This window comes from Brachyhypopomus gauderio, chromosome 13 (assembly GCF_052324685.1).
Source record: "Brachyhypopomus gauderio isolate BG-103 chromosome 13, BGAUD_0.2, whole genome shotgun sequence".
NCBI lineage: Eukaryota > Metazoa > Chordata > Actinopteri > Gymnotiformes > Hypopomidae > Brachyhypopomus > Brachyhypopomus gauderio.
In genome coordinates this window covers 18,680,805-18,791,010 of record NC_135223.1, presented here as the reverse complement: position 1 = coordinate 18,791,010, position 110,206 = coordinate 18,680,805, and the positions used below count along the sequence as shown (strand labels likewise).

Genomic DNA, 110,206 nt, shown 5'->3' with positions numbered 1-110,206 from the left:
GGAACATCAGATTAAATGTCCCAGACAGGCACACATAAACACATCTCTGAGGCCTACTGAAGCCACCAGAATGACTTTAGTGCTTTGATTAACACACATATGCAAAAACCTTATTTCTAATGTGTTTAACGTATACTAAGAAAGCCTGATGTAAATGGAAATCATCAAATTTCCATCACATTTCCCTCCTTTTTGTCCTTTATGGACAAATTACATTGACTACAGATCATTCCAGTATAGGCTTTCGATAGTAGTGACACTCACAGGAAGTACATGCATGGTCAAAGCAAATTACATGTGATTACACACCGAATACAACATTGTTCAATGAAGTAATTAAACTAAACATAATCATCATCATCATCAGTAAATGAATCAACATCAGGTGGTAGATTTGTAGCCTTGACATCTGTCCTCATCGTGAGGTCCTCAGGTTTTAGCGCCGTGTCTGCAGCCTGCAAGACACAACTCCTCAGAAGTGACAGCAAACAAGGCACACAGAAAACCATCAACAACAATCGCCATTGAGCTCCATCACCGGATGAGCAAGAGCACAGGGTTCATGGTGGGTGATCGTTGACCCTTCTTGACAGCCGTTGTGCTTGGAGTGCGGGTCACGCCCTTACTGCACTTCCACCCACTCGACTGAGGCGCCCGAACACCCTCCTTTCACCCTACAGAAGCTGGGATGCTTCAGGGCTGCTCTTTGTCTGCTCAGGTACTGGAACCTTCTTGCAATGGCTAGCGTGAATCCACGTTCCCCTCTCAGCCACCTTCACTGCTGTTGGGGTCGTCAGGAGGATCTGGAATGGGCCTCTCCACCTCTGTGCCCTCCAGTTCTTCCTCCTGAAGTCTTTCACAACCACCCAGTCTCCGGGTTTCAGGTTGTGTTGTAGACCTTCCCGTGGCTTAGGCAACGCCTCTTTCACTGCCCTGTGAACTTGTGACAAGACAGAGGACAAGTTTGCACAATAAATCAACATGGCATCATTGCACTCGCTCGTGGTGGGTGCAGAGGGTCGTTCTCACCCGATGCCTGTATTTGGCGGCCTGCCAAATAAGATCTCATTGTTATCATACATCATACATTGTTATCATACATCCCCCCCCGGTTTGTCATTGGGCCCAACCCAAAGGCCCCCCCGCTTCACCGCACCCGCCCGCTGCCACGCAGACAGCTCCGAGGCGGTTGCTGTCTTCTGGAGCTCGCTTATCTCAGCTGTTGTGGAAACAACGGTGTTATCAGCACACAGAGTGTACATGGTGTCCAAACCCTGCTTAAATGACTGCCCAGCTGCTTGCTTTGCAGCCAAATCTGCCCGTTCATTACCCAAAGAAACAGAATCTTTATTGTCAGAATATATACATCACATTTACATACCGCTATTTGCTTCGGGACGAGAATGGCATCACGAAGTTCAGCAATTGATTTACGATGTGTGATCAACTTCCCCAATGAAGTGAGAACCCCCCTGTGTGTCCAGATAGCCCCGAAGTCGTGCACTACTTCAAAGGCATACCTGTTGCCTGTGCGAATCGCCACTGTTTTACCTAGAACCACTCAGCATGCCTGAGTCAGAGCCACCAATTCAGCTGCCTGCGCCGAATGGTGCCCTGACAGTGGTCCAGGTTCAACAGTGCTGTGTTGCGAAACCCCTGCATAACCCACACAGTTTTTCTCTGTTGCTGGATTACGTGATGCCGATCCGTCCACAAATAGCTCCAGACCTCCCTCAGGTCTGGCATTGGGGAATAGATCTCAGTCACCGCTTATCATCTGCTGTTTGGACAAACAGAAATACAGAGTTTGCCAGGCCCAATGTTATGGATGTGTGCAACGCTTGTTTTTAAATGCATTAAAGGCCTGTCGACAGCCTTAGCTTAGGTGAGTGAAAGTGTATGGTTGACCATCAACCTTAAAAGCAAACCAAAGCTGTGAGTTTGCATGTGCCGGTACAGAAAAGAAGGCATTAGCCAAATCAACAAAAAACCCACTTACTGTCAGGTGAGACTTGTGACAGAACTGTTAAGGGATTCGGTACCAACGGGGCTCCTGCTACCACATCTAAATTTTACCGCCTGGAGAGCTTTTAACAACCTCCACTCCTCGGTACACCAGGCTCCCTAAATTTTCACTCAGGAAAAAAATTGGAACTCCCACTGGTGAATTAGCATATGGAACAATTACCCCCCCCCCTTTCCCAATGTCTCAAAGACTGGTCGTATCCCCTTGACCGCTTCAAGGGGTACTGTGGTTTGCAAGGCCTACGGTCTGACCTAGATGTGTTTCTCTAAGTCACACTCCCCTGGGACCACAGAGTCTGTGGGACTCCCTTCAGTCACACACACACACACACCCTCTTATCTTTGGACATTGGAATGTTGGCAACTCGCCCAGATACAGCTGCACTCCCCTGCTCACTCTGACCTCCCAAATCAGTGGTTTAGAAAAACCCGTCCATTGACGGACTGTACCGCACACCATCACACCCACTCCCACAGCCATGCGCACACAAACCCTGCCTCAGCCACACCGTTTACTGTTTGAAACCTAACCTGCTCTGCCCAAGTTAACCCCAAAAAACATAACCGCTCAGCAGCAGCACTTGTCTCATAAAACAGCATATATTCCCCCAGATGACAGTTCCCCATTATTTTGCATTTAAAGGCAAAAGCATTTCTTCATTGCAGGGCATACTTCTTTTTTTTTTTTTTTTTTTTTTTCTTCTTCCCAGATAATAAAATAAAAACAGCCTCAGTATGAGTTAGCGGAAGCATTTCTTCGTTGCAAAGCATAGGAAAAGTTTGTGTCTTACCTGACCCTTCCGGAACATCACCAGTCGACCCCTCCGACCGTTAGTCCCCACCATGACTTTGCCGACCTTGCTTCTCCCGCTTATCCTGTCTTCGTGGACACTCCCTTGCCCGGTGTCCGTCTTCTCCACAGATGTAACAAGCGTTGTCGTCATCTTCTCTCCTGCGGTTCTTCACCTTTTTAGTCCTCTTCTGCTCCTTCCAGCTTTTGCCTCCTGCACAGTTACCTTTTTCATCGCCCCTCATCACTCGAACCATGGAAATTTGTGTTTGCCGCGGTTCTTTGTCTTGCTTCCAGGCACTCACCGTCTTCCATCGCCTTTCCGCGTGGATAGCATGTTGCACAATCACTTCCATCTTGGCTGTCTCCCACGTGATGCAAGTGTCCTTGAGCTTCTCGGAAATCTCCGGCTTCAGTCCATTGATGAAAGCATTCCGCAAATGAGCTTCATAGGGTGTGATTGGCCCGTTGTCCATCCTGTCGGGCTTGTCCATGCCGCAGTGAACATCATGCACCTGGGTGAGTCGATACAGGTACTCCTGCACAGTCTCTGAGTCATTTTGTTTACAAATAGCTATTTTGGTTAAATCCATAACAAGGGGAAAGGCATCCCGTATTGCTGCACATAGTTCATGTAACATTGTCCGATACGGTTTGTTACCTTCATGTGACCACTCACTGTTGACCAACTGAATGTTCTTGACTGACCAGTCCATCTGGATCTTTGTAACCTCTACTCCCAGTTTCAGGCCCAGGAGTCGTCGCAGCTCATGTGACGTCGGCCTGAACTCACGGCAAAACATGTCCAGTTCATGTGCAAACTTACGCCCCCCAATGTCACCAGGGAGCTTGAACTGCTTCATCACTTCCTGTAAATCTGCAACAGTCCATGTTCTCATAACAAGCATAGGCCCATCCTGACCAGCCACCTCTACCATTGGGCACATCACCTGATCATTGGTTGTTTCCGGAAGAGGGGACAGGGGCGGCTCGCTGACGTGGACCATCCGTCCTTGGCTTGGTCCGGCAGTTGTGTCTTGCCCGTCTCGCGATCTTGTGTGCATAGCCACTGGGCTGATTGGACGTGCTGGAGGAGGCTTGTTCCGTCTGACTGGTTCCTGGGGCTTGACGTCGGTGGGGTTGGGTGGGGCCGTCAGGGCGGTTGGGGGTCGCCTGGGACATCCGTCCAGGTCTGGATCTGCAACACACTTAACAGACTGGAGATTCTGAAGTTCCCGTTGAACTTCATATTTAGTTTGTGTTTGCAATCTATAATCCCGCCGTTTCGCCTCCCTCTCCCACAAGTCAAAAGCTTCCCAGTTTACCTTGAACCCATCATATTGTTCTTTTATCAGACTTCGTTTTAATGCTGCAATTCGGTTCATGTTAAAACTCCCTCCCTCTGGGAAATCACATTTCTTAACCCACATGTGAAATTGTTTTAAACTTTCGGGCCCATACCGTTCTTTCATGTACCTTATTCTAGGATGTGCGTGCAGTATCTCACTGACCTCCCTGTCAGTATGACTACTACCACATCCGCCCATTTTGCTGCTTCTGGGGAGAAAAAAATAACAACACTCCCTCACACAACGCACACACTCACGCAGAGCCTGACTCTCACTCTCCCTGATACTCTGCTCCTCGACTCCTAGCCGAGGGTGAAACACTTAATCATTCAGTTACCCCGCCCGATAACCATAACCGTGTATACACGCACCAAGAGAGAAGTCACAACCTCTGCAATAAGCTTATATCAACACTTTGTACTCACCAGGGTTTAGTTAACTTAAATGTTCGTCTGTTCCTGGGAAAACTCCGACGCTGAGGAGGCACACACACCTGCGAGTCCCGCTCAACGGAATTTGTCGTTGGCTGACTGAAGTAAGGCCTTCAGGAGCTAAGCGCTTAGTCTCTCCCTCAGGTGTGCCGTCCTCAGTCGTGGAGTCCCATCTGGGGTGCCAAAATGTCTTAGAAATTCTGAAACCCTTCAATGGTGAGTACAAAATAAGTCAGAAGCAGTTGGGTTAGATTATAAGTACAATGATTTATTAAAACATAGACATAGATTAAACCCTTGAGATCTCCGTTACAAACACCCAAGTGTCTGTCACAGAGAGAGCTAATTCCCCATTCCGAACTCTCATCCTTTATACCCTTAATCATCAATACACACGGTGTCCACGAGGTGAACACGCGGTTATTAACTAAATATGATTGGACAAAGTAAGGAGTGATTAACTCTGATTTGACAGATGCATATGATGCGTGCCCCCTCCCTGCTCAGCATCCTCGTGATGGCATGGCAGACTGAGTGTCGCCGTAGTCCTTTCCAAGCTGAGATTATGCGTCTCCAGCGAGGTCAGTTTAGGAACACCAGAGGAACATCAGATTAAATGTCCCAGACAGGCACACATAAACACATCTCTGAGGCCTACTGAAGCCACCAGAATGACTTTAGTGCTTTGATTAACACACATATGCAAAAACCTTATTTCTAATGTGTTTAACGTATACTAAGAAAGCCTGATGTAAATGGAAATCATCAAATTTCCATCACAATAGATAGATAGATAGATAGATAGATAGATAGATAGATAGATAGATAGATAGATAGATAGATAGATAGATAGATAGATAGATAGATAGATAGATAATATGAAAGGACAAATGGACTATGTGATCTTAAAGAGCCTTATACTACTGTTTCTAACTTTCAAAATCTCTGCAGGTCCTCTGTGACTGGGGTTGGGGCCTTACCCGTGCGGAACTTTTAGATCTTGTTCAAGATTACATTCTGGATAATGATCTTCAGAGCCCATTCATTAATGGGAGGCCAGCAGGCAAATGGTTTAAACGTTTCATGCGAGATCATTCTGAGCTTACCATTCGCAAATCGGACCAGTTTTCAACGATTCATGGTTCCATGTTGTGAATTTACACTGTCATTTTCAATGTTATTTGTTCAGATGATGATCTTGTTCAAAGGGGATTAAAAATATATATTGTGACGGCGCCGGATATGCGCACTGACAAGCCCTGCCACTCGCCAGCAGAGGATGCTGGGAGACGAGCGAGAGAGACTAAAAATTACGAATAGTTATGTTAATACGTGAGTTCATATACAGTTATTTGGTTGGTTTCAGTTATGGAGATGTGGGGAACATTTTGGGGATGTATATGTGTTTGCTCTGGGGGAAGGCTGGGAGCACCCTCACTGTGAAATGGGTGCAGCTGAGTGGGGTAACTGCTACTAAGGGCAGTGCAAGTAGCAACAAATGGATGAAACGTTAATTAAACAGCATTCTCCTGTTAACATGACCTTCTCGTGTGAGACTCCTTTCTTGGCCAACATGACAATATTTTCACTGTTATTGGTTAAATATATTGCTGTTTACTTTAAAAACAAACCATTAAACAAGTTTATTTGATCAATAAATTATGTTATTGTGACGGGCAGGGTGAGCGAAACAAAATGGAAGCGATCGCGCCAAGTCTCAGGGAAAATAGATGGTTTAATGAAAAAAGTGCGCAAACCAAAAACCCGTGACTTTGATCCGATATCAAATATATATAGGATATAATAACCAGCGGTCAACTGGTACCAAGACAAGACATATATAGGCAAGCGAGACGGATCATGGGCTCCGCCCACCTGAGGGACGCACACAACGCAACAATACAGGACATCTGCCGCTGTAAACGGGGGCGACCAGTAGGGTGCCCTCCATACCGTGACAGTTATGGGCTTATTTGGAACACACATGGGCTTAAATGGTACTATGGTACCAATTAAGTCAATGCCAGACTTTTGACATTTTCCCTAAAATTTATTAATAATGTATTTTGAAATGTACATCAACTAATGAATAAATATTCACATGAGAGTTCAATCTTGCCTTTTAACAAATTATGTCACTCACAAATGATATCAATATCTAGACAGGTGGGGTGAGGCTGATCGATGTGGGCATGATGATTGGTTTGTGGACGTGACATCTAATTATCTAAAAAATTGTGATAATTATTAAACAGATCACAATTTAATTGTTTATATTCAACTTTTATTTCATCATTTATTGACCAAAAATCCCTTCGAACTACAGAGCTCTGTAGAACTTTATCAAACGGTGCGAATACTGAGAAAAAATCAAACAAAAACTTTGCAGCTGGGGGTCTAGAGGACTAGTTTGAGAATATTTGGTCTACAAATGCTACTGTTGTATGTACAAATGCTACATTTGCTATTGTTGGCTACTTCATGCCCAAGCACATGTCAGGTTTTCAAACACTTTACAAGAGAACTTTAAAGTTGTAATATCAAAACAGTTTACAATTATGAAAATAGCTAAATGAAATACATATTATCTCTTAAATAGGGTAATCCTACAAGTTTGTCATCTTTGCTAGAACCAATTGATGTCTTTCCACAGGTGATTTGTTTTAAAATGTGTCCGATACATCTAATTTGAGATTCCAAATGTTTCAGTCCACTCCTTCAGGTAATTTCTACTATTTTTTAAATACCTATTACATGTGCTGTCGTTTATGTTTTTTAAGATTGCTGGGGTCAGTAAACGACTTTGAGCACATTGTGCATGCATAGGGTTTTGCACCAGTGTGGATGTTCTGGTGAATTTTTAAGCAATGTTTTTGAACAAAATCTTTCCCACACCAAGTACATGTAGGCACTGTGAGGTGTGATGTTAATCCTTGTTTTGTTGAAAGGCCTTTCCCACAGATATTACAAATAAATTTACATTTTGGACTGTGACCACTTTGCTGTAATTCTCTGCTGTGCATCCTTTTCCTAGGGTTTTGCACCAGTGTGGATGTTCTGGTGAATTTTTAAGTTATGTTTTTGAACAAAACCTTTTACACACCAAGTATATGTAAAGGGCCTTCCACCATTATGCATTGTGAGGTAGTATGTTAATCCTTGTTTTGTTGAAAGGCTTTTCCCACAGATATTACAAATATATTTACGTTTTGGACTGTGGCTACTTTGCTGTAATTATCTGCTGTGCATCCTTTTATGCTTTCCCAAATTGCTTGGATCACTAAATGATTTTGGACACAGAGTGCAGACATATGGTTTTGCACCTGTGTGGATATTCTGATGGATCTGCAGGTTACCTTTGTAAGAAAATCTCTTTCCACACTGAGTGCATGCATATGGCCTCTCTCCAGTATGCAGTTTGTAATGAACAGTAAGCGAATATTTTGACGAAAGACTTTTTCCACAGATGTTGCAAATAAATCTAGGTCCTTTCTTTTTCTTCCCACTGGAATGACCCAAGGTTGTCTCAGACGCATTAGAAGATTTAACTTTTGTGGCCGTTGTGGACATGTCAGCATTTCCTTCCAGTGTTACAAGTACACTGCAATCTGAGCTGGAAGATTCTGGGTTATTAAACAAAGCTGTGTGGTCAAGTAGACCAGGTGTCACTACATTTAAAAAATCACACCATTCATGCTCTTCAGTTCTTCCATCATTGTCCCCCTCTGCTTCTTCCTCCTTCTCCTTCTCCTCCTCCTCCTCCTCCTCCTCTATGTCCCCCTCTGTTTTTGTTGGAGAGAGTTGGATATGTTGAAGGCTCTGATGCTCTATCTCGAGATCCCCATCAAGAGCCAGACAGTCCTGAGTCTCATATTCACAGTCTAGGGTGAAGCCTTTGTTGCACTCAGCTTCTGTGTTTTGGGACCCATGTTCTGCAATGCTCTCAGGTTCAGTCTTGAGGTCTGAAATTTGGCGGTTTGAATCTGTATGATGAATAGTATGAAATACATCTTTGGATGCTGCTGGCAAGAAAGAAGCACATACAAAAGTCACTTGTTACGTACATTTTCAATAACCAACCACCGCAAACAATGTAATGTGACTTCTGTGCTAGTTTGATGGAATTGCTGGGTTTTCTTTTGCTATCAGATTTCTTATAAGATTAACGGTAAGCTTAAATAAAAAATAAAGCAAATACTAAATGAATGTAAATTCATTAAAAATAAATATGAAGCATAATGGTTCCAGAGACTTATCAAAATCTATGCAATATCATTTCAAAATCTAGGGTTCGATAGATTTTGACACTTTTTTGAATTACATAAACATGTATATGAAATCATAAATTTATATGTTATGTAAGCCAATCATTCAACAAATAAAGGACCAAAATAATGATGAATAAAGAGATAAGTAATTACTCTAAATGAGCTCTTGGCCTTTGCTTACACGCTAGTGAAAAGTAGCCAACATTCCTAAGTTTACCCTTACCATCCCATTTACCCTTTGCTCTGCCCATAATGGATATCTCCATCTCTTCCCCTTTTATTCCTGCCAACACAGGACTCCAGTGCTGCAAGACCAAATAGCAAGAAAGAAAAAAATTGTAGGAAAAAACAAGCACATGCACAAAATGCATGAAGATATGCATTGTAAAAGCTCTTTGTTGACACTCCAGACAATGCAAAAGGAATTCACATATTTGTAGCATGTAAGTATATATTCATACCCATGAAGAACAAACCTTCATAATTAATTCATGGTCAAACATTTCATTTTATCATATTGTAATCTTTGAAAAACTACTAATTCTACAACACCGTGTGTTTATGGTGACATAACAGATACAAATGTTTCACAATGTTTAAGAAGAAACCAAATTGGTTGATCTAATAAGGAGATCACATTATCATATGCACAAAATACCTGTTTTATGTAACTAGCAAAACAAAAAAGCTTTAATAAAAAATATCTAAAAAATAATCCCGCCCTGCTTGTCTGTTGCCGTGGTTTCTATCTGTCTGCCACTCCCGTGTCGTTATTGTCTTCACCTGTGTCTAGTTTAGTTCCATGTGTTTATATTCCTGTGTTTCCCTTGTCGGTTAATGTAGATTGTAGTTCTATTGTGGTTTGGTGTTTCATGGATTCTATGTTCTGCCTTCGCTGCCATATTGGTATTGCTTTTCTCAGTTGTTTGCTCTTTGTTCTGTGTAACCCTGCTGTTTCGTGATTGTTTATCATGCCCCTGTATCTGTCTAATCTGGATGGCTCACCCGTTATGACTCCTGCCTGCCCTGTTGACCACGATTATGGAATTCCCCTTATTAAATCTCGCTCTCCTCAGCGTGTCCGCCTACTTGCTCCGCAGCGCGCTACGTGTTACAAGTTTTCAGATGATGACATTCAGCAAATAACATTCATGATAAATACCTACCCACTGACCTCCTTTAGGTTTCCTTTCACTTTTCACTGTCTTTTGCCCACACTCTGGAAAAAAAAGTATTCGTATGATTATAAACTTATAAAAGTATATAGACACCTAGTAGCTGTCTTCATAAATATGTAGTGTTTATGAAGACAACTAGGTGTCTAGATATATATATATATATTACTTATGTACATATTCTGGGTCAGATGTTTCTGGTACTAGCTACACAATCGAAGATCCCCAGTCACTGACTGCCTCCCAGCAGGGGAGGGGGGCATTCATGGCTCATAAGATACTCATAGTTACTCATTATGCCCTGATGGTGTAATAAAGGTAGTTTTCCATTCTTCGCTTTCCCGAACTCATACCAGGTCATAGGCGCTATGCAAGATACTCATAATGCCCTGATGGTGTAATAAAGGCGGTTTTCCATTTGATGCCTTGTCACCTCGAAGGCAGTAGCCATTAAAGACAAAGGATGGCTATCCTTAATAGTAAGTTTATTAAGGCCCCTGTAATCTATAGGGGAGGTGGATGGACGAATGAACCCTTCGGCCAGGGACTCCTGACTGTAGGCCTCCATAGCTTTTCGCTCAGGTACCGCAAGACACAATAACCGACCACGGGGAGGACTGGTTCCAGGCAGCAGGTCTCTGAGGTCATGGTATTCAGCAGGGACTTGAATGAGGTCAAGGGGCTCGGGCGGTCTTTTGTTGCTGCAGACGCTTTTAGTGTTAAGGCAGGAGTCATGACAAACCAGTCCCCACTGCGTGACTGACAGGTTAAGCCAGTCAACCTCTGGGTTGTGACGCTGTAGCCAGGGGAGACCAAATATCAATCGCATCTTGGGGGCACTGATGATGTAAAAGGTAATACGTTCAGCATGCCCCCCTATTTTCATGTCCAGCGGGATAGTCTGGTTAGCGACCTCCCCTGAGACGAGACCGTCCATCAACTGCTGCCACAGTGAGGGGCTTCCCCAATAGCACCAAGGGAATCTGGAGTTGATTCACTAAGGCAGCATCAATGAAATTTCCTGTCACACCAGTCAACGAATGCGAGCAACCTGTGTTCGTCCACTCCACGCCATGACAGAGTGACATGGAGTGTTAGACCGCACAAATGGGGAGAACCGGAATGGCCTGCCGAAGGTCTCCCTCCTACCTCCCTCCTATTTCTGGTAATCTTAGAAGTTGATGCTGTCATCCAGCTGTGTCATGGCATCACTCTACTTGTGACAATGACCTGACTGGAAAGCAATGTCTCAGTGAGCCCTCATGACTGTGGTCACCTCTGAACCTCTCCCTTTAGTTATGCTGCTACAGATTAGCCTGCCAGAGCCACATGCTAATCACTGGCACGTGAGCTATGTACATTTAAATCAATGGTGGTTTAAATTGATGTCCACATACTCGGTCTGTATTGTCTATCTTTTTGCATGCTTCTGCCCAAGACAATTGTAAGCAAGCACCCACAAGCACCTGGGAGATGGTCTGGCTTGCCAGTGGATGTACTGATGCCAGGGTTGGATGTGCCATTGCTGCAAGAGGATGTGCTGATGCTAGCTCCTACCTGAGGCTCACCATCTGCACTGAAGGGACTGTGACTACTTGGCCAGGGAACAAGAACCTTAACTATAACTGTAGAACCACCTTTTGACCACAAATACGGACTTGTGCAAATGGGTCGCCCAATGGAAGATGGGTTCCCTTTTGAGTCTTGGTCCTCCCGAGGTTTCTTCCTAATCCCCACCATCATAGGGAGTTTTTCCTTGCCACTGTCGCCTTTGGCTTACGCATTAGGGATCTGGACCCATACGATTGTAAAGCTGCTTTGTGACAACATGTGTTTTAAAAAGCGCTATATAAATAAATTTGACTTGACTACCGGCAGACCTGCTCTTTTCCCTTCAGGTCAGGGCATTTGGCGCGTTTGTGACCCCCTGAGCCCTTACATCAGGCGCAAGCACATATCAGGTTTTCAAACACTTTACAAGAGAAATTTAAAGCTGTGATATCAAAACAGTTTACAACTATGAAAATAGCTAAATGAAATGCATCTTGTCTCTTAAATAGGGTAATCCTACAAGTTTGTCATATTTGCTAGAACCAAATGAAGTCTTTCCACAGGTGATTTGTATTTAAATGTTGTGTCTGATACATCTAATCTGAGATTCCAAATGTTTCAGTCCTCTCCTACAAAAGTTCAGTTGACTTTAGTACATTCAAAATAACATGGCAACTATTTAAGAGATAAGATGCATTTCATTTAGCTATTTTCATAGTTGTGAACTGTTTTGATATCACAGCTTTAAAGTTCGCTTGTAAAGTGAAAACCTGACATGTGCTTGGGCCTGAAGTAGCCAAAAAAAGGCTACAGTGTAGATTTGACATATTGTAGCATTTGTAGACCAAAGATTCTCAAACCACTTCTCTAGTACCCCAGCTGCACCAGGTTTTTATTTGTTTGATTTTTGCTCAGTATCCGTGCCTTTTGATAAAAAGGGCCGTCATGGCCTGGTGGTAGGGAACTGGTCTTGTGACCGGAGAGTCGTGGGTTCAATTCCCAGACCTGAGGCCATGACTGAGGTGCCCTTGAGCAAGGCACCTAACCCCAACTGCTCCCCGGGCACCGGGCTAGGGCTGCCCACCACTCTGGGCACGTGTGATCCACAGCCCCCTAGTAATCACTAGTGTGTGTGTGTGTGTTCTAACTGCACAGATGGGTTAAAAGCGGAGGACAAATTTCGATTTTTTAAGTTCTACGGAGCTCCTGTAGTTCGATGGGATTTTTGGTCAATAAATGATAAAATGTATGGAAGCGTTTTGCTGCCAAGAATGTTAAAAAAATTTCTTCAGCATGTCGTTATTACGAGATCCTTATGTCTTTAAAACGACATACTATGTCATTAAAATGAGAAAACTCTCATTATTCTGATATTCTTTTTTCAATAGCTTTAAGACCGTTTCAGCAAAAGTACCAAAATATGCAAATTCTTATTTCTGGATACCAAAAGAAACACCCGCAACTTTGTTTACTTCAGTAATGTATGTATTTTAAATAGGCTAATCCTACAAGTTTGTCATTTTGCTAGAACCAAATGATGTCTTTCCACGGGTGATTTGTTTTAAAATGTGTCTGATACATCTAATCTGAGATTGCAAATGTTTCAGTCCACTCCTTCATGTAATTTCAACTAACTTTTTATACCCATTCTGTGCAGTCGTTTATGTTTTTTTAAGACTGCTGGGGTCAGCAAATGACTTTGAGCACATTGTGCATGCGTAGGGTTTTGCACCAGTGTGGACACTGTAGTGAATGTTTAGGTTAAATATCTTGGCAAGTCTTTTGCCACACTGTGCACATGTGAAGGGCTTCTCCTTGGTATGTAATCTGTAGTGAGCAGCAAATGAGTATTTTGTTGAAAGTTTTTTTCCCACATACATTGCAAGTATATATTTTTTGCCTTTCTGTTTCTCACATGTTAGTGAAATACTGGTTCTTTCTAGAAAAATTGAATGCTTAACATTTGGAGTCACCATGAAATTAAAGTCTTTGGCTAAATTTAAGGACATCCTATAGTCCGAGTTTGTTTCTGTGTTGTTCTCCCTAAGTAGCTGTGTGGAAGTATGCTGCAAGTCAGACGTCAGTAAGCAGGAGATGCTCTTCCTCTTCTCTTTTAGGCTGAGGAAAGTGTTGCTCACTGTCTGCGTCACACACACCCGTCAATAGAGGTTCCTCCCCCTCATCTTCACAGTAACCATGGACATCTGTACTACACTCCACTACAGAGGTTTGAAGATCATGTTGAGCCTTCTCTGGTTCAGGCTTGAGGTCATACAGTGGGCATCGTGCTTCTGGTTCCATGGGTTCCATGCAAGCAGGACCGTAAATTATATCACTGGATGCTGCTGAGAAAGAAGAATCAGGAAGAAAGGCATTTAGGTTGTGATTCTATTTAGACATGCATAGATAACATACTGTAATAGTGAAAAACTTGCCAATGTACTACAATTTCCTATATCCGATTTACTAAGCAGTAACCTAATCTTTTATTTTGAAACTGAATAAATGTTGCTATGAGCTTCTAAAGATCCATTTCTGCATTGCTTTGCCATTACCATCCAGCCTTTGTTCCACTCTTTCACTAGCAGATCTGTCCATTATCTCTCCTTTCACTCCTAGTATAGAGCCCAACTTCTGCACATTGATGAGAGTAGAGGAAAGTCAATAACATGGTCATAGTCAGATCAAACGTGTTATGTCTTATAAATGAGTGTTAGTACTTAGCATAAACAAGTGTATAATACACTTAAAATTTATACCCAAATAATCTAAAATCACCCACCCAGTGTCTTCTTCTGGCTGCTGTAGACTCAGCTGGTAGGTTTCTGGCCATTTTCCTAGACTCTGCAAAAGAGATGAGCACTGAAAGCTGTAATGACATTGTAGTGAGCGTCTAACTGCTGATCAAAAAAATGTTTAGCAGGCCATCACTAAAAATTGGAACAAAGATTCATTTAAATGTGTTGTAGGGATGTGTACAAAGTATAGTTGGTGGAGCCATTTGATTTGTAATTTTTCTAGAATTTGGTTCCAGTCTGATCATCACAATTGTCACCAGCCCTGTGACTTTCCTCTTCTTAAGGTAAATTCTTGGGGAAAAAAGCAACATTATTTAAAATGATATTTGATTTGTTTGTTGTAAAATCTGTAGTTTAAAAACTCAGCCATCTAATAATTTAGAAGTTTCCGGTCCTCTTGGAGTAAAACAACGACCAGAGTAACCTAACGATAAACTCTCCATTAAGCTACAAGCCACCTACGTTACCTGTGGAAGTACTACAGGCACTGGCACTGTGCAAACCTTTCACAAAGTGGCGGGGAAGCACAGCAGAAGAGAGAGAAGATCAGGACACCCGACTACCGAGCTAAAAGCTCAACACACACCAGGTAGGCTCACTAACTAGCTAGCAAGTTTCATATTGGTGTGCAGGGGACCAACCCGCAGAATTTCTTGTTTGACCGCCAGGTTCCCCAGATTTTGTGCACTCATTCTTCGAAACCGCTTCTGGCATAGATTGTTGTCCGTTGTACAACTTTTGTCTCAGCTCCTCGTTTTCCTTCTTGCTTCTCATTATTTCCATGTGTAAAGACCTGAACCAGTTGTCCGTCAGAGCGCAAATGTCTGCGACTGCCGTTTTCATCAGTACTTCTAGAACAGCTGTAAGCTGAACCTGAAAATGAGAGTCAACCATGCTTTTAACAGATCACACTTCAATAAAGAAAAAAAAAAACTCTGAATTAACAAGCTATTTTCCAACAACAGGTATTTAAGCTAACAGGTGACTATTAGCTTCCGTCAACAAGACGTCAGATTCCGCTGTTGGGATTTTCTTCGACGCTCGAGTCTCTTTCACTCTCTCGTATATTTACCTCCATCTGCTGGATGGGAGATGAAATAAACCTGTAGTGTGATTTATAGATTGTAGGAAGAAATGTGAGTAAAAAACGTCAATACTCAAGTAAGGACGATTATTTCGTGTTATTTCGTCCTTACGGAAGACTGTTGGGCAGCGAGTAAAGATGGGGACATGTGTGTTGGTTTAGGTAGGTGTAGCCTACCTATTAAGCTCATGCACTCTTAAGCCCACCTCATGTATTTCAATAGGGACATTCCTCTAGTACAAGTTAAATACATTTTTCTGTTACAGTTTTTCTCGATTGGTTTGGCTCATTTCTTGAAACCAAAATTACATTCTCAAAACTCTAACATCATTTGGCACAACTGGCTTACAGATCAGCACAACAAAAGAGCTGACTTACAAAAGCGTATTTCTGTCCCAAAACAATTCACCCATGTGTCAAAACTCAATTCCCTTCTCGTATGAATAGTCAGTGCTACCAAAATGCATTGTCCATTTGGCATTGTGTGAGCACTTCAAGTCAAAATGGTTAGATGTGTTGTCACTATGGCAAAAGACTAACAGAATACAATGGTGTATAAAACTGAAAAAAAGATTTCACAAAGGTTAATCACACATCAAACTTGTAACTCAAAGGAAGTTGAATCCATTTTTATTCACACAAAAATGAACTTGCTAACAGTACTGTAGTGTAAAAAGGAAATGTAAACAGTGCTCATTCTGTAATACAATCAAATAACAATAGTCCTGTAAATAAAGTGGGGGGTATGGTTTCACTTCATTAGTCACTGTCCTCACCCTCACTCACCTGGCCACTATCCTCACCCTCCTGGCCATCCACATGCTGCTCTCTGTCTGGCCATAGATTCTCATCCATCTCACAACGTATAATCTCCTTTGCAATACAACGAGTGTAGAAATGTTGCAACCACACTGATTCCCTGTAAGGCCTTCACATGCAGCATACATTGCATGGAGCAGTGATCTCTGGTCTTGAGGATGATGGTCATACACTCTCCATCTCCAAGTGGAAAAAAACTCTTCAATGGGATTGAGGAAAGAAGAGTGAGGGGGCAGGAACTCCATGAGCATTCTTGGATGGGTAGCTAACCAAGCCCTGATGAGTTGACTATGGTGGAAATTCACATTGTCCCATACAATGACGTGGTGTGGTAGGTGAGGCCCTACGAGACCTCTCTCATTTTCAGGGATCAAATCGATGAAGAGGAGCTTCTCTGTATTGTATAGGCCAAGACTGGGGATATGGGTGGCCACACCATTCTCAGAAATGGCAGCACACATAGTCAGATTGCCCCCTCGCTGTCCTGGGACATCCAGTGTGGCCCGTTGGCCAATGATGATGGAGGAAAAATATAGTTGAATAGCCCTGGTTTACAGTATAACATGGTCAATGAGCGTCGCCCACATTTCATCTGGGACAACACAGTGTGATTGTGCTCCTCGGTCTCTTCCGCCTGTCCCACCACCACGTACCCTCACTCCTCCTCTTCCTCATCTTCTTCTTCCACCTGTCTCACCACCACGTACCCTCACTCCCCCTCTTCCTCATCTTCTTCTTCCCCCTGTCCCACCACCACGTACCCTCACTCCTCCTCTTCCTCATCTTCTTCTTCCACCTGTCCCACCACCACGTACCCTCACTCCTCCTCTTCCTCATCTTCTTCTTCCCCCTGTCCCACCACCATGTACCCTCACTCCCCCTCTTCCTCATCTTCTTCTTCCCCCTGTCCCACCACCACGTACCCTCACTCCTCCTCTTCCTCATCTTCTTCTTCCACCTGTCCCACCACCACGTACCCTCACTCCTCCTCTTCCTCATCTTCTTCTTCCCCCTGTCCCACCACCACGTACCCTCACTCCCCCTCTTCCTCATCTTCTTCTTCCACCTGTCCCACCACCACGTACCCTCACTCCTCCTCTTCCTCATCTTCTTCTTCCCCCTGTCCCACCACCACGTACCCTCACTCCTCCTCTTCCTCATCTTCTTCTTCCTCCTCTTCCTCATCTTCTTCTTCCCCCTGTCCCACCACCATGTACCCTCACTCCCCCCTCTTCCTCATCTTCTTCTTCCACCTGTCCCACCACCACGTACCCTCACTCCTCCTCTTCCTCATCTTCTTCTTCCCCCTGTCCCACCACCACGTACCCTCACTCCCCCCTCTTCCTCATCTTCTTCTTCCACCTGTCCCACCACCACGTACCCTCACTCCCCCTCTTCCTCATCTTCTTCTTCCCCCTGTCCCACCACCACGTACCCTCACTCCTCCTCTTCCTCATCTTCTTCTTCCCCCTGTCCCACCACCACGTACCCTCACTCCCCCCTCTTCCTCATCTTCTTCTTCCACCTGTCCCACCACCACGTACCCTCACTCCCCCCTCTTCCTCATCTTCTTCTTCCCCCTGTCCCACCACCATGTACCCTCACTCCCCCTCTTCCTCATCTTCTTCTTCCACCTGTCCCACCACCACGTACCCTCACTCCTCCTCTTCCTCATCTTCTTCCCCCTGTCCCACCACCACGTACCCTCACTCCTCCTCTTCCTCATCTTCTTCTTCCCCCTCTGCCTCAGCTTCTTCTTCCACCTCTTCCTCATCTTCTTCTTCCACCTCTTCCTCGAGCAGGAAGTTGCCTTCTTGCTTGTGTTGGACTAGTTGCCTCCATGTTCAGAAATTTGTTCTAGTCAAGCTCTCTATGTACAGGCCTACATGACTGATAGCATTTACAAGCATGGACAGCACCTGTCAAGTATCTATCTGATTGGTTATCTGAGATGTGTGAACCTCCTCCTTCATTAGAAAGGTTCTAGTTTCAACAAATTTTCAATTATAGTCATGAATTTACCAAATGTTTCAAAAGGTTGATATGTGGTATTCATGGTATAATGCTCTTGACTAATTTTGACAATTAAACAGATTGTTGTGCATGCAATGGCTTATACAATGAAATATGCATGACATATTTTGGAGAAAACAGCCATTTGATTGAAAATCAGCTAATCAATTTAAATCACCATGATCAAATTACTAGGAAATTGTGCTAAATGTAGGCTAACGGTGCTAACTGTAGGCTACTTGTACTAAAGCATTTGCAAAGATGCATTGATATATTTGAGACATGTACTAAGACATTTGCAATTTGACTAAACCAATGAGAAATGCTATTCTGTTGTGAACAATTTCCAAGGGGTTTCCAGACTTGTCCATGTTGTTTTGAGAATGTCATCTCGGTTTCAAGAAATGAGCCAAACCAATCGAGAAAAACTGTAAAAAGTAACAGTTCACTGTGTGACTTTAAACCTTTCATGCGAGGTAATTCTGAGCTTACCATTCACAAATCAGAAGTTTTAAACGATTCATTGTTCCATGTTGTGAATTACACTGTCATTTTTTCAATGTTATTTGTTCAGATTATGATCTTGTTCAAAAGGGATTTTTAAAAAATATTTTCACTGTTATTGGTTAAATATATTGCTGTTTATTTAAAAAACAAACCATTAAACAAGTTTATTTAATCAGTAAATGATGTTATGGGCTTATTTGGAACACACATGGGCTTAAATGGTACTATGGTACCAATTAAGCCCATGCCAGACTTTTGACATTTTTCTTAAAATTTCTTTATTATGTATTTTGAAATGTACATCAACTAATGAATAAATATTCAAATGAGAGTTAAATCTTGCCCTTTAACAAATTATGTCACGTACAAATTATGTCAATATCTAGACTAATTTGCAAAACTTAGATATTGGTGGGCTTAATGGGTACACTTACCCTATATTGAGGTGAGGCTGATCGATGTGGACGTGATGATTGGTGGTGACTGTTTGTGGACGTGACATCTAATTATCTAAATAATTGTGATAATTATCAAACAGACCACAATGTAATTGTTTATATTCAACTTTCATTTTATAATTTATTGACAAAAAAAACCCTTCGAACTACAGAGCTCCGCAGAACTTTATCAAAAGGCGCAAATACTGAGCAAAAATAAAACAAATAAAAACCTGGTCCAGCTGAGGGAGGACCGGTTTGAGAATCTTTGGTCTTCAAATGCTATATGTCAAATCTAAACTGTAGCCTGTTGTTGGCTACTTCATGCCCAAGCACATGTCAGGTTTTCAAACACTTTACTAGAGAACTATAAAGTTGTAATATCAAAACAGTTTAAAACTATGAACATAGGTAAATGAAATACATATTATCTCTTAAATAGGGTAATCCTACAAGTCTGTCATCTTGGCTAGAACCAATTGATGTCTTTCCACAGGTGATTTGTTTTAAACTGTTGAGTCAGATACATTCTGAGATCTGAGATTCCAAATGTTTCTGTCCACTCCTTCAAGTAATTTCAACTATTTTTTTATACCTATTACATGTGCAGTTGTTTATGTTTTTTAAGATTGCTAGGGTCAGCAAACGACTTTGAGCACATTGTGCATGCATAGGGTTTTGCACCAGTGTGGATGTTCTGGTGAATTTTTAAGGAATGTTTTTGAACAAAACTTTTTCCACACCAAGTACATGTAAAGGGCCTTCCACCATTATGCATTTTGAGGTGGTATGTTAATCCTTGTTTTGTTGAAAGGCTTTTCCCACAGATATTACAAATAAATGTACATTTTGGACTGTGGCTACTTTGTTGTAATTCTCTGCTGTGCATCCTTTTATGCTTTCTGAAAGTGCTTGGATCACTAAATGACTTTGGACACAGAGTGCAGACATATGGTTTTGCACCTGTGTGGATATTCTGATGGATCTGCAGGTTAGTTTTGTGAACAAATCTCTTTCCACACTGAGTGCATGCATATGGCCTCTCTCCAGTATGCAGTGTGTAATGAACAGTAAGCGAATATTTTGACTTAAGACTTTTTCCGCAGATTTTGCAAATAAATCTAGGTCCTTCCTTTTTCTTTATGCTGGAATGACCCAAAGTTGTCTCAGACGTATTTGAAGGTTTAACTTTTGTGGCCGTTGTGGACATGTCAGCATTTTCTTCCAGTGTTACAAGTACACTGCAATCTAAGCTGGTAGATTCTGGGTTATTAAACAAAGCTGTGTGGTCAAGTAAGCCAGATGTCACTACATGTGAAAAATCACACCGTTCATGCTTTTTAGTTCTTCCATCATTGCCCCGCTGGGCCTCCTTCTCCTCCTCCTCCTCTATGTCCCCCTCTGTTTTTGTTGGAGAGAGTTGGATATGTTGAAGGCTCTGATGCTCTTTCTCGAGATCCCCATCAAGAGCCAGACAGTCCTGAGTCTCATATTCACAGTCTAGGGTGAAGCCTTTGTTGCACTTAGCTTCTGTGTTTTGGGACCCATGTTCTGCAATGCTCTCAAGTTCAGTCTTGAGGTCTGAAATTTGGCGGTTTAAATCTGTATGATGAATAGTATGAAATACATCTTTGGATGCTGCTGGCAAGAAAGAAGCACATACAAAAGTCACTTGTTACGTACATTTTCAATAACCAACCACCGCTAACAATGTAATGTGACTTCTGTGCTAGTTTGATGGAATTGCTGGGTTTTCTTTTACTATCAGATTTCTTTTAAGAATAACGGTAAGGTTAAATAAAAAATAAAACAAATACTAAATAAAAGTAAATTTATTTAAAATAAATATGACTCATCAAAATCTATGCAATATAATTTCAAAATCTAGGGTTCAATAGCTTTTGAAGACACCCTTTTGAATTACATAAACATATATGAAAGCATAAATTTATATACGTTATGTAAGCCAATCATTCAACAAATAAAGGACCAAATCAATGATGAATAAAGAGATAAGTAATTACTCTAAATGAGCTCTTGGCCTTTGCTCACATGCTAGTGAAAAGTAGCCAACATTCCTAAGTCTGATCTTACCATCCAATTTACCCTTTGCTCTGCCCATAATGGATATCTCCATCTCTTCCTCTTTTATTCCTGCTAACATAGGACTCCAGTGCTGCAAGACCAAATAGCAAGAAAGAAAAAATTGTAGGAAAAAACAAGGACATGCACAAAATGCATGAAGATATGCATTGTAAAAGCTCTTTGTTAACACTCACTTAACACTAAAAAACAATGCAAAAGGAATTCACATCTTTGTAGCATGTAAGCATATATTCATACCCATGAAGAACAATTAATTCATAATAATTCATAATTAATTCATGGTCAAACATTTCAGTTTACCATATTGTAATCTTTGGAAAACTACTAATTCTACAACACCGTGTGTTTACGGTGACATAACAGATACAAATGTTTCACAATGTTTAAGAAGAAACCAAATTGGTTGATCTAATAAGGAGATCACATCATCAGATGCACAGAATACCTGTTTTATGTAACTAGTAGGGGTGACCTGCAATAGTCGCTGATTCTACTATAGTCGACTATACCCCTAGTCGACTATGAACGTCATTGTTGAATGTACCATTCTAACTGCATGGGGGTGCCCAAGGATGCTGTTAAGCATTAGTTGTTACATGAAGTCTTTGTTTTCATTATATATAGCCTTTTGTCAAATAAAATCATCCTAATTTCTGTTAATAAATATTTTAAAATGATGTGTGCACATTAACATTAGGCATCTTCCTTACTACACATTAATAAATCACACCCTGCAGTTGCACAATCCGAATGAGCGGAGCTGAACACGCTAAAGGATAGTCAGCATCTGCCGAGATTATAATGGCTTCAAAAACTTAAAAAGTGTAGGAGTAAAGTGCAAGTTATGTCATCAACGTCTTTCATTTCACACGACAACAACCAACATGGCATACCATTTAAAACGTGTAAGGCAAAAAAAAAAAAAACAGTTCAGCCGTTTGTCATTTCAGTCGTGTTGTCTCGTCGCGGTGCCTATAAACATTTTTTGTTTTTTTAAACCCCGTTACTTGAACCTTTACTTATCATTTTTTTGCTGTTGTGTGCAATTCTTTAAATATTTTCAGGCAGGCATATTTTATTAAAAATATTTTTGACATTTTGCACAGTGCCTGTCTGACAATTCGATATGCGCACTGCGCACTGATGGTGACTTTTTTGTTAATGTTCTCTAACGTTTCATTAAAAAATAAATAAGTAAATAAATAAATAAATAAAAGCTGAATAAAGCCAACCTACCATGTTTATTAATTTATCTGAGTGTTTTAGGTTTTTACTTTGAAGTGGAAAAAAGTCCTGAATGAGAACAGGATCCCGTTGAAGGTGCTCAAGATAAAAAAAAACCCCGATTAGACTATTAGTCAACTAAAGGGAAAATCTGACAAATCAGATTCGACTATGAAAATCCTTAGTTGAAAACACCTCTAGTAACTAGCAAAACAAAAAAGGTTTAATAAAAAACATCTTGGTTATTTTAGGTTTTCAGATGATGACATTCAGCAAATAACATTCATGACAAATACCTACCCACTGACCTCCTTTAGGTTTCCTTTCACTCTCCACTGTCTTTTGCCCACACTCTGGAAAAAAAGTATTTGTATGATTATAAACTTAAAAAAGTATATAGACACCTAGCTGTTTTCATAAATATGTAGTGTTTATGAAGACAGCTAGGTGTCTAGATACATATATATTACTTATGTACATATTCTGGGTCAGATGGTTCTGGTACTAGCTACACAATCGAAGATCCCCAGTCACTGACCATATAGTTCTTTTAAACAATGGGCAGTACCAGAGAGCCTGGGATTTGTGTTCGGATACCCCATTTTCTCCAAATGAGAATGGCCAGAAGTGGCGAAGAGGTGAGCAAACTCAGAAAATGGCCACACAACAACTCAGCACTGAGACTCTGCAGCAGTCATCCTAAAATGGGAAGGAGGACAACTGCAGCTCATCATTGCTGATTGCGTGTTTTAGAGCGCGTACCCGAGCAAATGCTGGTTTACGAACAAGCGCTATTCCGCAAGTGAGAGCTGGCTCGTAAGCCAGTGCTGGTTCGCGAGTCTCCTCCTGTGGCGTCAGGAGAAGCGACTTCGGGGTCAGCCGTGACAGAGCCCCCCCCTCTAGGCCCGAGACCCCGTGGGATCAGGGCAATAGCCCTGTCGCGACAGAAGTCCCGGATAAAGTCAGGGCACAGGATGTGCAAGACCGGGACCCAGGATCGCTCCTCGGGACCGTACCCCTCCTTGTCCACAATATACTGATCCCGAACCCGGACTGACGACCGTCAAGGAGACGGCGGACAGTATAAGCCGGACCCTCGTTGATCATGAGGGGAGGAGGCACCATGGGAGCCTGGGGTAATCCACATAGGACAGGCCGGAGCTGCGACACGTGGAAAACCGGGTGGACTCGAAGAGAGGGAGGAAGTGCCAGGTAGTAAAACACCGGGTTCTGCCGCTGCATAACGTTAAATGGGCTCAAATAGCATAGCGCCAGCTTCCTAGTGCCACCGCGAACAGGCAGGTCCTTGGTAGACAACCAAACCCACTGACCCAGGCAAAACAAGGGAGCAGAGAGACTGTGCCTGTCATCGTAGCGATGTTGGGTCAGTCAAGGCAGACAACAGGGCCCTACGAGCATTCTTCCAGGCCAAACGACATCGCCTGACAAGGGCCCAGGCCCCAGGCACTGCAGCCTGTTCCTCCTGTTCAGCAACCCGTTAAGGCATTCAAACGGGGACATTTCCAGGGATGAGTGGCACAGGGAGTTATGGGCATATTCTGCCCATACAAGACGGTCCGCCCAGGAGGCAGGGTTAGCAGTGGCCAGGCAACGAAGGGTCTGCTCTAGGTCTTGATTGACCCTTTCCATCTGGCCGTTAGATTGAAGGTGTACCCCGAAGAGAGAATGAGGACGGCCACCCAGAAACGGCTAGCAAACTGAGGCCCCCTATCGGAGACCACATTGACTGCGAAGCCATGAGCGTGCACCACGTGCTCCAAAAACAGTTGGGCTGTCTCACGGACCGAAGGTAGTTTGGCCAATGCCACAAACTTAGCCACCTTGGAGAACCGGTCAATGATCACAAGGATGGTGGTGTTCCAGTCATAAAATCCATGGAGACGTGGGTCCAAGGACGCGAGGGCATGGCGAGCGAGAGCAAAAGGTCCAAGGGTTTGGACCGAAAGGTCGTATTATTGGAGCATATTGCGCAAGCGGCCACATAGTCCCCTATAGCCTGATCCATACCGGGCCACCAGAAGCGTCTACAAATGAACTTGATAGTTCGCTGTGCCCCTGGGTGAGCAGTGAACGGAGATGTGTGGCCCCACTGCATGACATCTTTGCGCTTGTTGGAGAGGACATACAGCCATCCAGGTGGTACACCTCCTGGGTCAGGTTCGGTAGCCAGGGCCCGCTTAACCGCCGCCTCCACATCCCACAGGATAGGAGCTATGATGTTGGCGGGCGGTAACACGGTGCTAGGAGCCACCTGATCTACTTGCGGCTCCCAAACTTCCGCCTGGAAGTTTCACCCTCAAGACTCTCCTGCCTATATACCTCTCCTCCTTCCTCTGTACATGTCCAAACCATCTCAATCTCGCTTCTCTAACTTTATCTCCAAGACATGCTAAATGTGCTCATCCTCTAATAAACTCATTTCTGATCCTATCCTTCCTCGTCACTCCAAATGAGAATCTCAACATCTTCATCTCAGACACCTCCATCAGTTACTCATTATGTCGTGATGGTGTAATAAAGGTGGTTTTCCAGAACTCATACCAGGTTATAGGCGCCTCGCAAGATACTCATAATGCCCTGATGATGTAATAAAGGCCGTTCTTCATTCGTCGCCTTCCTCAACTTGTACCAGGTTATAGGCGCTACGCAAGTCTAGCTTGGCGAAGATGGTAGCCTGCTGCAAAGCCTTGAAGGCAGTAGACATTAAAGGCAAAGGATGACTATCCTTAATAGTAATTTTATTAAGGCCCCTATAATCTATACAAGACCTCAGGCCTCAGGGGAGGTGGAAGGCCAAATGAGCCCTGCGGCCAGGGACTCCTGAATGTAGGCCTCTATAGCTTTTTGCTCAGGTACTGTGAGAGACAATAACCGACCACGGGGAGGACTGGTTCCAGGCAGCAGGTCTCTGAGGTCATGGTATTCAGCAGGGACTTGACTGAGGTCAAGGGGCTTGGGTGGTCTTTTGTTGCTGCAGGCACTTTTAGTGTAAAGGCAGGAGTCATGACAAACCGGTCCCCACTACCTGACTGACAGGTTATGCCAGTCGACCTCTGGGTTGTGACGCTGTAGCCAGGGGAGACCAAATATCAATCGCGCAGGGTAATACGTTCAGCATGCCCCCCTATTTTCATGTCCAGCGGGATAGTCTGGTTAGCGACCTCCCCTGAAACGAGACTGTCCATCAACTGCTGCCACAGTGAGGGGTGTCCTCGATTGCACCAGGGGAATCTGAAGTTCTTTCACTAAGGCAGCATCAGTGAAATTTCCTGTCGCACCCATCAACGAACGTGAGCAACTTGTGTTCGTCTGCTCCACGCCATGACAGAGTGACATGGAGTGTTAGACCGCACAAATGGGGAGAACCGGAATGACCTGCCGGAGGTCTCCCTCCTACCTCCCTCCTATTTCTAGTAATCTGAGATGTTGAAGCTGTGATCCAGCAGTGTCATGGCATTACTCTACTTGTGACAATGACTTGACTTGAAAGCAATGTCTCAGTGAGACCTCATGACTGTGGTCACCTCTGAAACCCTCCTTTTAGTTATGCTGCTATAGATTAGCCTGCCGGAGCCACATGAGCTGGCATGTGAGCTATGTACGTTTAAATCAATGGTGGTTTGAATTGATGTCCACATACTCTGTCTGTATTGTCTATCTTTGTGCATGCTTCTACCCAAGACGATTGTATGCAAGCACCTTCAAGCTCCTGGGAGATGGTCTGGCTTGCCGGTCGATGTACTGATGCCGGGGATGGATGTGCCATTGCCGCAAGAGGACATGCTGATGCACCAAAGGGACCGTGACTACTTGACCAGGGAACAAGAACCTTAACTATAACTGTAGAACCACCTTTTGACCACAAATACGGACTTGTGCTAACGGGTCGCCCAATGGAGAATGGGTTCTCTTTTGAGTCTTGGTCTCCCGAGATTTCTTCCCTTCCTAATCTCCACCATCATAGGGAGTTTTTCCTTGCCACTGTCGCCTTTGGCTTGCTCATTAGGGATCTGGACCCATACGATTGTAAAGCTGCTTTGTGACAACATGTGTTTTAAAAAGCGCTATATAAATAAATTTCACTTGACTTGACTACCGGCGGACCTGCCCTTTTCCCTTCAGGTCAGGGCATTTGGCGCGTTTGTGACCCTCTTACCCACAATACAGGCAGTGACCCCCTGAACCCTGACATCACGCCCAAGCATGTCAAGTTTTCAAACACTTTACAAGAGAACTTTTAAAGCTGTGATATCAAAACAGTTTACAACTATGAAAATAGCTAAATGAAATGCATCTTATCTCTTAAATAGGGTAATCCTACAAGTTTGTTATTTTGCTAGAACCAAATGATGTCTTTCCACAGGTGATTTGTTTTAAAATGTTGTGTCCGATACATCTGAGATTCTAAATGTTTCAGTCCAGTCTTTCTAAAGTTGCGGTGACTTTAGTACATTCAAAATAACATGACTATTTAAAATACGTACATTACTGCAAGTTTGTTTTGGTTGCCAGAAATAAGAATTTGCATATTTTGGTACTTTTGCTGATACGGTCTTTGCTATTGAAAAAAGAATTCCGAATATGCGAACGTGAAACCACCTTTACCGCGGTGTAGTTACGTAGTTTTAACGACATAAGATCTCCTAAAAATGAGATAGTTTTCTCGTTTTAATGACATAAGGATCTTGTAATAACGACATGCTGACTAAATTGTTTTAACATTCTTGGCAGCAATACGCTGTCACGTATTGAACAGGCAGAGAGGGATCCAAATGCGGAAGAACACCGCTTTTATTGAAATGAAACGTTGGTACAAGCACAGGCAGGTGTATCACGAGCACTAGTAACAACTGCGTTGTCTTGGCGTGGTCAGGACGGTCCAGGGTCATACCGGGGGAGCAGAAGTCAGGAGGTACAGAGGGACTAGGCAGGAGACAAGGTCGGGGACGTAAGCGAGGGTCGGAACACAGGAAAGCAGACAGGTAATAGAAAGGCTTGGTATGCGGCATGAGTCGGCAATACTTCGCGACTAGGAAGTGGAATGTGGGCGTTTAAATAGAGATACAGGGGGGCGTGGTGATGAGTGTCAGGTGAGGCTGGTTAGGTGGAGATCAGGTGGCATTCCTTACAGTACCCCCCCTCAAAGGAGCGGCACTCGACGCTCTACGACGAGCCGGGGGTCTACCGCGGCGTCTGGGAGCGGGAAAGTTGGGGTGTGTTGCGTGGAAATCCGCGATCATGGTAGGGCAGAGGACATCCCTCGCCGGAATCCAGGCCCGCTCCTCGGGACCATATCCTTCCCAGTCCACGAGGTACTGGAGTCCGTTCCTTCGGCGCCGAGACTCCAGAAGCTCCCGGACAATGTATGCCGGTCGACCGTCGATTTCCAGGGGATCCGGAGGGCTAGTGGACACAGGGGGAGTGGTGAACGGACTGTAGTGAACTGGCTTAAGGAGAGAGACATGGAAGACAGGATTGACACGATAATGAGCAGGCATAAGGAGCTTATACGAGACAGCGTTGACTCTGCTGAGTATTTTGAATGGCCCAATGTACCGTGGGCTAAGCTTTTTACTACGCTGTTTCAAATGCAGGTTTTGTGTCGATAGCCATACCCTCTGTCCCGGATGATAGATTAGGGCTGGAAGACGACGGCGATCCGCGTTGAGCCGGCGTGTGTGCAGGGCGCGGCGTAAATGGACATGTGCCATCTCCCAGGTGCGGGCACTGCGCTTGAGCCACTCATCCAGGGCCGGGACGTCAGCGGGTGTCTTGTCCCACGGGAAGAATGCAGGTTGATAACCATAGACACATTGGAAGGGTGTGAGTTTGGTTGCGGAGTGTATGATGGAGTTACGGGCATATTCTGCCCACGGGAGGTATTTGTGCCAGTCATGTTGGGAGGCACAATACTGACGGAGAAACCTCCCTAATTCTTGGTTGTATCGTTCGACCTCTTCGTTAGATTGGGGGTGGTAACCCGAAGTCAGACTAACAGTTATGCCTAGAAGCTTGCAGAACTGCCTCCAGACCCGAGACGTGAATTGTGCTCCTCGGTCTGAGACGATATCTTCAGGTAAGCCGTATATGCGAAATACATAATTAAACAGATCCAGCGCGGATTCCATAGCTGTAGGTAGTTTGGGGCGAGGAATCAAGCGGCACATTTTCGAGAATCGGTCTACGATAACCATAACAACTGCGTTGTCTTGGCGTGGTCAGGACGGTCCAGGGTCATACCGGGGGAGCAGAAGTCAGGAGGTACAGAGGGACTAGGCAGGAGACAAGGTCGGGGACGTAAGCGAGGGTCGGAACACAGGAAAGCAGACAGGTAATAGAAAGGCTTGGTATGCGGCATGAGTCGGCAATACTTCGCGACTAGGAAGTGGAATGTGGGCGTTTAAGTAGAGATACAGGGGGGCGTGGTGATGAGTGTCAGGTGAGGCTGGTTAGGTGGAGATCAGGTGGCATTCCTTACATACGCTTCCGTACATTTTATCATTTATTGACCAAAGATCCCTTCAAACTACAAGAGCTCTATAGAACTTTATCAAAATGCACGGATACTGAGCAAAAATCAAACAAATAAAAACCTGGTGCAGCTGGGGTTCTAGAGGAGTAGTTTGAGAATTTTTGGTCTACAAATGCTACTATATGTCAAATCTAAACTGTAGCCTGTTGTTGGCTACTTCAGGCCCAAGCACATGTCAGGTTTTCAAACACTTTACACGAGAACTTTAAAGCTGTGATATCAAAACAGTTTACAACTATGAAAATAGCTAAATGAAATGCATCTTATCTCTTAAATAGGGTAATCCTACAAGTTTGTTATTTTGCTAGAACCAAATGATGTCTTTCCACAGGTGATTTGTTTTAAAATGTTGTGTCCGATACATCTGAGATTCTAAATGTTTCAGTCCAGTCCTTCTAAAGTTGCGGTGACTTTAGTACATTCAAAATAACATGACTATTTAAAATACGTACATTACTGCAGGTTTGTTTTGGTTGCCAGAAATAAGAATTTGCATATTTTGGTACTTTTGCTGATACGGTCTTTGCTATTGAAAAAAGAATTCCGAATATGCGAACGTGAAACCACCTTTACCGCGGTGTAGTTACGTAGTTTTAACGACATAAGATCTCCTAAAAATGAGATAGTTTTCTCGTTTTAATGACATAAGGATCTTGTAATAACGACATGCTGACTAAATTGTTTTAACATTCTTGGCAGCAATACGCTTCCGTACATTTTATCATTTATTGACCAAAGATCCCTTCAAACTACAAGAGCTCTATAGAACTTTATCAAAATGCACGGATACTGAGCAAAAATCAAACAAATAAAAACCTGGTGCAGCTGGGGTTCTAGAGGAGTAGTTTGAGAATTTTTGGTCTACAAATGCTACTATATGTCAAATCTAAACTGTAGCCTGTTGTTGGCTACTTCAGGCCCAAGCACATGTCAGGTTTTCAAACACTTTACACGAGAACTTTAAAGCTGTGATATCAAAACAGTTTACAACTATGAAAATAGCTAAATGAAATGCATCTAATCTCTTAAATAGGGTAATCCTACAAGTTTGTCATTTTGCTAGAACCAAATGATGTTTTTCCACAGGTGATTTGCTTTAAAAGGTGTCTTGATACTTCTAATCTGAGATTGCAAATGTTTCAGTCCACTCCTTCATGTAATTTCAACTAATTTTTTAATACCTATTACATGTGCAGTCGTTTATGTTTTTTAAGACTGCTGGGGTCAGCAAATGACTTTGAGCACATTGTGCATGCGTAGGGTTTTGCACCAGTGTGGACATTGTAGTGAATGTCTAGGTTAAATTTCTTGGCAAATCTTTTGCCACACTGTGCACATGTAAAGGGCTTCTCCTTGGTATGTAATCTGTAGTGAGCAGCAAATGAGTACTTTGTTGAAAGTTTTTTCCCACATACATTGCAAGTATATTTTTTGCCTTTCTGTTTCTCACATGTTAGTGAAATACTGGTTCTTTCTAGAAAATTTGAATGCTTAACATCTGGAGTCACCATGAAATTAAAGTCTCTGGCTAAATTTAAGGACATCCTATAGTCCGAGTTTGTTTCTGTGTTGTTCTCCCTAAGCAGCTGTGTGGAAGTATGCTGCAATTCAGACGTCAGTAAGCAGGAGATGTCAAACTCTTCCTCTTCTCTTTTAGGCTGAGAGAAGTGTTGCTCACTGTCTGCATCACACACACCCGTCAATAGAGGTTCCTCCCCCTCATCTTCACAGTATCCATGGACATCTGTACTACACTCCACTACAGAGGTTTGAAGATCATGTTGAGCCTTCTCTGGTTCAGGCTTGAGGTCATACAGTGGGCATCGTGCTTCTGGTTCCATGCAAGCAGGACCGTAAATTATATCACTGGATGCTGCTGAGAAAGAAGAATCAGGAAGAAAGGAATTTAGGTTGTGATTCTATTTAGAAAAACATAGAAAACATACTGTAATAGTGACAAGCAAATGTCATACAATTTCCTATATCCAATTTCCTAAGCAGTAAGCGAAGCAGTAAGCTAATCTTTTATTTTGAAACTGAATAAATGTTGCCATGAGCTTTAAAGAGCCATTTCTGCATTGCTTTGTCATTACCATCAAGCCTTTGTTCCACTCTTTCACTAGCAGATCTGTCCATTATCTCTCCTTTCACTCCTAGTATAGAGCCCAACTTCTGCACATTGATGAGAGTAGAGGAAAGTCAATAACATGGTCATAGTCAGATCAAACGTGTTATGTCTTATAAATGAGTGTTAGTACTTAGCATAAACAAGTGTATAATACACTTAAAATGTACACCCAAATAATCTAAAATCACCCACCCAGTGTCTTCTTCTGGCTGCTGTAGACTCAGCTGTTAGGTTTCTGGCCATTTTCCTAGACTCTGCAAAAGAGATGAGCATTGAAAGCTGTAATGACATTGTAGTGAACGACTAACTGCTGATTAAAAAATGTTTAGCAGGCCATCACTAAAAATTTGAACAAAGATTCATTCAAATGTGTTGTAGGGATGTGTACAAAGAATAGTTGGTGGAGCCATTTGATTTGTAATTTTTCTAGAATTTGGTTCCAGTCTGATAATCACACTTGTCACCAGCCCTGTGACTTTCCTCTTCTTAATTTCTTGGAAGAAAAGCAACATTACAAAAAAAAGACATTTGATTTACATTTACGGCAGACGACCTTATCCAGAGCGACTTACATTTTATCTCATTTTTTATGCAAGTGAGCAATTGAGGGTTAAGGGCCTTGCTCAGGGGCACCTCAGTCATGGCCTCAGGTCTGGGAATCAAACTCACGACCCTCCGGTCACAAGACCAGTTCCCTTACCACCAGGCCATGACTGCCCTTATGATTTGTTCGCTGTAAAATCTGTACTTAAAAAAATTCAGCCATCTAATAATTTAGAAGTTTTCAGTCCTTTTAGAGTAAAACAATGACCAGAGTAACCTAATGATAAATGCACCATTAAGCTACAAGCGAGCCACCTACATTCATGGGCGTGGTAGTGGGGGGAAAAGTGGACCTGACTACCCAGGACCCAAATAGGGAGAGGGGCCCACTTTGCTCATGTGCCTCGTTTACTGTTTATAGGGGCTCACTGACAGCCGGGTTTCCATCCAAACCTTTCGAAAAAATAATGCGCAATTTCCAAGTTTCGGCAGAAAAAAATGCGAATTAAGCCTTGTTTACATTCATTACAGTTATGCGAATAAACTTTAGATCACGTGAGAGGACGCCAAACAATAGTGGTTTTACGTCCATCTGGCAGTTACGCATTTTTGCACGTTGAGGTTTTGAAACATTTTTATTTTATTTTTTTCTATACATGGAGAAGTTCAATTAAATTTTTGCTCTCTCCAGAACTGTTTTTGTATGCATTTGCCATCTTTACATCGCGATCATGTACAGAACCACATGACTTGAGGCATGATACGTCATCGTTTATGCGAAAAACCAGTTTTTCCGTATTTTGGCGATGCGATAGTCTAACTTTTCCACCTCATTCTAGCGTAAAAATCTTTTTGCGATATTTGGGGCTTTTTTCGAGTTTTAGACTTTTTCCATCCAGCTTTTTTCATGCGCATTTTCAAAATGCGCAAAAACTCGGTGGATGGAAAACCGTGTACAGGGCCCAGAATTTGCTGCTACACCCCTGCCTACGTTACCTGTGGAAGTACTACAGGCACTGGCAAACCTAAAGTGGCGGTGAAGCACAGCAGAAGAGAGAGAATATCAGGACACCCGACTACCGAGATAAAATCTCAATACACACCAGGTCAAACTAGGCTCACTAACTAGCTAGCTAGCAAAAGTTTCATATTGGTGTGCGTGACCAACCCGCAGAATTTCTCGTTTCACCGCCAGGTTCCCCAGATTTTGTGCACTCATTCTTCGAAACCGCTTCTGGCATAAATTGTTGCCCGTTGTACAACTTTTGTCTCAGCTCCTCGTTTTCCTTCTTGCTTCTCATTATTTCCATGTGTAAAGACCTGAACCAGTTGTCCGTCAGAGCGCAAATGTCTGCGACTGCCGTTTTCATCAGTACTTCTAGAACAGCTGTAAGCTGAACCTGAAAATGAGAGTCAACCATGCTTTTAACAGATCACTCTTCAATAAAGAAATAAAAAAACTCTGAATTAACAAGCTATTTTCCAACAACAGGTATTTAAGCTAACAGGTGACTATTAGCTTCCGTCAACAAGACGTCAGATTCCGCTGTTGGGATTTTCTTCGACGCTCGAGTCTCTTTCACTCTCTCGTATATTTACCTCCATCTGCTGGATGGGAGATGAGGAACGCTGCGAGAAACCCGTAGTGTGAATTTATTTATAGATTGTAGGAAGAAATATGAGTAAAAAACGTCAATACTCAAGTAAGGACGATTATTTCGTGTTATTTCGTCCTTATGGAAGCCTGTAGGGCAGCGATTAAGGATGGGGACATGTCACATGTGTGTTGGTTTAATATTGAGGTGAGGCTGATCGATGTGGACGTGATGATTGGCTGTGACTGTGGACGTGACATTAATTATCTAAATAATTCAGGGTTGCCAACTTTTCAAGATCACTTGGAGTGAGATTTGAACCTGGAGGGGGTGGCGAGTGTAAATTGTTACCGGGCGGGGTGTAAAATGGACACAAATTAAGTATTATATCGCGATCGATCGATGGCCAGTGGTTGGCGCCAGAGCGAACTAGTAACTCATTGAATCATAGATATGGATCAGAGGTAAATAAACTAGATTTTTTTTTCGGCGTGAGAAATCGGATGTGTGACGTGAGAGCGTGTGAAGACAGTCAAATGCGTGTGTTAGCAACCCTGTGATTAGATTCAACTTTGTTGTCATTGCCATAGTTCAGGTACTGGACAACCAAATGCAGTTTAGTATCTAACCAGTAGTGCAAATGAGCAGAAAGTGCAATAAGTACATGAGCAGGTAGTGAATAAATAGAAGTTTAGGGTATAAATTAGGGTTGCAACGGTATGAGATTTTCACGGTATGATAACCGTCTCAGAAAATACCGCGGTATCACGGTTATCACGGTATCACAGTTAGTTTGTATATTATTAAAAGATACACTGACCCTTAAAGAAATTACAAGTTTTTTTTGTTCAATTAACTATTTATTGTAGAAACCTGGAACTATTGTATACAAAATGTCTCCTTTAAAAAAATAAGCTGTACACATGTTTAAATAAATACTGCAAAATTAGATAAACCTAAATCATGGATTTCAGTACAATTATTTAAGTTTAAATTATTTAATATCTGATAAACTCAACCTGGGTCAGTGTCTGATCAACAACTGTTGTAAACGTCCGTTGTACTGCCAAGTTAGAATATAACCAGATACTGCAGAAAGAGAGGATTTATTTCTGACATGACCCTCACAATAGAGATTTCTATTTTAAGGCTTTCACACCGAGTCTGGTTTTAACATATGAAAAACAGGCACGTAAAATTTTGAAAATGAACGCATGTAAATTAATGGCATCTTTCACATCCAGTGAAAGCAAGGACCTTAAAAATCTATGGATTTACACTTTCACTAGTGACCGTAGCGCGCGACTCGGCACAGTTCTTTTGTATTACGTTAACAAATACGAGCCTCTTGTAATTCCAGGACGAAACACGAGAGAACGTGAAGACGTTAAGACTGGGCGTTTTGAAAATAAACAACCATTAAATAATTTAATAAAAAGCGAATTATTTTGAGTATATGTATAAATATTTAACTTAATTAAGTTTAAGGTGCTGGGAAATATTGAAACGGACCTTTAAAGTTACGTACAAGTGCTTTAATTCCACCTTATAAAGGTGTATGAACCCTGCAAACATGACTTTGTTCATTGCGCTGAGGCGCGACGCGCGCAAAGTTACAAAATTCGAGACGTGCACGACCTCGCGAATCGACAGCGCGCGAGACCCGCGCTCACCGGCGGAGCCACCGCGATTACGTCATTTTCGCCGCTGATTTTAGTTAAGCTTTTTTTTTTGTTAAAAAATTTGTTAAGTCTAATGCACTTTCTGCCATTCTCACTGCTGTGTGCTTAGTAGCTGAACCGGAGCGGAGTTGCGCATGCGCGGGTCAGTTTCTCCGCTGGCTTGCTTTTTACCGGTAATAAGCAAACGCACACGGTATGATAACCGTGCATTTTAATACCGTGGTATACCGTGAAACCGGTTACCGCTGCAACCCTAGTATAAATACAATATAGATACAGGGCTCTCAAGTCTCACGCATTGAGCGTGTGACACACGCATTTGACTGTCTTCACACGCTCACACGCCACACTTCCGATTTCACACGGCGAGAAAAAAAATCTAGTTTATTTACCTCCGATCCATATCTATGTCGCCCTCCACTGGCGATCGATCGCGATATACAACCCCCCCCCCCCCCCCCCCCCCCCCCCCGCTCAACAACTTACGTTAGCCACCCCCCCTCCCGCTCAACAATTACCGTTCGCCACCCCCGTCAACAACTCTCACACTCTGACATGAATCCAAAACTTGAGAGCCCTGTAGATATCTATACAATAGATATGTACACGGAGTGTGCAGTACAGTTGGACTGTAGCTGTAGCAGCAGTAGCCTATTGCTTTTTAGCAGTATAAAGTGCAAATATGGTATGATAGAGGATATATATATATATAAGTTGGGAAGTGTATGGAAAATTAAGGTTGGTGTGCCTTTTTAATAAGGGTTGAGGTGTTGAGTGTCCAAGAGACTGTTCTAAATCAGTTGTATTAGGCCGGGAACATGCAGCTGCCGTTGGTATGCCCAAGAAGAGTGAGGCGTCAGTCTCTGCAGGTTGGAGTAGTGGGTGTTTTGAAAGGTTTCTGGGTGTATCGAAAGTACAGTGGATGTATGGTGTGATTTTTGTTTCAATAGTTCCACAAAAGCAAAAGTATATCCAAGAGCAGAAAGTATATGTTATGAATGCAAAACAGAAAAAAATATATCAAAAGTATATATTTTTTATATAATTGGTTATTTGAAACTTATTTTCGTTTGCATTTTGACAAGATTTTGGTTCCATTGTTTTTGGTTTTTTGGATTTTCCCAGTAAGGTCTTTTGCTTCCGGAATATCTGCTTCTGCTTCGTTTTTTGCTTCTGACTTTTGGAACACATTTCACGTGAGGGAGGGACTTAGATGAAGGCGTTCCTCTGCAATCTCCATTGGTCACTGATTCCGGACTGACACAGAGCTCTGGGACCAAGCCACGCCCACCCCACCAGCTTCCCAGCGTTTTCAAACATGGCGGAACGCGGCGGTTCTGTTTCACAGTAGCATGTAAACTAAGTTTTACCATAAAAGTTTATACAAAGGTTATAATTAATTGCTAAATGGTCTGTAGATATTGCAAATGTACACTGTATAATAACTACATTAAGCATGGCGGTTAATATTTAGCACACTTCACCAGCGCGAGCTTTTTAAAATTTTAGTGAACTGGATGCAGGCATGAAAATCTGTCACCTTGCGGCGAAATTCGCCGTTTTGAAGTTTTCATATTTTGCGGTAAAACAAACTCTTATGAAAAATAGGTAGATAGTAAAATAAGAAACAAGATTTTTTTGTAGTTCTAAATGATGAACCCTGGTATTTTTTACACTCATTTTTGCCGCTGATGTTATTTATTGGTTCAAGATGTAATGGTTTTGACTGAGCCATCTGGAATGGCGAAAGCGGCTCGCGTTTACGGATCTGGCTCCATATATTGACAAGACAGGTCAATATTTTTCAGCGCGACATTACCGTGAGAGAAGTCAACAGGGAAGAGCGTGTTTAAAGCTAGCCTTTAAATTATTATGATTTTTAATTTAATCGCTGCTGTAGCTTCTGTCACCGTTTTGCTACATTCACAATAGTAGCGACTAGTTACTCGCTCCTCCTGGATCATTCGCTAGCGTCCCCGCGGGTCTAAAGTGAGAAGGAAACTAATCCGCACTCTGCGTTTCAATGGACTACTCTTCTTACTCCCACCCCTCCAAGTTAAAATCTTTTTGTTTTTATCTCTGAGTCGGACAGTGTCCGAATGTCATGTCTGACATGTATTATGTTTAGTATCTCTATATTCAATGGTTCAATGAATATTGTTCACTTCTTAATAAAATATGGACAGCACAAGATGCATGTGATGTGTGGTACCTGCAGAACACTGAAAAACTGTGAGTGAACAAAGCTGGTTGTATATAGGGTGGCCACTTTTCAGTATTGCTTTAATTTTGGTATTTGGCTTTAATTTTGGTATTTTTTACTATTATGGATTTTACTATATTTGGCATCACCTCTCGTACACCAGCTGCCCCCCGCTGTCCGTCGCCATACCAGATATTGCAAATACTCATATTTCTTCCACACATCAATGTTCTCTCCATCCAGTTCACTAAAATTTTAAAAAGCTCGTGCTGGTGAGCATGCTTAATGTAGTTATTATACAGTGTACATTTGCAATATCTACAGACCATTTAGCAATTAATTATAAACTTCGTATAAACTTTAATGGTAAAACTCAGTTTACATGCTGCTGTGAAACAGAACCACCGCGTTCCGCCATGTTTGAAAACGCTGGGAAGCTGGTGGGGTGGGCGTGGCTTGGTCCCAGAGGCGGTCTCAGAGCTCTGTGTCAGTCCGGAATCAATGACCAATGGAGATTGCAGAGGAACGCCTTCATCTAAGACCCTCCCACACGTGAAATGTGTTCCAAAAGTCAGAAGCAAAAAACGAAGCAGAAGCAAAGAGAGATTCCAGAAGCAAAAGACCTTACTGGGAAAATCCAAAAAAACAAAAACAATGGAACCAAAAACTTGTCAAAATGCAAACGAAAATAAGTTTCAAATAACCAATTAAATAAAAAATATATACTTTTGATATATTTTTTTCTGTTTTGCATTCATAACATATACTTTCTGCTCTTGGATTTACTTTTGCTTTTGTGGAACTATTGAAACAAAAATCACTCCATATGGATACGACCAAAATGTGGGCGTGTTAATAGTATCCTGACAGTAATGGAACTACACGCATAACTTCTGTTGTGATTCCCAAGTTAAACACAACACAAATCATGAGATCACACAGCACATTAACAGACAGATACATAGACACACACGCCTTACAGCTGGGCTTTCTGAACAGGCAGACACTGTGTCCTCATCCTCCTGTACCATCCTGGATGGTCCAGCAATCTCCCCCTGCAAACAACAAATTAAGATACGTAAATGTTAACGGTCCTCAGGGTTCAGCTATAAGAAATAGGCTGGTTTATGGTACTCACATCATTGTCAAATACAGGAGGGTCCAAAAGAGTCAGCACACCCCCCCCCCCCCACCACCACTGTAAAATTTTCGTCATCAAGTATACAATAATTCTACGATGTAGCCTGTAAGAACAAAAGTGTAAAATCTGAGAAAAAACTGAACCTACCTTTAACATAAGGCTGTGTATCATGAGGACAGACAGGATCAGATGATGTTCTTCCTTCAATTCCCACAATGATGGGGCGTCCGCTGTTTTGCTCTAAAGCAAGGTCTTCTGCAGGAGTGAGGGATGCTACAGGAGGCCCACCATAGCAGCAGTAGCAGTTTTCCTTCTGGTTGCTAAAATATTTTATACAGTTATTTAATATGGTGTTTTGCCTTTTCCTGCACATTGGACTAATCAACTGTACTTACCATTCTGGAGTATATTTTTATATTTCACCTTGACCTGCTGTCACGTTCTCTTAACCCCGCTCATGTTACTTCTAAATCAGGAAATTATTAACATTATTAATTTACTATAACACTTTTAAAATGCCAATGAATGGATTAAATTATATGCCCACGCATTTAATCTGTCTGCAATATTCTGCCAGGCAGCTTCTCTGGCTTTATGAATACAGGACGTGTTGCCCTTCTTCATAATAACGTCTTTATATTCCTGATAAAGACGTATGAGTAGCTCATGTTCAGCAGAAGAAAAAAAAAAGCTGCTCGTTCTTTCAGCTCTTTCGACATTTTCTTGCCTTTTCGAATATCGATTAGTGAGGCTGTTTAAATACTGTGTGCACGAAAGTGAACTGTTTGGCTAACTCAAGCGAGGCTCACTCTAATAAGCGCCGCTTTCATAAGCTCGCTTCGTGGAATACCCCCCCGACCCCACACACGCACAAAAAGACTGCACTGAACCCCCCACCAGAAATATTTGCTGCTCTCCCACTACCTCAGAACCACTGTGTTCATGTATGTTCCATATGACACAGTATATCACTCTCAGACACCACTTAGACCACATTGCACTGTACCAGCACTTTACACCATCATGTCTCAATTGTCTCTGGCCTGTTGTATTTATTGTAATGTTTTGCTGTGAGATTTCCCTATGCTGCACATTCTGCACATTCTTGAACTGCTACCCTGCCACACTTTATGTTGTCTGTTGTACTGTCGATTTGTGTTGCACCACACAGAGTGTGTTGCAACGAAATTTCGTCACTCTGTGTACCTGTACTCAGATGTAATGACAATAAAAAGCCACTTGACTTGACTTGAATTGAAGTTTGTCTTTGTCTGTTTTGTTCCTGTTGTTTCATTATCGGAACTGTTATGTTGTGACTAGTTTCATGTCAATATTTCCAAGTCTGAATGCCTTGTTCTTTTATTGCACTATTTTCAGTCAAAGGGTTGTGTTCTTTTTTTGTTAGTTTGTTTTATTTATACAAAGACGGCACTATTTGAATGTAGAGAATTTAAATTATGTTAAAATAAAAGGCAAAGTGCATTAAGAAGCTGTGTTTTTTTCACATTGCAATTACATGCTGCTGTTCTAAATTCACAAATCACATTCTGTTGTAGTTTGTAGATTTTGTGAAGACTGATAATGTATTTTTTAATAAATTAGTTGAGTGTAAAGTATTGCAATGTCACATTGTGGGGGGGGGGGGGGGGGGGGGGGGGGGGGGGGGGGGGGGCTGCCGGTCGCCCCCCCACAACGTGACATTGCAATAATTTACGGTTACAGCGTCAGCTGTCCTGTTTTGGTCACGTGATGTTCGTCCCTCAGGTGGGCGGGACCCGTGATCCGTCTCACCTGAGGGTCGCTTGTTCGTCTATATATGTCTTGTCTTTGTAGCAGTTGACTGCTGGTTATTATTTCCTTAATCTGGATCTATGTCACGGGTATTTGGCGCACTTTCTATTAAACCATCCTCTTTCCCTGAGACTTGGCGTGATCGCTTTTTAGTTGCTCACCCTGCCCGTCACATGCAAAAGTCTTAAAAAACTGAATGCTGTATTTTTTCAATAACAGTACAAAACTGTAAATTTTAGTAACAGTAAAAATGTGTTAAATCTACAGCAAAATGGGAAATCAACTGCAGTTGTTTACCATTTTTTTTTTTTACAGGAAAGTTGTAAAAAAAAGTCCTTTACTGTATTTCTCATTAACAGTACAAAATTGTACATTTTAATGACAGTAAAAAATGTTAATTTTACAGTAACATAATGGCAACCCAGCTGCCAGGTCTTTACAGTTATTTTACAGGAAAATTTGTTAGTGTGGGTCAGTAGCACCTCCAGGAACTCTTCTGACACACGTGCAACCTCTTCAAAGTGGTGAAGGATGAACAGGTGGGCTTTCTGCCGCAGGTCCGGGCACCAGTAAGTGTCAGCCAGTTTATAGATGCCTATGCAATTCTCCACACCCAGCTGAGCTTCTAGGAACTGGCAGCAGGCACGTACAAGGCCCGAGACTAAGAACTGGAACTGCTGCTAGCAGCTCCTCCACGTTGTCTTCATTTATGGGCACTGAGTGTGTGTAGGCATAATCAACGATCAGCCACATCATATGTGGGGAGATGCCAGGAATGTTGTAGATACGCTTCTCTGGAGGGCACCAAGTCACTGGTGGACAGTGTCTTGTGGAGGAAGGATACAGGTCACCCTTAAGTGTTTGAGTTTGTAATTTGATGCCTTTGGAATGAAAAAATGTAATCTATTTAATTATTATTCTTATGTTCTGGATCATGAAGTGGGCTCTGGGGGAAATGTAGCTTCACAGGTTCACTGTGATCATAAAACTTCACACTGAAAAATAAGCTGTACAAAAAACAAATATATTTACAAAAATGTGACTATCATTGCCAGTCATAGAAAGGTCTTATGAACAAATTCTAACAGAGGAGTGTTCCTTTGTAGATTTAGATTTTTTATTTTAGTTTGTAGGAATGCTTAAGTGGTTATCCATGCCTGCATGTTTCACTGGGGAATGAATATGAGATGAGACAAGTCTAAGTGAAGTCTCCCAGTCATCCAGCAACCAATCAGAGAATGCATAAATACGTACACGAGTTCAAGATTTTAAATGAAGGTCTGGCAGAGTCTGCCAGGAAGCTACAATTGGGCTGAGGTCTGGTCTTTAAGCAGAACAAACTGCCAAGAATATGTTAGCATCCATCAGTGGGTTCATGATAAAATCAAGTTTTATCATGTCCATCTGAATCTCCTGATCTGAACCCTACCGGAAACCTGTAGAGTGAATCCACAAGCAAGGACTCAGGACTTTATGTTTCCCATAAAATATAGCCTAACTCAGTATTATAATGCATTTTAATTACAAAATCAAGTATGTTTACTATATGGACAAGGGAACCATGGATTTATATCCATTATAACTTCCTTATTAACATTTTCCAGGGGTAGCATATCTCGATAGACTAATATCCCATATCAAATAATGTTTCCCTTATCAAATATTGTTTCCCAAATCAAATACTTCTCGTATCAAATAATACTTCCCTCATCAAATAATACTTCCCTTATCAAATAACGCTCCCCTTATCAAATAATACTTCCCTTATCAAATAATACCTCCGTGCAGACCCATGTTTTTTTATGTCACTACTTACTTACTCCGTAGTGATATTCACATAATCTAATAGTTTGGGTTAAAATCGTTTTAGAATAGTGAGTGAGTATAATGTGTTATATAATGTGTTTCTTTCCTTGTTTTTACATTGGACTACAGCAGGTAAAGAAAACGCATCTTATCTAAAATTTGTGTGCTGAGTACCCTTAAAGGATTGTTGCAGAGGTGGGACCAAGTCAGTGTTTTGCAAGTCTCAAGTAAGTCCAAGTCTTTATACCTCAAGTCCCGAGTCAAGTCTCAAGCAAAGACACTCAAGTCAAGTCAAGTCTCGAGTCAAGACAGGCAACAGTCAAGTCAAGTCCCAAGTATGAAACTTGGAATTTCAAGTCCTTTCGAGTCTTTTTTTTTTTTTTTACCAATGTTGCAGGTATATTTTAAATGTAAATAATAGACATGCGTTCTTTTTTAAATCTGTATTCTCCTCAAATCTTGATAAAACATGTGCAACTGAAAACACGAAGTATTAAAAAAAATTAAAATTACACCTCTTTATTGCACAGTTCAATTTGTTAAACTTAGCTGCAAAAATATTCATACTTTAAACTACAATTTTCCAGAAATAAATATTCTGTGAAAAAGTCATAAGTAGAACTCCATGTTCAAATAAAAAGTGCTGATATTTTCACAGTAGGCTACAATACAAAGAACCATAACAGCATTTTCCCTCTCTTCTCTTATCTGGTTTCTTGGAGAACATGTGACACAAGACAAACAAATATAAGAACTGAACAATTAACAGGAATCTGCAACTTTAGACATTTCAGTAAACTATTCTGCATTGCATTTGCTGGCCAAAAGTCTGTATGTCATTTGTGCACGATGAGGCCGTAGAATGATGTCCCCATAGCTGAAAACTCGCTCCACTTTTGTCAATATATTTTTTTCTCGACGTAGATGTCTTCAAATACACAATCCATGCTGAGATAGAACTGGATATTATGATGGTGACAGAGAGAGGCTCTCTTCCCCGAGTTCAGATACAGAACCCAGGGTTGCCAACTCTCACACATTGAGCGTGAGACACACGCATTTGACCGTCTTCACACGCTTTCACGCCACACATCCGATTTCTCACGCCGGAAAAAGATCTAGTTTATTTACCTCTGATCCACATCTATGATTCAATGAGTTACTAGTTCGCTCTGGCACCAACCACTGGCGATCGATCGATCGTGATATAATACTTAATTTGTGTCCATTTTACACCCCGCCCGGTAAAAATTTACGTTCGCCAACCCCCCATTTGATTGGTTGTGCTGCAGCTCATGCACACACACGTACAGAGTGTGGAAAAGCAGAGGACCGGTGTTCTGAAAATCTGTGCTACCCCTCGAGCTGTCCTACCTTGGGCTACTGCGCATGCGCATGCTAAGATTACGTCACTCTCAGCGCACATGGCGCACACCCGTAGCGCAAAATTATAGACATATCTATCGATTCTTGCTACCATGTCAAAATGTAATACCACAGCAGTAGCTGTACGTACGATCATGTTATAGGCTATATTACCTTATCCGAACGTGCTTCTACCATTGATACTGTATGTACGATCATTTAATAGGCTATATTACCTTATATGAACGTGCTTCTGCCATTAATATTGTAGGTATGATCATATTATAGGCTATATTACCTTATCCGAACGTGCTTCTAGCATTGATACTGTATGTACGATCATTTAATAGGCTATATTACCTTATATGAACGTGCTTCTGCCATTAATATTGTAGGTATGATCATATTATAGGCTATATTACTTTATCCGAACATGCTAGCATTAATATTGTAGGTACGATCATTTTATAGGCTACATTACCTTATCCAAACATGCTTCTACCATTAATACTGTAGATGCGATCATTTTATAGGCTACATTACCTTATCCAAACATGCTTCTACCATTAATACTGTAGGTACGATCATTTTATAGGCTACATTACCTTATCCAAACATGCTTCTACCATTAATACTGTAGGTACGATCATATTATAGGCTATATTTACCTTATCCGAACGTGCTTCTAGCATTAATACTGTAGGTACGATCATTTTATAGGCCACATTACCTTATCAGAACGTGCATCCAGCATTAAAACAGTAGGTACGATCATTTTATAGGCTACATTACCTTATCAGAACGTGTGTACAGCATTAATACTGTAGGTAGGTATGATCATTTTATAGGCTATATTACCTTATCCGAACGTGGTTCTACCATTAATAAAATCACAAGTCATTATTGAAACAATGCACTGGAGCAAAACAAATTTTTATTATACATTATGATACAGTTATTGCAAATTATTCTAGAATAAAACTGTGAACATTAAAAATACTACAAAAATAACACTGCAGTTTTGGTCTCTCAGCGTTGGTCTGTTAAAATTTCTGTACTGCATCGGTAGTTGTACCATTTCTGTTATGTTCTTGTCGTCAGCATCACCTTCTAACATGGAGAAATGACAGCGCAAACGTCATGAACGTTACATGGTTATTTACTTGTATTTAAGAAAATTGCTTCAGAAATATAAAATAGCCAAACTGAACGAATGTTAAGCGTTAAGAAGTGCTCGTTTTGAGGTGAATCAACTAAAACCAGTTAGTGTAGGACACTAGAATGAACAGATGGATAAAATCGAGTACGGCGAGGCTAAAACAGACATTTGAAACCTCCACTTGTTGGAAACACTCGAGCAAATAGTAATATTTACGAGGTCTTTCCTAGGATAATCACAAAAATATTTACCAATTGTCGAAAACAACACAATAAAATGCAAAAAGATTTACATTGCAATATGATTAAAAACGATAAATGGGCAAAACTCACCGTTATTCCAAGACAAAAAACAGCTGGTAGCGCAAAATTCTGGGCTACGCTGACAGTGACGTAATCTTAGCATGCGCATGCGCAGTAGCCCAAGGTAGGACAGCTCGAGGGGTAGCACAGATTTTCAGAACACCTGTTTGCGTCAGAAGGACGGAAATGAAATTAATGGGGCACACTTTATAAATATTAATATGCGTTTTAAAATTTAGATTTGGGGTAAAAAAAAATCAAGTCTTTGCAAGTAAACAGGTTCAAGTCCAATTCAAGTCCCAAGTTATTGATGTAAAAGTCCAAGTCAAGTCTAAGTCTCTGAATATTTTTTCAAGTCAAGTCAAAAGTCTTAATATTAATGACTCGAGTCTGACTCGAGTCCAAGTCATGTGACTCGAGTCCCCACCTCTGGATTGTTGTGATACTCTTCCTTTAAGCTGTTGTGTGGGAGTGGGGACAGGGGGAGAGAGAGAGAGGGCAGGACAGGCTCTTGGGACTGACAGGGAAGCAGTCACTTTTTGAGTGAGTCCACTTGTGTTAATTTTTAAATAAAAATAGTTGACAAGCTGTCTGGGAGTGAATACTTGTGCGAACGTTACAATACTCCTACCAGCCTACTAGCCGTTCTTTTTTTTTCTCATTGTGTAATTGACACCATATTGTCATGCCCATGCCACCTTTCGATACTCCCATGTCACCTTTCGACACACGCCACCTTTTGTCATGGCCACACCTCTGGTGTACAGAGATCTAACTTTGAGATGAGCTTGTACAACTTCTAAGCCCCACCCCCTCTATCCATCACCGTCCATCACCAGCCCCACCTCTATAAGGCCCTCTAATGCAGACTTATTTCAGTGCTTAGGTGTTTGTTTGACCACAAATAGTGTTAAATATGCAGTAGTGCTGTCAATTCCAGGTGCCGCGATTAAAAGTCCTCACTAGGATTTTGCTCAGGCTTCCTGGATTGTGTTGATTCCACTAATTTTACCTGGATTGCTAATTAGAAAATCTAGCAAGCTTGAGCAAAATCCTGGTGAGGACTTTTAATCACGGCACCTGGAATTGACAGCACTAATATGCAGTAAACCACTTATGAGACACCGTGAGAGCACAGGCTCACAATAATACCAGGACAAACACCAAGCTGGGAACATTATGAAGGTATTTTCAGTCATTTTAAAATATGCCAATGCTAACCTGTAGATTTAACATCAGAAACAAGCTAATCTTAGGTTGCCAGCAACACCACACCAACTTTGTGGTGTGTGTGTGTGTTTATAAATCAAGCAGGGGTTATGTCAAGCAAATATACATTTTTCTTTTTAGCTTGGTTTTCTTCATCCCACTAACTAGTCTTTGTGATGTAAGCTGTTTTTAGCAAAGGACGGGTGGACAGACACATGTACAGACACATTTTTTACAACAAATTTAGAAGTCTATAAATCATTTTAGGTTATAGCAGGTTATAATCAGCCCAACTAGGGCCATACAATTTCAGTTCGTTGTAGTCTAAAGTTATAATACATAAGAGTAAAGGACGATGATGCAAAATAAAAAATAAAGTGCACATTTGCATCATTTGAGGTTGTAAGCATGAAGAAATCAGTCTAACCCTCTGCAGACATACTGTCCCCAGCAGTCTACAAAGAAATGAACAGAAGGCAAATAAACCAGCCATTTTTCTTTCCACCTTCTTGCAATTTCAAGCTAATGAATAAAGATTTGAATAAAGATCCTGACATTTGTATACTCTCTCTCTCTCATGCTGTAAAAGCTTTACTTTTTATGTCTTTATTTTGACATAAATCTTTGAAAAAATAAGTTCACCCAGTATGACTGTGGATCTGTGACAGGTCAATAAATGCAGCATTTGTTGACAATGCACCCTGGGTTTTAGTTTCCACTGCATGACCTCTAGGCCGGTGAATTAAATGACTATGATCGCTGTGGGCAGAAGCTTCCGGTCCCTGACACTCAACCAATGAACAGACTCGATCGCAAACACGACTCAGCTCTGGTCCGTTTTGCTGACACTGTGGTTAGAACTGTTGTAATGTAAAGTTTACACATTTCTAAAAGCTTAGAATTCAGCACATAACATACTATAAGTTCCAACCTTTTCAGTTTGGGAAGTAAAAACTGTTATCTGTCAGAAAAAGTTTAGAAAATGTATCACAAAAAGTCTATTGTAGCTTTAACCATCCATACTGAATGTACTGAATGTCATCTCATGTTAAAATGCTGTATAGGCCTATGATATACCATATGTAATTCCAGTTATAGATAGGCATAGGGTCATCATGGTTACACTACAATGTTATACCACAAGCAACTGAAAAAAAATGTAAAACAGAACTAACTTATTAAAATTAGATATTGCAGGGTTGCCAACTTTTCAAGATCGCTTGGAGTGAGATTTGAACCTGTAGGAGGTGGCGTGTATAAATTGTTGACCGGGGGGGGGTCTCGGAAGTGTGGCGTGAGAGTGTGTGAAGACGGTCAAATGCGTGTGTCTCACGCTCAATGCATGAGACATATTGACATTTCGGTTTAGCTGGATAAGATACATATCTAGCTACTGTAGCTAATGATGGTCAACCCAACCGGTCTTCCAATTGAAGTACAGCAATTTCACAATTTGTTTAGCAGGTTGGACAGGGGTTCTAGGGTATTCCCATAAAATAAGCTAGCCAATCAGAAAGTGATCACGAAATCCACAGTGATGCTTATCACACTCAATACAGCTGATAACAAAAACCTCATGTAGTTAGCAGTAACATGATTAGTAAGTTTGATTACTAGTCCCAATTCTAGCTATTGGTAATAAGTTAGTAACACCATCTTCCCTTTTCAGGTAGGCTATGAATGATTCCACTCTCTGCTCTGGGGGGAACCAGTGAACCAGCATTACAGATACCAGTACACTAACACTGACAGCAGTGGACCAGCATTACACAGATACCAGTACACTAACACTGACAGCAGTGGACCAGCATTACACAGATACCAGTACACTAACACTGACAGCAGTGGACCAGCATTACACAGATACCAGTACACTAACACTGACAGCAGTGGACCAGCATTACACAGATACCAGTACACTAACACTGACAGCAGTGGACCAGCATTACACAGATACCAGTACACTAACACTGACAGCAGTGGACCAGCATTACACAGATACCAGTACACTAACACTGACAGCAGTGGACCAGCATTACACAGATACCAGTACACTAACACTGACAGCAGTGGACCAGCATTACACAGATACCAGTACACTAACACTGACAGCAGTGGACTAACATTACAAAGATACCAATACACTAACACTGACAGCAGCTTTACACAGATACCAGCAGGGTTGCCAACTTTTGAAGATCGCTTGGAGTGAGATTTGAACCTGGAGGAGGTGGAGAGTGTGGGGGGGGGGGATGGGGGATGGGGTGGCGAACATAAAATGGACACAAATTAAGTATTATATCGCCAGAGCAAACTAGTAACTCATTGAATCTTAGATGTGGATCAGAGGTAAATAAACTAATTTTTTTTTCTGCGTGAGATATCGCAAGTGTGGCGTGAGAGCGTGTGAAAACGGTCAAATGCGTGTTTCACGCTCAATGCGTGAGAGTTGGCAACCCTGATAATTGTGATAATTATTAAACAGATCACAATTTTATTGTATATATTCAACTTTCATTTTATCATTTATTGACCAAAAATCTCTTACAGTTGCTCCGTAGCACTTTATCAAAAGGCGCGGATACTGAGCAAAAATCAAACAAATAAAAACCTGGTGCAGCTGGAGGTCTAGAGGACTGTTTTGAGAATCTTTGGTCTACAAATGCTACTATATGTCAAAGTGTAGCCTGTTGTTGGCTACTTCAGGCCCAAGCACATGTCAGGTTTTCAAACACTTTACAACTATGAAAATAGCTAAATGAAATACATCTTATCTCTTAAATAGGGTAATCCTACAAGTTTGTCATCTTTGCTAGAACCAAATGATGCCTTTCCACAGGTGATTTGTTTTAAAAGTTGTGTCCGATACATCTAATCTGAGATTCCAAATGTTTCAGTCCACTCCTTCAGGTAATTTCTACTATTTTTTAAATACCTATTACATGTGCAGTCGTTTATGTTTTTTAAGACTGCTGGGGTCAGCAAACGACTTTGAGCACATTGTGCATGCATAGGGTTTTGCACCAGTGTGGATGTTCTGGTGAATTTTTAAGTTATGTTTTTGAACAAAACTTTTTCCACACCAAGTACATGTAAAGGGCCTTCCACCATTATGCATTGTGAGGTGGTATGTTAATCCTTGTTTTGTTGAAAGGCTTTTCCCACAGATATTACAAATAAATGTACATTTTGGACTGTGGCTACTTTGCTGTAATTCTTTGCTGTGCATCCTTTTATGCCTTCCGAAAGGGCTTGGATCACTAAATGACTTTGGACACAGAGTGCAGACATATGGTTTTGCACCTGTGTGGATATTCTGATGGATCTGCAGGTTAGTTTTGTTAACAAATCTCTTTCCACACTGAGTGCATGCATATGGCCTCTCTCCAGTATGCAGTGTGTAATGAACAGTAAGCGAATATTTTGACGAAAGACTTTTTCCACAGATGTTGCAAATAAATCTAGGTCCTTTCTTTTTCTTCCCACTGGAATGACCCAAGGTTGTCTCAGACGCATTTGAAGGTTTAACTTTTGTGGCCGTTGTGGACATGTCAGCATTTTCTTCCAGTGTTACAAGTACACTGCAATCTGAGCTGGTAGATTCTGGGTTATTAAACAAAGCTGTGTGGTCAAGTAGACCAGGTGGCACTACATTTAAAAAATCACACTGTTCATGCTCCTCAGTTCTTCCATCATTGTCCCCCTCTGCTTCTTCCTCCTTCTCCTCCTCCTCCTCCTCCTCCTCTATGTCCCCCTCTGTTTTTGTTGGAGAGAGTTGGATATGTTGAAGGCTCTGATGCTCTATCTCGAGATCCCCATCAAGAGCCAGACAGTCCTGAGTCTCATATTCACAGTCTAGGGTGAAGCCTTTGTTGCACTCAGCTTCTGTGTTTTGGGACCCATGTTCTGCAATGCTCTCAGGTTCAGTCTTGAGGTCTGAAATTTGGCGGTTCGAATCTGTATGATGAATAGTATGAAATACATCTTTGGATGCTGCTGGCAAAAAAGAAGCACATACAAAAATCACTTGTCATGTACGTTTTCAATTACCAACCACTGCAAACAATGTAATGTGACTTCTGTGCTAGTTTGTTGGAATTGCTTGAGTCTGCATGAGTATTGCTTGAAATCTATGCAATATAATTTCAAAATCTAGGGTTCAATAGCTTTTGAACACATTTTTTGAATTGCATAAACATATATGAAAGCATAAATTTATATATGTTATGTAAGCCAATCATTCAACAAATAAAGGACCAAATCAATGATGAATAAAGAGATAAGTAATTACTCTAAATGAGCTCTTGGCCTTTGCTCACAATGCTAGTGAAAAGTAGCCAACATTCCTAAGTCTGATCTTACCATCCAATTTACCCTTTGTTCTGCCCATAATGGATATCTCCATCTCTTCCTCTTTTATTCCTGCCAACACAGGACTCCAGTGCTGCAAGACCAAATAAAAAAAATTGTAGAAAAAAACAAGGACATGCACAAAATGCATGAAGATAGGCATTGTAAAAGCTCTTTGTTAACACTCCATTAACAGAAAATGCAATTTACATCTTTGTAGCATGTAAGCATATATTCATACCCATGAAGAACAAATCTTCATAATTAATTCATGGTCAAACATTTCAGTTGATCATATTGTAATCTTTGGAAAACTACTAATTCTACAACACCGTGTGTTTATGGTGTCATAACAGATACAAATGTTTCACAATGTTTAACCTTCCTCTAGTGTTAGGGTCATGACCGACTCATTTGTAGGTTTTAAATGCACAAAAGCACAAAAGCACTAGGCCTACATAAATTTGTTTATTGCATCAAGACTTTTTGACTTTGTCAGGAACTTCTAGTTAAACAAAATAAAAAACTTACTAAATTATAAAATGCTCTTGTTAAAATTGAGATTTCTGTTGTGAGGGTCAGTTTCGACCCAGGTATAATTAGAAAACAATAATAATTGCCAAAACTGAAATGATAAACACACTATATACCAACAGCGAGCTCTTCCTCCAACCATTTTGATCTTCAGTTAGGGGCTTCAATCTTTGCCTTTTTCACAAAACAAGGAAAGGCAGACATTTACAGTAAAGCCAAATCAGTTTAAAGTTGTGTATACTGTTGTGTATGCTGTCAATAGAAAGTCCTACGGGGGCACAACACACATTAAAACCAATACTTTCATGGTTAAGGAAGCCTAACAACACAACCAAGAGGTAAGAAACAAAATGGATGGTAAATAATTTGTTTTTATTGTGTCTAATGGCTGATTTGAGTCATGGGTCAAAACTGACCTGTTAACATATGAGAGAGTAACAGACAGGAAGCTAACACAAGAGGAAGGTTACAAAGAATCCAAACATGATCTAATGTTGATGTTGATCTAATAAGGAGAATCACATCATCATATGCACAGAATACACATTTTATGTAACTAGCAAAACAAAAACGCTTTAATAAAAACATCTTGGTTATTTTAGGTTTTCAGATGATGACATTCAGCAAATAACATTCATGACAAATACCTACCCACTGACCTCCTTTAGGTTTTCTTTCACTCTCCACTGTCTTTTGCCCACACTCTGAAAAAAGATTCATATTATAAACTTGTGTGTGTATGTGTGTATATATATATATATATATATATATATATATATATATATATATATATATATATAGACACCTAGCTGTCTTCATAAATACTGTCTTCATAAATATATAGTGTTTATGAAGACAGCTAGGTGTCTAGATGCATATATATATTATTTATGTACATATTCTGGGTAAGATGGTTCTTGTACTAGCTACACAATCCAATCCAAGATCCCCAGTCACTGACCATATAGTTTTTTTAAACAATCTGCACTTCCAGTACCCGAGAGCCTGGGATTTGTGTTCGGATACCCCATTTTCTCCAAACCCATCCTGTGCGCGAGATTCTCCTCCATAATCTGTAGTCTGCGCTTTAAATCTTCGTTCTCGGATTTGCTCAGTGTTATTTCCATTTGTAAAGTCGCGCTCCACTCGTCGGTGAGCGCACATATGTCTGTAACAGCTGTTTTCAACAGCGTGTCAAGGATAGCGGTTAGCTGAACATGAAACCGTGAGTCGACCACCGCCATCTTTATTATACAGTAAATAATGTCTTAAGAAGGAATTTGTATGAGCAGGTCATACAGCAAAGATGCTTTTTTGGTCACCGCCTCCATTGCTCAAGGAGTTCTTCCGGTTAACGGACAAACGCTTCAGTAAAGAAAACGTGGAGGCAGACATATGTGTCTGACACCTACCGGACTGGACCAGTGGCTGCGCAAGAGGTTCTCAATCACCCATAATTGAGTTTTAAACAACAACAACAACACCTATATACTTCATGTACCCTTCGCAAATGTTTTAGGGCGGATGTTCATTGCAGATAAGCCCTTAACAGACCCCCGGTTCCTTCCTTACTCCTAGGGGAGCTTTACCACCGTTGCCTTTGGCTTGTTGATTAGTCCTATTTTAATTCGTTTTTACCTGATGTTTTCAACGTATAATGTTAAAATAAAGAGGTGGCCATTAGCAAAACCTTGGGATGGGGAGTGTGGAATGTCTGAGTCCAGTTCCTTGATTGTATTTATATGTACACTATAAACATTTAGTGTGATGTACAGTCATGGCCAAAAGTTTTGAGAATGACAAACATATTTTCACATGATCTGCTGCACTCTGGTTTTTGTGTGTGTCAGATGTTATCACATACAGAAATATAATTGCAATCATATGAGTAACAAAAGCTTTTATTGACAGTTAGAATGAGTTGCAGCAAATCAATATTTGCAGTGTTGACCCTTCTTCGGGACCTCTGCAATTCTCCGTGGCATGCTCTCAATCAACTTCTGGACCAAATCCTGACTGATAGCAGTCCATTCTTGCACAATTAATGCTTGCATTTTGTCAGAATTTTTTTTTTGTAGGTTTTTGTTTGTCCACAAGTTCTCAATGGGATTAAGATCCGGGGAGTTTCCAGGCCATGGACCCAAAATCGCTATGGTTTTGTTCCCTGGGCCATTTAGTTTATCACCTTTGCTTTATGGCAAGGTGCTCCATCATGCTGGAAAAGGCATTGTTGATCACCAAACTGCTCTTGCATGGTTGGAAGAAGTTGCTCTCTGAGGACATTCTGGTACCATTCTTTATTCATGGCTGGGTTTTTAGACAAGACTGGGAGAGAGCCGATTTTCTTGGCTGAGAAGCAACCCCACACATGAATGGTTTCAGGATGCTTTACAGTTAGCATGAGGCAAGACTTGTGGTAGCGCTCACCTCGTCTTCTCCGAACAAGCTGTTTTCCAGATGCCCCTGATGTATTTTTATGGAGAGAAGTGGCTTCTTCGCTGCCCTCCTTGAGACCAGGCCTCACTCCAAGAGTCTCCGCCTCACAGTGTGTGCAGATGCACTCACACCTGCCTACTGCCATTCCTGAGCAAGCTCTGCACTGCTGGTAGTCCGATCCCACAGCTGAAACGGCCCTAGCACTTGCTGGTCTTTCTTGGGCGCCCTGAAACTTTTTTGGCAACAATGGAACCTCCCTCCTTGAAGTTCTTGACGATGCGATAGATTGTTGACTGAGGTGCAATTTTTTTAGCTATGATACTCTTCCCTGTTAGGTCATTTTTGTGCAGTGCAATGATGACTGCACATGTTTCTTTAGCGATAACCATGGTTAACAGAAGTGAAACAATGATGCCAAGCACCAGCCTCCTTTTAAAGTGTCCAGTGGTGTCGTTCTTACTTAATCATGACAGATTGATCTCCAGCCCTGTCCTCATCAACACCCACACCTGTGTTAATGGAGCAATCACTGAAACGATGTTAGCTGGTCCTTTTAAGGCAGGGCTGCAATGAAGTTGAAATGTGTTTTGGTGGATAAAGTTAATTTTCTAGGCAAATATTGACTTTGCAATTAATTGCTGTTAAACTGATCACTCTTTATAACATTCTGGAGTATATGCAAATTGCCATTATAAAAATGAAGCAGTAAACTTTGTAAAAATTAATATTTGTATCATTCTCAAAACTTTTGGCCATGACTGTATAGTTCATAAAATCTCATTATCGGACTTGAAACATGGGACGTATTGTGGGACGATCACGTTTCTTAAAACGTGTGACGTCACGCTTCAGCGTGCCATATTCTCACCCGGCGCATGCGCAGTGTTCGGATACGTTTCTTTTTGGTCAGTTGCAGGTTAAGGACGCTGTTCGCGTTGCTACCGTTGGCTAGTTTGCGATATTTCAGCTATTAAAATGCTGAAGTTCCTTCCAAAATTTCTACTGCTAGTCTTACTAGCGTTTCCGGTAACAGTTTTCAAGACAGGTGAGCTTAATGTAAAATATGAAGTGGTTAGGTCATATTACAAATCTACGGATTCTTTAGCTAGCTAGCTTAGCTTAGCTAGCTCGTTAGCTCAGGCTAGCTAACCTGTCTTTGCAATCAAGAGTATTTACGTTGACTTTTCATTCCAGGCACCACGTTGTTGTATGCGCGTTTAATATTTGTGTAATATTTTGGAGCATCTTTATGAGTATTGGGTGGAAATACTTCATTTAAATGAAGTTAGATTGGCATTAAGCTTGAGCACGTCTTCACTGACGTGTCCTTATTTGAGCAGCTAGCTGAGATGAGCGTGTAGTGGTGAATGTACAACAGCACCGTTCAGCTGTTACAATAACTGACCAACTAGCTGGCAGCCGCACTGCTGGTATAAATACACACTAGTGATTGTACAAGGAATGTGTTGTTGTTTTTTTCAAACATGTTGTGTTAAAATAAGTATAACTAGAACTTTGAGAACACGTGAGAGCAAGTTCAAGAACAAGTGTTTTTTAAGGAATAGTGAACATGCACATTGGTGTTATATGTGATTGATCTCCTGGGATTAGACTGCTTCCCACCACGGTTTATTGAGTCTCTTCGGTTGTTTGTTTATTTTGAGGAAGACTAGAAATAGTATTGGGGCATGTAAAGGAAGCACAAGTAGTCGCGCATAAAGGTGTAAATGGCAATATGTTACTGTTTAAATGAAGTAAATCGTTCTATACTAATGTTCTCTTAGTGCGGAACTCTATCGAGGTTGGCTGTGCAAGCAAAATCGGATACACAATCTGGATATTATCAAGAGCTTTTAATATCGATTGGATTATTCATAATATCTAATTTCAAGCCTTTCGTGAGATTACTATATTCAAAATTTGTGAAACCTGGCTTCATAAGGCATGGACCTCTTTACATATTAAGTTTCAAAGGGTATCCAATATGCCACAAACATATAGTAAATCTACACCAGTAGTAAAGTATCATTTGTAACACATGCTCTCTCAGCAAAATGTGAGAATAGAAGCTTGCTTTTCAATGCTTTCCTTTTCATTGTGCAGAGTGTTTTCTTAATTTTATTGTCATGCCAATTAAAATAAAAATTATCATTGGAGACAAGTCCTGGAATATTGGGCTCATGTGCATTAAGTATAGATGTGTACAGATTCAGCATATATACTCCCTCCAGGTCCATTAGCAGCAGCACAAGATGTGACGGAGGATGAAGAGGCAGCTGATGAAGATACCACTGATGATGTGATTGCTGAGGACGAGGATGATGAGGCAGAGGTGGAAGATGATGAGAACACAGAACTGGTAGGAATCATTGTTATTCAATACTACAAAATAGGTTTTATATATACATATATATATTTATTACAAAGTGTAGAAATATCTTGCCATTATTTCTTAGACTGAAGAAAAAGATGAAGAGGAAGAAGAAGCTCTTGCAGGAGAGATGAAGCCTTCACCCAATGCTGATACAACCATTCTCTTTGTCAAAGGAGATGGTAGGCTGCACCCTCATTTACCAGCATTACTTATATGCTGAATCTTCTTAATGGCTCCAGTGCTGTTTTTGTTTTACATGCCTTATGTTCATGGTTATTCGTGTTTGACACTATCAATCTCCTGTCCTTGATCCTAGACTTTCCAGCCAACAACATCGTGAAGTTCCTGCTGGGCTTCACCAATAAAGGGAGTGAAAATTTTGTGGTAGAGTCTCTGGATGCTTCTTTCCGCTACCCCCAGGATTTTCAGTTTTACATTCAGAACTTCACTGCTCTCCAGCTGGGAACAGTGGTACCGCCACAGCGCCAGGCCACGTTTGAGTATTCCTTTATCCCTGCTGAGCCCATGGGGGGTCGTCCCTTTGGCCTAGTGATCAACCTTAACTACAAAGACAACAATGTGAGTCTTTCCTCTTGTGGCACTGTGTGACAGCATACTGGAAAATCACTTTATGTCCACTTACTCCCACAATGTTTGGTAGTCAGAGGGTGTTGGTAGGGGACATTGGCTTCGACTTGATTGAAAATTTCTTTAAGGAGACTGAGGAGATTTTGCTAGAAGGTTTGCTTCTTCGTGTGCATAGTGTGAACTTAATTCATATGGTATGTGTGATGTGCATGACAATTACTTGAAACAGCATAAAAATTACTATGTGAAGTTGAGTTCCAGTGGTATTCACTGCATTATATGCATATGCTGCCTAGTGTTTTTGTCCACTTTTATAGTTTAAGACAGCAATGTTCTCACTTTCTTGCACATTTTCTCTTTGTCTCTAAACAGGGTAACATTTTCCAGGATGCTGTGTTTAACCAGACTGTCACCATCACTGAGAAAGAAGATGGACTGGATGGAGAGACGTGCGTGAATTTCGAAAGTTTTCATTGTTTGATTTTGGAAATGGATTCCTGTTTTGCCTTTTCAGTTGTTTTATTTTATTGATTGGTGTATTTATTGACAACCTGCTCTAACTGTTCCTCCTTTGTGCAGAATCTTTATGTATGTCTTCCTTTCGGGGCTTGGACTGCTGGTTCTGGTTGGTTTACATCAGCTACTAGAATCTAGGAAGGTAAACTATTTTTTAAAGATCTGATTTCTATAAATGGGAATTATAAGTATAATAAACATCTGATCTCCATCCTGGGTGTGACTTTGTACAGAATTTTGTTTTGACGAGAACAAAATCATTTAAATTGGAATAATTTAAGTCGTTGATCATGAAAATTTGTCCGCACCACCACCATGTATGAGGGGCTTAATTATAGTTACATAAACCTTTGAGTTAGTGTTTGTGTCACAATTGGTTTAACATTGTTTTTATCTACTAATTGATTTAGTTTGCTATTTGTGGGTTTTTATGTCTAAAGCCACGATGTTTCAGCCAATATTCAAGTTTTTACATGCAGTTATATTGTCTGCTTTCTATCTTATTGGTATCACCAGCTCAAGGTTATAGTAATACCAGCTCTCTGATGAAATCAACATAAGTGCTGGTGGTTGTAGGTGGTAAAAATGTGGTGTTTTTGTAGGTGATCCAGAGAAGGAGCAGGAAAGGCAAACATAAGGTAGTTTCTGAAGAGCTTGGAGGAAGGAGAAGTGAGAGTAGCAAGTTTTTAGGCTGCTGCAAAAGTAGGAAGCTAGTTTATCTAAGGCTGATTTGTATCACATCTGCAGTGATCAAGACTTAAACAGAATATGAAGTTGTAGTATTGAGATGTGAAGATGGGCGTTGAGAATAGCTGAAGAGTATTAAACAGAGTTTAATGTGCATGCTCTTGGTACCTCTGCAGAGGAGAAGACCTGTGGCCAAGGTGGAGATGGGAACCGCCAACCATAATGACGTTGATATGAGCTGGATTCCTCAGGAGACACTCAATCAGATCAGTGAGTCCTGCTGTTTGTCGGTGCAATCAAGCATTCCAAGTGTTTAATCTTTATTATAGCAAAGGCCACTTTATTTGAAAGTGTGGTAATAGTGATATGGTGGATTAGCAGGTTTACTTTACTGTTTTGGTACCATTTTAGTTTTGATGCCAAACCAGATTCTTTTCTACTTTGTGTAAAGAAATTACTTTCCTGCCTTTTCCTATCTTTTCCCTACGTTTGACCTATACATGTTAGAACTGTTCTTCACAAACACCTTCTTGGCACCTTTTACCTTCGTTTAGTCTTGCATGGTCTTGGCCGATGTGCTGATTTGGTGGTGCTCTTGCTTGCTTTCTGGGTCACTCATTCTGTCCTCCTTTTCCCTCTCCTCTTGCATCCTCAGTGCAGAGTCGGCGAGGTGAGAATTCCTTTCACCTGTCAGGAACATGTGGTAGTACCGTGATTTAGTAGAGATGATGAAGGAATATGTATTATAAATGTTTCCTCCTGTAACTGATCACAGTAAATATCTTTGCTAGACATAAGAATATTCATGTTTTTAAGCCATTTATAAACACAAATCTGACGATAGTACAGGTACACATTTGGAAAAACCTTATTAGAAGCTTAATTTCATTCTCACTGAGGCCAAAACTTACTGCAGTTCTAGCCTCCTCTTCAGATCTGGTGTGGACTTGGTGAGGTTTTGTCATGACCACAATAATTTACTGGGCTACAAAAGGGGGATTATTTCTGATAGATAAAAATTATCTGAAGTATTTAAATGTAACTCGGACCAGTGTAAAAAAAAAAACTGTGGATAGTATTACTGATGCTGTGAGATCTAGTTTAAGGAACCAATGTTTGTCATTTATTACTTAAAAATAAATTATAATCTGTCATTTGAATGCTATATTGGTGGTGAAATTACTGTAAGGCTAATGCAATTACCTGATTTGCCTCCAGATAAGGCCTCCCCAAGAAGATCGCCACGTAAGCGGACGCAGAAACGTTCAGCTGGGTCAGATGAGTAAAGAAGACACCTGATCCTGTGGCTCTTTTCCTTGAGCAATGCTATACGGAGCTGTCTTCTGGGGGGCGGCAGTGGCCCTGTCCATCATGCAACACTCTTAGAGACTGGTTCATGCACACACACATCCTAATTACTTAACAGTATGGTCATTTTTTTTTCAAATGTGACAAAGGAGCAAATTATCAATGAGTTTGACAGCACACAGCTATTTTTTTTTGCTGGATCGGTAAATGCAGTAGAATTAAAGAGAGATTGGGGTTGTTTTGATTAATGATGAGATTAAAATGCTAGGGGGTTTTCTACCGATGCTTTTTATCCTGTGGACAAGTTGAAGGAGGCATAAATGCATGATTTTGTTTTTATTTTAATTGTTTTTGTCTAGAAAGCCACTGGACATTTGTTAATATTTTGTTTGTCGGGGGTTTTTTCCCTTCTTGGCACTGATTTCTCATGTATGCTTGGCTGGGTTCACCCCAGCGCAGGGTTGACGACCAACTCTGGTTCTGCCACGGTTTATTGTGCGCTGCATTTTTATGGGCCATTCTGCCATTTTGTTTATGGAGGATTATTGACTGTATGAAAACAAATTGTAATAATGGACTCATTTTCTCTCAACGTGCCTGTTTATCCTCTGGTTCTCTTTTGTCCTCTTTCATGTATCAAAATTTCCCCATGCTCTGTTTACAAGTGTGTTTTCAGGATTTTAAATCTCATATGACTGCAAATGCACTGGTTTACTTGCTGGGTCATGCTTTGAAGGTGAGTGGGCGGGATGACGACACACCTACAGTTAACTTATTTCTTGTATTTGTTAGGCCTATCAGTTTTATACTGTCGATTTGGATACACATGTCTAGTACTTGTGTGCTTTCAAGGCATTGTCCACTACTGTACCTAAATGGGCCACCATCTTTAAGATACTGTGGGCTATTCCGGCCCATAGTAAATCGGCAATCAATGCTGTGCTTTGTACTTGGTTGTACATGGTGTGCGGGGTTTTTTTTTTTTTTTTTTTACTGATTTATCGACCAAGTTTCCTACTGATGATTTTAGGCTTGAGAATTCTTTGAGTCATTGAAATATTAAAAGTTGTCAACTCATGAATGGACTGCTTAATACTCTAGTTGTATTCAGACTACATAAAATGTCATGTTTTTCTCTCATTGGGATGGAGCCATTTAAATGTACTTAAATATTTTATTTTGGGGAAATAATGGTATAGTTACATTTATCATTGAAATGAGTTTGTGGAAGCTGCAAAAGTTTAATTTAATGTCTGAAGAGTTCAGCTAAGTAACAATCTTGATACTGAGGGATTTTTTTTGTAGTTCTCTAGTTTGTTACAGTAATGAGGAACATTGCCTTGCTTCTTAACAATTGGGAAACAATTAAGTGTTATGATGCATCTTTCCTATAAATGATTTTCATGGTGTACTTAATTGTCAGAATTGTGATTTTTATTTTTATTTTTTTGCAACATGTGGACTGTTTAATGCCTGTAAAATCAGTGATTAGCAGAGGACATGAGCTTAAAGAAGTTGGTCTTGGGCAGGCTCCTCTCTTCCTTCAGCTCTTCGTTTCTACAAAAGTAAGGAGGGATGAAGTCCATGGGATCCTGGATTCCAAGCAGGATGTTAAAGAAGCTGGAGGTGGGGTGGAAATAGTCACTATTACAAATTCGTTTTAAGAGGTCATGGAGGAAATAAGATTTTTTTGACATTTACTAGTGTTGCCATTGATGCAAAAGTGTTTCAGGAAGTGTTGATATTTTTAGTGGAGCTACTCGCACCTCATTATAATTGTTCCAGACTCAGGAGAGGAGTATGTACCACTCAGTGGAAGACAGGCATTGTCAGAAAACACAAGTGTATAATTGGCTGGAAAGGAATTAAATTTGTCAAACAAACCAATTAAAAATATTTTTAAAATGAAAATTTTTGTGTTCTTAATTTTCAACAAATTTTTAACAATTTTTTTTAAACAGACAAGTATAGTGACCTACCCTGTATCTCTGGTATCTCACCGTACCAGGTGTTGGCTAGCAGTCCCATTCCAGGTATAGAGGCAGTACCTAGAACCGTCCGAGCCACAGGCACAGCGGTTGGTGGGATCTGTATGGGGTTGAACGGGCTGTCTAATGCTGCTTTCTTGCAGGTGAGTCTTGAATAGTCGATTTCGTAGGCCACTTTCTGCATTTGGGATTTCGGAGAGTCATTTTTTTCTGACTTCTGGGCATGTTTAATTTGCTTTTAGGTTAGATTTCAATTATTAAAAAATGTACCATGAGTTTAGCTCTGAAGTGAGATTATTAGATATTTTGAAAATACAAAATGAACGTTCTTGCGCATTACAAATCAAGGAGTTACCTGTTGGAATTGCATCAATAGGTCCATTGAAAATGTCCGATTCTGAATTGTCCCAGAGTTTCTGATGCGAATTTGCTGACCCAGTGCGTCATAATCAAATGTGCTTGAAGTAATGATGCCACCATACTCTGTTTGCTAAAGTGATGAGAATGAGTGCTAAATGAGCCGGTTCTAAAGAGTGTAAACATGTGTATAAGTGTAAGCTAATATTGCAAGACAACCCACCATAAATGCATTGCCAGTCAAAAATGGTGGTGAGACTGAAAGTTATCAAAGAAAAAAGTTTTTGCATTATGTTTCTATATTTAAAAAAATGTTCATTCCATGTTACCATTTTTTCTCAAAAAAGTGCAATTTCAATGAACAATTATGTGCATATAAATAGTTCTATAAAAATATTGGTTCTGAAAATATTTACCACAGGGTTGAAGCTGAGCTGGTGCTCTCAGTGTCAGACAGGAGCAGATTGAAAACAGTATAAAGAGCTTCATGTTTTGGAGAAGAAGGTAGTCTTCAATTTGAAAGCACTCCAGTACACATGACATACTCTTATATATCTGAACCAGGTGAGCTTTTCCCACTAGCTCACAGAGGTCTCTTCTATCTCTTCATGTTTCAGGATAATTTAATATGATAATTTAGAAAAACAACCCTACTCATGCAGTATTATGTAATGGCATTTCTTTAAATTAGCTGATAAGGGGGTGGAGGTGACACCTAAACACAATACATGAATAAAATTGCATTTGCACTTGGTTAATTTTTAACTGTTGGTGGTATTGACATGTGTGGGTACATGGACACACATAGTGTATCAAAACCATATACATCAAGGGATGTTTGCTTGAGATGAGAAAAAAAACTGATGCTTAAGAGTATTTTGCTAAAATGTGATTTTAGCTCTTTATTTGGCACTGTCAGCATTTTATAACCCAGGAAAACATTCATTTAGTGTGTTCATTGTACAATAAAACTGCTCCTTTGAAATGTTCATATTTGCAGAGAATTTCTTTTCAGAACTATGTCTAAATTACATAGATTGTTCAAACAAACCTCTCATTGAAACAGCATTTTAAAAAGTGCTACCACAGTGCATAACCTGGACAATGTTATGTGCTGTTTACTTAGCTGTGTTCCACGTCCCTTGGTCAAGGAGACTCATCTAAAGCTGTTGAGAGGGTAGTAGTAAATTTGTGTCCTCTCCGCACAAAAATTAAAATTTTTTGTTTCCAGTTGATGTTCTTGTTATATTTTTTGTCTCCCATTACTGTATATTGCAAACATTAGATGATCATATAATATTTGTTCTTAGTTTATGCCGAAAGTCTTATTTGTGTTTTGTTATGATTGTTAATGATTCTGTTTCATATTACATTTGTGTTAATATTTGTCCAAATGTCTGTGACTATTTTCTGCACATTGATCCTCTGTGAAAGCAGGAACCAGAAGGTGATAACATGCTTGGAGTTGAAGCCTTATCTATTTTGGACTGATTGCATGGAAAAAAACATGTAGTGTTGATTCTGGCTAAGCGTAGTGTTTGATGTTGTTTATGAACAAGACACCGGAGCAAATGTACTTTTATTAGACCCTCCACTGCATGGAACTCTTTATGCAAGTCTTCATAGTACAGCATCTGACACATTTGGTAGAGCTCATAAGAAAGCACAGAAAATGGTCCAGTGTCTTACTGTTGAGAATAATGCCTATAATCCTATTTTGCAAACTGATCTATGGCATAGATTGGTACTAGTATGTTTAATACTTTGCAGTTACAGCTACAGAATTTTACCACCGTTGCCTTTGGCTTGTTGATTAGTCTAAGCATTATTATTTTAATTAATTTTACCTGATGTTTTCAATGTGTAATGTTAAAATAAAGAGGTGGCCATTAGCAAAACCTTGGGTTAGGGAGTGTGGAATGTCTGAGTCCAGTTCCTTGATTGCATTTAAACAAGGTGTACACTATAAACATTTAATACAAAGTATAGTTTGTTAAATCTCTTATCAGACTTGATCCATAGAATACATTATGCACTGAACATGTGGATTCTTTAAATATTCAACATCATACTTGGACTGGTTGTATGAAAAAACACAAGTTGTAGTGTTGATTCTGGGAAAGCTTAGTGTTTTGATATTGTGTATGAACAAGACACCTGGGCAAGTGTACTTTTACTAGATTACCATCCATTACATAAAGCTCTTTATGCAAGTTTTCGTAGTATAGCATCAGACACACTTGGTAGAGCTCATAAGAAAGCACAGAAAACGGTTTTATGTGTCTTATTACTGAAAATATTGCCTATAGTCCTATAGAAACCTAACATTTTGCAAGCTAATATATGACATAGGGTATCAAAGTACTAGTATGTTGAATGTTTTGCAATTACAGCTACACCTTATCAAGTCCCTTGAATCTTTCATTTATATACTCATATATAAGGTTTTCATTACATTGTTCAATATGTACACAGATGTTAAATTGTAACTGATCTTTCATTTTACATAGCCAATGAATAAACTTGTTGGCTTTGTAATAATAGCTCAGGTTTGCAAGTCCTATTTCCTCAAAGTATCAAAATGTTGTGATTATCTTAAATGGGTGGGAGGGGGAGAGAATACTTGTGGTGATACTTGCTTTACCTTGTGGTATTTGTGCTACTATGCTTGTGAGAAGCCCAGTGCAGTGAAAATTCACTGGGCAAAGCAGAGCACATCAGGTAAAACAATAATCATTCTTCATAAGCAACAATGCATTTTATTGCTGTTTATTTTGTGTACTGCTAATTTAGATAACTAACTAGCCAGCCACTGCACAAAGTACTGTCTTGTGCATGTCTGATTAGACAAAAGGGATCAGTCAGTCAATAAGCAAAAATCCCTACGCTAGGCCAACCTGCCTAGAGAAACCTTAGGAAACCTGTAACACAAGGAAATCTGTGTTGGTACTGTTGTTTGATAAAACAAAATGACAAAATCCTGAGGTGAAGATTTATTCAGAGATTTTTTATAATGCATCAACTATGTCACTGAAATGACAGGTCTTACAAGAATGGCAGTCAAACATATAAAATGTTTGAGGCACCTTTTCCTGGAATTGAGTGCTTTAGACTGCTGAACGGATGGCTTTCATGAAGTTAGTGTAGCCAGTCTCTTCAAACATGGCTTCTTGACAGAATGCAGGAAGGGTGAAATCATTAGAGTTCACCATAAGGACTTGATTGAAGAAGCTACATATTAAAAAATACATACAAACATGTATATAAAAATACTGTTCATGACTAATAAGCTGTAATAGAGATTCTTATGGATATAGATAGTAAATTGGGAGGTATTTTAATAACATTATTAGTGGGGAATGTCAAACATAATTTCTAAGCATTTTAACTTTAAATGCCATTTAAGTTTTAAATATCAAGTACACAGACCTGACTGCTGTCCATTCTAGTCCTGGGACATAAATCATGGCAATTATGGGTAGACAGGTGTACTCAGAAAATACAAACATGTATTTTCCTAAAAATTAAATTTAAATTAAATAGTCAGTTGCATGTACCATTTTATTATGCAGCAAAGGTTTTACAGAATCATTGAAACTTGTATTAAGTTTGCAAAGTTTAATATTAAGGTTGCAAATGTAAAATAGCTTTACCTTTATTTATTTATGGTTAGAGAGTAACCAAATGCCCCCCAACCCCACCACCACGGACACACACACACACATGCACATATATGCATGTGCGCGATCTTACCTTGTATCTCTGAAATCTCTCCAACCCAGTTATTTACCAGCAGACCACCTGCAGGTATAGAGGTGGTTCCCATGAAAGCCTGGCCGAGGAACACAGAGGTTGGGGGGACCTGCATAGGGTGGAATGGGGTGTCCAGTGCTCTCTTCCTACAGGTCTGGCTAATATGGTCGATCTCAATTATGAATTTCTGTGTACCACAAAGAACATTTAGGTGTAAGTCTAAAACTTTGTAATCCTTTCTCAGATTAGCTTTAATAATGACTTCTGAAACAAATTCTTGACCTAAAACATAAATGTCTTCATGTACTTTGTGACATTAAAATAAAAGATACATTTTTACTGCAATAATAATAATGATTAAAATAATAATAATAATAATAGGAATATTAAAATGTATTTATACCTTTTTAACAAAATTTATGAACCATTAAAAAAACATATTAAAATGAAATGCATTACAATAAAATGAAGGTAAAATAAAAAAAACATTAGTGATGTTTGAGCTCCATCATGGACAGATATAAATTATTATTAGGATATAAAACCAGTTTTGCCAGTCTTCCTAAAAAAAACAGTAAGCAGCTTTAGTCACATATTTATTCTTTATATTTGTACTTAACATGTACATTTTGGAAATTATTTGCACACAGATATGTTTAGAACAATACTTGATAAAATGATATTGTTTAAAGAGTATATTTCACTCAGTTTTGGTACCTGTTTGAAATTCATCAGCAGGTCTGTATAATGTGTGGTGTTGTGCTGTAATTCAAAGTTTCTAAATCGAACTAGCTGATCCCTTGAATCATATGTGAATACGCCTGAAGATGTTTTAGCTCCGTCCTTTGTAGTCTGTCATAGATAGATAGATAGATAGATAGATAGATAGATAGATAGATAGATAGATAGATAGATAGATAGATAGATAGATAGATAGATAGATAGATAGATTAGTTGGAGGTGCAGCAAGTTTGCTATGCAGTTTGTTATTATTAGGTATGTTCATCAATGTGCCTATTCTCATTAAAATAGAAATTGATAGAGCCATAAGCACGTCCCAAAACAGCTCATGTTAAATCTATAATTCACCACTTAAAAGTAACTCACTGTTGAAATGCCTCCAGTGATCCTTGGTGGTGACACTTAAATTTAGAGTAGACAATACATCATAGAGAGACTATGTTAGGATATTGAATACAATATAAATTGCATTCTTCAAAACTGACCTGTCCATGTTTTGAAAAGCACTTACCACATGGACGAGGTTGAGCCCAAAGATTCTCTGCCAGACAGGAGCAGATGTAAAGTAGGAGCAAGAGCTTCATGTTGTTGAGGAGCAGAAGGCAGCCTTGACTGTGCTCTATCACACCTCTCGTGCTCATTTATCTGAATGCACGTGACCTTCTCCATTGCATAAGAAAATACATGGTTCTGCCGCAGCTTTATTGGAAATTGCTTTCTTCTCAGTATAAATAGTATGTTTGCCCATGTGCACTTAAGTGTCTCCGCTTGTAAATTTTAATGTTATTGCATTGATGTTCATAACATTAATCACATGTTATGAACATCACAAAAGCAAACAACCAGATGGATAACACTTCCGTTTTCCATAGATTGTGATAAACTGTTAACAGTATTGATGTACATGGGAAAAGATTCTGTCAGGCACAGTTGGAAATATCAGTGCAGCTGTTAATCCATCCACGCTAGAAGAATTTGGACATTCTGCTATGCTGGCAAATATGAATAATATCTGGATTTTGATTATCACTGTTTCAGTCTGTATGAGCATGGGAAATGCCTTTTTACCATATGTCCTGTAGTCTCTAAAAAACAAATCTGTTTAGCCATAGTATATGTAAGGCTCAAGAATTTACTTAATTGTGTTCTGGTAGATAGTTCTGTGTCTATCAGAGTTCTAGTATAGTAGAGTGGTAGTGCTGGTAGCCCAGGTGTGCCAGTGTCTGCTCAGGGGAGAGCTACAGGGCTACAGCACACCTGCCCAGTGCCCAGCAATGCACCACGGAGTCTTTTACAGACATGCAGTGAAATAAGCTTGTGTAGCTCACCTGGTCAAGCATGGTTCTTGGTTGTGGGTTGATTTCCCAGGGAGCAAACATACTGTTCTCCTCATGTCATATGTGTATCTGTGAATAACACCATCTGTCAAAAGTAGCTGTGAATAATATCTACTCAAGTGTACATGTACAGAGGCTGAACATAGATGAGATATTTGTCTTCAAAACATAGTAGATAAAATGCAATTTAATTTAGCTAACGAACCCTTTCATGCATGTGTTATATAAAAAACTGGATTTCTTGGTAGTTTCATTGGCATGACTATAATGAGTGGCATGAGATCATTGGCATGACCATAATCACCTAAGTACTTCAACAATAATAAGAAAACAGCAAAAAATAAATAAATAAAAGCCTAGATCATTTCAAATGAAGTGACAGCAAATGTGAATAAATATTGAGGTTGAAACTAAAATAGAAGATTTGGCAAATATGCAAAAGGATATAATACAATATGCAAAAGGATATAATACATATATACAAAAGGTATACACACACACACACACACACACACATACATACACACAGTTAAGAAAAAGGATGGCAGCTGTAACTGTTGTTGTGACTGTAAATACAGTGCATGGCGAGATATGTTGAGATGTGTGTTACTCACTTTCAGGCTGTGACATGCCGACACACCCTGTGCAGCGATGGCAGCTGTGTCTCCCTCTCCCAGAATGATCCGTTTCTGATTCTGAAAATGTTTCAGAATTTAGGATCTGCTGTTTAAATCTGTCTGTGAAATGTTTGTGACCAATTCTTACAGCGCTGAATACATTGATGATCTCATACACTTTACCCCAACTTCATCCTGTAGGAGTGAGTAATATAACCCCTCATGAGAAATACTATCAAATGTTTTCTTGAAATCTACATAGCAGGTGAATACTTGCAGATGATGAATATGTTTGTTTAGGGTGTGTAGACTGTAGATATGATCTGATAAGTAGATATGATTTGGGCTTTTACTGGAAGACCATACAATTATTTTTCTTATATTATTATAATAATATTAGTGTTTATCATCAAACCATTTCTCTTTCTCTTTATCACCAAACCATTTCTCTTTTTCAGATATTGTTGCATTCCTTTTTTCCTTTGAATGTCAGCCATCTTTTCTGTTTTTTGAAAAAGCTTTACACAACATAAGGACCAAACTTTTGTAATTGGAAAGGCTGATATTCTGGTTTAAAAAGTGTCTCCTACTGGACTCTGGAACACTATTAATTTTCTGTCCAGTACAACAGCATTACCGTAATTAGAAAAAAAAACATATTTGGATTCCCTGGGTCTTTAAGAATCTATTGTGTTTTAATAATATAAATAATATATGACTAAATCCAACCTAATACTGTGTTGCTATAACACACACATCTGGGATGAAACACACATCTAGGATGACTATAGAAAACCTTTGATCCACTGGGAGTTCTCACTCATCCTTATCCTCCTGTAAGAAGCCTGCAGAGAAAACCACTTTCCATCCCATACAGACCACTACAAATGCAAGATACATAAGCAAAGCTGGTATTGCAACTAATAACATTCTAGCAGAACCAGTGCTTCTTGAAGACTGTAGTGAAATTCACCTTCTAACACCATGCCACCTTTATCTGATACATGAAGCATTATAACAATGTCTCTTTGTCTTAGGAAGAAAAAAAACACCCAATAGGTTAGTCATCGTGATCTCAGTCTTTTTTTTCTCTTCTTCAGAAAAGCACCCACTACGTTTACCTGTCTGTCTATTATTTAACACAATGGCCACTAAGAAATAAAATGCAGTCTAGATCTGTTTTATACCAAGTTTATTAGGGGAGGGATGGGCGTATGAGCTCACCTGTAGTTATCTGGTGCCTGTATCTTTAAGACGCCTGGCTACTCCTGTCTCGCTTTGTGTAGAGGAGAGGGGGAATCACGCCATCGAAATACAACATGTCTTAATTACAACAAAGTTCAACTAAACGAGGATAAAACACAACCTTTTGAAAAAACCGATAGAGTTTTTATCTGGAAACGGTAAGATTGTGGCAGTGTTTTAATTTTGTTGTTTTTTTCGTGTGTGTTGACCACTTTTTTAACTATAGAGAACAAGGGAGTTTTCTTTTTTGCGTTTTTTATACAAATGAAGATACGTTAGTGGTATTTCATCTCTGCCTCGAAAACACGGGGGGAAAGACCCTAACCATGACCTGAACGGTATTTCAAAAGAAGTGATAACATTGTTTCTATTTCTAAAGCTAAAATCCTCAAATGACCAGGCTAATTCCACTGTGCTGGTACCGAAGGCTCCCACATGAGGAACGAATTATTGCGATTGGATCACGTCGTTCATTTTGCTCGAGGTTCCGAGGGGCGACACGTCTACTAAGTTAACATAATCATACTTTCACTGTAAATTGATAGTCCAGATGAACTCGCAGCATTATCTTCAACGGTCTGAGAAGGACGAGATGAAAAGTTCCGACCCGGTTTGGTTGATGAGCCGTTAGATGTTGTGGTCTACTCCAACACTAACTGCGAGGCACCAAAATCTCATTTTGTGTTGATCGTTTGCTCAACGATGTGCTACCAATTGCATGAATATTGGAAGTTCTTCCAGAAACGTCTGATTTTCTCTCTCGGTTCGTCCAGGTTGGGTGAGATTTGGCCGTGGCGGGATGCAGAAGCAAATCTCCGTGTTTTCGGCGCTAGTTTGTCTTTTGTCCGGTGTCTCCCTTTCACTCGCCTGTAATAAAGCGCTGTGTGCCAGCGATGTGAGCAAGTGCCTCATTCAGGTAAGAAATCACCTGGATCACCTCTACTTTTTGTTAATCTCCTTTATAATAAAAAGTCCTTTATTAACAGTTGGCTACTTTACATACCATTTAGATTTATTTGAATTGACAGTGGTTATAGTATCGTGGGTGTCATATTCTTGACCTATATTATTGGACGTCAGGATAATCACTTGCATTTCTTCTTATAATAAAAGCAGCTCTAGAAATTCCACGAGGAAATGCTTCCCCCAGATCCTTTTATATTTTAGAAAACTAGCAGTCTTTGGTCGTTATAAGGTACCAGATTTGAGCGCACCTTTACTATATTAAGTTGAAATAGCTCTGGTAAGTGTGCCAGAAGGCATCTGTACTGTACTAGTTTGTGCATTGCTCTTTGAGACTGGCTACATTTTCTGTCTTTGTGCACATCTGGAATGTGACCTCTGCTCTTTACTCCTACTGGTGTTCCTGGCCTGAGGTTGTGCAGTCCACTTCAAACTGTGACATTCGTGCTTAATCACTGTCAGCCAAGTGTACTTCATTAGAAAAATAACTACACTTGCACTCAGTATCCACTTTCCTGTAGAACCTACTTGCTCACTAGCATAAAAAAATCCGTCTGAAGGCCTGGATTCTCCAAAGCAGAGTTTTGTTAATAGTTTTGCTAAGATGATATAGATACTGTGGAAGTAAATTATGCATGAACACAATGAAATTATGGGAGCTTGTTAAGAATTTCTTAAGAACTTTAAATGTGTTTGAGGGCGTGTGTGGTAGGTTAGGCTGTTGGTGATATTTCATTGTGATTACCATGAGTTGGGGATCATTAACAAATCATTTCAGAGATAGCTTGCTTCTGATATAAAACGTCATGTAGTGTAAACATTTTAATGTGCTTTGTTTTCAGTAGAACTTGATAAAACTCACTTTTATGTTTACTTTTGTGTATTTGTGTAGCCTGATTCAATAAGGCTTTGAGGGTGGTAATGGGATATGAAGTATATCCTCAGTGACAGTGTTTTTGTACATTTTCTCCTTTTTTACAGTATTTTGCCAGACCATGTAGGCCAGCCTAGATGAGGTATTTTATATTTCTCTGACTGACTAGCTGAGTCTTATTGTTGAAATGCTTGTGGAAACTAGCCTGAGATATTTTGACTATGCTAACATTAGCTTGCAAGCACTAAGACATTTAAAATATTCTGTAATTCACATTGCCACTTCATGTGGGTGTGCTACTGTGTTTGAAATATTGTAATACTCTGTATAGGCACATGGATGTTTAGAGCTACTCAACGGCTGTTTTTATTTCTAGCATATTGCAGCTTACTTTATCGTGCTAGCTGTATGACGGAATGGTAAGACTAAGAAGCCATGTAGTCACATTTCTATCTAGCCAACACATGATCAAGTTGTTGTTTTGTTTATTTATTTATTTATTAATTTTTTACTTAAAAAAGTTTCTTTTTTGTTGTTGGTATGAGATTGTTGGATTATATATGAATATTTTGTTACCTGTGGCTATAACCATTGCAAAGCACAAAGTGGACTAATATATTCACACACACATACATACTGTACATGCGCATATATATCAAATCTCAAGATGGCAGGGCTCGGGGAGGAAAGCTTTATTTTCTCTGGAGTAAGACTCCACTCAGTTGTTCTGCTGACACCTTACATGAATGATACCGGGCAGTAAACGGTGGCCTAGTTTTTTTGTCTTCTGATAGTGGCTTGGAATATGCTTGATCTGCTTAGTGAAGAAAACCACGGTGTGCGTTTGGCTTGTGTTTGACAGGAGCTGTGCCAGTGCAGGCCGTCTGATGGCAACTGCTCCTGCTGTAAGGAGTGCATGCTATGCCTGGGCACGCTGTGGGAGGAGTGCTGTGACTGTGTAGGTGAGTGGGGCCTCCTGCTTCATCCCAGCTGATCTATTCTCCTGGTCCATGGAGATTTGGACAGGGTATTAGCTATTAAATTAAGAGCCAGTTCTTTGTTTAGAATTGTTATCCAATGTAAATGTTTCTCTGTCGCTGTATGTTTCTGGAACTTGGTGGGTTCATGACCACTACGGAACTAGCAATTTTCAAAAGAATGCTTTTGGATCCGACTACGCGTAGCCGCTGCAAGGCTCCAACGTTTTCTGGAGTTATACTACCCTGTGTGATACCTTATTGGAGAATTCTTTCTTTCCTTTCATCTCCCTTCCCTTCTGGGAATGAATGTTGAAATCCATTGCATATTTATGGCTTGAATCCTTCCACGTTGCCCGTACTCATTCTTCTCCGTTTGGGGAAATCTATGTTTTGAATTCCAGCTATGTTTACTTTCTCAGGCATGTGTAACCCGAAGAACTACAGCGACACGCCAGCAACTTCTAAGAGCACGGTGGAGGAGCTGTACAGACCCATTCCTTCACTATTCAGGGCACTCACTGAGGGTGAAGCTCCCATCAATATGATGGTGGTGTCGTTTCCTGTGGCGGAGGAGCTCTCTTACCACGAGAACCTGGTCTCCTTCCTAGAGACCATGGAAGAACAGCATCAGAATGTCTCGCTTCCAGGCAACAGCATTCATAGCAGTTATGATAACATCCAAGGTAGGCATGGAGTTGAACATATCAGCTTTAGTCTTGATACAGCCTGAAGTAGCTGAATAAGCCAGTAACTTATTACAAATTAGTTTGTTTGAACCTCTACTTTTCACTTGCTCCAGTAACGCTAAAGCTCACTGCTACACTGGTTATCAGTGACTGGTGAGCACAAATCTGCTAAATGTCCAGTGTTGCTTTAAAGTTTGTGAACCACCCAAACACGGTCATTGTTTTCATAAAAAATATCTTATGAAATGAACACCCAAATCTCAATTTATAAAGCAGACCTTCCAAAAAGGGATAAATATTTTTATTATTTATTCAATAAAAGTAATTTCTCTCTCATAAAACTGCCAAATGTGAGTTTAGTTTGCAGCTTGTAGCACCCCTTTTTGTAGCCATTATTTCAACCAAACGTCTTCTAAAACCACCAATGAGTGTCACTTCTGCTTTTTGGAATTTTTGCGCATTCCTCCTTGCAGATCTCTTCCAGTTGAAAGGTTGGGGTGACTTCTGGCATGTACCGCCCCCTTCAGATCTTGCCACAGCATTTCTATGGAATTGAGGCCAATCCAATGTGCAAATCTTCTTTCTCTTAAGCCATTACTTGGTAATTTTGCTGGAATTATTTGGGTTGTTGCATAATCCATATCCGTCCAAGCTTCAATTCCCTTACTGATCGCAAGAGATCCAGGTCAAAAACTTGGTGATATGCCTGGGAATTTATGGCTCCCTGGATAATATGGAGAATAGCAGAAATGCTGCAACTGATATATGCAGAAAAACAGGCCTAGACCATCACATTTCCACCAACATGTTTCACTGTTGGGAGGAGGTTCTTCTCTTTATATGCAGTGTTAGACTTAGACATTCTTTATTGTCATTCATTGTACACGGGTGTACGCAGAACGAAATTTCGTTGCATTTTGCCTCGCACAGTGTACAGCAGTTTTGGATATATAAGAAAAATAAATTAGATTAAATGAAATGTATCAATAGATTTCAAGTAACCAGGATTAAGATAGGATTGCAAGAATATAACAGATGGCATTCCAGGATTTACCAAAATACGTGGTGAGAGTGTCCAACAAAGATGTAGAATGTACAGCTGGGATACTGAATGTTGGCGTGCAGAAGTGTAGCAGCCGGGATAATTTAAATATATGTATGTGGAATAGATATATATGTACATCTGCTTAAATCTATAAGTATATACAAATCTACAGATAAAAAAGATTAAACAGGATAGCAGCCCGAATAAATATGGTAAAGTGACACAGTGTCTTTCAGGTAGTCCGGCAGTAGTGCACAGAAGGCATGTAGTTCAGCCATTTCCTGCCCTCGTCCAGGGTGTTGTGTTCAGCAGTCTGATGGTTTGGGGGAAAAAGCTGTTGCAGAACCTGGTGGTGTTGACTTTTCTCCAAACATGTTGCCTGTGATTACGGCCAAATAATTACGTTTTGGATTCCACTGTCAAGAGAAAGGACTTCCAGATAGTTTCTGGTTTGTCCAAGTGCTCTCTGACAGTTTAAATGGGCAATGTTGTTCTTTCTTGAGAGCTGAGCCTTTCCTCTATCAGCTCTCCCATGAATGCCATGTCAACTAATATTTCTCCTGATTGTAGTTGCGTGTACATTTATTCCACATGCTGCAGGCGACGTCTGCAACTCTCTTTTTGGTGTAAGTTTTTACCACCCACTTCTGGGCAGAGTTGTGGTGATTGAGTGCTCTCCATTTGTAAATGATTTATCTTACACTGGATAGATGGAGGTGTAATCTTTTGGAGATGGTCTTGTAGCTTTCCCCAGACTGAAGGACTGACCGATGGGCTTCTTAATTACTTGAGCACTGGCACATGTTCCACTTGAGTCTTTTACCTTATTGTCTTTACCAATACAGCAGTGCATTCAAGTAATTGAAATTGCCCCAACATTTCATATACATAAAACTGGTGAAAGAATAAGAAAATTGTGGTAAAACATAAAAATCTAAACTTTCAAGCAGCACTGTATGTTGCCCGGGTCAGTGAGATCACCAGCTGAATGTTGCTCTTTGGAAGGATAAAGAGGGTCCGGGGGGGGCTGCCATTTATTGTACTCTGTGTATTTCTTGCCAATAATCATGTATCCAAAGTGCCCATCAATCTGTCCTTAGTATGTTGTATTATTTATCATGCTATAATGTTCTCATAAACTCACTGGAAATAAGAAGCTGGAAAGAAAAGTACACTACTGATGTGCTCACCATCCACATTTTATGTTCTTTCTCCCCCTCCCACCCCTCCAGACAATATGTGCACAGTGGTGTATTTTGATGACTGTGTTTCGATTCGTCAGTGCAAGCAGTACTGTGAGTCCATGGGGGGATCGAAATACCGCTGGTTTCACAACGCATGCTGCGAGTGCATCGGGCCCGAATGTGTCGACTACGGCAGCAAAGTGGTCAAGTGCATGAACTGCCTCTTCTGAACATGGACCGTTCAGATTGATCTGTGTGGCAACACTTGTGCCAGTAGAGGGCACCATGACGGGACTGCAGTCGTAGATTGAGCTATGGAAAAAGATGCTTCAATCATGTAAAGCCCTGTTTTGTTTTACTCACCTTGTGTTAAACGTTTACTCTGTTTTAATAGTTTGACAGAGATATTGATTGTCCTTTTTAAAATGCTTTTCTTGAATGTAGATCTTGCATAGCTAGTTGCTCTTTTCAAAAATGGTACTACCTGCTATGTCAAATAAATGCTTTTAATCGTGTAAGAATGACTACCATACGGATAGTTTCACAAATGTATGTCATGTTAATTCTAATTTAATGTAGTAGTGTACTTTTGGATGACAGACCATGAGTACATCAGCCATACGCATATAGCATCTGTGTAGCAGTGCTGTTTCTAATAGTTTTAGTTGACAAAAGACAGAAAAAAGCAGAAAACTTACAGCTCCTGTGCTGCTGTATGACTGTAGGCCAGTTGTATGTGTATGAGACTTTAGGGTTAGTTCGAACTAATATGCCAATGACTATCCTTCCACCACTTTTACAATGACTCTTTATGTAAATCAAGGTTGCTATTTACCAAATTGGATTAGAGTGCACTTCTTACAGCATAGCTTTCCTCCTGCTGTGATGGAGATGACGGATTACTGTAGAACAAAATCTAAATCCTCACCAAGACATCCATTACTATTTATAATTCTAAATTATATTATTATTGGAATAGTTTTTACCAGCCATCTACCCCCACACACAAGTATGCATATATCTAGTCAGCCATCCGCCATGTTTAGCTAGTCTCAACAAGCAGGTGCTCTAGTTAACCCAGCTCCCCCTAAATATAGAACGAAAAAAATGTGATCAGCCGAACTAATTACTTAAATGATTAATGCTGGATTTTGGGTCACATAACCCATGGCTGGCCTGTTTGGGAGAAGATGAAGTAGTTGTTGTAAGCTCCTCCTTCTACAGAGCATTCAGAGTCACACAAAGGAGTCTTTCTCCCCTGGGGGTAAAATGAGTGCAGTCACATGCCCACCCAGCCTTGGCATGAAACAGGTGGGGGCTTGACATGGCATCACTGCTAGACAGGATACAAAAGATCGTATTGGTGAGTTTGCCAGCCACCTTAAATAGGCTAATGTTTGTATTAGAAATAGCTGTCCTTACTGAAGAGGCACAAGGGAGCACCTGTACATCAAGAGGCCAATGGAGATGTCCAACGGAGGCAAGTAGGAAAACAAAACCAAGTAGGAACCGTTTCTTTGCTTCATCCCATGTGCGCTCAGACCTTACCTAGACACCCATTACATGGTGCCCTCTACAGTTCCCATGGAGGTGCAAGTCCCTTTTCTTGCACATTGGAGTTTTACTTTTAAAATTACAAAGGTAAAGTTCAAGAACATAACAGTTCCAGTTTTAGCATGCACCCATAAAAAAAAAGCCACCCCCCCCCCCTCCAAACGTATGCATTATTATTTTATAACAAATAAGCCTTTACATCCAGATTCTTTTTCAGCATCTGCAAATACTAAGTGAAAAAGGACCAGCCTAAATCAGCAACTGTATCTGAACTTTTATTTTGGACAGGTTAGAACATTATATCACATTTCTATATGATCACTGATCAAAATGGGAAAAAAAAATAACGATATGTACAGTACAAGTGATGCATGGGTCACGGTGAAGCATTTAATATTTGTGTTAAAACATTGCAGGGCTTATGTGTATGAGAATCACACTGAATTTCCATACACTCTGCAAAATGGACCGCTCATGGTTTTGGTTTAAAAAATACAATAGTCCTTTTTTCTGGACATGGACCCCTGCATGCCAGGGGAGGCCTCCATCCCACAGGTACAACAATGTGCTGCACTAGACTTTAAAACTGGCGCCATGAGCCCTTGAGAAGAAGACCGTGCTCCATCACCCGCCAGCTCCCAGTCTGGTCTCAGAGGGAAGACTGCGGTGGTCTCTCACTCTCATCTTTGAATATATCTGCAGCATATAAGTAGCTCACCCCAGTCCAGTATCAAAACAAGAAAGAAAAAGATCAAATGATACAAACACTTGGCGCTACAGTCTTTCCTGCTAATGTGATTTTTGTGGCTTCCTGCTACTGTGAAGAGACAAACGAAGAAGGTCCATCAATATCAGAGAGAGAGAGAGAGAGAGAGAGAGAGAGAGAGAGAGAGAGAGAGAGAGAGAGAGAGAGAGAGAGAGAGAGAGAGAGAGAGAGAGAGAGAGAGAGAGAGAGAGAGAGGATGGATGGATGGATGGATGAAGGAAGATCATGATCACCCACTGCCTGGATTTCAGATATGTTGACATTGTGACTGCTTTGTTGTAGCTTGTTGGTATTCTGACACCTCCAGATATTCAAGTATTCTCTGGTTTTAAGGAAGACACTTTTAAGGCTTCTGTGGCAAAAAAGAAAGCACAAAAACAGACTACTGTAGTGAGCCGCCCTCAGGGGAACGAGTGTTGGTTGAAGCTGTTGCCCGAGCAGATGTGTGGCAGTTTTTGTGCCCTTGGTAGAGTCCAGCCCAAGCCCCTCGATCACTCCAGCATATCCAGCATGAAGCTGCTGCTGGTATTGTGTGTGTACACTCAGTAGGTGGAAGAAGTGGTGCTCATGGCATCCTCATTAATGCGTGTGCTTCCTGGGTGCACGCTGGCAAAATATTTGACATCCTTGTCCATGTCCATCTGCAGGGCCACCAGCGTCTGCTCCAAGGCCTCTTGGTGCGAGTTGGATGAATGTAGGAAATATTCTACAGAGGGCAGCAGAGAAATGTTAAGAGTGCATTAAAACGAACAGCGCCTAGAATCAAGTGGTAAAGATCAGGTTACTAGTCCTAATGTACAACAGACCAATTTCACACATATTCAAGAACATTTAGTAGTTTCCTTTCCATAGATTCTTCTCTATTGAACAGGTAATTAGACAGAGACGGACCTCGCTCCATGAGGCTCTGCCGTAGGGTCTTGGCCAGCAGCACACGGACATTGGGCACTGGGTCAGATGCCAGCTGCAGCAGAGGCACCAGCAGGTGCTCCGAGAACCGCTCCAATGCCACACAATCCTCCTCTATAGCTAGCTGAAGAGAGAGAGAGAGAGAGAGAGAGAGAGAGAGAGAGAGAGAGAGAGAGAGAGAGAGAGAGAGAGAGAGAGAGAGAGAGAGAGAGAGAGAGAGAGAGAGAGAGAAGGGGTGTGTGTTTAGGCAATTGATCTTAGACTAAGAATTGTGAGAGACACACAACATGAAGTGACCCAGAGGTTATTGCAACAGAGCTGTTGAAAGTTCAACATGGTAACAAGCACGTCTTGTGCCATTGTCCTCACAAACTGAAGCTCTCGGTCTTGCCCCAATGACCTGGGCCCCCAGCAGGTGGCTGATGGGAGACACTAAACATCCTCTGTGTGATTGGGCAGCCCAGGGAGTAGCCCCTCCCTCATCCCCACCCCTGCACTGGCCACATGGCACTGCTGAGACAGCCTCTGCAACTCTAAACTGGTTGTTTCCTAATACATTAGTGTTCAATGAAGTGTGTACTAAAGGAGTGTTTAAAGTATCATGTAGACACACGGGGGTGGGTGGAGAGAACAAATTAATATTATTTTGTTTGGCAGTTGGTCAGGTGCAGACAGGTTGTTGAAGGTTTAAAGTTCTTATGAAGATGACTCCACCACTGAATCATTTCAGTGTCCATGTAGCATCTTCTAATTGTCTGCAGCTACAAAACGCCATCCGTGTCATTTGACAAACAAGGTAGCACTGTCCCGATGAACCACTCACACACTGGTTACAGCTTAGGGGACCTGATCAGGGTGATCTTCCTACCTGACATACGAAGGCAAACGCTTGGCGTCCTGACCATTTCGGAGAGTGGCAGAATTTATCCACCAACTCGCCAAGGAAATCGGCCAACAGCAGCGGGCACGCGGAAAGCTTGCGGATAATCTCACTCACCTAAACAGAGAACAAGGAACAGGAATAAGTCTGCTTTTACATGCGAGACAAAACGTGACAACCTTTTCAAAACAAAGATGAATTGTAAAAGCTTCTGTATTTGTGTTTCCAGAGCCTTGATTATTAGGACAACAATGCCATAATAAGCAAAAAGCCACCACTCCCATCTGGGGAAGGACACTGCTCTTAAAATACAAGCACAGAAAAAAGAAAAGGAAAGGCAGAAGAGACATGGTGTGTACGTGTATGCACAGCTCTTCGTACCAGTCTGTAGGAAGTCCACCGCACAGAGGAGACTCTGTCTGTGCACAGGCAGAATGCTAGAGGCCGCAAGTAGTCATAGATGTCCTGTCCGCTGTACAGCTCCAACAGCAGCACCAGCTGTCTGTCAGGAAAAACAACAACAAGCAGCAATAAAACAATAGAAATACAATAAAATGTCCAACGTACAGATAACATCACAGTACGTATCCCAGTGTGTCATACTCGGCCAGCTCTGATCTGAATCTCCAGTTGCGGCTGTTGTCCGTGACCAGGAACTCCTGCAGCTGGTACAGGTATTTACGTCTGGTTTCCTGATGTAGCAACTAAAAAAAAAAACAAACAAACAAAAAAAAAAACAAAAACAAATGAAGGAGATACACGTCGACTTCATATCTGCGTTTTAAGGACACAAGCATGAAGCTATAGCCAACCATTAGGACAGCACTCCAGAGTTACAAACCTTGTAAACAAATAAAAAAAGAGGAATAAAAAGCCACAATGCAGTTACGTTCTGCTCTTACTACCCTTGTGTGAATCTCACAGACCCTTCACGCTTCCTCAAGCGGCGACGCGAGGTGGTGGCTCACCTTGAGAAAGTCGTAGAGGTGTCGCAGCACTCCTATGCGCACCTCGTCCAGGTCTTTGAGGAAGCCGTTGAAGATGGGCACCAGGTCCTCAGCAGTCAGCTGGTCACCTAAAATCAGTGCCAGCTCATGGATGGAGAAAGCCAGCGTCCGTCGCACCTTCCACTAAACGGAGGATAGAGACGGCGAGATGAAGGGAAGAAGATGGGAAAGAGAGAAGCGCTACGTTATGCAAAAATAGTGTGAGCCAGAAGGAGAGGGTGAGGAGAGGCAGCAGGCTCGGGTTCCATAGGTCTGCGGGAAACATTCAGTTTATATCATGGAAAATGGTGCACAAAACTATTTTCTAATTTCATGTTTGCCTTGATACATGCTGTATGATTAAGAGGTAAATACTTACCAAGAAAAATAATATTAATTCTGGTTTTGATTGGGCTAACCTATCAAAACTTTGATTTGATTTCAAACTTTAATTTTTAAATAAGGAAGAAGGTGCATTCAAGGTCTATAGCATAAATCAGCCTTAAATATCAGAAGAACAAAAAGACTAGAGTGCTTAGAGTTCCAGGCTTTGTAGTATTTCTGAGATCTGCTGGGAAACGGAGAGATGAGATTACCACAAAAACTCCCCGTCGCCCACCGTCTGGGCCGCAGCCTTAATGGGAGACCAGCAAAAAATTCCAAAACTGAAACAAGACCTAAAAGCCTCAAAGCAAAATAAATTAACTATCTTTTAACCCAGATGGGAAAAGTAGCAAAAAAAACGGTAACGCATGTAAGAAGCAGACACACAAGCTTCTCTGCGTCCCACAAGATGCCAGAGAAAAAGCCCTCATATCCAACCCCAGGGCCTAGCGGAGGCACGTGTGTATCGTGTAGAGCAGATGTCTCACAGAGGAGGTGGAGTGGCGGGCTGCGCCGTGGTGCTTTGTTCAGTGCAGTCTTGCGTTACCTGCATGTCGGAGGCCAGCGTCTCAAATGTGTCTCTCAGGCAGTGCCAGTTCTGGCGGCCCAGCGTGAGGGCCACCCCCGGCAGGCTGTAAGCACAGTGTTTGGCAATCTCCATGTCCACCGTCTGAGCCCGGGACGGGTCGGTCATAGACAGGTACTGATCCAAAAGTGCCTGTGGAACCACATCCTGCAGCAGATACAGAGGCTACGTTACTGTGCTGCAGTACAACGCCAGGTTCAACAGAGGCGCTGCTCCTTGTCACTTGTTCTACCTGTTGTTTGGATTTCTTCTCCTCTTCTGGGCTCGTGCTGGTGTCGCTTAACTCTGATTCATCCATGTGACTCATGGGAAGGGTGGATTCTCGACTCTGCAGTGAACCAGAACCTCAGACTTACTAGGCATGACTCAAGTCAACAACTATTCCAAGTATCTCAGATCAGATGGGGGATTTGAATAAGCAGACAGAGGTAAAGACCTAATGGACTCACGATCTGCAATCTATCAACATAATCATTATGATACAAGAGGACGCAAGTAGTGATGTTGGATGAGTGCGGTGGGTACCTCTACATCAGAAGCCTCCAGGAGAGGGACGTGGTGGGGGCTGTAGGGGTTGTCCTGTGCTTGGCGGGGCTCCAGGAATGCGTCCTCATGATGTGTGTCTAACGAAGTGGCTCTCAGAGCAGCAGTCAACACATCTACTTGTGCTGTCGGGCACAAACGCAACGGCACGTCAACGCTGAAGATACCAAACAACTTATTCCTGACGTTATTTGACATATATTGTTTTAAACACTAAATTACAGAGAACGTTACTGAATTGCAAAATCTTCAAATTACATGTTTAGATAGAATAGGACAGTCAATATGCCTTCTGGGGGAGTCAATTTGGGCAACACATTCCTAAACTAGGACATTCTTATGAATACTGAAGAACAAGAGTGTGAGGAGTGTGGCAACAAAGCCCTAGAGGATGGAAGCCCTAGTGGGCAGTGCAGGCCTCAGCATGACCATCGTGCTACCTGTGCAAGTGTAAAGGAACCTGTGATTAACACACATTCCTGCTTGTTATGCGCTATGCACTCTGCCGGTTATTGTGCAAAACTCTGACTAACTTCAGGCGTACAGCCACAAATTTTCACTTGGTCGCACAAGTTATAAGTAGTTTCATTCATCCCAATTTCAGTAAAAATGGGTTTAAACACCAAATGATTCATTAGATATATATTGCAAGATGCAATTTCCTTACTGTACACATGATATTCTAGAAACCACACCAAAACTGTGCATACATTTAAGAAAGTTGTTGCCCTATCACAGTGCAGGCAAGTCACAGCAAGCAGTGGCAGCTGCTCTAGAATCAAGCAGCCTGCTCCAATTCACAACATTACATTTGGAATGTGAGGACGGACACACACACACACACCTCTTATATAATTAAGGAACACTAGTTAAGAAAATGATTTTGTAAGCAACCAAGAAACTCGCAGGCCCTGCTACAGAGCACAGGACCATTTTCAGATCAAGACTCTTAGCACGTCAATGCTACCACAGCCTCTTGCATTCATCCAATTATACTAATGTGAAATGCATTTTTCACAGAAGAAACATTCTGTAGAGCAAGGTAAAAATATATGAGCTAGTTCAATGTACAGCTCAGTTTTAACAGCCATTATGTAGATCCTCTGGTCTTTCAAGGCTACTGAAAGGGCGAAATGAACAAACCACGTATTTCTACGGTAATAATCAGATTCCCATAATGCAGCACACACAGGGCAGAGAGGGCACATTAAACAGAAGGGGAGGGGGGGGGGGGGTGTCATTAGATCCACGCCAGAGAGAGACAGAGGTAGGCCGGTCCCAGCACCAAGCCGGTGACCTTGTGCTGTTTGTGGCCCAGTAGGGATAAAGCAGCACCACTGGCTAATGAAAGAAGCAGAAAACATGGCCGGACACAATCACGCACAAGCACCACTTACAACAGAACCTGCAGCAGTACACGTCCACCCACACAATATGGGCTGTCTAACAGCAGGGTTTCATCTGACCGTGATCTCCTTCCCTACAGGGATGTGTACAGTCTTTTAACAGCACGTAATACTGCATCGTCATTTAATGTAGGACATGAATCACTAACTAAAAAGGAATGACAGTGCATGCATTCTGGTTTTCACTACTTTTGCTGGGAACAGTGTCCAACTGTTAGTTTCTTTCACACCATTTTCTATTTTGCACAATTTCCCAAATCCATTTCCTTCCACAAAACACAGACGCAACAGTCTGACTGTCCCGACTACCCCCAGCAGCAGAGCCTCACTGCCCCAAATACCCCCGGCAGCAAGGGGCTGTTTCTAAAATCTGTTTTGCAGACCCGTTACCACAACATGCCAAGTCATTCAACAAACTCACTGAACACTTGATACCTCTGTCTCTCACAGGAACAGACTGACTGGTGAGGGTCTTTAATAGGCCATACGTTCAACATAATAGCTTGAGAGGAATCCTAAGTGCATCACTGCAGGCAGCATTGCTTTTAATACAAATGATAAAATCAGTAGTCAGGACAGTAGATGTATACGTTTGGAGCAGGTGTAATAATTATCGGTCAAGTCTAGTATTAGATCACAAATGACCAGAGACGCTGCTGGAATTGCAGTCATTACTGGCAGCAAATCTCTAGTTCACTTACAAAACACTTCTGCAGAACAGGAACTTGGGGGGTAATTATATAAGCAAGTTGAAATCCTACAGCTTGGCTTGTCATCACATTTTGCTGTAAAAAGTTTTTGCACAAAACCGAAAAGAAAAGCAAACGTGCTCATGGTTACACAGTAGTATGAAAAAGAAGCCAATAAAAAGTTAACCCTAACCCTGCAAGACGGCGAGATTGATTTGTGAAACATTCACGTCCCACCATTTCTCACACTAAAAGGCAGAAGATACAGCACTGCTGTAAGCACAAACACTGCAGTCATTGTAAACTGAGGTGTGCTCATTCAGGTTAAACATGACACTTTTTTAAAACTGTTTCTAACAACAACAACCCTGCTCACCTTTGACATCAGGGTCATCGATGTGGGGCTCCAGGTTCTCAATGAGCTCCTCCAGCTGCTTCCTGCCCAGAGCAGGTGTGGAGACCTGGCCACAGGAGCTGTTAACAAAAGCTTCACTGTTGTTGCACTTTGCCTCCAGCAGCTCCAGATCGAGGTCTATCTGAGGAATGGGCGTCCGCCAATAGTGGAATGAGTTATACAGCTCCTGCTCCGCAATCTCCCCTCTCTTTGCTTCCGGACATGGTAGTGTTGTGTACGCAACACCTGTACCGGGACCTCCAGTGGAGACAGAGGCACTCTCCTCTGGGCTCTCCACAGTGGGAACCTCGGACGACTGGGTGGGATTCTCCACCACTGGGGTTTCAAACGAGTAGCTTTCCTGTTCTGTCGCGCCTGCTTGTGGTAAAAATTGAAGTTCCTCCTCCTCTGTTGGACCCAGGTCTGAATCACTTGGCACAAGAAGGCACTTGGAACTGGGCCTGTCCGGGTCGACATCGCAACAGGACTCGTCGAGCGGCAACACTTCAGCGGCCTGTTCCCCTCCCCCCTCCACAGCCACATCCACAGCGTCCCGGTCCGAGCTGCACAGCTGGCCCTCGCAGTGCTCCTGAGTGCACGGGGGATTCTGGGAAATGGAGTCCTGCTGGGGGGAAACTGCCGTCTCCTCTTGCGGGAGGCTCAGAGCGCTGCCCTCCGTGACAGGAGTGGGGGAGCATCCTGCAGCGTGTGTGGTACTGCTTGGGGATTCCTCGCCGGCGCTGTAATGAGGAAGGGGGCAGGACAAGAGAACCACAATAAATACACTTCCTTCAAGTGGTGAGGCAAAGTAAAACAAACAAAGAAACCCTAAAACTTAAGTGAGCAAGAAAGCAGATTCCTACTGGTTGTGTGATAGCTGGTTCCAGTTAGTGTCCTCTGTCCCCTCTTTGAAGTACTGGCCTACAGTAGTGGACGGGCTGGCAAATGTGGAGATGAACTGGCCCAGAGACTGAAAGGCTGCCTGGCGTACCTGATGGACACACAGCATGGAGTAATTATGTGTTCAGAAAATGCAGCCAACAACTGTCATGTATGTGCTTTTTCTGCGATACATATATCCTGAAAGCACTCCAGAGGTCAAAATATTAAGAAAAATGAAAAGGAACCTAACTCCTGGTTAAATAATTATTTATTTTATATATTTAAATAAAAGTATCTGACCCAGATCCCAGAAACAAACACACAAACAACAAAAAAAGTCATACTTGGCTAAAAATAAACAAACCACTCCGACTGTTCAAATTCAAACCCAAACATCCTGAGAGGAGTTGCCCTGGGGGAGTGGGAAGTCACGCACCCAGCGGGAGGGGTCACTGATGAGGTTGATGAAAAGAGACGCCAGTTTGGTCCTGCGCACTTCCTGAGAGGTTGCGGAGGACACAGTCATGAAGCACTCTGCGCAGGCCTTCCGCACGCCCCACACGTTATCCGAACAGAGCTGGAAAAAACGTGGCAGCTGCACAGGAAGAGAGATACACAGGAAAAAAGGGGAAAAAAAAGAAAAACAATGAAGCTACGCCATAAAATGCAAATGTGTCTGCCTCATGCCCCATTTTGAGAACCACATCCGTGTGCATTTTTGGGCATGAACACTAGCCAGAAGCTTGTGGTCATGAGTGATGATATCAGGTTAGAAAAATGCAGAGTATTTGAGGGGAAAAATACAAAAAACAGCAAAAAAAGTTACATTAGCCAGACAGTTAATACAAATAGCATGGTAGGGCCAGATCAAACCGGTCTGACAAATAATGACATGACTCCCAAATAAGTGGGCTTTTAATAAAGTGAATATTCATAATGTTTACACAATACCAACAATTAGGTCAGAGTAAGTGTTCTATAGACTATGTTGCTCCTATTTAAGCAATCATATCTACACATTGTAGGAACTCACAAACACAAAAAAAATCATACATACCAATAACTCTTCTGTTGCTTCTCCCCCAACAACACTACAAATATCTCCAAAATTTGCTGCACACACCTATCAATGGAAATGACAGGTTCTCAATTACTGGCAGATTAACTCTCAGTAATGCATCATCTCTATCCACGAGCAGTCTTAAATGGCCAATTAAAACATGCTTCAGTCTGATCATGGTCAGAGTTAGAGATCCTCACCTTACGCACATGGAACATCCGGCAGTCACAGCACATTTCACAGAAACGAGAGAGGAAGAGGCGTTCTGTGATATCCTTCCCCACCATGGGCGCCATTTTACAAATGATCTGTTTCCAGACAACGAAAAAAGGATGAAAAAAAAAAACTGACAATCTGTGTCAACTGTTAGAAATCCAACATTTGGTACTGAGAAGAAACTAAAGCTTAGACCCCCACCGCCATAGCCTCAGTTTTGACATCATCATTGCTGTCAGGAGCTGTGAGGTCCACAAGGACAGGACAGACCAGATTCTCCGTGTCTGTTCGTTCTATCAGCTCCTGCTCTAGAAGCATGAGGAGGGCTGCCTGGCTCGTCTTTCTAACCTACAAGATCAACGAGATCAAGACGGTGTTTACATCACGCTGCTGTAAAATCATGTTGTCTATACAGACATACCAGCAATCATTACACTGTTAAAATATTGACAGCACAGTCATAAACAGGCCAGCTAATATTAATTAACAAAGGTGTGAAGATTATATGATGCAATCCCAAATGTTTAAGTCAAGAATCAAGAATAACTCGAAACAGAGTTTCTTCAGTGGCACAGTCTCTACCTTGGCTAATACAGTCATGGAAATCCACAGAAATTCGGCATTTAGCTAACATGCTAATCAGTACAAAAGTATGATGGAATATAGTCAAAATGTATAACTTTAAATGGTAATGAACTTACCAGATTGTTCTGGTCAGCCAAGTACCGCACTACAATGGGCAGCAAATATTTTGAAAATGCAAATGGAATGGAAGGTTTGTTCTCTTGGCAGAAAATGGCAATATGAGGAATTTGTTCCATAAGCTCTGCTCGAACTGTGGGCTCTATAAAGACACAGAGACAGGTTTATTAAAATACTCATGATTACTAATCTTGTGTAATCACAGGGTCACAGTGATAATGGGTCATGTATCAAAGTCACAATGCTGAGGGATTTACCACGGAGGAAATGCCAACATGGCATTTTGCCACTAGACAAATGGAAACACTACAGCAATGTTACTTTCATCTTCATTCAGGGTTGCACAAATTGAATCAAGTTGTGAACAAAAGGTGCATGTCATGCATACAACAATTATGATATTAAAAGTGGAAAAACTCAAGACAGAAATATGACGACAGGACTCATAATTATTGCGCCAGTACAAAATCTAAAGAGAAGAACATGTGCTAGGTACTTTAAACAAACAGCTTCCAGGTGAACCTTTGCTGCACTGTCTAGTCAAGGACACCATGTTATATTCATCGAGCTCTCTAAAGTACATTGCAGAGATAGGTATAGAGTTAGCTAACTAGCCATATTCTGAAAAGCATCAGGCAATAACATTTCATATTTTTTGTAAAATGGAGGTATGGTGCAAGTCCTTTAATAAGTCACAACAGTCCCATTAAACATTAATAGACCCCCTCTTCCTTGGTACCCCGCCAAAGGGGGCACATTGCTTTCCAAAACTGAACCTGAGACAAAGAAATGACACAGGACACTCTGAATACAATAGAACTTTTCAGGGGGATTACACATAGATGCAAACACAATACCCATATATACACACACACAACTACAGAGTACATTCAGAATACTTCAAAGGAAAGAGATAAGCAGACAGAGATGGTGTGTCGACAATCAAACTTACCTGAGTCATCAGCAAGCCTGCTTACTTTCTCCAGGACTGCAGTACAACCCCCCTCATCCTCACTAACCGCCTTCAGCGTATCCAGCAAAGTTCGAGCCACCATTTGTCTGTAGATTAAGTACTAATGAATATTCATTCCAATGGCAGTGTTAAATCGGTGCATCACAGTATTAAAAAGAACAGTATGAGTTTCAAAGCTGTGGAAGACATTGAAATAAAAATTTGAAACGCAAAATTATCTTCATAATTAGGTTACCAATTTACATAGTCACATAACACATGAAACTAGCATCCAAAAACAAACACAGACACACAGAAACTCCAACAACATCTGTGAACTCTTGTCTGAAGCCAGCGAAATACTTACCAATTAGATAAAGGTAAGAAATAATAAACCTGGTGGAAATATTCTGTACCTGTTAAATATGTTTTCACTTGCAACGTATTTATCCAGCCTCCCCAGCGGCGTCAGCATCTCATCTTGCGATACAAAATCCAAGGCTGAAGGTATAATAATGACGTCAGACTCTGAGTTGTAGTCATCCACACCAACTATTAGAGACATTGGAAATACAGTGAGCAGAACCCACCACCCTAACAGAGCCGAAAGCCTTTACTTCTTGATGAAGAGCAGCCTGATTTCCCCACACCAAGTTCAGCAAAACATTAAAAGACATGCTACATGCATTAACCAATATTTAACTATTGAGCACAGAAAGCGCATACATGCAGGTATCAGTAGTGCTGAAAAAAGAAAGAAAAACAACAGTTTAACAGGGTCATAGCTACATAAAGTGTCAATGAAAATGAGCCCAAAGTGACGATATGGCTCCTCCATTTATATCATGGTGTGAACTAGTAACACATTTCCAACAGCTGTTTTCTAAGATCTCAATCACTAAGATCTGTGCACACCTCGCCTTCATAACACTGTCTTTACTGTGCATCTCCACGTATGCACTAACTCAACCAACTCCTGATAAATGTAGTGGCCCAGCTAACAGTTCTCGCTTTGCTATAAGTTCAGAGCTGTCTTCTGATATTTCAAGAGTACAGCTAAAGCAGAATGAAGTTCATCTTTAAAGATCACTTAGTGCTAGCTAGCTAAACACTTAGTGTCTCGGTTTCTCGCTGGACACCCAAGTGGACCCACTATCATTCAAGCAACTTCAAACAACCCCTACCTAATTAGAGAACTACCAGTTTAACACAAAGTAACTAGATATCAATTTAGAGTATCAGGACGTTACAGATTACTAGGTGGGGTAGGTAACAAGGTATTTACTCGTCATCAGAAGAGGTAAAAGAAGGCAGCTAGCAGGCGATTAAGGGTAGACCGGGAGTTTGGGGTAGCACCAGACAATGTCCAGCTAGCTGAAAACCCACCACTAGTTTGTGACCAAATATCGGACACGACTCAAAACAGGCTTAAAACGTGCCAAGATATATGAATCTTTTCTCAGTCTCAAGATGAAACGGGACTAAAACCCACAGCGGCCGATGCCCCCGCCACACGGGCCGCCGCTCCACCACACGACGACCAAAGTTTGCGTGTAACACTTAGCACGTTAGCTCGCCGGTCCACGCCAGCCACGGCGGTGCCGAAGGACGAGTGACCCGGGGAAGAGTCGTACAAACACGGCGGAACACTTACATCCGTCTATCTCCTCCTGGGAATCCTCCTGAAGCAGCGAGATATCTGCAACAAAAGTAGCCAAAAACAAAAACGGGGTTCAACGGTACCCGCAGCTAGCCGACCCGCACCTAAACTTGGCTGGCTAGCCACGTTAGCCAATTAGCATTTGTTTTCTTTTGAATATAAAACAAGCGGTTATCTCCCCCCTCCCCCTCCTCCAGCCAACGTTACGGCAGTTAAAGGCGAGATGTGTGAGTAATTTTAACACACGGATCTCCCGGTCTCGTGGTGTAACTCAAGACGAATCCGACGTACCCGCCATCTTGTCCTGGTCCTACATTTAAAAGTGGTCCGTGCCGATGAGGCAAAGACCGGAGGGCGGAAAGAGAAGGCGGGTTAGCCGACGGGGCTAGCCGTGTAGCCGTGCCGCTACCGAGGCTGGTTCACGCAGCGGTACCGCGTACAGTCGGCCCACAGTAGCGCTGCTGTAGTACAGGCACCGCGGGCATGCGCGGTAGAAAAAACTAACTGTCAACCGGTTGTGCGTAATTCAGAAACTCAATCCCGACATGAATAAATATTTCGGTTTTTTTTTGTAAATAACGGCATCGAAGAGTTAAATATACACGGCACGACATAAACAACCTTTTACAATAAGATGAACTCGTTTCGGTTGCATCCCACCCTGTAAAGATTTTTTTTGTTTTACGCCACCTACGGGCTCAGGTCGGAAATGAACTGATTAAGTCACATCTCTATCTAGTTTTAATTTATACATATTCAGAATAAGAAATACCGGTACTTAATTCCTGTTGAGCAAAACGTGTTACAGCAGCACAGTTCAGGATATGGCAAACAATACAATAAGATCTATCTTACATATAAGATAGAAACGAAAGAATGACATAAAATAGAAGTAAAACAAATACCAATACGGGTTGCACCCATAGACAATATATGGTTGCACCTACTATGTACAAGAAACTCAATTTACTGCAAACAAAACATCTTAAATGTGCAATGCTTAAAACAATTCAGAGCAATTATGAGTGCAATGTTCTATGGAAACATTGGTAGTCATATTTACATTAGACTTACGCTTATATTGCATTTAAATCTGTTATTTACGGTGAGCTATTTTTTATCGGTGCCTTGTTTCTTTTTCAATAAAAATTAAAGAGAAAAGTTTGTTCACGAAACTGGCGATGACGCGCAGGGTAATGCGCGCCGCCGGTGTCGTACTCGCGTGCTCGTGCTCGGCGTCTGTGTGACTCAGTGGGATTCAGTGCCGATTAGGTGAACACTCAGTTAGCCAACTAGCTGCATCCACGCCGGCTTTTGGCACGGGAATCTTTACTGCTCGGCGGCAGACATGTCCAAACTGGAACAAATACTGGTTCTCGATCCGCCGGCTGATCTGAAATTCAAAGGTAAGATTCCCAGGTTTTCCGTTCCTAAATGTAGCCGACTAGCCTACCTGTCAGTGGGTTATTCAGCTAGTCAGACCGAGCTAGCTAACGCTAGCTAACCCACATCCACATTCATAGCTAGCTAACGCTAGCTAACCCACGTCCACATTCATAGCTAGCTAACGCTAGCTAACCCACATCCACATTCATAGCTAGCTAACGCTAGCTAACCCACATCCACATTCATAGCTAGCTAACGCTAACGCTAGCTAACCCACATCCACATTCATAGCTAGCTAACGCTAACGCTAGCTAACCCACATCCACATTCATAGCTAGCCAACGCTAACGCTAGCTAACCCACATACACATTCATAGCTAGCTAACGCTAGCTAACCCACATCCACAGTTAGCTAACGCTAGCTAACCCACATCCACATTCATAGCTAGCCAACGCTAGCTAACCCACAAGCTGACAGTGCCGGACCAAAAGTAATTGAACTCCCCTCATACCTCACAGCCGACGCCGCCATTTTAAAATCAAGCATCGAGGATGTGTGTGGGCCCGTAATAAAACCCAGCATTACTTTACCAGTTCGACACGGCAGTAAATATTATCGACCAGTTAACACGTTATTTTACCAGTGGTCCACGACTAACTGGCCTGTTCACTCCTCACACACCGGCGAGCTCAGTTCAACAGTTCACGTATTCGTGATGGGAAACCCTGAGACGGTCCGCCAGCCCAACGTTAGCCTCCTGGGGGACGCAGCGCTGCGGGCTGGACGCGTTGGTGGGCGGCCGCGTCGGTGCGCCTTGCCACGCTAGCAATTGTGACTCTACACTACTAGCGGCTAGAGGAGACGCAGCTAGTCCGTTAGCATTGTGCTGCCGGTGTAATCTTCACTGAGACCTCCAGAAGCGAGTGTAGCTGCGCAGTTGTGATCCAGACTATTCACATTCCGCTGAACCCTCAATACTTTTTTATTTTTGCTGAGGCGAGTCAAGATGATTTTTTGAAGTAGCTGCTGGCTAACCTAGCACGTCCAGCGTTAGCTAACTTCCTTAAATAACCAAACGACACACGTCGGCCTTATTTGTTCGTCAGTCAGTGTCGTTATTGTCGTTAACACCCGCCGACTAAAACAAATAGATTGTGAAAAAGTGATTTTTCTGTTAAAACTTAATTCCTTTCTACGTTTGAGTTCCCAGTGGTCATTCAGTAGCCAGGCGTTTAGCTCGCTGTGTTAGCCTAGCTCAGGTTAGCTGGCCAGATGGCAGGTGATATGAACTGAAACGCAAACGTCCTCTGAATTTAGCAATATATACATTTTGAGTGTGTGGCAGACCTGTGTTGTGTTTTGTTTTTAGGAAATACCCTTTCTGTGCCATTGGAAATAAGTCGCCTGTTAGGATGTAGAAATGCTAACGTGTTTTTCTCTAATGCACTTTACACATTCTAATACATACTGATTGGTTGCATTGCCTAGTATAAAAGAACAAATGAAGCTACGTAGCTTCAAGTATCCAGATCGTTATCTCCGAAGGAATTGTTGTAAGCTGATCTCAACATAGTGCATGTATACTTCAGGAAAGACATATATAATGTAGACGTACACTTGTGATGTTTTTAAAAATATAAAGACATTTACAGCATTCGTTTAGCAGTAGATCCTCTTGTACAAGCTGACTTAAAATTAGGACATATACATGTAGTGTGTGCATGCATTCATGGATCAGTACTGAGTGATTATGTGCCTAGGGGAGATGATGGTTATTTTTAATTTTTTTATGAGTTGTTCATTTATTAAATATGTTTTGTGTCAACAGGCCCCTTCACAGATGTGGTGACCACCAACTTAAAACTCCGCAATCCATCTGACAGAAAAGTATGTTTCAAAGTAAAGACGACAGCCCCACGTCGTTACTGTGTGAGACCCAACAGTGGGATAATTGACCCTGGGGCTTCAGTCATTATCTCTGGTGAGTTATGTAAGGGTCATTCACATCATAGTTAGCCTTGTCATGCATCAGTTGTTTGGGTTTATGTGGCCCCAACAGTTGCATGATATGTAGTTGTTTGTTCTTGTTGTCTTTAGTCATTTAGCCACTATAGTTAGTGTCAGTTTAGGAATTTCCATGCATAGTGGCTTTTGAATGGTTGGATGAATAGTTTTTAAGTGCTAGAAAGCAGTTATGGTTTTTACTGTCATTATGGAAGAATCAAATCTCATTAATGCATGTGACTGAAGGAAAGACAGTTTTTCAGACAAAAACAAATCGGAAAATGGAGTAGTTATGTCTGCTAAATGCCGTAAATGTTATGTCAGTGACTATATTACTGCTCTGCAGATGTGTTAATTTTTTTTTATTTTAGCAAAATCTTGATAGTATCTTAATTCTGATGCTATGAAATACTTCATGATTTCAGTATGTAATTAAAAGATTTAATCTGGTAATGTTCAGTGTATCACAGTTGTTTTTTACCTCTTCAGTAATGCTGCAACCTTTTGACTATGACCCAAATGAAAAAAGCAAACACAAATTCATGGTGCAGACCATTTTTGCTCCACACAATGTAACTGACTTAGAAGCTATGGTAAGTGTTTCATGAATTTGTTAAATTACATGAAAGAATGTTTCATCTTTTGTCGTACATCACTGTGATTGTATAATGAGTTTAGCCATCTGTTTTCTATATTGTGGTTTGTTGATACAGCACTGTTAGCACTTTGTCATAGCCAGCAGAGGGCAGTACAAGTATTCATTTTATTCATGCTGCAATATTGAGGGCCTCCTGACTAATAGGAAATAATATAGTTAAGGAAAGCTGTATGTTTTTAAACAACATTGGCTAGCATTTCTTTCTTTCTTCAAGGTGAAGCCATGCATTAATTAAATATCAAACCATCAGCTTGTTTGTCATACCATCAATGGTACAGACATTGGAGTATAAAGAATGTGAAATCTTTGTTAGAAACACATTAGCAGTATTTTAATGCAGAGACTCAGCAAGCAGTCAACCTTTGACTTATACTTTTATGCCCATCACCACAGTGGAAAGATGCAAAACCAGAGGATCTTATGGACTCTAAGCTCAGATGTGTTTTTGAACTGCCTTCAGAAAATGATAAAATGGTAAGTATTGCTGTGCTTTCCCTAAGATGATGCTGGGTAATCAGGATAGAGAGGTGACATATAGAATACTGAATGAGCAGAGAGGATATATGTACTGTTGTTTTGCCTTTTTTCTAAACTGTAATATATGACTGTAGGTAAAGAACAGGAAATGGAGCAATATGACTCCTAAAGACTTGCCTTATAATCCTCTCAATATTGGTGTATATGTTATAGTGGCATAGTACATACATTAATTGCATTAAAATTGTATAGCTATGTGTGTTCAGAGTCTCAAATAGGAGCTGCTGCAAATGCTGTTTTTTTGCATTTCCTATGACAGACGCTCACTTAAAGCCTGTGCTTGAAAACAACGCTCCACCAAAATGTACAATAGTAACCAAATACTTAAGTGTTCTTTTTAAAGATGTACTTAAGAGTTCCAGGTTGACTTTGGAAAGTCAGCTGAAGTAAAATATTCATTGAGGGTAAAAAAAAAGACCAGTGACTATGCAGATGTCCTCTTTGGAAGTGGTGGTTTGTTGAAGGCGTTGGTGCTTACATGGCATTTTAAAGTGGAATGGTGTGTCTGTGCTTGGTGCCACATCTGTCATGCTCCATCAGAGTCCCTTGGGCCTCTTTCTGTCCTCAATCCACTTCCGTAGCATCCGCTAGGTACAGTGATCTCACTGGACACTTTTCTGTGTCTTTATTGCTTCGTTTTTCCCCTCCCTGTTCTCAGGTGAGACTAATATTCATTTGGTCCTGACATGGTCTGTGTCAGTTTCTATGTTTAAATGTTCTTTATGTGAGCTGTTGTGTAGTTTAATTGCATAATAGTTTTACACAAGCCTTGCATTGCACTGAGGTGGCATTCATTCCTAGTCAAACTCACTAGGACACTCCCACCTATCCTGGTGAGTTACAGTTTTTATCTGAGTAAAGGATCCTAAATGTAAATGTACCTGCCTGATAAGATTGTGGCCTTTTTGGTATGTGTGTCAGTGGTATACCCCTCTGCTCTGCCCTTTTGAAGTCAGGTACTGGCTCCCGAGAGCTGCATGCCCGTGTAGCCAGGGTCAGCACCCCTGGGCAGACCCCCAGACCGCAGAGGTATATGGGTGAGCGGGTAGCACCTACCCCTGGAGAGTATGGCACACCTGTAGACAGCTTACGCCTGCATGACCAGCAGGAAGCATTTGACATGGCCCGTTTCAGACCAGCCCAGTCAACAGGGAGGGACAGACAGAGTCAGGTTTGTGAGAGGAAGCCATGATATGTCATGAGCAGGATAATAACTTTTAGGTAGGAAATGGGGACCACATTCTGAGTTATTAGGGGATGAGCTTGTCTTGATAATTTATTTGTTACAATTAGTGTATCACAAGCATTGTTGGTGTAAAATAAGTTCTGAAGTCCTCAACTGTGTTTACATGGAGAATTTTTTCAGTAGGTGATACACTGCCTAGAGCATTTGTGCTGAAATGAAGTGTCTCGTGTAACATGCACATTGTAACCATAACAACGCTTCACTCCATTCTCTTTCATATCCGATCATGTTGGCTAGGTAACTCTAAGCATCTGATTTTTCTTATTTTCATCAACATTATAGCCATGCCCAAGGAAGGGACTGCTTGCCTTAATATGTATGGAAACCTTGTGTACTTCACTGCAGTTTTTAATATCCATGTTTTACTACAGCACACCGCAGTTACTCACCTGAAACGTTGTTAATATTTTGTAGTGCTTTATATTTGCTCACTGACTACTCTGAACTGGCCAGTTGATTAAAAAAACACTAACAAAAAAGGAAAGAGCAGTTGCCTCAACACAACACTTTTCTGAAAAGTTTAACTTTTCACAACTTTGAAAGCGATCCGCCATACAAAAAAAAAAAAAAGCAGCCGTCTGCAGCATGTTTTAAAGAGTGTCTGCCTTCTGAGCGCCTTGTAGCTGCTTCCCATAGGAATCCATGTAAAATAGGTGGTGGCTGGTGTACGGGGGAAAGCAGTACTTGTGAACGCAGGCTAAGTTCTTTATGTGTTGAGGCTTTTCTATTTTTCATCTGGGAGTTAACATGCAAGATTTGCAGTTACGAGGCTGCTGTTATCTAGCTGCCGAGTTGCTGAAGGTATAAAATCATTAGCATTTCAAAAAATAAATAAATAAGCAAAATCCTACCACAAGCAAAATGTAAACATCAATTGCCGTATAGATCCCCAATAACTAACTGTAACTAATTGCAAACCAAACTGGACTCATTATCACTGGCGAAACCAGTCGTGTATTATGAGTAACCGCACATTGTTTTGCCTGTTAAACCTCCTCCTCAGTTTTGGCTCATCTTACTAGAGGATTGTGTCTTTTCCGTGCAGAATGACGTAGACCCAACCAAAGCCGCACCAGTCCTCAACACCTCCAAGGCGGAAAGCGCGTTGGGCACTAAGCCCAGCAGCCTATCCCTGGACGACGTGGAGATGAGGAGAATGATGGAGGAGTGCAAGAGGCTGCAGTTTGAAATGAGCAAACTTGTAGACGAGAACCGGCAACTTAAGGTACGGAACAGAAAAGCCAAGCAAGACTGAGCAAAACATTTATTATACCATCAACAGAAATGACCTGGTCTGGATTACGGCAGCATATTTACAGTTGTGGTTAACAGTTGATTGAACAAATGTATAGTTCATGTGCTAGATGCATGATTTCTTCTCTGTCATCGTTTGTTAGGACGAGGGTGTGCGGATGAGGAAGGCCCAAAGGTCAGACAACATTGTCTCTAACTCGGGGGCCTTGATGAGGAAGGAACCCAGTTCCAAATCGCTTCCCTCGCTGCTCGTGGTCATCGCGGCCATCTTCATTGGATTCTTCCTGGGGAAGTTTGTGTTGTAGGATAAATGCGTCTCTTTCGCCTCAGCTCCTCTCGGTCTCTCTGGGTCCTGAGGGACGAAGCGTGTGTTCTTGTCGTTCAGCGTCGCATCAGTGCTAGTGTGGCCTAAGGCGGCGGGATAAAATGCGTCTGTGTACAGAATCGTTCAAACAGGCCTCGCCTTTTTGCAATCTCACACAATTAGTACACGTACACTCAGATATGAGAAGAACGTCTCCTCTTTTTCTGTGTGTTTCTTTTCTCCTTGTGGTGAGGGGTATTTCTTTTCTGGGGATAGAACAAGCTGTACATGTATCCAAACATCAGTCACAGTCAGATTGAGGCACTGTGTACAGACCTTGATGGCAATTGAAAAAGAAATCTATGATGAATAAATAAAATTAATTGTTCTCTTTCTCTCTGTGGTTTTAATAAGTGTTGGAATGTTATTGTCTTGTATGTTATTTTAACCCTTTTAAGAAAACAGAAAACTCAAAAAAAAAAGATTTTGCTACATATTGCTGGATGGCCTCTTGACAGTGAAATTAATCTTTAAAATTTTAATTTTGTGAATGTGAAGAAATTAGCCGGGAAAATGTGCCTCCTTCCATATGCATTATGTTCTCCTATTGTCACCTGACACAAATACACACGTCTTAGTTATGTCACGTCTTACTAGCATTTTCTTTATGCAAATTATATACTTGTTTGTGAGGCAACTATTGACTGAATAAAGATCACCACTTACAGTCCTGTCCTATGGTATTTAACACTGAGGAAATATGAAAATGAAATAAAAACCTCTAACATTCTCATTTCAGCGTTCGTGTGGCATGTATGGACACCATTGTGCATTGTGATGGGAATTTGGAGTTGATTCTCTTGGTGAAATGAGTACAGGTGTCTGTCCAGTCTAATCATCATGCATAACTTTCCTACAGATATCTGAGTGCTTAAATGTGCATCATCTATTTTGCTCATGTACAGCACCTAACAGAAATGGTCACAAGCTGCCTGTATTTCTGTAAAATACCACAAATTCCACAACATAAATGTTCCATGTTGCTGAAATACTTCCACAAAATCCTTGACAATAAGTTCACATTCCAATGAAAAATGTTCAGGAACTTTATGTAGGGTGAGAACTCCAGCTATTCCCATGATAATGAGCAAATGTGAGGAATGATTCCAGATCAGTATCACGAGGTACAACGTGCACCATATTGAAACACTCCCTCATCACATCTTAAATGACAGAGAACACAAGTGTAACCAAGGAGATGACATGCAACAAGCGCAAGTACTGGATCTTGGAGCCGTTTCCAAGCATGAAGTGATGGTCTCCTTCCTTTCCAATTCCTTCCTGGCTGGGGATGCAGTGTATCAGTGGTGGCTGGTAGGACGTTGCACGCTTGTGAGGACGGTCTGGGCTGGAGCCGTTGGTCGGTCTCTGGCCGTTGAAGAGGAGCTTGTGTCCAGATGAATCCCGTTCCATGTGGAAGAGCTCGTACTCGGTGTGGGGTAGACGGATGCCAAGGGCAGCACAGCCTGAAGTGGAGGTCACATCCTGCTGGATCCCCAGCCGCCATGAGCCCTGTTTACCACACTCGTCCCCACTGAAGATATTCAGCAAAGACGTAGTAGCCATGTCCATGGGCGTGACCTTCATATGGGTCACTGTAACGATGGAAAAACCAATCAGCATTCTACGTAGACCAAGAGCAAAGGACTTATTTATTAAGGATGGTTTGTATGCTGTGATGCTAATATACCCTTCAGCCACTCAGCAAGGTGGGACAATGTGTATAAACAGGGATTCTTTTTTTATATGTTGTCCAAGTGTTTAAATATTGTATTGAGCAAAAATGCCTCAATTGCTTTTTCTAATTGAGAAACAGTAAATTAGCACCTGCTAGGAAAGTTTACCTGTGAAAGTGAATTCAGTGCCTCCCATGACTGTTGTAGAGGGAACCCCTTGGCTGTAGTGTCCTCTGGCAGAGATGCTAAAAGTGGGATGTCTGCACAATGGGTCTGAATAGTGGTAGTAGTGTCCCTCCCAAATGCTGCTGTCCTCATGGAAGACAAAATGGCGAACGAGGAAGAGGACCCCTGGACGGACTTCGCAGCGCTTGCTAACCCAATTACCATAGAGATGGAGAAAGTGATCATTCTGGGATGGCAGGATGGGTGGACGGTGAAGGTCCGCTGCAGAGATGATCCGACACATAATACAGGTGTGATCGCAAGTCTGAAACAACAGAGACAGTTCAAATGTCAAACATGGTTTTAAATTAGAAAATGCTTTTTGTTGTTTCTTTTATATTTAAAAAGACGATCATGAAAGAGAACATAATTAGAGGAATTCTATTGATGTCAACATATAAATTTTAAATGGCATATGTTGCAAACAAAAGATCAAATACAGATTTTGAGGGGCTAACTGTCTTGTTTACAGATCCCAAGATCGCCCAGTATATCATTTAGACAGACAGGAAAAAAAACTTTAGCTTTCCCAGCCACTGAGCACACAGCCAGATGTATTCTTGCGGTGTTACCGACAGAAGAAAGGCAGGGATTAGTGGTTCGAAGTTATGGCGTTACAACACAAAGCAGCTTGTGAGTAATAGCAATAAAACAATTAAATGTAAAACCAAAAGCAATTCCGAGTTTGGAAATTTGAAATGGCTTTTCATCACTACTTCTGAGACTGGAGTAATAAGCATGTCTCTTAAAGAATGTGGTCAGGAAGACAAATTCTTACAGAGTATTTTTTATGGAAACATTTACATGTTCCCATTCAAGCTACATATGTGTTTTTTTTTTTTTAAAGAATCTACATCAATGGCATAATTCGGTGAAAAGCAAGGTTTAATCCACGTCTGAGAAAGTAGTGAAATAAGTCGGCATTAAATCCAAATCTTTCACCTATTTGAGTCTACCTTACACCTGGTAAGTTAAAACGTGAGAGCCTAGTATATTTATTGGAAGCAATGATTTGACTTCTGATCTGCCGCCATTGCTTGACTGCCATGACTCAACATCCGGCCCATAAATTATTCAGCTTCAAACCAGAATTCATTAACTTTGCATTACATTTTTCATACCACTTTTTTTGTAGGCATCAGAATGAAGAGCAGCATGCGTGAGGATGGGAGGGGGGGGGGGGGGGGAGTGCGCACACATAAAAGGCATTAATCCAACCGAAAGCCCCCGTTCCACCTCTCAAGTCTGGCTGCAGCTTTTCCTCAGCCCTGCCTTAGTGCCTTAGGCACGCACCAAGTCGGAGCTGGAATTCCGAGCGATGCCCTTTGCAGCACTATTTCCCCATTCCCTTTGAAGCAGACAGGGGATAGTAGTGGATCAGCAGCCTGTGTAGGCTCGAACACCAGCTGAAATCACACCAAAATTGCTGGGGGAATGCTTCTATTTGTTCTGTATTGGTCTTGTTTGAAATAGTTGAGTGGTTGACGTTAGATCATGGTAATGCTAGGGCAGGACTGCATGACTCTGGAAAGAGCAAGCCAATGAATACATAATACAGCTCGCATATACCGGGGGGGGGGCATGACAACTACCTGAAGCAAGAATACGGAAGAAGATGAGGACCACCTAATGACATGAATTAATTATATCGCCATGTCACATCTGATGTCAAGCAAACTTATGTAAAATGCAACCTTTAACTTTACATTACATATAACTTCATAAATTAAACATGTCTCCGTCAAACATCACATCAATTTTTTAGATTTTGTGCACATTTTTGCTATCGGACGGAAAGCAGGACGTGACCGAAGCCTACAGTGAAATACCACTAGTGCTAAAATCTTTGTGGTCCCAAGAATCACATTAATATTCATAGGCGAAAAGACCCTTTGTAAAATCTGGTTTATAGTGCTGTTACTCATTTTCAGTTGGCCATTTTTTACTTGGTTGTAATTGCTGGTTGGACATAAGCTATGTGTTGTGAAAACATAAATATGAATCAGAGACCATTTTCCTGCATCCCAGCAGGACGTGTTTATTGTTTCTAGAGGAGTCTTACTGCTTCTCAGAGGCGGACCCAAACTGCTATGATAGTTGTGGGCATGCCATGGTATCAGGTTGATTTGATCTTCACTGGTGATCTGGTATCAAAAGGGTCAGGCTTGATGGTTCTGATGCTATGCGTTTAGCTGGGGCTGTCAGAGGATTTAACCATCATCTCTGTTAGTGTGATATATGACCACATGAGGCTACTTTTCTTGACACAGTTTAAAAATGTTCTTTCCTGCTGGGCCGAACACAGAAAGAAAACAAAGCCCAATGGGAAAGATCTAAAAGGCAACTTCCTGTTCCCAAAATAATTCCAAAGCCTTATTCTCTTCAGTTTTATTTTACAGAATAACTGGAATAAAAAATTAAGAGGACCATGTGCCAGCATCAAACTGTTTTCAAGCACTAAACCCATCACTTCAAAATGTCTTCTCCTGGACAAACGTCAAGCTCTGGGAATGGAGAGGTGTCCTACAGGGCTCCGTCCCTGGTCCCTGCGGTACGCCGAGGCAAGACACTGACCTTGACACTCAGCAGGGGGGGCTGGTAGCCCGAGGGCTTGTAGAGTCTCCTCTGAGCGCGCTCTGTGTGCAAGTCTCCCAAGAACAACTCCTCCGCCTGTCTGCCAGGGTCGCCATGGCGATGGCGCCTCTCCACGCGCAGCAGCAGCAGCTCCTGCATGCTGAAGTCGAGGCCGCGGGTGCAGTCACGACGAGCGGCGTGCTCCGGGCCCTCCGCCCACACCTCGTAGCCCAGCTCGGGCTCCAGGTGCTCCTTCAGACCGCACCTCCACGCCAGCTTCGCCTGCAGCTCTCTGGCCGCCGCGGGGCTGTGGGCTACCAGCAGCACCCGGCTCAGCTGGTAGTCGGCCTCGGTGCCCCCACGCACCACCCAGGAGCCTTGCCGTGGCTGCACGCTGCCCTGGATCAGGAGGGTGTAGCTGGGCTCCGTGCAGTGGTTGTCCTGGTAATAGAACTGAAGGCCCTGGAAGGTGTGATTGGAGTGGAAGTGGTAGGATCGGGTGAGGAACTCTGGCCCGGGTCTCACCTCACAGCTTTAAAAGAAGATTAAAAAGTACAGCCTTTAGTTACCTTGGATTTAACACTACACCGCAATACATCATAATCCTCTGGGGGGGGGGGGGGGGGGGATTAAAACTTTGGATCAGTTATTTAAAACAAAAAGCCTGTAAACAAAGAGGTGTGCATATGTAAATCTAACAGAAGCAGAGGTTACCTTTCAGACACCCAGTGACCCACTATGTTAGTGGCCACATGCACCCTGATGTCGTCGCCATCTTGAAGATGTTTAAGCATATAGTGACATTGGTCCTGTTTTGAATGGGTCCCATAGCTCTTCTTCATCAGCACTGGGACAGACCTGACCGACTGAGGAGGCAGTCTGTCACACCAACCTGCAGCTGGAGGTGAGGGTGGAGGTGGTGCCTTTTTAACCACACGTTTTAATTTAGTCCTCATCTTAATAGGTTATTAGGATAACGTGCGAACAAAAGTAGACTAAGATTTAGAGACCCAGAACAAGCCCGAGGGAATTTAAACATTAAATGCGACATAACTGCCATTGTGATTTTTTGGTATCACAATACCCTTTTCAAACACTAAATATCCCAGGATTATAGCCTACTGCACTTCTGACTTTAAACTGTGCTGTCGGATATGCATATAAATTACATCATTATTTAAAATCTGGGTGGATTTTTTTCTTTTTATCAGTAGATCTTAGTACATCACGTACAGTACAAGTGTAAACCATAAGTTGTATATTAGCGCACTGCTTGGCATCCAGTTCTTGATAAAAGGGAAAATTAAACTTAGCAGCATATGTAGCTATTAATCAAACTTTTTCAAACGAATGAACAGATCTAATTCTTAGTCCGCCTAACAGTGAATGTTCAAATTAAACATACTCCACTAATACAATGCTTAATATAAAACACACTTTAATCGCTTATTGAGTTACATCTGATGCTGACAAATAGGCTAATTTAGTGGTTAAAGGAGAGACGCGTTATAGAGGTTATTAAATACACGCTTTGCCTTACACAACAGTTCATATAAAACGCCATTAAGATACTTACCGGCGGTCAAGAGGAAGATAATTGTCGTGATCATTGCTGTGTTTAAAGATAGAAACATCGTTCCAACGTCTTTAAAAAGCAACGCCAAACCAAAGTTTCGGCAAAATGACAAGCGTACGCGACGTTTCTGGACCGGTTCCGTTCAGTATGGGCGTAAGCGATCGCGAGAATCAAAGTTGCTCATTTGACAGATTTCCCCCTAAAACGATTTTCTTAGGTCGGACCTATTAAATAAAAAGGACAGCGCAAGATACCATATCCGTGTATGGGACAATGAATGGTCTGTCCTTCGCCCATGCATCCCCCCAGAAACGTGACTTGGTCCTAGCAGAGAATCAAACTTCTGAGGTGAGTGTTCGTTCCTCAGAGCTGAAGAGAGATGAGCCCCCGTCTGTATGAGCAGAATAACTGCCTATTTACGCCCCATCAAACGCGTGTGTCTTCTGTGCGAGTCACAGCCTCCTACTTCACCATTTACCAAGAGCGCAGTCACGATATGATCCAACTGCCTTTAGTCAGACCACTGAGACTCATATATGCATTTCCCAGGGTCTTAGGTTCAGTAACTGCGGGAAGGTACATGTTAGCAGATGAGTCACTGTTATCAGCAGGTTAATTGAGACTTTCAAAAAAGAAAAAAGCGCAAACCACGTGAAAGGGACAATAGCGTATAGCTCCAGGGTGGTTATTAAATATGTCAACTTATCAAATATTATACAGCACAGTTAAGGTGTTATAAATCTATCGTTTCCCCTTTGTACTTGAATAATTGCAAGTGCTGTTCTTTCATTAATATCAAATTAACTATATGAGCACGTTAAGTTATAGTGTGCCGGCCTCATATTTAATTTATATCAAAGTTCTTTTCTTCACATTTGCTCTAGAATGATTAGTTGTTTATTTGCAGAGATTAAAAACTGTGAAAAACAATTCAAGTGTGAAGAGAAAAAAACTGTCACTGGGTGAGAAATTTCCTCACACCTCAACCACCTTCTCCACATTTCTAAATGATCTTTGATTTATGTTCTTGTCTCGCTCATACTGTAGACATTGTTAGCCCGGAGCCAAATACATCCACCAGTTACATTCAATAGATAGGGCAAGTATAATTTACAGTGAGGTGTTCATATTGAACTGGGCCACTGTTAAAAAAAAACAAACAAACAAAAAAACACTATTGGCCAGTATTGGTTGAACATGGAAGAGGGTTCAAAATGACTCAAGATTCATTAATTACAAGTTTGCCTCCTTTATTTTGTCTTTTTTTTATACCTTACTACTACACAACATGTTATATGATAGCACATTAACTACCTGTATCCTGTGGTGGCATGTGTCCAAAATTGTATCTTATAGTTCATCCTCTATTGACTCATCCGTGTCTGTACCCCAGTTGCGTGAGAAGAATCTCAGTGATGCTGGCCTATACAAAATGTACCTTCAGTGGTGGAAGCTCTCACCTAGGTGAGCGTGTTTGCAGTGCCCAGAAGGCCATGCCCTCGCGCTGGCCTGGGCGTCTGCCAGCCTGCTTGCAAAGCGCAGTGCTTGCCCACCAGCCCATCTGGGAGCCAAAGCATATTTAATGAGACCAAAATATACTTGCAGAGGGAACTTGTGAGGTGTAAGGAAAACATACAAACATTTCACAGCTCCTCAGAAGTTCAGAAGGCAGAAATGTTCAAAAATAAACACTTGAGAATGAATATGAACACTGGTTTAAAAAGGGCTTCGGAAACCCACTGATGCTGATCATTTAGAAATGAGAGCCAACTTGGAGTTAAATTTAGCTTTTCTGCCTTTATACTGTCAAAAGTCACTAAAAGGCCTGAATGTCGAACTAATTTTGAAATGCAGGTTTCGAGTGATAATATTGACAAACCCTTTTAATTAATTTATTTATTTATATGTGTGCTTCAGTTTGCGTCACACCAACCTACACACTCTAATAGCGCAAATAAAAATCTAATTCCTGCTTGGCAGCCGTTTAAAGTGCAGTTACAAGACAGAGTGAAAGACGTGGATGGGGGCGCGAGGGAGATGAGTAGAGCAATGATCCTGTTCTCCTCTCAGTGGGACTCTTCTTGCACACAAAATCCTACTGCTGGATTATGGGTTATATCCTGTGGTCCTTTGTCACCGTTAGTGATAGCTAGCTGGGGTTAGAGGTCATATGGCCCCGTTGAGATGATTTAGCTGCCTCTCTATGTCACAGCATACAAAAGGATGAGGAAAAAAGGCAACCTGAATGTGCACAGGCCTTGATTAGAGCAGGATTAGGAAAAAAAAAGATACAACTTCCTGATAATTACATTTTTCTGAAAAATGGGGAACTAGAGGATGTTTTGAGAATTTATGAATAAATGTATGAGTCAAAAGTGCAGACCACATCTGCTATTAGGGCAGAATAGATAATTAGCTGGCGCCCGAACAAGTGTGGAGCACAGTCAGTCACAGAATGATGAAAAATGCATTGAACAAAAAATCAAGAGCAAACCTCAAATTGTGGAACTTCATCAAAGCCACATGCATCTGTTTAAACTGTACGACTCCACACATCACTGTTTTAGCACTAATCAGATCTCTCCATGAAAAACTCTATTAAAGTAAAAGTACTGATCTTGGCACAGTTCTAGATTTTACAAACCCTGTCATATATATCCATATATGACATATCCATATATGACATATGACAAATATATATCCATATATATTTATATTTGAGATGTTCCCATTTTTGACAAACTGACAAAACTAAACTGGGAAAAGTTGATAAACAGGGGTTTCAAAACATCTGCAAGCATGCCAAAACACGTGTTTCACTGACAGGGACGCTGGAGAAGTGGAAGATATGAACAGACGCCCGATTGGTGCGGGACATGTTACTCCAGCTGTTGGTTTGCACAGAAGGAGGTCACACCAGAGCAGATTCTCTCAACATGTTCCTCTGAATGCTATGAGCCACTAGCATTCTCATGCTCCATTACAGCATTCAAATAAATATCTACGTTTGAAAATTTTACATGTGAGCAGTTTAGTGGTTTAATGCACACTCTTACTCATGCATGTGCACATGTGCACTTGCACACCAACACCATTTGTGTGTGCCTCAGGGTGCCAAAGAGACTGCAGTTCCATTCTCCTTCCTGTAATTTATGACTTCAAACAATGGCCATTCTAGTCAGCCCTTTCCTTTTTAGCAGGCTGAAATAGCTAATGTTGAAACAACCATTAGAGACTGATTACTGAGTACCTTCATAGCGAGCACCTATGAGCAACAGCCTTAGTAACAATGCCTGAAAGCACAAAAAAAATGGTTTGATCAATCTAAAACCAAGTTTTTATTTTGGTGTTTTTGTTTTTAATGGAGGAAATCCCGCATCATGTACATACACGTCCAAGGACAAATGACCAATTTAAACAATGACACTCAACAGAGGACAAAGAAAAACAGAATTGTCTTTTTTGTCCAGTTAAAATGCATCTGATTTTGTGATTTTGGCTGTAAGGTGTAAGCTTGTTGTAGCTGCGTAACCCCAGCTGCTAATCCTCAGGGCAAACAGAGGAAAAAATCCTTGTTAAAAAAGCCAGTGGAGCAGCTAAGACTACTGATTAGGATCAGAGTGACTTTGCAGACTACAGAAATACAAAAGCTCGGATGAAGGGATTTACCAAGCAGGAGAAGAATTAGACTAGCGGGGATCTGAGACAGCAATATGAGATGCAGATTTGACATTACATGGAAGGTCAGCCTGTTTTCTCTTCATGTATTTATGCTGAAGTGAACCTTATAACCGTCTTCTGCTTTCTGTTTTAGAGATTTTGCCTGCATATTCCTTGTATAGGGTGAAATTAAACTTTTGGGTACCTTATTAATTATGCATATTCTAACCCACTGAAAGGATTTCTGCCTCTTCAGACCTTTCAAATACACAGTGCGCCTCCAATGGTGTCCACCCCACTTTCTGATATCCCATAGAGAATGAAAATAAGCACTGTATATTAATACAAGTATCTCTGCTGCAAGGACTTCTGCAATGCTCTCCAGATGTATTGGCACTCTTGATCACAACTGTTAGCAGCCATGGAATTTTTCATGAGCACAATCAAATGTAAGAAATTCATATCTCACCTCCTTTTTAAGCATACCTGCCTCATTCTTAACTTCTTTCACAGGGGTAGCCTATAAATATGAAGTGACATGTAAGCCAAACACCTTTAGTCATTCATCATCATGTGGTAGTTCAGAATATGCACAAAATGAAACAACATAGGGTTGTTGACCTATGCAAATCAAGAAATTGCTATAAAAATGGTTTCTCTACTATAAAAACCTATATAGTAAATCTCTACTATAAAGGAAATAATGAAGTTCTAACTAACCAGACCTGTGATGAAACTGACTGGAAGTGGACACAGGTGTATAATGCCCACTCATACAGGGAGGAGGATGTTTCAGAAGGCAAGGCTTTCTCTAGGGACCATATTTTGACAGTTTTAGTTTTCACATCCTGGGATCACCAAGTCTCCAACACTACAATTAGATGCTATCTCCATGCCAACAACCTATTTGGAAGACTTGCTAGAAGCTTCTGCTGTCATCAGGTCATTGTGACCAGCTGAAGTGCACTAAACATGGGAACTTTGATTTAGAAATAGGTTTTTTGGTCAGATGAGACAGAAAAAGAGCATTTTGACAAACACCAGTGGCAGGTTTGGCATTAAAAAGCTAAGGTAATTCAGAAAATAACCTAATCTCCACTGCGAAGCAAGGTGGTGAATCTACGATGTTGAAGGGCTAGTTCTTTCCCAAAGACCTGGGAATCCTTTTAGGATACATGTAGTTTCTAGATTCCATTAAATACCAAGAGATTTTAGATCAAAATCTGTCAGACGGCAAAGCCATGGGTGTATATTCGAGCTGATCCAGAGCACACCTCCAAGTCTCTTCAAAACTAAATAAAGCTTCAGCATTGGCCATTCCAGTCCCCTGAGCTCAGTCTCAATGAAAACCTCAGGGGCAGAGCAGAAAGGTCCACAAGTGAGGGCTAAGCAGTCTGAATTGTCTGGGGAGATTTTGTATGGAGAGATGGTCTTAGATCGCTTCACATGTTTTCTCCCACCTCACTCTTCTGGAAAAGAAAAGGAGCCCAAAGTACTAAATACAGGGGTGCCAGTCACTGTAAGACATTTTTTCTTTAATTAATTGTTGGATTGTTAGTTTACCCTTTAAATGTGTGATGCATGATTAGGCTAAACAGAAAGACAAAGTTTTTCAGAGCCTATGTAGAGTGTTTAAATTTTCATAGCCATAGTTTTTCATAGAAGTCTTTGACAACTAATTCACAATCCTCTGACTGTACACAAATCTAATTAGATTTTATGACTAATTAAAATCACCCACATATTTGTTTTCCAGAGTCAAAATTCTTTCAACGTCAAGCCAATTGGAAATGCAGCAATCATATTAAAGGTAGAGAGGATGCCCGATACCCAACCCCAGAATCACCCAGTCACTCTCTACATAGCTGAAAAACAAAGTGCCACTCACCCTGTGTGCGGCGGAGCTGTGGAAGGAAGTGGACTTTGTTCCAGATTTCCTCCTATTCTTCAGGAGGGGCTGCACGGTGCTTTGATGTGGTGCTGGGTAGTGCACTAAACACAGCCTGTCCAGATGGGACCTTGCTTCATTGGTGCTGGAGGAATATTTATGAAGATTTGGAGGCAGCCACACACACACACACACACACACACACACACACACACACACACACACACACACACACACACACACACATACACACACACACACACACACACACACACACACACACACACTCATTGCTGTACAATTCAGCAGTTTACCAACAAAGGCAATGCTCCTAAGAAACACACACTCACACAAAAAGAGACACAAATGTAGGACAAACACTTTACTCTAAAATTGTTCTAAAATGATGAAAGGAGTTATATTGGTTAGCTATAACGACATTGGGAATTTCAGGGACATTTGTGCTACCCTAGAACAGATACAAAGCACATGTTATGACTGACTTAACCTCCTACTGAGACTCTTTGTTGTGCTTTTGTTATGTCCACAGCTGCAGATGCTGGAGCAAATCTATGTGCAGCCTTCTCCGTACTGCTGTTATTAATTCAGTCCCTCAGTAGTCATGAAAGAAGAGGCAGGGAAATCATGCTGCAAGACATGGCTGCCTATTCAGATGCTGTAAAATGTGTTGTGGATATCTCTGAAACCAATTCTGGTGAACTTATAACTAAAAGACCTTACAACTTTCTACCAAAGTTACAAGATATTACAATCCCATTGAACATTTTTACATTCTTGGAAGAAAACTGTATTGTTTATGCATAAAGTGAAATGTTCTCCATGCATAATATGCACTGTTCAGAATACAGTGCAATCAGAAGATGGCACATGTGACAGCGAAAGCCTGTCAAGACCCAAGTTAGAAACAATATGTTGGTGGATTTATCAAGCGCGTATGCAAAACATCATTATCACTTCCAGATGTTATTTCCAGTGGCAGATGAGCGTCCACAGCCTCCATCGTCACAGCATGGCGCTAATCCTAGCGCATTCCTGCTGCCTCTACTGGGACATGGAGGAACAGAGGCAAATATTTCACTCAGCTTCAATCCAGCATGATGTCACAGACCTGAAACCGGCTCCCTTCTTTCACGATGAAGGAATTCAGACCGAACTAAACTCACACACGGCTTAGTGTTTTAGCTGTATAGTGGCTGCAACTGTTGACCTCATCCTCACAGAGCCATCAGAGGGGCCACGGCCGGTACAGCTCTTGAGTATAACAATGGCAAATGAACTTAGATTTCAAAACACTGAAGGGCAGTGACCTCCAATACTATAAGATGTTTAAGAACAAAACAACAAACAAAATAAATAACAATAAAGAACAAGAACATGATTTGCTGCTAAGACAAATGCCAGTTAAGAAGCTACTTCTGTATTAGATCCAAGACTGAACATTTCACATGTTTTCAGGCAGACTCACCAGTCACTTGTGGGTTCTGCATGTCTTCAAAACTGGTCTAACATTTTGCTTTAGATCTGGTCTGAACTTAAAAAAGTGGCATGTTATGCTCAGTCAGCTCAAATAATTTCCCAACCATTTCAGCCATTAAAATCAGCAACATACTAAGAATAAAAATGTCTTGAGTGCCATTAACAGGAACACCAGAAATCTCAACCAGATCATAAATTAGTCACAATGACCATAGGTAATTCAAAGTAAACATAGTCCAGTGTACCTTTTCATGGCCACCTCAGGATATATATATATATATATATATATATATATATATATATATATATATATATATATATATATATATATATATATATATACATACATACATACATACATATTAGGCCACATGTCCAACTGCTCAGTAATGCAAATGTTGAATCAGCCAAACACATGGCAGCAACTCAATGCATTTTGGCATGTAGACATGGCCAAGACAATCTGCTGTAGTT

At 41.3% G+C, this 110,206-nt stretch overlaps 9 protein-coding genes and 1 long non-coding RNA gene across 35 annotated transcripts; 3 read left to right on the top strand and 7 right to left on the bottom strand.

Annotated features, from left to right (window-relative positions):
- Nucleotides 1-6,857: 6,857 nt before the first annotated feature.
- Nucleotides 6,858-15,431, bottom strand: LOC143474130 (uncharacterized). 8 transcript variants are annotated; one of them, XM_076971451.1, is made up of 7 exons: nt 15,029-15,431; nt 14,372-14,433; nt 14,145-14,223; nt 13,746-13,934; nt 10,030-10,082; nt 9,087-9,168; nt 6,858-8,617 (listed from the first exon to the last, which is right to left on the bottom strand). In XM_076971451.1, the coding sequence occupies exons 1-7, from the start codon at nt 15,279-15,281 to the stop codon at nt 7,830-7,832; spliced, it is 1,506 nt and encodes a 501-aa protein (XP_076827566.1). In that variant the 5' UTR covers nt 15,282-15,431; the 3' UTR covers nt 6,858-7,829. The 8 variants fall into 8 exon arrangements, with proteins under 8 accessions (XP_076827566.1, XP_076827569.1, XP_076827570.1 ...); XM_076971454.1 differs by having other exon boundaries at nt 9,099-9,168; XM_076971455.1 differs by having other exon boundaries at nt 6,858-8,614; nt 9,099-9,168.
- A 4,094-nt stretch (nt 15,432-19,525) lies between these two features.
- On the bottom strand, nt 19,526-33,552 carry LOC143474128 (uncharacterized). Of its 6 annotated transcripts, XM_076971447.1 has the most exons (8): nt 33,401-33,552; nt 32,970-33,201; nt 31,451-31,512; nt 31,224-31,302; nt 30,827-31,006; nt 22,878-22,930; nt 21,342-21,423; nt 19,526-20,888 (listed from the first exon to the last, which is right to left on the bottom strand). In XM_076971447.1, the coding sequence occupies exons 1-8, from the start codon at nt 33,404-33,406 to the stop codon at nt 19,846-19,848; spliced, it is 1,737 nt and encodes a 578-aa protein (XP_076827562.1). In that variant the 5' UTR covers nt 33,407-33,552; the 3' UTR covers nt 19,526-19,845. The 6 variants fall into 6 exon arrangements, with proteins under 6 accessions (XP_076827562.1, XP_076827561.1, XP_076827559.1 ...); XM_076971446.1 differs by lacking the exon at nt 33,401-33,552 and having other exon boundaries at nt 30,827-31,003; nt 32,970-33,369; XM_076971444.1 differs by lacking the exon at nt 33,401-33,552 and having other exon boundaries at nt 32,970-33,368.
- Nucleotides 33,553-48,444: 14,892 nt separating this feature from the next.
- Nucleotides 48,445-52,309, bottom strand: LOC143474132 (uncharacterized). Of its 7 annotated transcripts, none has more exons than XM_076971463.1 (5): nt 51,900-52,036; nt 51,590-51,642; nt 51,055-51,112; nt 50,417-50,498; nt 48,445-50,050 (listed from the first exon to the last, which is right to left on the bottom strand). In XM_076971463.1, the coding sequence occupies exons 1-5, from the start codon at nt 51,900-51,902 to the stop codon at nt 48,993-48,995; spliced, it is 1,254 nt and encodes a 417-aa protein (XP_076827578.1). In that variant the 5' UTR covers nt 51,903-52,036; the 3' UTR covers nt 48,445-48,992. The 7 variants fall into 7 exon arrangements, with proteins under 7 accessions (XP_076827578.1, XP_076827579.1, XP_076827577.1 ...); XM_076971464.1 differs by having other exon boundaries at nt 48,445-50,047; XM_076971462.1 differs by lacking the exon at nt 51,055-51,112 and having other exon boundaries at nt 51,936-52,309.
- A 1,951-nt stretch (nt 52,310-54,260) lies between these two features.
- Nucleotides 54,261-60,258, top strand: ssr1 (signal sequence receptor, alpha). Of its 2 annotated transcripts, XM_076971472.1 has the most exons (9): nt 54,261-54,419; nt 55,606-55,733; nt 55,831-55,927; nt 56,065-56,327; nt 56,709-56,785; nt 56,916-56,994; nt 57,716-57,809; nt 58,195-58,209; nt 58,758-60,258. In XM_076971472.1, exons 1-9 carry the CDS (start codon nt 54,350-54,352, stop codon nt 58,823-58,825), a joined length of 891 nt encoding a protein of 296 aa, XP_076827587.1. In that variant the 5' UTR covers nt 54,261-54,349; the 3' UTR covers nt 58,826-60,258. The 2 variants fall into 2 exon arrangements, with proteins under 2 accessions (XP_076827587.1, XP_076827588.1); XM_076971473.1 differs by lacking the exon at nt 58,195-58,209.
- A 3,729-nt stretch (nt 60,259-63,987) lies between these two features.
- Nucleotides 63,988-66,327, bottom strand: LOC143473256 (ependymin-2). The gene is made up of 6 exons (XM_076970146.1): nt 66,198-66,327; nt 66,053-66,087; nt 65,663-65,797; nt 64,946-65,132; nt 64,622-64,709; nt 63,988-64,423 (listed from the first exon to the last, which is right to left on the bottom strand). Exons 1-6 carry the CDS (start codon nt 66,325-66,327, stop codon nt 64,300-64,302), a joined length of 699 nt encoding a protein of 232 aa, XP_076826261.1. The 3' UTR covers nt 63,988-64,299.
- Nucleotides 66,328-66,953: 626 nt separating this feature from the next.
- LOC143474139 (uncharacterized) lies at nt 66,954-68,917 on the bottom strand. 2 transcript variants are annotated; one of them, XR_013120690.1, is made up of 3 exons: nt 68,865-68,917; nt 67,638-67,718; nt 66,954-67,092 (listed from the first exon to the last, which is right to left on the bottom strand). It is a non-coding gene; the product is annotated as an uncharacterized LOC143474139 (long non-coding RNA). The 2 variants fall into 2 exon arrangements; XR_013120689.1 differs by lacking the exon at nt 68,865-68,917 and adding an exon at nt 67,789-67,905.
- On the top strand, nt 68,887-75,141 carry twsg1b (twisted gastrulation BMP signaling modulator 1b). Its single transcript, XM_076971474.1, has 5 exons — nt 68,887-69,043; nt 69,659-69,801; nt 71,585-71,684; nt 72,122-72,385; nt 74,666-75,141. Exons 2-5 carry the CDS (start codon nt 69,685-69,687, stop codon nt 74,845-74,847), a joined length of 663 nt encoding a protein of 220 aa, XP_076827589.1. The 5' UTR covers nt 68,887-69,043; nt 69,659-69,684; the 3' UTR covers nt 74,848-75,141.
- A 1,289-nt stretch (nt 75,142-76,430) lies between these two features.
- On the bottom strand, nt 76,431-90,288 carry ppp4r1 (protein phosphatase 4, regulatory subunit 1). Of its 5 annotated transcripts, none has more exons than XM_076971434.1 (20): nt 90,261-90,288; nt 89,181-89,225; nt 87,943-88,078; nt 87,527-87,633; nt 86,574-86,716; nt 86,074-86,220; nt 85,857-85,964; nt 85,654-85,719; nt 85,033-85,191; nt 84,578-84,705; nt 83,697-84,454; nt 81,208-81,350; nt 80,915-81,010; nt 80,644-80,829; nt 79,695-79,856; nt 79,330-79,430; nt 79,108-79,228; nt 78,715-78,843; nt 77,829-77,970; nt 76,431-77,643 (listed from the first exon to the last, which is right to left on the bottom strand). In XM_076971434.1, exons 1-20 carry the CDS (start codon nt 90,271-90,273, stop codon nt 77,480-77,482), a joined length of 3,054 nt encoding a protein of 1,017 aa, XP_076827549.1. In that variant the 5' UTR covers nt 90,274-90,288; the 3' UTR covers nt 76,431-77,479. The 5 variants fall into 5 exon arrangements, with proteins under 5 accessions (XP_076827549.1, XP_076827551.1, XP_076827550.1 ...); XM_076971436.1 differs by having other exon boundaries at nt 87,943-88,027; XM_076971435.1 differs by lacking the exon at nt 90,261-90,288 and adding an exon at nt 89,478-89,854.
- Nucleotides 90,289-90,363: 75 nt separating this feature from the next.
- vapa (VAMP (vesicle-associated membrane protein)-associated protein A) lies at nt 90,364-97,369 on the top strand. Of its 2 annotated transcripts, XM_076971470.1 has the most exons (7): nt 90,364-90,592; nt 92,402-92,554; nt 93,067-93,170; nt 93,629-93,709; nt 94,725-94,943; nt 96,064-96,243; nt 96,416-97,369. In XM_076971470.1, exons 1-7 carry the CDS (start codon nt 90,535-90,537, stop codon nt 96,575-96,577), a joined length of 957 nt encoding a protein of 318 aa, XP_076827585.1. In that variant the 5' UTR covers nt 90,364-90,534; the 3' UTR covers nt 96,578-97,369. The 2 variants fall into 2 exon arrangements, with proteins under 2 accessions (XP_076827585.1, XP_076827586.1); XM_076971471.1 differs by lacking the exon at nt 94,725-94,943 and having other exon boundaries at nt 90,383-90,592.
- On the bottom strand, nt 96,752-104,057 carry LOC143474129 (protein APCDD1-like). The gene is made up of 5 exons (XM_076971450.1): nt 102,688-104,057; nt 101,826-102,009; nt 101,112-101,643; nt 98,481-98,802; nt 96,752-98,231 (listed from the first exon to the last, which is right to left on the bottom strand). Exons 1-5 carry the CDS (start codon nt 102,743-102,745, stop codon nt 97,801-97,803), a joined length of 1,527 nt encoding a protein of 508 aa, XP_076827565.1. The 5' UTR covers nt 102,746-104,057; the 3' UTR covers nt 96,752-97,800.
- Between the last annotated feature and the right edge of the window lie 6,149 nt (nt 104,058-110,206).

Bases quoted from the DNA above. Each gene is read 5' to 3' on its own strand.
- ssr1 (XM_076971472.1), top strand. From the start codon at position 54,350: ATGCTGAAGTTCCTTCCAAAATTTCTACTGCTAGTCTTACTAGCGTTT. The intron at 55,734-55,830 runs GTAGGAATCATT...ATTATTTCTTAG, and splicing joins ATGATGAGAACACAGAACTG to ACTGAAGAAAAAGATGAAGA. The intron at 55,928-56,064 runs GTAGGCTGCACC...CCTTGATCCTAG, and splicing joins TCTCTTTGTCAAAGGAGATG to ACTTTCCAGCCAACAACATC.
- ppp4r1 (XM_076971434.1), bottom strand. The intron at 87,634-87,942 runs GTACAGAATATT...CTTAATCTACAG, and splicing joins AGTGAAAACATATTTAACAG to ACAAATGGTGGCTCGAACTT. The intron at 81,011-81,207 runs GTACCCACCGCA...GGTTCACTGCAG, and splicing joins TGGAGGCTTCTGATGTAGAG to AGTCGAGAATCCACCCTTCC.
- LOC143474129 (XM_076971450.1), bottom strand. From the start codon at position 102,745: ATGTTTCTATCTTTAAACACAGCAATGATCACGACAATTATCTTCCTC. The intron at 102,010-102,687 runs GTAAGTATCTTA...CCTCACCTCCAG, and splicing joins TATCTTCCTCTTGACCGCCG to CTGCAGGTTGGTGTGACAGA. The intron at 101,644-101,825 runs GTAACCTCTGCT...CTTCTTTTAAAG, and splicing joins GGTCACTGGGTGTCTGAAAG to CTGTGAGGTGAGACCCGGGC.
- LOC143474132 (XM_076971460.1), bottom strand. From the start codon at position 52,182: ATGGCGGTGGTCGACTCACGGTTTCATGTTCAGCTAACCGCTATCCTT. The intron at 51,643-51,899 runs GTCAGTGACTGG...ATCTTTTTTCAG, and splicing joins TTGTTTAAAAAAACTATATG to AGTGTGGGCAAAAGACAGTG. The intron at 50,499-51,589 runs GTAGGTATTTGT...TTGGTCTTGCAG, and splicing joins AACCTAAAGGAGGTCAGTGG to CACTGGAGTCCTGTGTTGGC.
- vapa (XM_076971470.1), top strand. From the start codon at position 90,535: ATGTCCAAACTGGAACAAATACTGGTTCTCGATCCGCCGGCTGATCTG. The intron at 90,593-92,401 runs GTAAGATTCCCA...TTGTGTCAACAG, and splicing joins GGCTGATCTGAAATTCAAAG to GCCCCTTCACAGATGTGGTG. The intron at 93,171-93,628 runs GTAAGTGTTTCA...CCATCACCACAG, and splicing joins TAACTGACTTAGAAGCTATG to TGGAAAGATGCAAAACCAGA.
- LOC143474128 (XM_076971444.1), bottom strand. From the start codon at position 33,222: ATGGTTGACTCTCATTTTCAGGTTCAGCTTACAGCTGTTCTAGAAGTA. The intron at 22,931-30,826 runs GTGTGTGTGATG...CTTTTTTTCCAG, and splicing joins GGAGGAACCTCTATTGACGG to AGTGTGGGCAAAAGACAGTG. The intron at 20,889-21,341 runs GTAAGATCAGAC...CTTTCTTGCCAG, and splicing joins AGCAAAGGGTAAATTGGATG to CAGCATCCAAAGATGTATTT.
- LOC143473256 (XM_076970146.1), bottom strand. From the start codon at position 66,327: ATGAGCACGAGAGGTGTGATAGAGCACAGTCAAGGCTGCCTTCTGCTC. The intron at 66,088-66,197 runs GTAAGTGCTTTT...TCTAAATTTAAG, and splicing joins GGCTCAACCTCGTCCATGTG to TGTCACCACCAAGGATCACT. The intron at 65,798-66,052 runs GTGAGTTACTTT...TATCTATGACAG, and splicing joins TCACTGGAGGCATTTCAACA to ACTACAAAGGACGGAGCTAA.
- LOC143474130 (XM_076971451.1), bottom strand. From the start codon at position 15,281: ATGGTTGACTCTCATTTTCAGGTTCAGCTTACAGCTGTTCTAGAAGTA. The intron at 10,083-13,745 runs GTGTGTGTGACG...TTTTTTTTCCAG, and splicing joins GGAGGAACCTCTATTGACGG to AGTGTGGGCAAAAGACAGTG. The intron at 9,169-10,029 runs GTAGGTATTTAT...TTGGTCTTGCAG, and splicing joins AACCTAAAGGAGGTCAGTGG to CACTGGAGTCCTGTGTTGGC.
- twsg1b (XM_076971474.1), top strand. From the start codon at position 69,685: ATGCAGAAGCAAATCTCCGTGTTTTCGGCGCTAGTTTGTCTTTTGTCC. The intron at 71,685-72,121 runs GTGAGTGGGGCC...TTACTTTCTCAG, and splicing joins GGAGTGCTGTGACTGTGTAG to GCATGTGTAACCCGAAGAAC. The intron at 72,386-74,665 runs GTAGGCATGGAG...CCACCCCTCCAG, and splicing joins CAGTTATGATAACATCCAAG to ACAATATGTGCACAGTGGTG.